This window comes from Lasioglossum baleicum, chromosome 8, assembly GCF_051020765.1.
Source record: "Lasioglossum baleicum chromosome 8, iyLasBale1, whole genome shotgun sequence".
NCBI lineage: Eukaryota > Metazoa > Arthropoda > Insecta > Hymenoptera > Halictidae > Lasioglossum > Lasioglossum baleicum.
The window spans coordinates 6,513,631-6,645,633 of NC_134936.1; the positions used below are offsets into that span (position 1 = coordinate 6,513,631).

Genomic DNA, 132,003 nt, shown 5'->3' on the forward strand with positions numbered 1-132,003 from the left:
GCACTTTTGACCATCTTATATCCGGCTATACGATTTTTCATACTTACTATTTGCAAAAAATCTGAAAAAATTCACAATCATAAGGAATAATATCTACAATTTTGTAGAATTTTTCTAGAATTTTTAAGTATACCATTAAATAGGGAAAATGTGGGAAAAACCAATAATTAGTTTTTACCCTTTCACTACCCTCCTGGTTGAGATAAAGGGTTCAAACTTACGAATATACATATAATATATATTTAAATTTTTTGGAAGGTTAAAAAATGTAATTAAAAAAGTAATGAAAAATAAAAATAAAACTCGCTGCACGCGGGGACTCGAAGGCTAGCTCCAGATTGCGATTGATACGCTCGACGGCTCGACGGCCGAATTTCAGAATCAGTTTCGTTTCCGTCAAGCAGGCGTGGATGTGGATGGAGAGTGCTAAAAATAGATTGTGGCTGGCGCAAGCGCACAAGCAGCGCACACGGACATAGTAGAGGTACGCTGGTGTGTGTAGCGCGCGTGCAATCGAACAGGCACTCACACGGACAGAGTAGAGATACGTTCGTGTAGCGCGTGCGCAGTAGAAGCAACCTGGCGACGACGGTGCGTCAGAGTGGGGGGTCGAGTCGACTGAGCGAGCGGAGGGGAAAAAACCCACGACCCATGATTCTGGCATCACTGGTTGAGATCGCTCCTGAACATCGTTACCAGCGTAAGTATATGCTCTGACATACTTAGGTTTCCCACGCTGTCGACGACGAGCAAACTTCGCCTAGCGAACAATAGTGATGGGCACCATCGACTAAAAACTATCGACTAAATCGATAGTATTCAACTACTATTTTCAGTCGACTGATTTTTTAAACTATCGACTGAATTTAGTAGTGGTGGGGTTACTATTTTCAGTCGACTGTTTACACGTCGCCATCTTGAAATTTCAAATGTCAGTGTCAGACGATGAAACGAAAAGGTTAGAAATTCATAATTATGACAGGACGTGCAAATATGCAAGTAATGAAATATGTAATAGATATTTCAATACTTTAATTCATATTGGATGTTAAAATCTTATTGCTATTTATGCAATATAAACTATATATGTGATATAAATAAATTGTGTACATTTATATTTATAACGTAGTATATGAATTTATTATTAAATAAAGACAAAATCATTCAATCACGAAATTTAATATCTCTGTACTGTCCCATACTGTCCTACTATTCATTTAACAAGCGAACATCGAGAATAAGAGTAATTACGAGAATAACCTGTAAACGACTGAAAACTATCGACTAAATTCAGTTACTGAATCAGTCGCGAGCTATTGGTTGAATTTTAACGGCGGATGTTTTGAATAAATTTTATAAGATTTACTATCAAATACATTCACTCATTAGCGATATCGAATTATTAAAAATTATTTTTATTATTATTAATTATTTAATTATTGTCTGGTATATTTACCCCAATTTACTCTTACTGTGCCTATAATACTAAGTGAGCACTGCAGTACAATGCTGTAAGAGTGAGTGAGAAATGAGATCTATACGTAGGCATAGACTATAGCCCGCAATCTAGACGTATAACCACTAAAACGAAATTTCAGTCGACTAAAAACTATCGACTAAATATTCGATAGTATGTAGTAACTAAATAGTAATTAGTCGATAGTTGAATTTAGTCGATAATGCCCATCACTAGCGAACACCTCGAAGCCGGCCGTGAGAACCCACCTCCTAGAGTACGGCGTGTCGCCACTCTTCTAGATATGGTATGTCACCTGTTGCATCCTGAATCCTGATCCGAGAGCACGGCGAGTCGCCACTCTTCCTCGGCCACAGTGTGTCACCAGCCGAATCCTGACTTCGAGAGCACGGCGTGTCGCCAGTGATGCCAAGGCTGTGGTACTGTGGTACTAAACCATACCCCCACCATAGCCTACTATTGCCCCTCCATCGTGTTCCAACGCGCCCACGCGCTACACTCACCAGCGTACCTCTACGGATACAGTAGAGTGATACGCTGGTGAGTGTAGCGCGCGGGCGCGTTGGAACACGACGGAGGGGCAATAGTAGGCTATGGTGGGGGTATGGTTTAGTACCACAGCTCTGGCATCACTGCCACAGCCTTGGCATCACTGCGTGTCGATACTCTCTTCCGCAGCCACGGTGTGTCACCAGCTGAATCCTGTTCACTTTCATACACCACACTATTCCACAGTCACGGTGTATCACCTACTGACCCTGTTCACTCGTACTATCATTCCACCACACTCCTGTATACCGAAAACGTTCACACCGTCGAGCATCTCGTTCACGATCGATTCCGCGACGTATTCGATTTCAAACACCGCGATCCATCTGTACGAAGGCAACCCGCGAACATCGTAAACGTATTTCGCGTCCAGCACTCTCGCGACCGCGACATAATGAGACTCGTTGGCAGCGAGCGTACGTTAACATAAATTCCACGTGTCTTTATTTATATGCACTCCGTACTTCCTGATCCCGATTATTCTCTCCGCCGCCTTTAGAAACAACAAAGATATTTGAGGTACAAACGTTTGGTGACTCACCCTGTATATTCCAAATTCAGTTTTTCGCTATCGTGCATAGTTTCCAAGATATTCGCGCTCAAAGTTCTCTAATTGTGCTGTAGATGTACGAATCCTGGCGCGGCGAGCTAACCAGCAACGGAGGGAATCCAGATCGAAATCAACCGAGACCGGGAACAAGACACGTTACAGTATTAAGGAATTGCAATTACTTCTTTCACAATTACTGATTGAGCGAAAGTAATTGCAATTCCAATTACACAATTACATGTAACTGGTAGTTGCAATTCCTTTCCGAACAGACGACGCTCGCGCGTGAACATTCACACACCGCTAGGGTACTCTCACACACTGCAAGACCATGTATACGTACGCGAGGATTGCAAGGGGGTCCGGGATTCAACTTCTGATTTCTCGATAATGCAAGGACGGGGTTTTTTAGTAGTCAAAATCGCTAGATGAAAGATCAATCTAGGCCATTGTTTGCCTCCAAAGTCCTTCTTTTACGTTTCTCAGCAATGGTTTTGCAATATTCGGCTGCCTGTTGCCCGTCGGAGAGGCTACTACGCCGGCGTGACTGCAACATGCGATGGGCAACATGCAGCCAAATATTGCAAAACCATTGCTGAGAAACGTCAAAGAAGGACTTTGGAGGCAAACAATGGCCTAGATTGATCTTTCATCTAGCGATTTTGAATCCCGGACCCTTGCAATCCTCGCGTACGTATACATGGTCTAGCGGTGTGTGAGAGTACCCTAGCGGTGTGTGAATGTTCACGCGCGAGTGTCGTCTGTTTGGAAAGGAATTGCAACTAACAATTACAATTATTTGTAATTGCATTAAAATTACTTGGGAATTGCAGAAATAAAATTACAATTACGTTCGCTCAACCAGTAATTGTAATTGCGGACCACAATTACAATTACATTGATCCGTCAAGTAATTGCAATTACCAATTACAATTACATGTCATTGTAATTGTATTTCTGCAATTCCAAATTACAGTAATTGGTAAGTAATTGTAATTGAAATTACATTTTGCCCAACTCTGATTTGAAGCAACAGAATTTTTGTTTTAACAGAGAGTTGTTTAACAGAGGAATGGAGTAATATTATCACCGAGTATTTGAAAACAAAATAATTTGTAATATATCTCAACGCTTATAAAGAAAGTTATTATTAAATCACATTCTAAGTATGTATACAAAATAACAAAAAAATATTAATTTTTAAAAGTGTCCGGATATTAAAGTAACATCAAAATCAGACATTATTTCATTTCAAAAGTATTATAGATCCAATAATGTAAAATGTACATTATGTAAATAAAATGTACACTATTGTTAATTGGACATAGTACCTTACTATTATACCAGACCATGTATGTGTTTCATTACAAACGAAATTATAATGGCGCAAAGTAAAAAATTTATGGTGCCCTCACATTAAAATGGCTCATTGTTGTACAAATTAGGTTACTTTCATCAATAAAATTCATACAGACAATTGAGTTCGTTTAAAGTAACTGTCATGAATCAGACATTTCATGTGCAACGACCTATTTAGTACGTCCATTCTGTCGATGACCAACAAAGTAGTAATTCGTTTAGTAAAACAATTGCAATATGTATACTGCAACACCTAAACTTATTAGTTTACTTACTAAATAGACTACGGACCTTTGTGCAAAATAAAAATTGTCTGCATAGATTGCAAGAAATAGAAATGAAATCGAACGTTATTTCTTCCCTTAAAGATTTTAAAAGAGGAGAAATCATATATTGACATCATCAATTAAAAAAATTTGTTAACTATTTTCAATTTCATCTACTTAATTTTGATATAAATGCATAAAGATCCGTAGTCTACTAATTACTTGACTAACAAATCCCTTACAAAACAATAACAAATTACTTAAGGGGGTAGGACCCTCACTTAAGTAACTACAAAGGGGAACTAGAATCTTACTAGATTTTCGGTCGAAAAATGGGTTTGCGACCCGCGGCTTTTTGTCCTTATTTGAGCAGATTTTGGGCTGGGTGAGGGCTCATTCTAAAGGGAAAGGGTAGATGTAGCGCACTCAGCTATTGATTTAACGAGATTATGTTTGTATCTCATAATATGTGTGTCCAAAGTAGAGGAAAAAATTGAGAAAATACCCGCAGATTCCAGTGTACTTTTCTGTCGCTAAAAGACTTTTTTGACTGATATGATGGGGCACATCTAACCTTCCTCTTTAGAATGAGCCTGCAACCAGCCCAAAATCTGCTCAAATAAGGACAAAAAGCCGCGGGTTGCAACCCATGTTTCGACCCAAAATCTAATAAGATTCTAGTTATTTGATAGTTTTGTCACGTGATTATCCTACCGCCTTAATCCAACAAATAGTTAAATACAACAATAATTCTCGTTTATAGACGGTGATCAATCCGGAAAATGGTGTTAACAAGCACAGGACACATAGAGCTGGCAGAAAGCATCAGGAGAGCAAAATGAGACACCTACAGTATCTATCAAGAATCGCTCAGAATTCCATGGACGATTCGAAATTGAAAGGTTGCAATCCTGGTTCAGATCCAGGTTCTAAGAGACGCGATTCTACAACAAACCATGAAGATGCCGCAATACATCAACGACCTGTGAAGCGGTATAAGGACGCAGTCCCTCTGTCCCCAGAATTGCCAACGACCCTCGAGGATGTAGCTACAAGTCAACAACCTGTGCAGCAGTGTAAGAATCAAGTCCCTGAGTCACAGGAATCGCCAACGAACCTGGAGGATACAACGATCAGTCAACGGCCCGTGATACAGTCTAAAGATCCAGTTCCTGCGTCGTCACGTTCCCCAACGAACTCTGAGGATCCAGCGATGAATCAACGTCCTCTGTCCTGCTGGTGGGAACCAGGCCATGTGTTGCCGTGTCCGTCAATGAACTCTGAACATGCAGCAATACGTGAACAGCTAGCGAAACAGTGGACGAATCCAGTCCGGTTGTATTCGCCAAGGAACTCCGAGGATGAAGAGATAAGTCAATTGCCTGCGTGGACTTGGTGTGAACCAGGCTGCATGTCGCCGTATCCGCCGATCAACCCTGAGCATGCAGTAATAAGTCAACATATTGTGGTGCAGGATCCCGGCCCTGAGGCCCCGGCTCCGCCAACGGTAATTTTTTACGAATTTGATCTTTGTACACTTGTTCAAGGAAAACTGATCTAGCTAACCTACTAACCACGACGGCACAGAGACAAGAGGGGTCTATGGTTCTGCATAATGGTAGTAGTGACCGCGTCGGCCATTAGAAGGATCTAATCAATCGGTCGCGGATTCTTGCCTATGTCACCTACTAGGCACCCTGTTGTCGTCTTACCACGGTAATAACATCTTGTTGCGGACAACAAAGCGATCACTCGTTCAACGTATAGATTATCACTGCAATTTACGAAGAGATTGGTTGGGTGAAATGTAAAACAGTCTAAGATTAGAAAAATTAAAAAATATTGTGATATTTTTAGTCAACCAAAGTGATATTGAGGGATCAAATCAATTTGTATTTTACTCCTGCTGCTCACAATCAATGCAGAACACTTTTATCTTGCATAAAGTTCCACAGTCTATTAATTACAAACGTACCTTTCATTCGTAGATGGTAGACAACTCAGAGAACCGGGTCAGAGGGCGCAGGACACGTAGAGCTGGCAGAAAGTATCAGCTGAGCAAACTGAGACGCCTACAATCTCTACATGGAATCGCTACGGATTCCGCAAACGACTCTCTCCCCAAAGGATGCAATCCTGATTCAGATTCAGGTACTGAGATACACGATGCGTCAGCGAACCGTGAGGATACATCGATAAGTCAACAACTAGCGATGCAGTGGAAGGATCCAAACCCTGAGTCACTGGTACCGCCAACGAACCCCGAGAATACAGCGATAAGTCAACGGGCCGTATTGCAGTGTAAGCATCCAATCCCTGGCTCGCCCCATTCGCCAACGTATCCCTACCACGAGGAAGCAGGGATAAGTCAACGGGCCGTATTGCAGTGTAAACATCCAATCCCTGGCTCGCCGCATTCGCCAACGTATCCTTATCACGAGGAAGCAGTAATAAGTCACCGACTCGTATTGCAGCATAAGGATCCAGTGCCTTATTTGCTGCATTCGCCAGCGAATCCCGACGATGAAGCGATTAGTAAACAGTCAACATTTCAGGATACGAATCCAGTCCCTCAGTTACCTGATCCGCGACTGAATTCCGAAGGTGTAGCGATGAGTCGACGACCTGTGATGCAGTGTATGGATCCAATCCCTGACTCACCAGCGTCGCCAACGAACTCCGAGGATGCAGAGATATATCAACGGCCTGTGATGCAGCGTATGGATCCAATCCCTGACTCACCATTGTTGCCAACGAACCATGAGGATACAGCGATAAGTCAACAACTAGCGATGCAGGGGAAGGATCCAAACCCTGAGTCACCGGTACCGCCAACGAACCCCGTGGATACAATGATAAGTCAGCGGGCCGTATTGCAGTGTAAGCATCCAATCCCTGGCTCGCCGCATTCGCCAACGTATCCTCACCACGAGGAAGCAGGGATAATTTACCGACTCATATTGAAGCATGGCGATGCAAAGCCTTCTTGGATAGTTTGGCCACCGCACCCCGAGAATGCAGCGGTAAATCAACATATTGTGGGGCAGAATCACAGCCCTGAGGCCCCGGCCCCACCAACGGTAATTTTTTACGAATTTGATCTTTGTACACTTGTTTAAAGAAAACTGATCTAGCTAACCTACCATGCTGAGATGACAAGATGAGCCCCATGACGGCACAGAGACAAGAGGGGTCTGTCCTTCTGCATAATATTAGTGGGATTCGTCCCGCGATTCGATTAGCGCGTGTGACCGCGTCGGCCAATAGAAGGATCTAATCAATCGTTCGCGGATTCTTGCCTACGTCACCTGCTAGGCACCCTGTTGTCGTCTTATCATAATAGTAACATCTTGTTGCGGACAACAAAGCGATCACTCGTTCAACGTATAGATTATCACTGCAACGTCCAAAATCATTTCATGTTTAATTACTAGACTGCGGATCTTTATGCATTTACGAAGAGATTGGTTGGGTGAAATATCAAACAGTCTAAGATTAGAAAAATTTTAAAATATTGTAATATTTTTAGTCTACCAAAGTGATATTGAGGGATCAAATCAATTTGTATTTTACTCCTGCTGCTCACAATCAATGCAGAACACTTTTATCTTGCATAAAGTTCCACAGTCTATTAATTACAAACGTACCTTTCATTCGTAGATGGTAGGCAACTCAGAGAACCGGGTCAGAAAGCGCAGGACACGTAGAGCTGGCAGAAAGTATCAGCTGAGCAAATTCAGACGCCTACAACATCTACATGGAATCGCTACGGATTCCGCAAACGACTCTCTCCCCAAAGGATGCAATCCTGATTCAGATTCAGGTACTGAGATACACGATGCGTCAGCGAACCGTGAGGATACATCGATAAGTCAACAACTAGCGATGCAGTGGAAGGATCCAAACCCTGAGTCACTGGTACCGCCAACGAACCCCGAGAATACAGCGATAAGTCAACGGGCCGTATTGCAGTGTAAGCATCCAATCCCTGGCTCGCCGCATTCGCCAACGTATCCCTATCACGAGGAAGCAGGAATAAGTCACCGACTCGTATTGCAGCATAAGGATCCAGTGCCTTATTTGCTGCATTCGCCAGCGAATCCCGACGATGAAGCGATTAGTAAACAGTCAACATTTCAGGATACGAATCCAGTCCCTCAGTTACCTGATCCGCGACTGAATTCCGAAGGTGTAGCGATGAGTCGACGACCTGTGATGCAGTGTATGGATTCAATCCCTGACTCACCAGCGTCGCCAACGAACTCCGAGGATGCAGAGACATATCAACGGTCTGTGATGCAGCGTATGGATCCAATCCCTGACTCACCATTGTCGCCAACGAACCATGAGGATACAGCGATAAGTCAACAACTAGCGATGCAGGGGAAGGATCCAAACCCTGAGTCACTGGTACCGCCAACGAACCCCGAGAATACAATGATAAGTCAGCGGGCCGTATTGCAGTGTAAGCATCCAATCCCTGACTCGCCTCATTCGCCAACGTATCCCTACCACAAGGAAGCAGGGAGACGTCAACGTGCCGTATTGCAGTGTAAACATCCAATCCCTGGCTCGCCGCATTCGCCAACGTATCCCTACCACGAGGAAGCAGGGATAAATCAACGGGCCGTATTGCAGTGTAAGCGTCCAATCCCTGGCTCGCCGCATTCGCCAACGTATCCCTACCACGAGGATGCAGGGATAAGTCACCGACTCGTATTGCAGCATAAAGATCCAGTACCTTATTCGCTGCATTCGCCAGCGAATCCCGACGATGCAGCGATTAGTAAACAGGCAATATTTCAGGATATGAATCCAGTCCTTCAGTTACCTGATCCGCGACTGAATTCCGAAGGTGTAGCGATGAGTCGACGACCTGTGATGCAGTGTATGGATCTAATCCCTGACTCACCAGCGTCGCCAACGAACCCCGAGGATGCAGGGATATATCAACGGCCTGTAATGCAGTGTATGGGTCAAGTCCCTGAGTCACAAAAAACGGCAACGAACCCTGAGGATGAAGAGCTACGTCGACGACCTGCGTTGCAGTGGAAGGATCCACGCCCTGACTTGCCGGAATCGCGAACGAACACCAAGGTCGTCGCCGTACGTCGCCGACCTCCATTGCAGTGGAAGGAACCACGGCCTGACTTGCCGGAATCGCGAACGAACACCAAGGTCGTCGCCGTACGTCGCCAACCAGCAGCGATAAGACCACCGCCTGTGCAAGATGGTTGCGAACGAGACGGTAATGGGACGTTTCGGATGGGCCCTGGCAATGAAGCAATATGTCGAGAGATTCAGATGTACTATAGGGACAAACGCTCAGGCCCATCGGTGCCGATAACGGTAATTTTTTACGTAATTGCTCTTTGCACATTTGCTAGAAGAAAACTGATACCTCGAAAGCAGTTACATCTTGTTGCCGCCAATAAAGCTCGGCATGGGATATTATCACTGCAACGCACAATGCGGACAAACCTGGCATATCTCATTACTCGTTTGTATCACGATGTAAAGGTATAGCAGGGTCGTGGACGGATGCGAAAATTAACGGCACTAGAACGTTTAGCTTAGTTTGGTTACAGCAAGAGTCAATGTCCAGTTTATGTAACTTAAAACTAACTTATTTAAACTAAAGGAACCCGACACCACTTAAGGGTGTAGATCTCTCTTGAGCGAGAGTGTGGTGGCACACTCACACCGCTAGACTCTGTATACGTACATGAGATTGCAAGGGTCCGGCTCTGGACGGTATTCGTCTCGCTAATGCACATTTGGGGCCCCTACGTAGTCACAACCGCTAGATAAAAGATCAATCTGACGCGCGAGCTCGTCAAAGTGGCCTACTTTTGCGTTTTCTAGGCGTAATTTGCATTATTCGGCAGCATGTAGTGGAGCCGCGAGAAGCATTGGGCGGTGCGACAGTGCTGCCACTATTTTGTGACAGTGGCGCCTCGAAAACGCAAAAGTAGACCACTTTGACGAGCTCGCGCGCTAGATCGATCTTTTATCTAGAGGTTGTGACTACGTAGGGGACCCAAACGTGTACGTATACAGAGTCTAGCGGTGTGAATGTGCCACCACAATCTCGCTCGAGCCGGATTGTATACCCTTAACACTAATCGAACGCAAAGAAAAAGAACTAAAATTAAGAGAAAACGAAAGATAATTAGAATTAAGAAAAGAAAGACAAAAGAGAAGGCACAAGAAGCGCAAGGGCCTTGATCTTTTGAGGTAGCGAGGTTTAGTTCAAGCAAAGCTATATTTTTAATGTAGCGCAAAGTGTTAATCGCTCAAGCGAAGCGGGAGTTTGAAGTTTGCCAGGTTCGCCTGCTTTAGTATATGCACAAAGTAGGATTGGTCGATTATGATCGGAATCGTCAGACAATATACATTATTAACCAAAAGAGAAGTGCCGAATATTTGGCCATTTGTCCGCATTGTGCAACGGTCCAGATAATTATTTATTATATTTAGGAGATTACAAGTCAACCATTCTTTACGAAATGTTTGATTACAAACTTACCTTTCGTTCGTAGACTACTCTCAGACCAAGAGACGATGCTACAAAGCGCAAAATCAAGGCAGAAAGAGATCGCAGAAAGTATCTATTTAAATCCGCTAAGGATTTAGCGAACGACTCTCGTCACAAAGCATGCAATCCTGATTCAGATCCAGGTTCTGTGACACACGATTCGTCAACGAATCACGAGGATACAGCGATAAGTCAACAACCTGCGATGTGTGATGATAAGGATCCAGTCCCGTCGTTACACGAATTGCCAGATCCGGGCCCTGAGTCTGCGGACCCACCAACGGTAATTCTTCACTCATTTACTCTTTTACATTTGTCAAGAAAAGTTGATCTACCAAACCTACTTACAGGTTTTGCACTCTAAATTCACCCGTTTTGTAAGTCACATATGTATATCCTTTTGCGAATCAGTTTCAGTCTTTTGTACAGTATTTTTAAGTAAGTTTCTTCTTCACTTCGCGGTACCCTACCTTTCCTGAACTCAAGGAAGATGTTTTCAAGTGTAATTAATTTTAAATATTCTTGATGGGTGAATCTGATTTGCAAAAGGGTGAATTTGGAGTGCGAACCCTATAGACTATAGAATCTGTCGATCCACAACGAAGCGGTCATTCACCGAATAAAACAATTGTACACTACAATATCTAAAATGTTTCATGAGTTTATAGTTCGAACATTGTCAAATAACTGTTTAATTACACCTCTCGTTCATAGATGCCAATCTGTTCAGAGGAAGGTGTTAAAAAGCGCAGGACACACACACAAACGCAAACACACGCTGGCAGAGAGTATCAGGAGAGTGATGCGAAGTACCTACAAGATCTAGATAAAATTGCTAAAGATCCGCGGACGACTGCTTCCTTAAAGCTTGCAATCATTATTCAGATCCAGGCCTTGCGGCACAGTCAACTGCGATGCAGTACAATGTAAGTGATAATCATTATCATAGAATCTCTGGAACCGCGTAGCATGATGGATTGAAAGGCGGTTTGTGCGAGATGTTTTCTTCTTTCTTGAGAGATTTTACTCTGTATCTTATTAAAACGAAGTTTCGTTCCTCAACCTTACGGTCGTGATCCATCTTGTGTGTTTTTACAACGAAGAATCGCGTTTCCTTTCTATTGAAGATAGTTGTACTAAACGTACGGAAGTATAATTAAGGTGGAATCTCCTTTGCGCGTCTGGACGCAGCATTTTGTTATCCGTACTCCATTCGTCGTAGCTCTTTGCTGTGCCTCTGGTCGCACAAGTTTGCGTTCCTATGATGCGATCTAGTATGTCTTTCCTTGTATTTCACTTGCGAAGAAAAGCGAAAGAGCATCGCCCAAACTCAAACACATGCGTCGATCGATTTACGATATGTGTTCGACGCACACGTTTGCGTTTATATTTTCGCTTTGGGACCTCTGAATGTTGCGCCAGACCCAAAAGCAAGCGCTTTTTGACCCACTGCTTCCGAGGCAGTCCAGACACAGAGCCATGCGTTGTGTCGACCCACTGCTTCAGAATACTATTAATCCAGTCAATGAATGCTCATAAGGGGGGTGTAGAGGGAAATGGAAGCAACACAATTTTTAACTTTGGGACTTTGTTTGGACTAGTTAGGAGGTAAACGTACTAAAAGTCCCTACTCCTAGGAGGTGAGTGGAGTGCATGGAGGCACGTAGAAGGTCCCCTTTTTCGGTTTTCCACTTATATCTCGGAAACTATGCGTCCTAGCGATAAGACCATTCTATAGAAAATTAAAGCTGACTAAATGTGCCACAAGATTGATTTGATTCAGTTTTTCGCTATCTCGCATAGTTTCCTAGATATCCGCGCTCAAAGTTCACTACAGTAAATTCTCTATAAACGCGAACGCATCGGGGGGATTTTGTCGCATTTTTCGATCATGGTTCTACTTTTTTCGAGCTTCAGAGGCCTAGCCGAACGTAGAGAAGGACAGTGCGTGTAAAGCGAGACCACGCGCGGGCCTTTGAACTGTGCCGGCAACTTCGACTCTCCGCGTCTCTTCCTTTTCTATACGCGCTATCCTTCCTTGCGCCCGAAACGTCCATCGTCATTTAAACCTCTACAGTTCAAATACCATCGAAGGAAAACTATCGAATCGGAGCGTTTGCATCCGTCAGGAAAAGACACACTTTTTGTAGTTTTTGAACTGTTTTAAGTAATGTACTTAAGATTTATTCAAGATTTATTTAATTTTGTTTCTTATCAAAAAATTGTAATGGAGCGAGCGACGCGCGTGACTTGACACGGTGTTCGGTTTTGCGACATGATCGGTCATAGTTCATCGCGTCTTTATATTTGCGAAACCGAACGTTAAATAATAAAAATATAAAACAGTTCAGCATATTTTATAAAGTAATTTTTCTCGTTTTTTAATCTTTGCCTAGCGTCGAGATCGCAATTTCTCTTTCTTTTTCATGTTCTAAAGTCACTTCATATGTACATAACGTCAATTAAACCACTAAATTCTTTCAAATTATATCGTGTTTGGTATCATTTTAATCAGAAAAATGCAAGAAATAAGGTAGTGAAAGTCCCATAACAGAATCATGGACAATGAAGAAGTTTGACTGTCGGTGTAACGTTATGATGACTCACGGGCGCGTTTGAACTGTGCCGACGGCTGCGACTCTCCGCGTCGCGTTAGTAGTGGTTCACACCGATATACCGAGCCGAGTCAGTGTATTAGTTTGGAGGGGATATTTCTGTCGCGTTTATCGTTGAAAGATTTTCGCGTTTATAGAGAATTTACTGTATTTGTGAAAAAGAAGAGCCTTATTTGACTAGCTAACTCTTCAGCACAATTAGAACTTTGAGCGCGGATTATTTCGGAAACAATGCGTCCTAGCGATAAGATCATTCGATACAAAATTAAAGCTGACAAAATGTGCTATAAGATTGATTTCATTTAGTTTTTCGCTATCTCGCATAGTTCCCTAAATATCCGCGCTCAAAGTTCACTAATTGTGCTTAAGAGTTAGCTAGTAAAATGAGGCTCTTTTTTCACAATTAGTGAACTTTGAGCGCGGATATCTCGGAAACTATGCGTAATAGGGAAAAATTGAATGGAATCAATCTTACGGCACATTTTGTCAGCTTTAATTTTGTATGGAATGGTCTTATCGCTAGGATGCATAGTTTCCGAGATATAAGCGGAAAACCGAAAAAGAAGTGGGGACTCACCTCCTAGAAGTGGGGACTTTTAGTATGTTTACCTCCTAACTAGTCCAAACAAAGGTCCAAAGTTAAAAATTGTGTTCCTTCCATTTCCCTCTACAACTTTTCGTTGATTGGACTATATTATAATAGCAGAACTATAGCAAACCGAGAAAAATGAGTTTTTAGGAGCTTGTAGTGAAAACATAAGAGTATCCACTCAAAATGTTGTTATTTGAAAAAAAATGTTTTTTTTACCATTTATTTTGGTATTGTGTTGGGTCATTTTTTAATATATTAAAGAAAAGGGATACAGCCCCAAGTGTCCCCTTAACGGACCTCTTTTTAAAAGAACGGGCGTTTGAAAAAATTGACAAAATTAAAATTATTTGAAGCGAACGTTGTACCGCAATATGTATACAATCTCGGACGACCGAAGAACACAGTGGACTGGATCGTGACACTTTATTATAACTCTTGAAATCGGGATAAAATTTCCACTAAACTTCATTAAAAACTGATTTTTATGCTCTGATAATTATCGTAATAAATATTTTCTTTTTTGTAATCATTTTTTAATTAAGTGTTGTAATTTTGTTGTGAATCGTTAATGCACAAGTTGGAATTATTATCGGAGTATCAGAAATCTGTCGGATATTTTCGAAATTACATACTCGAATGTTAGACCAGTCTAATTGCGAATCGGTCGGTGACAAGTTACCGAGTATCGAATTATAAAAATGAACAAAATGTTCCAGCTCGAAAGCGAGGAGCCCGTGAAGCTATTATGCGTTAATTTTCGGGACTGGCCAAACTTCGGGACGCGACACCAAAAATAAAGAAATCGAAAGCTTTAGCAGCAAGTACAGTGTCTTAAATAAGGTATATAAAGAGTCCAAAAGTATGTGAAATACTTTAAAAAATACGATATAAGATACAAAAGTATGAATCCGAATTTGAATAAGAGATATTGTGAAAGCAACTTGTTCAATCCAGAGTATTTTCAAATATAATGATCGAAAATAGTTGTAAATTACATTGCACATAATCGTGCAATGCTAAAGAACAAAGTTAACGTTTATTATCGTAATGTAAGCACGTTATTTAGTATTTGTTATTACTAGCCTGCGGATTTTATGTATTATGACAAAAAGGAGTAAAGTGCAATTCAAAACGGTAGACAGATAAACTAATTTAAGAACATTGAGAGATATACTATTTTCAACTCGTGAAAATTATTTTAGAAATAATTAAATTGTCTATCTGACTACTGCCTTTTATAATTGGTGCAGACAATTTTTATTTCGCATAAAGATCCGCAGTCTAGTTATTATTATATGTCTATACTTACAGTATTGATCAAATTTTGTATTATTTTTTGCATTGTTTGTTTATATAACAAATGTTTTCCAATCTTATATACATATACATATATGTAGATATGTAGTATAAGCCATGTGTGCCATTTTCATTTTACGATTATTTTTACGATCTACTAAAACAAAACTTTATGAATTTGTTAAAACATTTAGACTAAGGTGCAATAAAACAATAATCGAAAAATATGTGTTTATTGCTTTATTAAAAATCAATTAATGGGTGAGGCGTCTACTTTTTAAATACCTGAATTTAATATTTCCAAAACCTCTTTTATCCTGAAGAAACAAAATGGAAAAGATTATTGAAAATATTAACTTAAAAATTTCGAAAAATACAAGCAATATTTTTTATCAAATTTTTCACCTAACTTTATTTTTCAGAATATCTTATCTGTGATAATTAGAGAGCAGACATTATGGAGAGCAGGCATTTATAACAAAAATCAGTATGTGTAATTTAAAACAGTAAAAACATTAGAAGAATTTAGAAACACTGTTATACAGGGTGTCCCAGACCACCCGTACCACCTATTTATAATTTAGAAAATAGGTTATTTTCAAGAATTCAAAGTGTTTCTTTTATAAATCAGATGCGCTGTATCAAATGGTGATATTTTTAACTTCCGGTTTCGGCCGGAAATAGGTGATTGAGACCAAAAGTTACATTTTTCAAATGGAACATGATATTTTTATTACGGATTCGGATTCTATGTGAAAAAACAAGAAACTTTTGTCTGAAACATTTTTTCAAGAAATGTCATTTTATATCCTTTAAGTAACCGTCAAAATGAGTCCTGGCGAAATAATGTTTTCACTATCTGTGTAATATAGCCCAATATTTTTATTCAAGCAATCAACTTTAATCAATAAAATATTTTCCACTTTGTTCGATGAACTTTTGCCATCTTTCTGGGCTATGCCAAGAGCAGATAGTGAAAACATTATTTCCCGAAGACTCATTTTGAAGGTTACTTAAAGGACATTAAATGACATTTTTTGAAAAAATGTTTCAGACAAAAGTTTCTTGTTTTTTCGCATAGAATCAGAATCCGTGATAAAAAATACCATGTTCCATTTGAAAAATGTAACTTCCGGTCTCAATCACCTATTTTCGGCCGAAACCGGAAGTTAAAAATATCACCATTTGATAGAACGCATCTGATTTGCAAAAGAAACACTTTGAATTTTTGAAAATAACCTATTTTCTAAATTATAAATGGGTGGTACGGGTGGTCTGGGACACCCGGTATATTACTTTCAACCTATTAGGCTTATTAAGAAAGAATATCAATTTCCATTTCACTCTAGTCAGTTGCAACTCGGACAGAAAATTTTTATTTTGGCTGCTCTTTACTTTACCGGACTCAAAATTTCTGCCTTTCTCCTATAAATTATGATGTATTTGGAATGTAATCCAGTAGATTTGTACCCAGGGCGGCTGCAGATCGAAGTTTCGATGCTGTAGGATCAATGGTTCAGAAGTTATGCTCGCTTAAAGTTGAGCAATCGGCTGTGTTTTTGACAGGTAAGGGCGCAGCTATATTGGTTTGTAGTGTCGGTCGCGGGTCGCTTACAATCAAAAAACGTCCAATTGTTAGTAAATTCAATAGAAAACGCTCGCGATTCCCTATCAGATGCTTCTAATTGCGAACGTGTCTATAATGAACAAACATTTCAAAAATAGAGTTCGCAGATCACACGTATTACGAGAGCAAATCCTAGTCAGTGTCGAAATATACTCTGCAAATATTGGCTCGGGTTTAATCGATTGAACAAACGACCCGAATCGTTCGAATCCCTCTACGAATTTTAGTCTTTGCATTCTACTTTCGAACTCGTTTATCACTAGTTCACGGCACGCAAAGTAATTGCTGGTACACGAGACACATGCCAATATTGTCCTCTAACGTGGTCCCTGTGTCCTGTCCAGGACCAAAAGCGACTCTTATGCGAAAGGGCGTTGCCCAAGTTTCCACGCGACACTTTCCCTCTTCGTCCAGCTCGTTCTCGTCACACAGAGAATTGCCGCAGTGTTCAAGGTTGCAAATCCCGGCCTCGTTGTTCCCAGGCTGTAACAGAAGTTTCAATACATTATTCTCCAGAATCGACAAAAAATTCAGGGTCTGATCACGTAATTATTTATAGGGGTAGACTAAGATTGGTGCAGCGGCCCCACCCACAATTTTTATTGATATTATGTGGAAAACAATGGTTTTAGGTTGAAAGATAACCCCCTAAAATTTGAAGTCGCTAACCCTTCGTATAAGGATGATATGAGGGTAAATACCCTTAACTGTATCATTTTTTTTCTCGGTTGTTAATTAAGATATTCAGATAAAAAAAAACGAAAATACTCGAACTTACCTCCTTCATATCATACATTTTTTTCACCGTCGTGATCAAATTATTAAGGGTAGAAAAAAATCATTTAATTATTTAGGGGTGGGAACTGCAAGCAACCCTTCGATTGACCACTTCCAAAAAATTCAAGAGCAATGTTCTGTTGCTTATCTAACATATAAAAAAGTTTCAGGATGGTCGGATTGGTGGAACATAGTTAAATATTGAAAAACAAATAAAATTACGTCATTATAATGGTATAATGTACAGTGCAGTGTTTCTTATCAGGATATTAAGTCCCTTCTTGATCAATTATTTCTTTTTAAACGCTACGCGTAACATTACATAAGCAGTATCATATATAGTTTTATATGCGGTTATATTATACATATACAGGGTGTCTCAGACCACCCCTACCACCCATTTATAATCTAGAAAATAGGTTATTTTCAAAAATTCAGTGTTTCTTTTAGAAATCAAATGCGCTGTATCAAATGGTGATATTTTTAAGTTCCGGTTTCGGCCGGAAATAGGTGATTGAGACCAAAAGTTACATTTTTCAAATGGAACATGATATTTTTATTACGGATTCGGATTCTATGTGAAAAAACAAGAAACTTTTGTCTGAAACATTTTTTCAAGAAATGTCATTTTATGTCCTTTATGTAACCTTCAAAATAAGTCTCGGCGAAATAATGTTTTCGACTTTGAATATCGTTTTGAATATCTTAATTAACAACCGAGAAAAAAAATGATACAGTTAAGGGTATTTACCCTCATATATCATCCTTATACGAAGGGTTAGCGACTTCAAATTTTAGGGGGTTATCTTTCAACCTAAAACCATTGTTTTCCACATAATATCAATAAAAATTGTGGGTAGGGCCGCTGCACCAATCTTGGTCTGCTAGGCCCTCGGTCTGGCTTTCGATGACTCGGGTCGTGCCGGGACCTGAGAATTCGTAATACAGTAATGTCCCATTCTAAGTCCGGCGGAGGAGACCACTCTATGTCACATCGCCTACACATTCCACTGGAGGGCATACCCCGCGTCAATTTCAACTTCAATTTCACCTCTACAATTTCAATTTTTCAATTTCAACTTCAATTTCAACACTTCATTTTCAACTGTTCAATTTCAACTTAAATGTCAACTCTTCAATTTCAACTTAAAAACACTTCATTTTCAACTTTACGATTTCAACTCTTCAATTTCAACTTAAATTTCAACTCTTCAATTTCAACTTAAATTTCAACTCTTCAATTTCAACTCTACAATTTCAACCTCAATTTCAACTCTTCAATTTCAACTTAAATTTCAACACTTCATTTTCAACTCTTCAATTTCAACTTTACAATTTCAACTTAAATTTCAACTTAAATTTCAACTCTTCAATTTCAACTCTACAATTTCAATTTTAATTTCAACTTCAATTTCAATTTTAATTTCAACTTCAATTTCAATTTTAATTTCAACTCCTCAATTTCAACTTTACAATTTCTACTTCAATTTCAACTTAAATTACAAATTAAATTTCAACTGGTGGTTGTGAAACGTCTTGCAAATCTAATAGATAAAAATGCGATGCAACCCGCAATTTTGTTTAGATTTCGTTAATATAAAACATACACTTCAGGTCTCTGTACCTTGCGACCACGAAAATCACGGATTACTGTGAAAAATCATCGTGATTGGGAACGAACGTGACCGAATCGAGAATGATCCAAAAGCAGTTCATGCAATCCCTAATCCCGACTCGGCCCGACCCGACCCGAAATTCTCGGGTCTTCTGATATATCGATGCTTCATTTACTTGTGATCAATCGTGTACACGATATAAGTGACACTTCGGTTTTCACCCATAGTTTTCACATGTATCGAGACACTACTGCACTCTAAACAAGTTAGCCAATCTAATTGCTAGAACGGATGAAAATTGCGAATCAATATCTGGAATAGTTTCGAAGAAAAGCTGACAGGCAGTATCGACGGGACACTCTGTATACCCGTGGAAATGACAGAACTTCAAACTATTGGATTTCTTGTAATCCTGTTACCGTAGAAAAAGAAGGAAAACTTCGACTTCCCTCCGGTATTTACTACCATCTCCGCAAATAAACCATGAAAATAGTACCGTAATAAATTCCTCGAAGTCACAAGGGATGAGCACCCTGTTTCTGCAACGTTCTCGTCCGTACGACGCTGCATTCGAGTCCATCCCTTGTTCCATGAGACTTGACACGTTCATCGAGGTAGCAGCGTCCTGGTCCATGGGATTCGTTCCTGATCCTTCGATATCCGCGTCGGTATTGTTCGCGAAAGCCTGATTGTTGGTTGCGCTTTGCGCGACCGCGTTTCCGGTGTTAGCCGAGTTTTCGCTGACGGACGACACGTTCGCGTTGGTGCGATTCGCATCGATGATCTGCATCCTAGAAGGGCCGATTCGAAATGAGTCCGTAGTGCAAGGTGCGTACGAGATTCCGCACATGCCTCTCTCTTGGCGGATGCAAAGCAGATAATCTTGATCGGCGAGGAATCTGCCGTTCGACAAATAGTTGAGTGTTTTCAAAGTGCCGTTCGCACCCTGAAAATACTGCAGACAGCCGGATGGCGCACGCTGCTCGAAGGCCAACTGGACGATCCGGATCTCCCACATCCGCGGCTGCAATCTATTCGGCAGCCTGATATCCAGCGTGAACGGCTGATCATCGTGGATGTCGACGTACACTGCAACAAATAATCGGGACGGATGATCTCATGCCAAACACTACTCCTTTTCTTTCTCCGCAATGTGGTCCGCAATTACAATTACTGGTTGAGCTTACTTGAACGCCTGTCTCTCGGTGCCTATTTGGTGAAAAAAAAGATTGACCAGTGAAATTTGAAGGAAATTTAATGCTCTTTCCAAAAATGGAAAACAAAAGTTCATAGGACCCACAGTTTTTGAGTAATAGGCAAAAAACCAACACAAGGTAATAAAAATCGTGGTTTTTTCCCCCTCCCTAAGTTAGCACAGGGTCCTCGAGGTCGAAAACTGAGATTCGACACCCCAGAGTACCCCTAAATAGCTATAGTTGCAAGCACGGACCGTAACTGTTATAACCAAAACGAAAAAAAGTCATAGAATAACAAGTATTTCATCGACTAAAATCGTATTGGTTACAAATAAGGATGATAACTAACCGAAAATTTGTTCTCTTGTTGGTAAATGTTACCGTTGAGAGAAATTCTTTTCGATCACTTATACCTAGACCGCGGATTTTATGCATTTATGACAAAAATGAGTAGGTGTAATTCAAAACAGGAAGAACATTAAAAGAGTTTAGCAATACCGATGTACTATTTTTAACATATAAAAATCATTAATGAGGAAAATCAATTTTTACTTAGCTCGTATAGCTTGTTATTGATGTATAAAAATTTTATTTTGCATAAAGATCCGCAGTCTACTTATAACAGTTATCATTGAGAGAAATTTATTTCGATCGCACATAACAGTTATCAATGGGAGAAGTTTATTTCGGTCACTCATAACTAGACAGCGTATCTTTATGCAAATTTAATATGCAAAATATGCAAAAATATATGCAAAATATATGAGAAATATATGCAAAAACATATGCAAAATATATAGAAAATAGTGAAACCAATTACAATGTATGCATATATTCATTTATTGTTTGCTGTAATTTGCATTACAATATGTTATCCAGCACATTTTCCGAAATTGTATTATTTCATGATACATTACTATACCAGATTTGATCACTTTCCTGTAATCATTAATCCAATGGACAATTAAATAACTAATTTAAGCATTAACGCAATTGGTGGTTAAATACCTACTTCAGGAAATCGAAATTATGCATCAGTGAACTGAGTAATTTAATCTGTAGTTGCAAGTAACAGTTAAATATTTCAATTGTAATTGTTAATCGTTAGTTACGTGAAATATTGTCCAACCTTGGGAACTAATAGTTTAGAATACTAATGCGACAATTCGTTTTTGCGCGAACGGAAATATTATCGATTGAAATAAAAAAAAATTAGTAAAACGTCTATAATGGAAGAATATGATACTTTGAACTTCACAATTAATACTATATTTGTTTATAATAAATCTTTCCAATGCAACGTGTGTTGTTAACAATAAATTAAGAAAACTGAATGATTTAGAACGAAATATCATTTATTTAAATGTCATTAAAAGTGGACTTCGAGGTCCAGATATATTTTTGAACAGTGGAAAAAGTAGCTCACCAAAATATACGTATAATTTTAATTTACATATAATAATACAAATGTTACAGTATGTTAAAGTATAAGAATTGAACAATTTTCTATTTACACCGACCGGTGCTTCTATAAAGTAATTTTTCCGAAAAATATGTCCCTTATATTTTTAATTTACGAACATCGAGATTATAAAGACGCATCCACGAGGATTCAACAAATTTATTTCTTTGGGTACATATTATTTGAAAAATAATGGCTAAAAATTTTATCAGACGCATTCTCGTTATTTTTCATAAAGTACTGTACATGAAAATCACTTTTAGTGCTCCGTAAACCCGACTGTTGAAGATATTGAGAAGTAGAAAATTAAATTGCTGCTAGCCACGTCGCTTCAACGTTTTCGTTGCATGAATATTTTATATCTCCACGGGTATGTGGAGCTGTAAAAATGATTTGAAATTTTAATTCGAATGGATGTGTTACTTACAATGTTGGCCACTGTTCCAGCCGCACATTTGAAATACGCTCCTGCCGTTTCTGATTTCCATGATATCTTCGTCACATACGCCGGTCCTAGCGTTAGGTTGACCCTACGACGATCGATAAGTCTCTTGAATGAACAAGCCATACAGTAAATGCGGGCGATTTTTATCAGCGGAGCAATACATACCGCTCGTTTGCTACAACAATGACATAACTAACAAATTAGTTTCAGAGAAAACGAGCTCGAATTTCTTGAATAATATTGTATTAACCATTTGCACTCTCTCCTTTGTCGAATGTCACTCGACATCAGGGAAAGAAAAATGTACGGGAAACGGGTTTTTATTATTTTTATTTATGTATTAGGTTCTTCCTTTATATATTTAATTCCTTATTTTTTAGTTAAAAACAAATATAAGTTCCACAAATATAAATTACAACAAAGTTTGAGAGCTATATTTAATATAATTAGTAAATAATATTGTTTAAAATAAGTAGCAGTCAAGGCACTGTCCTTTGAAGTAAATAAAACACTTAAAATTGTAGGGAATTGTTGGCAATAAAATTGAAAAATAATTCGGAGTGCAAAGGGTTAACTCGAAAATTAAACATTTCTTCCGACCTAGAATATTTTTATTCCCCATGATTTTTTTTAAATTTTCAGGATATGAACTTGATATAATACCTCATATAATACTTAAATGTTTAACCCTATCGAATGGTGACTCAGAGTCACCTCTAAAAATTGCTGTACCATTATTCAAAATATTGTTTACGTTATTAAATATGTCGGTATCTAATCAATTACTAAACCTTCAGGCATTGTATGAGATATTATACGAATATCCGTAAAATTTAAAAAATCATAGGTAATGGAAATATTCTAGCTAGGAAGAAATGTTCAATTTTCCAGTTAAAATAACTCCGAGTGCAAAGGGTTAATAATTGCTTAGATACCAGCATATCTAATAATATAAATAATATTTTTAGTGGTGCCTCCCAGAGTCACCACTTTAATTGTTAGTAATTAATAGGCTGGGGATCTTTATGCAAAATAAAAACTGCCTGCGTCGATTGCAAGAAATAGAAACTAAAATTGTGTTACTTCTTCCCTTAATGATTTTAATACAGAAGTCATGTATTGACATCTTCAATTTTTAAAATTATTCAAAAATTTTGAATTTCATCTACTCAAGTTTGAATTTCATCCACTCAATTTTACTATAAATCCATAAAGATCCGCAGTCTAGTAATTAAAAACGAATCTTTTATATTGTCATGGAGAATATCCCTTCTATTTTCTCCCACCTGTAGTCAAACAACCCGTATAAGGTTTAACATTAATTGCTACGTATAGGCGAGGTTTGGATAAACGAGGTTCTACTGTGAATAAAAAAAGGTTGATTTCATGAAAGTTCTAGACCAGAATAGCCCCGTAAAGATTCACCCCTTTCCGCAAGACGTTCGGTTAATTTACAGCGGCGTAATTTCATGCGTCGACACGGCTGAATTTTACAACGGCCAAGTTCCCCCATGGGGCTCGTATAATACGAACCGAGGGACATTGTCAGGACGACGGAAACGGTATTTTCGGTTGGTGAACTCTTCTAGCTGGCAATTACAATGGTGGACAAAAGTATAAGACACTTTATACACAGGGTGTCCCGCGACTCATGGTCAACCGATTAGGGAGTAATTCATTCTTCTAACTGGAAAATTAAACATTTCTTCCGATCTAGAATATTTCCATTCCCTATGATTCTCTTGAAATGTTATGGATACAAAATTGGTATAATCAGGGACCAATCATAACAGTTATTCTAAAATGTTCTACGATAAAAATCATTAATAAAAAGTTGATTATTATTGAAATCTAAGATAATGTACACAAAATATAAAGAAACAAATTCGAAGAACAAAATGATTAAAAAATAACGATTTTTATACTTTTTGGTTACAAATAACTAGACTGCGGATCTTTATGCATTTATAGGAAAGTTGAGTAGATGAAATTCAAAATTGTTGGAAAATTTTCAAAATTGAAGATGGCAATGTATGATTTTTCCTCTATTAAAATCGTTAAGGGAAGGAATGACATTCAGTTTGGTTTCTATTTCTTGCAATCGATGCAGACAATTTTTATTTTGCATAAAGATCCGCAGTCTACAAATAACAGTTATTAGTGTCCAAAAAATTGTATCCTCCTCGATAACTGTTATCGATGAAGAAAAACTATTTCGATTGCTCAAAGGAGTTATCGATGAGAGAAGTTCATTTCGATCACTCATAACAACTATCAATCAGTTATCAATGAGAAAAATTTATTTCTATCGCTCATGACAGTTATCGGTGAGAGAAATTTATTTCTATCGCTCATGACGGTTATCGATGAGAGAAATTGATTTCGATTGTTCTTAACAGTTATCGATGAGAGAAATTTATTTCGATTGTTCATAACAGTTATCGATGATCGAATTTCTTTTCACTTGTAAATAATAATTATTTATAAGAAAATTCATTTTGGTTGCTTATTTCCTGAGTTGTCTACTCTTTTTCGGATGGAGCAAGCCTGGGAAATTCATTGAGAAGGTTTCGTACAACAAGACGAATCAACAGACCATAAGAACAACACAAAATCTGTTTGTTTGTCACATTAAATTTTGATTGTAGCAATGAATTTTACGAATAAACAATTTATGAAATAATTGATTGTCCACCATTTGAAAGTTGTACTATTTAATAATAACTATTACAAATTTCCTTCATCAATAACTGTTATGAGCGATCGAAATGAACTTCTCTCATTGATAACAGTTATGAGCGATCGAAATAAATGTCTCACATCGAATAACTGTTATGAGCGATCGAAATAAATTTCTCTTATCGATAACTGTTATGAATGATCGAAATAAATTTCTCCCATCGACAACTGTTATGAGTAGACTGCGGATTTTATGCATTTATGACGAAAATGGACACGTACAATTTAAAGCAGTGGACAAATTAAGAAGATTTAAAGACATTAGTGTATTAATTTGAGCTAAATAAGACAATTAAAAGAAGAAAAGGAATTTCTATTTGGCTTTTGTGTCTTGCAATCAATGCAAACATTTCTTATTTTGCATAAAGTTCCGCAGTTTAATTATGAGCGATCGAAATAAATGTCTCTCATTGATAACTGTTATAAGTGATCGAAATGAATTTCTCTCAACGATAAGATTTACCAACAAGAGAAAAAATTTTCGGTTACTTATAATCCTTATTTGGAACCAATACGATTTTAGTCGATGAAATACTTGTCATTCTATGACTTTCTTCTTTTTGGTTATAACGAAACTGCGGAAAAAGTAGAAACTAAATTGAATGTTATTTCTTCCCTTAATGATTTCAACAGAGGAGAAATCATATATTGATATCTTCAATTTTTTCAAAAGTTTTCAACAAGTTTGTATTTCATCTACTCATTTTTCCTATAAATGCATAAAGATCCACAGTCTACTTATAACAGTTATGGTCCCTGGGTATAATACCTCATACACTACCTAAATGTTTAGTAATTGATTAGATACCGATACATTAAATAATGTAAACAATATTTTGAATAATGGTACAGCAATTTATAGTGGTGCCTCTCTCAGAGGGGACAACCAATTGCAAAGGGTTAAAAATCCGTCGAGATTGCGTGCTTTAGTATGATGGCAAACAGTAGAATCGGTAGGTCATGATCAGACAAATCAGACAATTTCTATTTATGTACAGTAAAAAGTCGCGTTAATTTGCAAACGGCTGTGCGAAATCTGCTATTTTTTATGACTGCGTCTACCGCGCCGGCTCACAGTGGCCGAGAAACCGATCTTTTTGGACAAAAATCTGCCGACAACTCAGTTTTTCATCGATTCAATTGTAATTTTTTTTTAAATGTTCGCGAAGGACTATACTTTGATGACGTGCTGCGCGAAAATCGTTAAGTTAAAATGCAAAATTCTTTGAAAGAGCTATCAATCACAGTTGATGTTGTCAAACAAGGAGCTGGTACATCAAATACTGGGAACGTGGCCCGAACTTTCTTTAGAAAAGCCGAATCAGTTGCTGCAGTGACTGGATTAAACGCGGTTATTATCACAAGATTGCATAACGTTCTTCAGGTAATTACATGTGATAAGAAAGCTGAATCTGTGAAATTCAAAGAATATTGTTCGGAGACGACTAAATTGTGCATTAAAAATCCATGATATAAACTTCCTGCATCAGTTCATAAGGTACTGCAACATGGAAGTAAAGTACTTGCTACTATTCAGAAGAGCCACGAGAGGCAAATAATAAAGTCTTCAGGAAATCACGAACTGAAAACTCCCGAATGTGTTGCCGCAAAAAGACAAATACAGATATTATACGGCATATGTTATTATCATCCGATGCAATTATAAGCTCTTTAAGAATAAAGGATGGCAAGCACAAGGAAGTTCTTTCTCAAGAAGCGAAAACGCTGCTGTTGGATCAATAAATTAATGGCGAGTCTCATAAGTGCCGAATGTTATTCTACTCAATTGGTAATTCTCAGGGCCAGATTTACAGTTTAAAATTTTGCGGTTTAAGGTTTAGGGTTAAGAAGTGTCGGCAACTCAGCTGGGACATGCTTTATGGTATGGGCTGATGAAGTATCGGAGTTATTGGGTTTTGTAGATAAGGATTCTTGATTTCTTGTGACAGTTAACGATTTTCGCGCAGCACGTCATCAAAGTATAGTCCTTCACGAACATTTTTAAAAAAATTCCAATTGAATCGATGAAAAACTGAGTTGTCGGCAGATTTTTGTCCAAAAAGATCGGTTTCTCGTGCCGAGAGTACAGACGAAGCCGAACGTAGAAAAGGACAGCATGTAAATACGGATCGCGCGGCCGAAGCGTATCGGTGTGAATCACTACTAATCCAATTACAAAACTTCTTTATTTTTCATTATATTTTCATGGGACTTTCACCAACATATTTCTGTCATTATTTTGATTAAAATGACACTGACAAAATGACGGATGACAAAGAATTGTTCTAAATATTGTTCCTACGAACTTAAACTACGTTTTGTAGAGAAAAAGGAAGCGTTCAATGATTTTCTTTGAAAAATGCGAGATCTACAAATGCACGAGGTGTCTTATACTTTTGTCCAGCACTGGAAAGATCAACAGTTCCGCCCGGGGACGGCGGGTTTCACGGGTCTCCAAACGCAACGTTTGCTCTCGGTTACGGGGGTAAGGTTTATGTAGATGATGGAATAGTGTAGAAAAAGCGTGTCGCTGAAATCACGAATGCGTAGTATTCCGGGGTTAATATGCCGTTAGTGGAGCAAAGAATGATAGAGCTGCGTGGCTTACTATGTTGAAGTGGACGAAATCGATCCTTAGCTGGCTGACCTGCCTATCGATCTTCCGTACGACCACTGAACAGTTCATGGGCCAGTCAATGAGGTTGGGGAAACCGGGGCTGATCACGTAGGTCAGATTATTTTGCACCTCCTCCGCGCAACCTGCCGTGACTTGCGACAAAAGAACAAAATAAGGAGAAAAAAAATGGAAAGAAATAATGAAACGATGCGAACGAAAGAAAAACACCGTAGATCCTCGAGGAAACCGCGAAAACCGTTATCATGCACGACAGAAAATATTTATTCTACGGAGAACACACCGGCTCGAAAATATTGATCCAGTTTCAACCTGTTCTATGGCCGGGAAACAACGAATTCGAGTGCGTTCATGTGGTCAGACCGTGTTACGATGCGGCGCAACGATAAAGATTCGCTTTTTTCCCGCTCTCTTTCTCTCACTCGTTTACTCGTTCTCTCTCTCTCTCTCTCTCTCTCTCTCTCTCTTTCTATGTTGGTTTCGAGTGCCTTCCGTGCGGTTGGATGAATTCGTGAGTCGATTACGCGCGAGGGTACTTAGGAACGTTCGCGTTTCGAACGGAAACAAATGTTTGAACTTAGCGATCGACTGTGTCGCTCGTTGGCGGAACAGTATTTGCCACTTATTCGTTGTTCTTTGAAAAGAACGATGCACGATTATACGTCACTATAGTAATACGACATAAGACGTTATAGTGTTCGACTACAGGCGGCAGAAAATTTAAGGGATGGTTCTTCATGACTAGACAACGGATCTTCATGCGAAATAATAATTTTCCACCGGAATTGTACAACAAACTGGAGTGACGTACAAGTTTATTTTCCTTCTTAACACATTACCGACCGGTGATTATTGCATAATTTTGAAGAATCTATGGTACATGGCTAAACACTTTTTAATGGAACCTTCAATAGCAACAGCAATTTTCATTATGAACGAACAAGTCACCCTTAATAACATCATCTAATAGTTTCATTTAAGATTGCAATATAAAAGAAAATTTCTATGCTTTCTTTTGGTACAGCACAATTATTGAAAATCCTATTAATAGGCTTCCGGTAGGTAAACTGTTAATATGTTTCACAGGTAGAAAATAATATAACAGTATTTTTAAATTTTACAAATGTTGTTGCTGTTTTTAAATTACATCTTCTAATTTTTGTCGTAAATGCATAAAATCGATTGATTTTATTATTCGTTTAAGTGTTGGTATGAGGTATTATATCAATTTCATATTCATACAAAGAAAACAATTAACATACAATGGAGTTATTCTAGATCGGAAGAAACGTTTCATTTTCGAGGTAAAATATTAGGTCGTTAATTCCGATTTTTAACAGTAACGGTAAACAAATGCAACTATTTCTTATTGATCAAAGGAATCACACGTTTCTTGATTCTATTATGGTAGAAATTGAATTTTTTGGTCACTCACATGCTTCATTTACAAGATTGTCATCTCTATTTTGCAGTTCTTTTTACTATCGACGAATAGTGCGTCTATTGATTAGATACCAACTTATTTAACTCTTTGCACTCGGAGCTACTTTAACTCGAAAATTAAACATTTCTTCCGACCTAGTGTAACTCCATTCTATGTTAATTGTTTTCTTTGTATGGATATGAAACTGATATGATACCACATACAATACTGAAATGTTTAGCAATTGATTAGTAGACTGCGGATTTTATGCATTTATAATAACAATGAGTAGGTGTAATTTAAAACAATGAATACATTAGAAGAATTAAAAAATTCTGTTATATTATTTTCAACCTTCTATGTATATTGACAAAGAAAAAAAAATTAATTTCTGTTTCAGTCCAGTTTGTTATAATTCAGGTAAAACATTTTTATTTTGCATAAAGATCCGCTGTCTATTAATAATGTAAACAATATTTTGGTAATGGTACAGCAATTTCTAGTGGTGAGTCACCACTCGAGAGTGCTAAGGATTAAAACAGTAGAAAGATGAAAAGAATTTAAGAACATCAGTATATTTCAATTAAAATGATTAAAGGAAGAAAGGAATTTGTAATTCGCTCCTGTTTCTTGCCAATCACTATGAATAATATGTAAATTTTCCTTTGAGCTTATTTAGTTCTCGTAGGGGTTTTTAAAAAATGAGAATCATACCACATACAATACTTAAATGTTTAGTAATTGATTTGATACGAACATACAGGGTGTACATTATACAGGGTGACAAGAAATAACGGAGTTAATCATTTCTTATTATAATTCTATCAAATTGACGAATTTTGAAAAACCAAATAATAACAACCATAACATGGACCTTTAGTATTCATATATTTAAGAAGTTTCGAAATGGCCACCCTTTGCGCCGATACAGAGGCTCAAACGTGTCTTGAAATTTTCGGCAATGGGCCGCAGCTCTTCTGGCGTCATTCGGTCCCAGTCCTGGTACAGAGATTTTTTCAATGACTCCAAATTTTGATGGGGCCGAGCACAGGCCCTGGCCTCCAAAATCGACCACACGCTGTAGTCCATCGGGTTGAGATTCGGTGAGTACGGCGGCCATTCCACAGATGTGATGAAACCTGGAAAATGGGCTTTGCACCACTCCTGAGTCGTTTTCGCCCTGTGGGCCGGCGCGGAATCCTGCTGTAACGTCCATTCCGGATCGCCGAGGTGCTGTTGGGCCCACAGAAGTACGACGGCTTCGAGAATGTCCCATCGATACACTTCTTGGTTGATTTTGACCCCTTGATCCACGAAAACCGTAGCAAATCCCATTTTCCAGGTTTCATCACGCCGTTCTCATCGGATCTCAACTCTACGAACTCCAGGCTTTTAGTCGATTTTGGAGGCCAGGGCCTGTGCTCAGCTCCATAAAAGTTTCGAGTCGCTGAAAAAATCTCTGCGCCGGGTGTGGGACCGAATGACGCCAGAAGAGCTGCGGCCCATAGCCGAAAATTTCAAAACACGTTTGAGCCTCTGACTCGGCTCAAAGGGTGGCCATTTCGAAACTTTTTAAATACATGAATACTAGAGGTCTATGTTATGGTTGTTATCATATGGTTTTTCAAAATTCGTCGATTTGACAGAATTATAATAAGAAATGTTTAACTCCGTTATTTCCTGTCACCCTGTAAAGTGTTACAGACGAATATACCCAAAAATATTGATAATACCCAAAAATGTTTAAGATGAAAGTTGTTCAGTACCGAGGGGGATATCATGCGGTGGGATTTTTATTTTTCCCGGTGGACACTCTAAGGCGAGGAGAAGGTCACCTTGATTTTCTTTAAATGGAAAAACCTACTTTCTGTATCATGAATCGATTAACTATCGAATTCTGAGTAAAAATGCACAACTCTGCTCTGAGACACCACTCGAGTGCTAAGGGTTAAGTTTTGAGATTGTAAATATTCAATTAAATATTAAATTAAAAGTGTCCAGGGTACTCTTCCTATGCTTGCTATTTGTCAACAATATTATCTAGGAAATGGGGTCGTACAGTACGTATTACACTGTCCAACAAATTTCAACTTTTTTTATGTTTCCTAATTACTGTTGGGTCCTTCTTATAGAGTTTTTTCCGCGGATTCCGAATCTGTCCTTAATTTCTCTCCTATACGCACAGTTTTTGAGGAACATGGCTTTGAAAAAAAAACATATTTTTCAACTTTAGGCAAATATTGTGATGTTATTATAAAAGATATTGAATTGTTCTTTGCAGCAAAAGATTCTGTAGACTTTCCCGAATACAGTGATATCCAATATTAATACATTATGATTGTTTAAACAATGATTAAAGACGGAGAGACACCACTTTTGCACCAATTTTTTAGGATATTTTTCAATTTATCTCAAAAAATAAGGGTCCAGCGGAAAATCGAACTATACCACGCGATAGAGCAGACTTTTATCTTGAGAAACCACGTTTTCAAGTCTGGATCGTCGACGTTTTCGACCAGAAAGCAAAACATCGCGGCGAACTACCGTTCTGGTGGTGAGCGCCACTGGTGACAACTCATGTCGGGCGAAGATATTTTGCTTTCTGGTCCGAAAAAAACGTCGACGTTCCAAACTTGAAAAGGTGGTTTCTCAAGATAAAAGTCTGCTCTATCGCGTGGTATAGTTCGTTTTTCCGCTGGACCCTTATTTTTTGAGATAAATTGAAAAATATCCTAAACAATTGGTGCAAAAGTGGTGTCTCTCCGTCTTTAATCATTATTTAAACAATCATAATGTATTAATATTGGATATCACTGTATTCGGGAAAGTCTACAGTATCTTCTGCTGCAAAGAACAATTCAATATCTTTTATAATAACATCACAATTTTTTAGATAAATTGAAAAATATCCTCAAGAATTGGTGCAAAAGTGGTGTCTCTCCGTCTTTAATCATTGTTTAAACAATCATAATGTATTAATATTGGATATCACTGTATTCGGGAAAGTCTACAGAATCTTTTGCTGCAAAGTACAATTCAATATCTTTTATAATAACATCACAATGTTTGTTTAAAGTTGAAAAATATGTCCTTTTTTCAAAGCCATGTCCCTCAAAAACTGTGCGTATTGGCAGAGCCGACCATCGTGGGGGTGCGGCGGATGCTATGCACCGGGGCCCCGCGATTAAGAGGGCCCCAACGTGATCAAGAAATAAAATAATGTAATTTTTCTGAAGTAATTAATGTATTAGCAAAAACCGAATCACGCATTAAATAAACATGCATTGGTAATATATGTTCGTGCTTGTAATTTTTTTTACTTTACAAAAAAGTTAGGGCCCCAAATGGTTTCCTGCACCCAGGCCTCTTTATAGAGAAGGCCGGCCCTGCGTATAGGAGAGAGATTAAGGACAGATACGGAATCAGCGCAAAAAAGTCTATAAGAAGGACCCAATAGTAATTAGGGGACAAATTTGGTGTTGGACAGTGTTATTAAACGTGGCGTGGAATTTAAATTTCATTTCTGAGAATATATGTATCGAGCATCGCTTTGTATTCACGATACGTTTGGGAATCAACGATAGATCGCATTCGCGTTTCTTCTTCGCTTTATGTCGGTTTTATATGCGGTGGATATACCGATGTTTTCGCGTCGCCGTGGTCACGATAACGGGAAAAGAAGTCACTGTACGCCTACAACAGGGAAACTGCGACAACGGTACACGATGAATTATGATACGCGACACGATAGCACGTGTACACCGTGTTTCCTCTTAAAATACCGCAACGATTAATACCAAGAAACCAGCCAGACGCCAAAAAATATTCAGAGATCAATGATTACGCTTGAAATCTGAATAACGTACACGTACATACGTGCTGTGCGTGAATAACAACCGTAAATCATGGCAAATAAACACCGCCTGGAATTTTCCATTCGTCTCCTCGGGATATTCTACTACCTACAAGCATATCTAGCATATCTAAATTTAATTACTTTCATTCTGTTCAATTTGCACACTTTGGAGTATAATTTTCTTATTGAAAATTGTTTCTTGATAACTGAATAAGGAAATATATGGTTTAAACAAAAGCAATACCGAACAACATGCTTATTTTCCATGGTAGGTATTTGTGAATATGTCTGCAACAATATTGCAAAAGAAAATCTGACGCATGTTGCGCCAAAAAAAGAAATTCATGTTTTAAATTTTCAATGAAATACAGAAGAATACCAATACGATTGTATGCTTGCGTCTGGATCTAACTAATTAGTATATTGTTCAAACAATACTACTCCTGGAGTCTAATTTTTATATGTTTAACAATATACAGGGCGAGGACAAAACTCCCATCGAGACATATCTCCGTTGTTTTTAGTAACACGAAAAAATGTTTCAGGAAGAAAATGTTTGGTACAGTGGGGCCATTATTGTGACGGAGAAGTTATATTTCTCTAGGTCATATTTTCAGATATTTCAAGATCATCGTCGTTTTTCTTTTTCAATGGAACGACGTATTTTGATTAGTGTAACATTATATCTAACGAAAAGACAAATTCAACCATGTATCAGATGATTGCATAAGTTCGTGCCCGATTTGGAAATGGAATTCAATGGTTAAACTTTAAAGAATACACCTTTATTAATCATTTGTATAGTCACCATTCGTTTCTACAATTAGAAAAGAATATATGATTTTATGTATATATGTATATTAGTTTTATATAATATTTTGTATAATACTTGTTAAGTAAATCTTGTTAGTACCGTCAAGCACGGCGTGGCGCACTATGGGCCAAACCGACGAAATCTGTGTCAAAATCAAAGAACTTTCGATAGAAATGAGATAGAGCGATGAAATTTTTTTTGAATGAAAGCTGAAACTTTGCAGAATACGGGATAATTATGGAGATTGTGGTACGAACGTTTTTTAACCTTGAAAGAATTCGTTGAACTTGCACAATTTCAAGAAACTTGTGGTTTTTCCAATACCACGCGCGGAAAAAATTTTTTTTTGACATGTGACACATCATTTCCCGTAGATTTTTTCACGCTGATTTTAAGTAAACGTTCAAATACTTCATTATGATTATTTTTAATGTGTTTTATATATGAGAATACAATATTCCTTCAAACTAGTGGGTTACCAAATCATTTCAACGAAAAAATGATTTCATAAGTTGTGTTCACAAAAATCGATTTCTTGCAAAATCCTGAGGTCGTGGACAAATTTTGAAACCAGATTTGAAATCAGCCTGAAAAAATCTACGGGAAATGATGTGTCACATGTTAAAAAAAATTATTTCCGCGCGTGGTATTGGAAAAATCACAATTTTCTTGAAATTGTACAAGTTTAACGAATTCTTTCAAGGTTAAAAAACGTTCGTACCACAATCTCCATAATTATCCCATATTCTGAAAAGTTTCAGTTTTCATTTTAAAAAAATTTCATCGCTCTATCTCATTTCTATCGAAAGTTCTTTGATTTTGACACAGATTTCGTCGGTTTGGCCCATAGTGCGGCGATGGTAATTGTATGGTTTAGGGTAGCATGGCAGCCTCTGGAGTCGAGGGATTAGTTTCTATTGACAATACGATGGTTAGATTTCAATATCTAAATATTTTAAGAACAAATTTAGCTGCAAGTGTTCGAAGAGTTCATTTGCCAGATTCGTGGATCTTTCGGCAAGATCGAGATCTTAAACATACAGGAAAGATTGTTAATGATTGGTTGCAACAAAATGCTCCAAATCAACTAAATCTCCATCGCAATCCCCAGATCTAAATGTAATAGTGAATTTGTGGGAAATATTAGTTTTGAACTTGCGCAAAATAAAAATTGCGAACAAGGAAAACCTTAAAATCGAACTACTAAATGTATAGAATGATATTTCTGTTTCAATCAACACGTGAGTTGGTTGAATCCATGCCAAGACGATTAGCTGGCGTAATTAAAGCTAAAAGTGGACCAACAAAGTATTAAATGTACGACATTTTATTAATAAATGAAGATAAATCATTCTTAATTAGTTGTGTATAATCACTCTTGATTCATATTTTTACAGATCCTCAACTATTTTATGTTGTATCTCAAATATTATTTATTAGATCGAATTACAGTTTCTACATTTGATTACCATCAATTTACAATTTATATTTTTCTAATAACTTTTCCATTAATATGACGCATAGCTAATAATTGTTAAATAAATGCCGTGTTCTCGAGGTGTATACTCACTTTTGACTCTCACTGTATATCGAGATATTAATATACTCGTTATTTTTAGATGATCATTTTTATTGAAGTGTTCATCCATTCAAAGCAGATCCGGTGAGACTCTTCTTTAATTATAGTAACGGTACAACGTCAACGATATCTAGAAAGGGAACGCATAAACTGCCGAATTTGATGTCATTCATTACCATCGATTTCGGGGAAAAAGATATTAAATTCGGTTGTGGCCCTATTTCCATATCTCGGTTATCCACAATCGTTCCTTTTTATGAATGAATCGAGAGAAAGTATTAAATTTGGGTAGGAGGTGGGGCACGGCTCTTCACTTTACTTCTGGTTTATGACTGGTTCGTCCGGGAGTAACTGTCGAGCTGTTTTACATCTGTATGGTTGTGTATACGTGGTATATTACGTTAAAACGAGAACGTGATTTCAACCAGTTTCCGAATGCCTGGGTCTTCATTTTTATTGTATAAACCGCGCATACGAAATTGTGAATATTTCGAAAACTATCTATCTCAAAATGAGAATTTTATTCAGCATTTAAATGGTGTAATGGATACTCACATAGAATTCATTATTTCGAAAAAAGCATCAAATGCGTTTATCAAAATTGTACATTCTTTTAAATAAAAATTCGGCAATATAAATAGTATAATGATAGTCACGTATGCCATAACGAGGAATGCTGGCTCTCAGATCTCTCCACGATCTTTCAATATTTTGTGTATGAACTCCAGTTTGAGGATCAACAAAATTAGTCGAATGATTCACTGTTTTATGTATATAATTTTCATTTGCCAGATCATTATATGCACGCCAATTATCCGTATGAATAATTGAACTTGCAACAATATGTTTTCGAATGATCGATATCAGTGTTTCAGTAGTTCGGTCTGGTACTGGCAAAACAAAGACTTTTTTGGTGTTACGCTCAATACCACCAAGGAGCCATTGTCCGCGTAACATGCGTCCTCTATTGTATTTTCTTTTACCTATTTTAACTTTATCTACTTCAACAATTTTTTCTGGCCCACCAATTGGCTCTTGTTTAGTTAAAATCCATTACTGAAGTAACTAAAATTAATTTAACGAACAAACGAACACCATTACTTAAGATCAAATATAAATGAATCACATACAATGGTATCTATGGTATACAGTACTTACTTCTTGACAGAAGCTTGTCCAATCAACTACATCGCTATCACTTATTGTTAATTCTAATTCATTTATCATACAAAAATATCGTGGTGGTTTTGACAATAGAAAATAGGCAATGAAACGACATATTTTTGCGATATTAATGTGTACTTTCTCAAACTATGTTCCGTGAAGTGCACTTATTTTAAAATTGCACGTCGCTCTTTTTCGCTTATAACGTTTTGTAACTTTAATATATGTTTTTGTCTTTGTGCAATGAAATAAACGATTTTCGGCAGTGTTCGATAGTACTAGCACATTTTTGCATCTTGGACATGTAATATCTTTACGAACCACTTTTTTCTCATACAAAAAATTCCACAAGGAATCGAAATTGTATGTCAAATTTATAAATTCATGGAGATGCATATTGAAATAATTCAAAAACTCGCAAGACTTGCAACTAACGTACCGATGTATACACTGATCGCTACTGGTTCGCACTGGATCCCACATGGGTCACATTCGTATATATGGGTCCTTCTATGTTTATTTATCTAAGGCAGGCATGCACAGGTGGACGATTTGGGAGCAAGAGCACTCGACCCTGCTCATGAGCAGGGTCGGAGCAGTGACCTTGCTCGGACGTATGGAAGGGGAACCCACCAATTGTAAGCGTGACTTGTAAACGGAGCACGAGAGAAGACGAGTGGGAGGGGCGTGGGGAAGTGGAGAGACTCTCACCAGTGATGGTAGGTAAGGCGCTTTTTTCGCGCATGCGCGACTATTCTAACCTCAGACGGCCTCAGTCATGTACGAAGATCGGGTACCTTCGGCACCTCGCTAATTTCGCATAATTTCATAATGCTATAGCTGGCGTCAAGACGAATCCAACGACCTACTTTTTTATGACCCTGAGCCCATAAATAACGCTGCAATATTTTATTCCCGTTTTTCGGCCCACTGTGTGACAGCGGCGCGGCGTAGGCGTAAGGCGCCGCCGAGCAGTTCCCCACAAACTTCGGACGTAGATACGGTCCTGACGAAACTCGCGCATGCGCGAAAAAAGCGCCTTACCTACCATCACTGACTCTCACACGCTTTCGTGGGCCCAAAGCGCTATTTGACTATTTTGAGAGCGACAGAGCGAGTCCGATGTATACAAAACGGTGTATGTATAACATTCTGTATTATTTTTATGTTCGATTTATTTCCCAACGTCTACAAATAAAAAACATTCTAGTTAAAAAATAAAAATAACTTATAAATAATAGATTTTAAAACTTAAAATTGTGGTAGGTATCAATTTCAAGAAAAAAAAAATCGGAAACGGGACTCGAACCAGCAACCTACCGATTACTAGTATTTCTCGCTACGCCCGCGGCTACTCATTTTCTTGTTAACCTTTTAACGCGAACTACTTAAAAAATGCGCGTCTAAACCGATTTTCAATGCAATTTTCTCGGAAAATATTGAGAAGTGCGCGCTACTGCTTTGCCAAAATACATTTGGATACTTCATCTCCAAATATTGCAAGTTTCGGGAAAATCTGGTTCCCGTCTACCGTGGACTAGGGATGTCGATTTTTAATCGATTATTTAAAAAATCGGCTATTTTCCTAAAATAAATCGATTTTTAGAATCGATTCTTCAATATTCGATTTTTACAAATAATCGATTCTAAAATTGTAAAAATAATCGACTTTTATGGCAAATTGTATGACTGTACGTGGAGACCGTAGAGTGTTTACTGTGGAGACTGTATAAAGAGATCTAATTAGCATCAAAAGTAACTATATAGAATTTTCCTAAAACGCGACAATTCTACTGCGCATAATGATTCTAACGGAACTCGTTCATTGGCTAATTCCCTACTCGTACTCGGCCGACCACGCGACACGCGACTGACGCGCAACAACATGCGCGAAACAAGTACGTAATAAATTTTTCAACTTCTTCGATTTTCATATACTCAATTTTGCTATAAATGCATAAAGATCCGCAGTCTAATAATTATTAGTACTTTATTTCTTTAATAAAAGAGTCCAACAAAATTTTGATCTTCGTTTTTTTATCATTTTTAGACATTTCTAAAGAAAATCGATTATTCAAAACATCGATTATTTTGGAAACGATTTTTTAGTGGATCGATTCTTGAAGCTTCGATTATAATCGATTCAGAAAAATCGATCTTTTTGAAAATAATCGGCATCCCTACCGTGGACTCTCCGTGAATACGAGTCTACGCTCCCTAGTCTCGCGGATGACACTCGCACACTTTTCGACTCACGCATGGCTCCCGCTGTTTATAGGTATTGCTACAAACATACTATGTATGTACTTTTACGCCGACTACGCCGGCCATGGCAATTGATTGTTGCAATTGATTGATCGCTCGCTCTGTCTCGCCCATTTTATATCGCTCTGTCGCTCTCAAAATAGTCAAATAGCGCTTTGGGCCCACGAAAGCGTGTGAGAGTGGGGGCGGCGTTTACGTTATTGTAGTCTGATCACTCCGGCGCGCTCTCCACTTCCCCACGCCCCTCCCACTCGTCTTCTCTCGTGCTCCGTTTACAAGTCATGCTTACAATTGGTGGGTTCCCCTTCCATACGTCCGAGCAAGGTCACTGCTCCGACCCTGCTCATGAGCAGGGTCGAGTGCTCTTGCTCCCAAATCGTCCACCTGTGCATGCCTGGTGTAGCTCATTCGAAACTATGGCAGCCTTATGTTGCCACGGAACGTGGAAGAATACGTAAAATTCAATACAGTATTAGCAATAGTTTTTCGCAAATATCTCGAAAACTAAGAGCGAGCGCCGGGTAGTTGTAATGACAAAAGTTGTTCAGAATCTTGTCCTCAACAACAAATGTCAAGGTCAAGGTCATCGGAGCTGCCTCCACTAAACGTAAGTTTTACCAACCGTGCTACTTTTATGTGGAGGAACATATCGAAGCCGGTTTGTAATGTCCATCTCGTATCAATCATTAAGTGAAATAAGCATGCGGTTATGCCAGAAAAATGAGGCACCACGGAATTTTCTCATTGGCCAAGTCACTGTTTACCATATGGTGAGAAAACTGCTAATGATGCAGCCCAACGAAATTTCGGAAAAGTGGCGTCCGCAATAAATGAAATATGTCATATACAGTTACGCACATAATTAATCACTAGACTGCGGAACTTTATGCAAAATAAAAATTGTTTGCATCAACTACAACAAACAAGGGCCACGTAATAATGTCTTTCATTCTTTAATAATGTTCATAAGCTGCAACTAATACATTGATGTTCATAAATTTTTTAAATTTGTCCATTGTTTTAAATTGCACCTATCCATTCTTGTCATAAATGCATCAAATCCGCAGGTTATTAATCACACACCTTTTAAATCGGAATAACTTTTTTATGAATGGACCAAACGACTTCAATTTCACTGTAAACCTAGAAGAATTAGTTTAGTAGTAGTATTTATTTATTTCGGCCTGGCAGTCAAGAAATTAGACTTGGTTTTTACAGTTTTTTTCTTTATGTCACCCATCCCTCCATCCATTCTTCCACCCAACAATTAGTTTAGTAAATGACGTCTAATAAATATGTTAAAATTGTGAAAAACAATAGTAAAAATTGATTTTTACAACTTTTTCAGCTGGGACAATAATGGAAATTTCAAAGATGTGTTTTGTAAACTCGTATAAACTATTATATATATTCTGAAAATGTCATTGAAATTGATTAATTGGTTTACGAATTATAAACGATAAAAAGTGGTAAAAATTGAAATTTTTCATGAATTTCGGCCTACAATTCGGTTTATAATTTGTAAACCAATTAACAAATTTCAATGTAATTTTCAGAACGTATATAATTTATACGAGTTTACGAAACACATATTTTTAAATGTTCGTTATTGGCCCAGCTAAATAGTTGTAAAAACCAATTTTTACTACTGTTTTTCACAATTCATTTTTTCAACATATTTATTAGACTCAATAAATTCTTCTAGCCTCACAGAGAAAGTAAATTCGTTTGGTCCATTCATAGAAAAAGTTATTCTGATTTAAAGTGTTCGTGATCAATAGACTGCGGATCTTTAGGCAAAATAAAAATGTTCTGCATTGATTGCGGGAAGCAAGAGTAAAATAAACATTGATTTCATCCCTTAATGACTTTATTGCATTCAAAACAACATTACAATATTCTTGAACTTTTCAAACTTTTTACTGTTTCATATTTATGTGCGTAACCGTATTTACAGGGTGTGACAAAATGTTTTGTCATGAAATTAATTTAATTCTCGTATGAAATGCTGAAAATGATAAAATTTTGTTATTTGAACAGTAAATTACTTCTGAAATGAAACTTCAAGAAGTACTTTGAACATAATGTTATTTCAAAATTTCATTAATTTCGTTTGGTTCAAACTGTGACGAATTGTTACAAATAACCAGTCGTTCGTGCATTATCGTTTCATGGGAGGAAGGGGATGAACACGGGGGGAAAGAAATGAGATAAAAAGAAACGCCTAATGAGAAGGTTTGGTCTTAAAGACCTAACGAGTTATTGCTTCCCGCAGAGACACCGTCCTATAAATTTTTAAAGTTGCCCACTGGCTTGTTTTCCGTACGAGAGGGAGAGAAAAATGTCCGTGTGGAACTGCTAACCATTTCCTCGGGGCCGGAGCAGACTGAATAGAGTCCCCGTGACTCTTAAGCGACCTTTGAATGGCTGAATGTGAACTCATTATCGGAGCTTGAGGCTGCTTACGAGAGAGCGTCACATTACGATTAATAAATCCGCGGGAAAATAGTATATTGCCTCATATTTCTTCTGTCATTACCCCCCCCCCGCTCGCATGTAAAATGCTATTTACAAAATAATTAGTAGACTTCCGAATCTCCGTGCAAAATAAAAATTGTTCGAGTGAACTGTGAGAAACAAAAGTCCAGTGAAAATGCATTTCCTCTTTCGATAATTCCAATAAGTCAAAAAGGGTGTCTCAAAGTGACCTCACATCTTAAATTGAGCGCCATTTTTTTTGTGGCGAACATAGAGTACTAATTGTAACCATAATTGAAATTACTTCTGCGATTTATTACCGCGCTGTAACGCTGGTTTATCATTCTTGCTATTGTCGGGCATGTCCTAATTTAATATAATATTCTGATTTTGTTGCTTTATTTAATTTTTTAAAGCTCCGGGAGATGGAAAAGAGAAATCTACACATCTGGTACACTGTATTAATGAAAAAGTTACTTGTCAATCGCGATCAAGCGTTCATTTTTTTGGAAAAGAAGCTGTTGAGGCTATTAAACAAGTGTACGTTTCATTTTTCATTTTTATGAATTATCGCCATTTTCTTAGCGACCGGTAACGTTCCGAAATGGCGAATTTGCCTTAAATCATAAACAAAACTAATATTTGCAAATGTAAGGTACACATTATTATTATTATTACAATAAAATGCTTCAGATAGTCAACAGTGTAAGATTTTAATGGTAAATATTGCATTTAAAACACCAATTACAATCACAATTATGGAAAATACAAAATAATTTGTATACAAGTAACTTTACAATACTTCGTCACATGACATATCTTCATTCATATCAGGTTCTCCAAAAAATTGTGTAACTTCGGGGGGATATTGTTTCATCTTCTTTGTACATGAAATCTTAATACTACTTACGTATGGATCAGATGAAACACCATAGTATACATTATATATTTATTTTACTAGAGGTGAGCGAAATATCGGAGCGAAACGGAGCTGAGAAACTTCAATTATATTTTAGTACTAAAAAATTACTTCTGATGCAATATTTAACACTAAAATCTTACATTTTTCGCTATCTGAAGTCATCTGATAACAATTTGTACTAATAATATACCTCGCAAACATTCTATTACCAAATATATGTGGAAATAAATAATTTTTTCACATACCCGGCCTCCAGTTTGTTTTTTAATTTCGACATCAGGTTCATATTCAACGACACAAGAAACAGAGGAATTATATTCAAGAGAGTCCAACAAAGTCTTGGATTACGCATCCGCCATATTGAATCCGCCATTTTGTTTTTTGTAATTTTGACCTGAGATTTATAATCAGCGATCCGAAAAACCTTTGAGTATCAACTTTGAACTAAATTGGAGTACTTCTTCCTATTTTGACCACGTTTTGGTGATTTCCGACCACGCGGCTGTACGGGAAGTTGTAACCAGTGCTCGGCTAGCCTTGAAACGCGATGGCGAAAGAAGACCGTGAAGGTGAGGTCGACAAAACGTGAAGACGGTTTTACATCTGGTACAAGCGAGAGGACAGGCGATTAAGTAACTGTATAACTTGTGCCGTACATTCTCCATTGGCACGCGAGTTTGTATCAAGCTCGTTCCTCCTGTTTTTCGTGCTCTCTTCCCCATTTCTTTTCCCCGTTCAAGGAGAACGCGTTCCTTCGGCAGCTATCGCGATACCGTTAACCAAAATCGACATACACCAAACCGATCGGTCGGTCAAAGTAGTGCTATCAATCGAATAAATCGTTATCGTTATCATTTGTAATGCGTTTGAGTAGTTAAAGCCGACGCTGATGACTCACGGTTGTCAATTTACCCGAAAGAAGAAGATTTTCCGTTGATGGAATTAATTAGTGTGTTAGTAACCCTTTGCACTCCATTGCCGCCACTATGGCGACATAATCAGAAGAAATTAGTTTATGTTATCGGCGCACAGGTTCGATCCAAAATCAAAACAAAGCAATTTTGCAATTTAACAGATTTTTCTCAACGTTTCGATCCAAGTATGGATCATCTTCAAGAGAAATTTGCGTCTGAAAAATAGTAAATATAACATAAACTAATTTCTATTAATTTGTTACGATCGACAAAACGGAATATTTATAATCAGAAGACTTTGGATTTTATGCGTTTACAATCAAATTGGGCGGATGTAATTTAAAACAGTAAAAACATTGAGACAATATCAGAACATCCATATGTCACTTTCAGTTTATTCAAATTGATAAAGATGGAAAGAAATTTTTATATGGTCTTTGTGTCTTGTGATTGACGAAAAAAGCGTTTATGTTGCAAGACGTACACGATTTTAATTTATGTTCACATTGCAATCTGAAATTTGTTTCTATACACTATTTCAGGTAGCTACAGTGTTGAATTTGTTATAAAATATATGTTTTTAGCGCATTAAATAAATACCTAATACACAACCGGGGTTTGTTGACTCATTGCTCTCACTAAATCTGCATACGTCAGTCAATGAGCAAACTTTTGGTGTACAACAAGTCAGCAAAATACTAATGGTTCATTGGTAACAATTAAATATGCTAAAAGTTAGTCAACTGGCCTTGGTCTCCCCTACCACAGCACAGTGGGCGAGAAACCGATCTTTTTGGACAAAAATCTGCCGACAACTCAGTTTTTCATCGATTCAATTGGAATTTTTTTTAAATGTTCGCGAAGGACTATACTTTGATGACGTGCTGCGCGAAAATCGTTAACTGTCACAAGAAATCAAGAATCCTTATCTACAAAACCCAATAACTCCGATACTTCATCAGCCCATACCATAAAGCATGTCCCAGCTGAGTTACCGACACTTCTTAACCCTAAACCCTAAACCGCAAAATTTTAAACTGTAAATCTGGCCCTGAGAATTGCCAATTAAATAGAATTATATTCGGCACTTATGAGAATCACCATTAACTTATTGATTCAACAGCAGCGTTTTCGCTTCTTGAGAAAGAACTTCCTTGTGCTTGCCATCCTTTATTCTTAATGAGCTTATAAGTGGATCGGATGATAATAACATATGCCGTATAATATCTATATTTGTCTTTTTGCGGCAACACATTTGGGAGTTTTCAGTTCGTGATTTCCTGAAGACTTTATTATTTGCCACTTGTGGCTCTTCTGAATACAAACCAATTGGCAGTTCAAATGTAGCGAGTACTTCACTTCCATGTTGCAGTACCTTATGAACTGATGGAGTTAGTTTATACCATGGATAAATTTTAATGCACAATTTAGCCGACTCCGAACAATATTCTTTGAATTTCACAGAATCAGCTTCCTTGTCACATGTAATTACCTGAAGAATGTTATGCAATCTTGTGATAATAACCGCGTTTAATCCAGTCACTGCAGCAACTGATTCGGCTTTTCTAAAGAAAGTTCGGACCACGCTTTATGGCATGAGCGGATGAAGTATCGGAGTTATTGGGCTTTGTAGATAAGGATTCTTGATTGTGACAGTTAACGATTTTCGCGCAGCACGTCATCAAAGTATAGTCCTTTACGAACATTTAAAAAAAAATTCCAATTGGATCGATGAAAAACTGAATTATCGGCAGATTTTTGTCCAAAAAGATCGGTTTCTCGCCTACTGTGCACCGGTGGGATACACACGGCCTGAATGGATAGTTTTGTTTAACGTGTACCGTGTTAAGTAATTAAAGTATCATCAAAAATATTTAATTCTCCATCGAGGCTATTTCAACACCGTGTACTGCCAATCGCAAATTGCCATGCCTGCTGTATGGGAACATGTACACGCTCCATTCTCATTTCGCGCGAACATTTTGCGGATATCGTGGTTGCAACTTTGCTAGGCGATGTACACGACCATTAATATCGAAGAGCAGACTCGCAAAGATATTTTCATCACTCGACAGCGGAACTATGTCCAAAATAAAAATTTTGTACCTGGATTGCAACAAACTGGAGTGAAGTGAAAGTTTATTTTCTTTCTTAATATGTTTAATAGATTGAACATTATTGTACAGTGGAACTATGTCCAAAATAAACATTTTGTACCTGAATGGCAACAAACTGGATTGAAGTGGAAGTTTATTTTCTTTCTTAATATGTTTAATAGATTGAACATTATTGTACAGCGGAACTATGTGCAAAATAAAAATTTTGTAACTGGATTGCAACAAACTGGACGGAACTGGAAGTTTATTTTCTCTCTTAATATGTTTAACAGGTTGAAAATAATATAACAGTATTTTTAAATTCCAATAATATTGTTGCTGTTCTAAATTACATCTTCTCATTTTTATCGTAAATGCATAAAATCCGCACTCTACTAATCAATTACTACACATTTTCGACCAAACTCGATTCAAAATCAAAGAACTTTCGATAGAAATGAGGTAGAGCGATGAAATTTTTTAAAAATTAAAGCTGAAACTTGACAGCATATCGGAAAAATAGGGGGACTATGGTACAAACGTTTTTTAACGTTGAAAAAATTCGTTAAACATGTAGAATTTCAAGAAAATGTGGTTTCTCCAGTACCACGCGCGGAGAAATTTTTTTTTTAACATGCTATATATCATTTCCCGTAGATTTTTTCACGCCGATTTCAAATCTGGTCTCAGAATTTGTCTACGACCTCAGGATTTTGCAAGAAATCGATTTCTTCTTCTTTCGTACGTTATAGAGACGCGTGGCAGTCACGTGTGTCAAGTGACGGATACATAGTCCAGTCAATGAATGCTCATAAGGGGGGTGTAGAGGGAAATGGAAGGAACACAATTTTTAACTTTCGGACTTTGTTTGGACTAGTTAGGAAGTAAACATACTAAAAGTCCCTACTCCTAGGAGGTGAACGGAGTGCAGGGAGGCACGTAGAAGGTCCCCTTTTTCGGCTTTCCGCTTATATCTCGGAAACTATGCGTCCTAGCGATAAGATCATTCGATACAAAATTAAAGCTGACAAAATGTGCCATAAGATCGATTTCATTTAGTTTTTCGCTATCTCGCATAGTTTCCTAAATATCCGCGCTCAAAGTTCACTAATTGTGCTTAAGAGTTAGCTAGTAAAATAAGGCTCTTTTTTTCACAATTAGTGAATTTTGAGCGCGGATATCTCGGAAACTATGCGTAATAGCGAAAAATTGAATGGAATCAATCTTACGGCACATTTTGTCAGCTTTAATTTTGTATGGAATGGTCTTATCGCTAGGATGCATAGTTTCCGAGATATAAGCGAAAAACCGAAAAAAAGGAACCTTCTACGTGCCCCCTGCACCCCGCTCACCTCCTAGGAGTAGGGACTTTTAGTATGTTTACCTCCTAACTTGTCCAAACAAAGTCCCAAAGTTAAAAATTGTGTTCCTTCCATTTGCTTCTACAACTTTTCGTTGAGTGGACTAACATGCTTACCTGAATAAAATCCTGACAATCGGGATCGCGCACAACGAATTTGCGTTTAATGCACGGAAATTTGACTTTTGTTCGAAAGTGACTTTCTTGTACTTGTGAGGATTTCATTCAACATTTATGGACCGCCAATGGACATACGGAAACAGTTTTATAGTGATCACTTGACTACGGATCTTTAGGCATTTATAGCAGATTTGGGTAAATGAAATTCGAAATTGTTGGAAACTTTAAAAAATCTAAGATGTCAGTATATGATTTCTCCTCTATTAAAATCATGAAGAGGGAAGAAAGACACGTTACGAAATTTGTTTGTTACAAAGAAACAATATTTCAGTTTCTATTTCTTGCAATCGATGCAGGCAGCTTTTCTTTTGAATAAAGATCCGCAGTCTAGTGATCACGAATAAATTACTTCTGTGAGCCTAATTGTAAATTGAAAGGACATCGACCCCTTCTACTGGACAATCAGATAGGCCGGATAATGGAAATATTCTAGGTCGGAAGAAATGTTTCATTTTCGAGTCTTTTCCAGCAGACGACGCTCGCGCGTGGACACTCACACACCGCTAGGGTACACTCACACATCGCTAGACCACGTATACGTACGCGAGAATTGCAAGGGTCCGAGATTTCACTTCTGATTTCTCGATAATGCAAGGCCGGGTGTTGTAGTAGTCAAAATCGCTAGATGAAAGATCAATCCAGGGTGCTGTTTGCCTCAAAAATCCTTCTTTTACATTTCCGAGCAATAGTTTTGCAATATTCGGCTGCATGTTGGCCGTCGAAGGGGCTAGTACGCCGGCGTGACTGCAGCGCCATCTGACTTTTGAAAAGAAGGATTTTTGAGGCAAACAGCGCCCTAGATTGATCTTTCATCTAGCGATTTTGACTACTACAAAACCCCGTCTTTGCATTATCGAGAAATCAGAAGTGAAATCTCGGACCCTTGCAATCCTCGCGTACGTATACGTGGTCTAGCGGTGTGTGAGTGTACCACACATTCACGCGCGAGTGTCGTCTGCTAGGAGAGGAGGCCCTTAATAACGGATGTCGCTGTATGAATGAATTGACATTATCTTTCAAGAATTGAAGAAACCACGTGCACGCATCAATCGTTTATTTCCCGACAGACTCCTCGCGCGGAATCTATGAAACGTTTCCCGTATTGAATGAATTGAAAATAAGAGTCTTGTAAATACTTACATATGCAACACACGCCGAAACCGAGCGCGCATGGTCCATGGGACTTGCCTCGTTGAATACGGCACTCATACGTGTTCATGCATACTCCACGTCGTCGTTTGTCCTGCGATAGGCACTCCTCTTCCACGGGAGTGGGAAAGAAGTTTAGAACTGCAAAGGGTTGCAAATGAGAACTCGAAGATAACAAAATGCAGTGGAGAGGCGACTACGTCAAAATACAGTGGGTGATCAAATTAAGAAAACCTAATTATGTCAATATGATCTACAGGGTGTCCGAGAATCTTGTACGGTAATGTCCAATTCTAAGTCAATTACCGGTTCTGTATTGTAACAGAACGGAATAGGATATTATTTCTTTTTTGTGGCTTCGTCGACCGCCCCGAACGTTCCCATACGCAGTCCTTCCTTGCGCCCGAAACGTTCATCGTCAATTAAACCACTAAATACAGTTGAAATTATATCGTGTTTGGTCTCATTTTAATAAGAAAAATGCCACAAATATATTGGTGAAAGTTTCATAAAAAAATAAGTAGTAATAAAAAAGATTAAATATTGGTGTTACAGTTTGAGGACGCACGGGCCTTTGAACTGTGCCGACGACTGCTACTCTCCGCGTCGCCATTAGTAGTGGTTCACACCGATATACCCGAGCCGAGATCAGATTACTAAAGTGGATGGTAAATAGAGGATTTACTGTACTAGAATATACAACAATACAGGGTGAGTCCGAAGAAACAGAACACTTAAATATCTCCGTTACTTTTCGTTGAAACAAAAAAACTTCTTAGGGCAAAGTTACACTGTTTGAAGGGCCACATGTAACGGTGTAAGAGAAAAAATTTTCGAGGCCATTTTTTTATGAGGTTTCAAGGTCATTGATATTTTTTTAAATGGAATGAGGTATTTTTTAATACATCATACGATGCAACTGGACATTCGCTATGAAAAAGTACCAACCTATGTATGTCGAAAAGTTAGTAGTTCACGAGATATTTCAATTTAAATAACTCTAAAACACCAGTACTGTCGTACTAAGACGTTACACAAGTAAGTAAACGCTAACATCAATTTCAATTTCAATGTAAATTTTTCCATTTCAACTTCAATTTCAATATCAACTCTTCAACTACATTTTCAACTTCAATTTTTCAATTTCAACTCTTCCATTTCAACTTCAATTTCATTTCGTTAATATCAACTTCAATTTCAATATCAACCCTTCAACTTCAATTTCTACTCTTCCATTTCAACTTCAATTTTTCAATTTCAACTCTTCCATTTCAACTTCAATTTCATTTCGTTAATATCAACTTCAATTTGAATATCAACCCTTCAACTTCAATTTCTACTCTTCCATTTCAACTTCAATTTTTCAATTTCATTTCGTTAATTTCAACTCTTCAATTTCAATGTCAATTTTTCAATTTCATTTCGTTAATTTTAACTCTTTAATTTCGATGTCAATTTTTCAATTTCAATTCGTTAATTTCAACTCTTCAATTTCAATTTCAACTCAACTTCAATTTCAATATCAACTCTTCAACTACATTTTCAACTTCAACTTCAACTTTAATTTCAACTTCAATTTTTCAATTTCAACTTTAATTTCAACTCTTCCACTTCAACTTCCATTTCTATTCTTCCATTTCAACTTCAATTTCTACTCTTCCATTTCAACTTCAATTTTTCAATTTCAACTCTTCCATTTCAACTTCAATTTCTACTCTTCCATTTCAACTTCAATTTTTCAATTTCAACTCTTCCATTTCAACTTCAATTTCTACTCTTCCATTTCAACTTCACATTTTTAATTTCATTTCGTTAATATCAACTTCAATTTCAATTTTTCAATTTTAACGTCACTTTTTCAATTTCAACTTCAATTTTTCAATTTCAAATCTTCAATTTCATTTTCAACGTCAATGTTTCAATTTCAATTTCAACTCTTGAATTTACACTAGCAAGTAAACGCTAACGTGTTAGTACGACAGTAATGGTGTTTTATAGTTATTTAAATTGAAATATCTCGTGAACTATACTAACTTTTCGACATACATAGGTTAGTACTTTTTTATAACAAATGCAGCTGCATCGATTGATGTATTAATGAAGAAAACCTCATTCCATTAAAAAAAATATCGATGACCTTGAAATCTTGTAACAAAATGACCTTGAAAATTTTATTCCCTTACACCGTTACATGTGGCTCTTCAAACAGTGTAACTTTGTCCTAAGAAGTTTTTTTGTAAAACGAAAAGTAACGGAGATATTTAGGTGTTCTGTTTCTTCGGACTCACCCTGTATAATAGAATGTTTCATAATTAGACTGCGGATCTTTATGCAAAATAAAAATATCACAGTAGCCTTTTTACATTGAAAACAACATAACAATATCCTTAGATTTTCTATATTTTCCACTGTTTCATATTTCACCCAGTTAATTACGTCATGAAAAGTCCGCAGTCTAATCATAATACACTAGAATACACTGAAGTATACAACATGAGCTTATACATTTGCAATGATTCGATGAATTTCTTTGTCGTTTATAGTTTCCTAAATGCAAAAGGAAATTTGTATTTACTACTCGTCCACATTATTTTAATGCTTAAATGTTAAAATCACCGGGCAGAATTTTATTTCGACGTAAAAAGAAGTAAATTTCTATTTGCTACTTGTCCACATTTATTTCAATGCTTAAATGTTAAAATCGCCGGGGCAGAATTTTATTTCGACGTAAAAAGAAGTAAATTTGTATTTGCTACTTGTCCACATTTATTTCAATGCTTAAATGTTAAAATCGCCGGGGCAGAATTTTATTTCGACGTAAAAAGAAGGATAACATTCATATGCGTTGAATTGTGGCGTACATTCAGTAATGCGTTACTTCTTGTACGTAGAATAGATTCGATGTGAATGAAAAGTGTTCGCACGCGGCGCCTTTGTATTTCATGAATATTGTAATTAACATTACATGAATCTTCTGCTCCACATGGAGTGCGCCGCTTAACACTCCGTGTGGTAAAATCGTATTCTATCCAGATTAATAAACATGGGTAATGAATAAGCAATTAAACGAGCAATTGGTTCGTGAATTTTCAATGTTTCGAGCGGAAAGTGATTAAAATGCCAGCCTTTCTTAAACAACTCGAAGAACAACGCATCGGATGAGTTCGTAGCATGCAATCAGTAGTAATAATAATTATTAAAATTAGTAATGAAAAATATAAATTGATATATAGCTCCTGTCTCTTGCAATTGATGCACAACATTTTTATTTTGCATAAAAATCCGGAGTCTAGAGTTACCGTACACTATTTAAAGTTTCTTTTCGTCCGCCACTGTTTCATACGCAGAAGGGTGGAAATTCTAAAATTTAGAGTAGAGTAGACTACCCTTCCGTCACGGATCTCCAAAACAGCGGTAGAACAAAAGAAACACGAAACGGCACTCAGCAACGAGCGGAACTTACCCCTCGAGATAGGATTTTTGTTGAAATCGAACACGTCGTTCGGTCTTCTCACAGTCTGGCTCGGCCACAGATTCAAACCCAACAAGGACCATTGATGCGTGTTTACCGGAAAGATAATCAGAGCGCAAACATTGTTCGACATCCACGATAAAACACTCCACCGGACTTCCATGGAATAGGCGACGGTCGTGAGTGCAACGAATTGCACGAGAGTGATCGAGAGGTGCCACGAGATCATGGTCGTGACGAGCCGAAGTCGGTCGATTCCGAGGATCACGCATCCGCACCGTTCTCACGGATCTTTAACACACGAGCGAAAGACGACGACCGACTGATCACGAAACAGCAACGCGGGCTCAGCACATGTTGGGCCCCTACTGCTACAGTTACTTCTGCCAGGTATTTACCGCTATCGCTGATCATTTGATTGCAATGGCTCCACTTACAACATTCGGACCACGCACTTGCAAGCATGGTCTGGGCCCCTTGCCGTATTTTAAAGGACAGTTCCTTCACTGATTTTGTTTACTAATTACACTGTCCAACAGCCAAAAAGTATTTCGATTCCCACTATACGATTCTTATAGAGTTTTTCGCGCTGATTCCAAATCTGTCCTTAATTTTTCTCCTACACGTACAGTTTTTGAAAAAATTGAGTTTTAAACAAAGACATATTTTTCAACTTTGAACAACCATTGTGATGTTATTATAAAAGATATTGAATTGTTCTTTACAGCAAAAGATTCTGCAGACTTTCCCGAATACAGTGATATCCAATATTAATACATTATGATTCTTTAAACATGTTTAAACAATGATTAAAGACGGAGAGGTACCACTTTTGCACCAACTTTTGCGGATATTTTTGAATTTATCTCAAAAAATAAGGGTCCGGCGGAAAATCCAACTATACCACACGATAGAGCAGACTTTTATCTTGAGAAACCACCCTGTCATGTTTGCACTCGACACCAAGCAAGTGCCATCTGATGCATTTCTTCCTGACACAAATATCAGCCGAGTTATTCAGGTTGCCTGTTCCTGGCGCCTCACCCTGTATACAGGGTGTCCCACGCAACTGGAACAGGCTGTACCTCCTAAACGGTTGGGAATAGAAGAAGATATAATAAGTAAAAGTTGAATGGTATCAGACGGTATCAGACAATATACAACTAATTGTATGCACTTTTGTGCATCGGTGCATCAGAAAAATGCGACTGCACTTTTTATTTAAATGGAATGTCCTATTTTTTATATACCATAGATCGATAGAGTATCAAATTCTGAGTACAAAAGTATTGAACCTCATGTATCCTAAACCTAATAGTTTACGAGATATATTATTCAAAGAAGACAGAAAATTGTTTCGATAATATCTCGTTAACTATTAGATTTAGGACAAATAGAGGTCAATACATTTTTACTCAGAATTCGATATTCTATCGATCTATGGTATCAAAAATAGGACATTCCATTTTAAAAAAAGTGCAGTTGCATTTTTCTGATGCACCGACGCACAAAAGTGCATACAATTAATTGCATATTATGCACCGTCTGATACCATCTTCTTCTATTCCCAACCGTTTAAGAGGTACTGCCTGTTCCAGTTGCGTGGGACACCCTGTATATAAATTTTATTTGAATTATGCGATAATACATTTAAACGATGCGATAAAATAATCAACATCCCATAATAGACACTATATATTGAATATATTAATTAATTTTCTTTAATTTTTTATTTATTATAAATATTTTCGATTGTTATGTAGAATATAGGGGTTACTAAATTAGCATTTTATATGTAATCGAAACTTATGAAGCCGCTGAAAGGTTATTCAAAATATGATATTGATAGTGACAGCTCCGGATAGCAGGAACGAAACTGCTCGAACGCTTTCGATGCGAGCATCGACGGTTTTTATGAATATAATCAGAGACTCTCTGACATAATGCCTCGTGTGTGTTCGAACACACACATTTGTGTTGTTATCGAGTTCCTTTTTCATTCATAATAGAACACGGCGGTGGCTCCATCGCGTATTCAAGTATCTCGTCGGTGATAATGATTAGAGATCGTGTTCTATCGGTAACGTTGAGTGTATTCAAGTATCTCGTCGGTGGTTGTCTCTGTAGAGCGCTAACGCCCCAAAACCGATGGACACAAAAATACATTGGGTGTCAGATCTATTCCTATATCAAGTCTGTGGTCATACTAGGGCATTTTCCACAGAGTCGGTAAGAAAGTTTCCTATCGTCAACGAAGTATCAACCACGACCATACAGGTCAGGTGAGGTCAGGTCAGTCTGTCAGTCATGCGCAGATCTGCAGTCGAATATTTCTCTTTCGATATGGCTACCGAAAGATTTTGTCGAAAACAAAATTAGGAAATCAGAAATTTCCATCGCGGGATTTGCCGAGTGTATTCGTCGCATACTGGTAATTTGGTAAGTTTAAAACTACCTTTCGTATTTTTCATTTTCGAAGGTTACGATTTAGGCTTAAAGCGATTGGACAGAATCAAAGACATTTGTAAAACTGGAGATATTAAATCGGACACCAAAGGATAGCCATTTGGCTAGTAATCGCTTGGTTATTATAAAACTGGCGGTGCGCGTGAAAAAAAGAAACAGTTTACATACTGCATATACATATTATACAATTCCTGCGGATTTCAATGAATCGTATAACCTTTTGGTTGCGCGTATTGCAGGTCCTTCTGTACTTAAATGCCACTATGATTTTGTTGTTCTGTTCGCAGTATAATTTATTTAAGTGAGCACCGCTTAATAAACCCGACACACATCATTTATATGTCTTATTCATTCTCCTGCGTCAGAGTTCTAATATATTTAGTACCTACTATGTTAGGTGTGTCAGTTTAAAAGAAAAAAATGATTTTCTTTCAACGTAAAACGGCTATATACATATATATATATATATATACATATATTTTTTCTCATTTAAGTATAAATTGCAAAGTTATTCTAATTCTTAACTTTGCGCGACATTAGTGTCTTTATATAGTGCACTATGTTTAATGTTCTGTGGTATTTGTGCATCCTGGAAACGTTGTCGGATTATAGGAAGTTTCCTTTCTGTCGGTAAGTAGCTGGGGATCGACTATTATGCTCCAGCAAATCTATCAATTATAGTTATAAGCAATTTTTCAATTAAACAAGTAAAATGTTTAATGGTCCTAGCACATAATTTATCACATAAGCTAACGCATACCTCTAGAATTTCCTGGACGTGTAAGTATTTACATAAGAATTCAGTTATTTTATTAAAGCGTGTTATGAAATCTTTATTCGGTATATTTGTTAAAATACCGAATTTTCAGCAGTATTTTATATTGTACAATTATAAATACACAACTGTTGTTTCTTTTAAACACAAACTTATTATTTCGGTTGAATAAAAATGTTGCAATATTTCCATGGAAACATCAGATGTAGGCATTGTTACCACGTGTACGCATAAACTGTTTAAATAGAATAGCATGTATAATTTTAAACTGGTAAGTATACTTCTATAAAATTCGTAGTTGTACTTATAATAAGCTCCGTCGGACAAATTTCAGGCAAGCATACACACGACTGCTGCTACAGGGTTGGCTTATAAATTAATATTTAGTTTCAACAATCGAATAACAATATTCTTTATAGTTCTATCATTTTCGAACATTTCTTTTTATTCAACAATACTCTGTGTTACTCTTTCGTTGTATATCTATTTCCATTCGATAATTTATATATCTTGCCGACCCTGATGCCGCATTGTTTCTATCTTAATATTTACAATAACTTTGTATTTTCAGAAACCGCAGTGAGAATTTTTCACAGACCCGGGGCAATCATGCAGAATTTCGATGATCTTGATATAGAAGGGCGTAATCCTTCTCACCTATCAGAAGCAGGCAAGGAGAAGGTAATGCACACTGAAACACGCGTACAATATCGTTACATTTACAATTCGAAGTTTAGGAAACTGATAGATTAGGATCTTTAATACAGGATGGTTTCACCAGATATTATCAGAAAATCACCTCGATTTTCGTCGTTATTATTATTTGTAGCGAAGAACTCAAGGAAACTAATTTTAGGAAACTGATAGATTAGGATTTTAAGTTCAGGATGGTTCGCCAGATAGTACCACCTCGATTTTCGTCGTTATTATATTTGTAGCGAAGAATGTTTATTATTATTGCTTTATTTCATTTATTATTTCAGCCTTGTAGCTAAGAAATTTCTACAAAAAAGTATGAACCTATCAATATCGAAAAACCATTGGTTAAGGAGATATTTTAATTTTAGTGTTGTTACGAAGTTACGCGACTCTCTTGATAATGTTGTAATGATTTTATTCACAGAAAAGGTCCAATGTGTCGACCGTTTACATCGCGACATTTTCTGAATCGAGAGAGTAATGATTGTTTCACATTATGTAATAAATAGACTGCGGATGTTTATGCAATTTTCAATTTTTACAGACAAATTTTGAGAAGGTGTTACCAAATAGAATTCTATTTTCATTGGTAATAGCATTTGTAGATATCCAAGATGAGTAAAAATCATACTAAATTCTATTGAATTTAATACACTCCAGCATATTTTGAAAATTTGTATAAGCCATAAATGCATATAGATCCGCAGTCTAGTAATAAAACTGGTGCCACATCGTTGAACTCATCTTGACATCAGCTACTACACTACAATGCCCGAAATTTCCATAAAGCCACCACGCGCGCGCGTTTTTTGGTAATATCTTATAATTATTCTGTACTTATGATTTTGAGTATGATTTCATTTTAGGTGTACTAAAAACACATATATATCGATTGAAATAATAGAAATAATATTTATTTTAAAAAATAAACATAAATATATAATTTTACATAAAATAAACTGCGAAATTTCTATAAAGCCACATATTTTTTAAATAAGTAGGTTCAAAATTAACAATAAGTTCTTTTCTATTTCTATATTAATAATTAGTAGAACTGCCATTTCTTCGAATAACTTCGAAAATACGATGGGGCAGTGACAAAATCATACTTTGAAGTGTGTCATCTTGAATAGATGCCCATGCTTCGTTCACCGCTTTCCATAATTCATTAATAGTATTGTATTGCTTGCAATTGCCGTAAACTTTCCTTGCGAGTATCCCCCAAAGATTTTCTATTGGGTTTAGATCTGGGGAATGAGATGGCCATGTCAAAACTCTGATATTTTTTTCACCTAACCGCTGCTTCGTGTAATTTGATATATGGATGGCAGCGTTATCGTGTTGATAAATGAAGCTATCATGTCCAATATCTTCAATAAATGGTATTCAACTTGTGTCGAATAATTCTGTATATTTTTCTGAATTCATTTTAGGAGTAATGCGACAGATTGATGTCTTGGCGTCAGCTCTAAATGCAGCCCAGATCATTAATGTACCACCACCAAAGTTGTGGCTCATTGTTATGTCTTTTTCTTTCCTTAAATCGTGCCAGTAATATTTAAAACCACCTGGCCCGTCTAAATTGAATTTCTTTTCATCAGAAAAAATAACAAATTCCCATTCTCTCGACCAGGACATGTGTATTTTTGCAAAATCAAGACGAGCCTGTTTATGTTCTGCTTTGAGTGCTGGTTTATGCACCATTTTTGTCCAGTGAAATCGGTTGGAACTTTTTGAAATTTGTTGCACGCGTCTCGTAGTTACTGACAAATCTAATTCAACATGAAGTTGTGCTGCACTTCTAAATTCTTTTGATGCAGATCTCATTAACAATGAATGCTGTCTCTTGCTCAGCTTTTGATTTCCTCCTTTGGGGTGGTTTTTCCCATAATCTTTTCCCAAATTGACATAATTATTTACAACGGTACATGATTTTTTTTGCAATTCTGCGATTAGAACTTCCCATATCTCTATAAGCATCAATGGGATGCCTTTTCGCACTGGTCAACAATTGTCCTCGTGGCATTTTACTAATCAGAAATTAAAATATATAACATATTACGTAAATCCTTATTTTTCAATTGCAGTTACACTTCTTTTATTGTATCCAGCTGGACTTAATCACTCAGAGTCTAACAATAAGCACAAACTAAGTGACTTTATAGAAATTTCGCACTTATATGTCGCTTCGTGCAGCAAAGAATGTAAACACACCCAAAAGGTGAACATTTCCGAGCAGATACTCGTAGATTTATGATTAGTTTCAACTAAATATAATTGTAGATGAGAAAAAGTAGTAAACGTTGACAATATTTTTAAAAGAATACGTCAAAATATAGGTGGCTTTATGGAAATTTCGGGTACTGTATGAAGTTAAAAATACATGGTGCCATTTAAAAAAAAACACTGATGACCTTCGAAAGACCTTGTAAACGAGAACAATCCGAACATTTTTCTTCGCTACGAATAATAGTAATGACAAAACGGTGAACCACCCTGTATAATTCTGAATATAACACAGAATTATTACATTTCCATCAATAACTTTGATACATTATTTCAATAAGTAACGCTGTTTGAGTTTTCTTATTCACTGTAAACGTTTGTCTAATGTTTTATCGATTATCGATACACTTTTGTGTTCTGCGATATACATATTCTTAGAACCGCAGCTGCATGTACACTTGACAAAGTATTTATATTTCGCAGGAAGAGTACGATCGAAAACGTTTAATGAGGAGCAGTGTCACTGCCGAAGATGGCACGCTCAGACCAGTGTATTCTGAAACAGAAGACGGCGATATATGGTGTCACATATGTAACATAGCGCTGTTCGGAGCTCACAAGTTACTGAACCACAATATGTGTAATCGTCACAAAATGAAGTTAGATGAATGGCCATATCCAGTTTTGTTATGGTCCAAACGATCGGATATTGTGAAAACAACACCACCGACACAGTCGGCTACTATAGGCGATGGTTTGGCGCCTGGAGAACCAGTACCACCTGGTATGGAGGACCAAATAACTAGAACGACAACGATTCAGATGAGTTTAGATCGCCATAGAAGTTCTCCCCTTGTTGGCCTTGAATATCTACTTGAACTGGTTGATAACGACTCATGCGAACCAAGTTATACATGTGTTTTATGTGATAAAAGGGGCGACCCTCGTACTGTTATGGCTCATATTACCAGTTATAATCATAGAATAACATATCTAAATCGACATTTCCCTACAATCTCGCGTGCTATTACGGAACTACCGCGTACACCTAATTATAAACGCGGAGCTAATGAAATATCGGTGTTAGTGGCTAAGAAGATTGAAGAACGGTTTGGAAGATTGCAACCACAGCTGGTGGACAAAAATCAATTCGAGAAAAACAAAATGCAGTACATCAAGAGAGTCTATCAGGATTATCACTTTAGGTAAGTTATAATTTTCTTTGGATCATATTAAGTTCTGTACGCGTTACGAATGAGCGCTGTTACGAATTGAGTATTTCAATTCGCGTGTTTTACAAAAATCAATGGACGTGATTATTAGACAAGGTGCGCGTCAGTCGTTCTCGTTATTTAACTTACGTTCCTTTGACAATCAATGGCTGTTTCCTACATGCAGGGAAACACCAGAATTAACATTTATGGATGTTTACGATGTGCGATGGGTAACGAACTTTGAAGAGAAGATGGCTGAAGTGGCTGGTAATAGTGGTACGAAGAAAGGTGAGTATATAAACATTGATATCGTTAAAACGAAACACTTACGCCTAAACCGTGTAACGATGATCTTATATTAAGATCTTCAACCTGCCGATGAGAAGCTGGATGATAAGCATAAAAGTGAAGACAAGAAACACGAAAAGTCTCCGCCAAAGAAAACAGATTCGAAATCAGACACTACGAAATCGTAAGTTAACGTTTATTTGATGTAACTTCTTTAAAGAGAATTCTTTGATTAATTATCCTCGTTTTTATAACAATTTCAGTAGAATAAATTAACGTTGGTTTCTCAACTCGTCGAACTTTTCAGATGTGTCTAAATTGTGTTTCGCATTTTTCAGGGGATTCAAGATTCGTATTTTCACAAAGGATAAATTAAATATCCGCAAGCCTTTAGATAAGGAAGAAGAGAGTACGAGAAAGTCTCCTAAACGTCCCTCTGATGAAACAAAGTCTCTCTCGTCGCTGTCAAGTATATCGAGTAGCCCGACTCCATCGCGCTCAAGATCACGTTCTCCCGTTCGCAATCGCAAAACTAATTCGATAGATAAAAGCGGAAGGTATCGTACTAAACCGCGTTACTCGCGAGATCGAACGCGTTCTCGTTCGCGTTCGCGGTCCCGTTCGCGTTCACCGGAACCGCTTAGAGAACGAGATAAGTGGGATAAATATCGTGAGCAAATCAGACGAGCCGAAGAGACGCTCGATCGCGCGTTGAAATTTCATGAGAAGAATCCGGAGAAGCATCCGTCTTATCCCGACGAATGGAAAAAGTTCTGGAACAGACGGTACAAGGAATTGCAAGCGGAGGGGAAAGATCCTAGCAAGCATGACTTCAAGCCGGAATGGATAGAATTCTGGAACAAACGGATGCGCGAGATCCATAACGAACAACTGCAACAACGGAAAGAGGAAATTAGAAAGCGTTTAGAACTGCCAGAAGACAAGCCACCGGAGAAATGGATACCATCGAATAGACGCGATAGGTCTCCACCGAAAAGAAGTCGTCATCGTATAGAGAGCGACGACGAAGTAGAGTATGTCGGGACAAAAACAATTAAAGCGGACTATTACGATCATCATGAAATGAGAGACCGCGAATACGCGTATTCGTCGTATATGCGAGGAAGAGGTACCGTGTACAGAAGTAGTTATTATCCTCGTGGTGTTTCACGTTCAAGATCGATACACTACGCGACTCCTTACCCGGTAAAAGAAAAGTCTCCGAGTCCTATACCGGATGATATATTAACCGAAGATTTAGAAGTAGTCGGCTTGTTGAGATTACTTACAGCGCTGGAGGGTCAACTGGGCTCTCTCGGACCGAAGATAGTTTCTCTTCTTTCGAAGGCATTGGCCGCGGAAAAAGCAAAACCGAACTCTGCCGAGGAGTTGCTCTACGACGAAGAAGTGAGCGTGCTTTTCGAAACAGTCAAAGAGAAGCTGAAAGGTCAATTGTTTGCCGGGATGATCGAGAAAATGGCCATAACACCGACGAAAACAGCGATCCAAAATATCGCGCAGTTGTTGCACAAAGCGGCGGAGAGTAAAAAGAAGATGGAAGAAGAGAAAAAGAAGAAAAGAGAATTGGAGACTGCGAAGTCGACAACTTATATCCAAAGAACTGCGTACTCAAGGCCGGTGGAGGTAATTGCACCTGTGATTAAATCCGAACCGGTTAGTGTACCTGGTGTTGGTACTGTAGATAAAGTAGCTATAGCCCAACAAATAGCAGCTGCTTTGGTAGCTCAAGGTAGATCGAATGTGTCGCAAGAAGAATTGGAAACTTTGATTAATGCCGTTGTCGGAATGGCTGAAGCGTCCAAGAATTCCGATAAGCCGGTGACAACGGCTGATTTTGTGAAAGGATTGGCAAGAAGTAATAATTCTCTTGCTCAAACAACGTCCGCTCCCGCGACGCTAACAACGCCGGATACAGTCGATCATCAGACGTCTAAGATGGAAAGTTTGTCGGACGCAGACTTGAAAACGCTTTTGCAAAATTTTAAAGACTTATCCAGTCAGGAACAACACGGGCTGATCAATTTCCTAAAAAAATTAGAAGTAACAGATCCGGTTCGAGTAGAGAAACTAAGAGGATTTGTGAACCTAGGCTCTACGTCCATAATATCATCAATGCCAAAAATAAAGTCCCCGACGCCAGAAAATACAGAAACCAGTATTAAACCGAGGAGAAGTATTTCGCCGTTCTCTGTGCGAAAAGGAAATCAAAATCCTGTCGAAGAAGAGGATAAGTGGAAACCTAAAATAGACATGTTTGCGAATGACGACGAGGAAGAACAACAGACGAAGAACGATACCGAAGACAAACAGAAGGCGAAATTAGATTTGTCGGATGACGATGATGATTACACATTTGAGGATATTTATAAAGCAGCGGATAAAAATGTTAACGAAAACGAGAAGGCGAAGAAAAAGTCGCGAGGTTTTTCAAAATCGGAATCAAACTCTCCAAGATCCTGGACACGTTCTCGTTCACGTTCAAGATCGCGTTCCCCGGTAAGATCGAAGGAATTAACGAAAACTAACGATCCGAATGCAATACTAAATGAGACGAAACGATTAATCGCTCACATAATGGGAGATCTTCCAAATAAGTATGTGCCAAAGACGCACCTGCCGCTTGGAAATGAAAATGTTGAACAAAACACGTCGAAGCCGTTAGATCAGATTCCTAACACATCGACAGCTCCGATGTCAAACTTTTACAATCAAGGATACGTTCAGAATACTCAACAGAGTTGCCCTCGTCCGCAAGCACCCCCTCTCACCTATCCTAACATGTCCAATCAACAGTTTCAAAGTTATCCACATCAGCAAGTCTACAGTGGTAATCAGAATTACGTCGATAATGGTTACAATTACCAAGGATATGGCGGTGTGAACAATCAGGGTCAATACAGTGGCCCGCCCATGGCATCGAACCAGTATCCGAATCAGCAGAACTATGTTGGATCGCCTTATGGTGGACTACCTGCGGGCCATTCTTCAAATTATGCTCAACAGCAACCGCAACAACAATACGGGAATTATGTACAACAACAACGTTTCTATTAAAGTAACTATTTAGGAATCGTTCATAAGAATGTACCGAAGTTATATTGTGACTGAATCTTATCGCAACTGTTACAGAACTAGTTTTCTCCTTGCTTGGACATTGTGCAAATGTTTACAGGAAATGGTAATGTGGCTAGTTCAACGATTATCCCAGATAATAATGGTCAAAGTTTTAACCAATTATTAACGAAATTGAATACCCTTTGTAAATATATTTAAAAATTCACGAACCATTTGAACGCAAAGGAATTTCTCACGAATTTAACATTTAACATTTGCCGTTCCTCTTCATACATGAAAAGTTTATTTCCATATATCGTTTTTATACGTTTATACGTCGCGTGTGTCTCCCTTTGAGATGGCAGGACCTTAAATCGCTTAAAAATATCTCAATTTGTTTAAATATATATACATATACACGTACATATATATATATATAGTACTAGGCGCGTGAAGTGAACGTGGATTTACGGAACGAAGTGTTAAAAGACGTCGATGTCAACATGAATAAAGTAAGTAAAGAAAAAAAAGAAACGAAGAAGAAAACATAATACAAGGAAATCACTTTACTCTCGATTACAATTTTGTCATGCTATGCTTTATTCAATCCTCTTAATTGGTAATACGTTTATCATCTTTATAATTTAGCAGGTTCGGATGTGTGTGATAAAGCGTCAAAGGAGTCGAGAGTATCGAACATTATTTTTACAAGCACTTTTAATGTTGAAAAACATATATATATATTTATATATTTATGTGGACGCATAAATATATTCATATATACACTCGTAACATGTATATATATACATACATAATAGCAAGAACAATTATGTGTAATTTTTCAATTTAAAAAACACGTTGTAAAAGTGTATTAAATAAGTAAAGAATAACCGTCGTTTGTAAATACTTTTAAGCGTACGAGTTCTTCATATTTCAGAGAAACTATAAACACACCAAGGAACTTGTTCTTAATATTCGATAATAGTAAGAATTAAATTAATAATAAACGTAGTTGTACACAAAAATTCGCAAATCAATTACTTTACCCTATATGTCACGATTTTCATTTTCTCAAATACCGTATAGTGTTAAATATAACTGCCAGTCTTTGAAAATAAGCTGTAATTTCATTGATTAGGATACTTCTTTTGCTTTTTTCCAAATTATTCTTGATTATTTACCCTCTTAAACGGCAATTAAGTTATTCAACAATATATCAACCGAATGTCTTCATTTTTCATCGTATTTCTAGACAACGTTTCTAACTCAATAAATAATGAATCTGTACACAAAGTATTATAACATTCAAACAGAAAATTGACTTCTACACGATACGTTACTATTAACAGAAATATTTTTAATAATAAAGGAATTAGTTCATTATTTTTCTTCTCGAATGTTTCAGAAACAAACTTGTTTTAATCGATAATGTTGCACGCTGTAGTAGCACTAGTAGCAGGCCAAACGATCCAAGTATTTACGTGAAATTACGGATTATAGTACCGTTTTTTTTTTACACGATCGATCACAAGTAACGAACTTTTCAATCTTAAAAGTATTTATTTCGTGCACTTTATTAATGCAATAATACCTCGTGGCTGCACAGTGCACATTGACTAGAGAATTACAAAGACTCCAACTGTTTTGCGCTTATCGTTAACACGCGTACCGTTACGACAATCTATATAAATTAATAGAATACCACCAAAATGCAGCTCGCGCAATATATACATTTCACTTTACAGACAACGGAGAACGCGTTACAATTTTCTACTTCGGCACGAGACCCCTAGTCTTCGGGTAAACGGGTGGCGGGATCTGTTGGATCTTTCCAACGCTCTTAGGTCGTATTTTCGCCGATTGCAATCGTGATTTGGATCTGAGTTTCGCACTTGAAGCGTCCACGTCGATGTCGCCCTCGTCGCGCAGTGCTTCCTCAAGAACGGCTTGGATCGTGGGCGCAATGGCCGGCCCTTGATAGTCCATTGTCGTCCTCGCTGGCATATCAAGATCTAAATTCAATATGTTTTCCCCTGCGTAACGGCAACCTCTTCCCATAGCTTGAGCGATACGCGCGTATTCGGAAACCGGCCTTCGCGCACCTGGAATGGATGTAGGTCTCTTTATCGAATCTATACTGGATGGCTCCGGGTCCTTCACTATCCAGCAGTCTTCCTCTTCGTCGAGGTGTATTCTTGACAATATTTTATTCTTCTCTTCCTCGGGAATGAAGTTTTCTATAATAAGATACTTCAGCTTCAATTCTTTCATCAGCTCGTGCTGGGTTTGCTCCAAATCCCTTCTGTCTCTGTTAAAATCGTTGGTAACATCTTCGAGTTCCTGTTTCAAAACTTGCAGCTTCGTGAAACATTTCCTCAGCTTCCTAGACTTCACGTCTACCTCCTGCTGTAGATTCGTGTACGTTTCCTTCACTCCTAACATCGTCAGCTCTTCATCTTCGAGCTTCTGCCGCATCTCAACCTCTCGTTTCTTTCTCTCCGCGATCTCGGCCGACTTCTGCTCCAACGCTCTTTGCTGTTCGTTCGTGTGATCAATTATGTTCTTACCCCCGCAAAGCATCTTGCTCTCCAAATCTTTGATTCTCATTATAAGAGTTTCCGTTTCTTGTTTCTCCGCTTTCAACTGTTCCGCGATGAGCTTCTTATCCGTTCCAATCTTATTGTCTTCGCTTCGACTATCCTCTGCCTCGGACTCCGACTCCGCAGTCTCATCCTCTCTCTTTTTCTTCGGCTTTTTCTTTTTCCTCGGCGCCATTCCTTTCTGCGCCAGTTTCTCCTTCAATCGACCAATCTCTTCTTGATACTGTCTCAAAAGAGCGTCTTTCGGATCCTCGTTGATCCTTGGCTTGTTCTTGATATTCTTCGCGCGATTCGCGTACCGTAACGTCGTCAGAGTCTCGTCGTAATTGTAACTAGCAGGACCTATATTCGCGACCATGATAGTCTTCGAGTTTCCACCTAGAGAATCTTGGAGCAGCCGCGTCAGCTTCGAATCTCTGTACGGCACATGCGTTGTTTTACCATCTACCAATGCAGATATCACATTTCCGAGGGCTGATAAGCTCAGGTTAATCTTGCTCGCTTCCTTCAGCCGTTCGCCGCACGCGCCGGTCTTGCTCTGCCTTTCGCTGCCAGCTAGATCGACTAAATTCAAACGACCGACTCGGATCCCGCCGGTGTCGTCGATAGATCCCATCTCTATCGTGATCAGAAATATTGCGTGCGACCGAGAGCTGTGTTCGTTCATATTTGTCGCGCCTATGGTTCTGTTCTGGTTACCCATGTTCATCAACTGTTGTATCTCCGCGGCGCTTTTGCACACCGACGTTGACAAATCCTTGACGAACACGCCGGTGTCCGGCTTCTCTTTCAATTCGAATCGAAGGCTCTGATCGGGCTGCAAAAGGTCCCGTATCTCCTCCTGGTAAATCTCTAAGTAGCTCGCTCGCACCAAATACTGCATATTTTCGGACCTGCCTATGTGATTGAAGATGTGCTCGAAGGACCGCGGTATTACGCCCCGTCTATCGTAATCGCCCTTCAGACCTTCCATGGTGTACGTTTTCCCGGTGCCCGTTTGTCCGTAAGCGAATATCGTACCGTTAAAACCATCGAGGACGGAAGACACTAATGGTCGGACCGTTTCCTCGTACAGGTCTTGTTGACTTGAATTCCAATCGTACACCGCGTCGAACGTGAACACTTTCACGTTATCACTGGATGGATCATCCCTCGGGTGACGAATTTCGACTACTCCTCTTGATGGAAACACGTCCACCACTCGCTTGTATCCGCGAGTGACTTCCCTCTCGTCCATAGGTCGACATCTTACGACTACCTGGACACACTGGGTCATCACCTCCGACGTCGAGCTCGTCTTCATATTCTTCCTTTTCCAGGTTTTCAATTGATTGTCCGATTTCTCCATGTCGACGATCGATTCGATTCACCTGCACAACGAAACGTATTTCAGCACTCGTGAATAGCAATAATAAAATGCGATCGAACTTCGGTAACTTGAAGGTCACGACGATTCTCATTTTTTCAAAACCCCTACGAGAACTAAGGGTGCAGTTATAGTGGAGCGGCGAGCATCGATGATAGCGGCGCGGTGAAAACAAACCAACATTCGTGACAACATTTCGAGACATACCACATACTAAAGAAAAAGTACATATGTATTTTCTTTGTTTTTCTTTTTTTTCACCGCACAACTCACCTCGCTGCTCCAGTATAAACCCATACTAAATAAGCTCAAAGGAAAATTTACATATTATTCATAGTAATTGGCAAGAAACAGGAGCCAAATACAAATTTCTTTCTTCCTTTGATCATTTTAATCGAAATATACTGATGTTCTTAAATTCTTTTCATCTTTCTACTGTTTTAACCCTTAGCACTCTCGAGTGGTGACTCACCACTAGAAATTGCTGTACCATTATCCAAAATATTGTTTACATTATTAATAGACAGCGGAACTTTATGCAAAATAAAAATGTTTTACCTGAATTATAACAAACTGGAGTGAAATATAAAATTAATTTTTTTTTTATTTGTCAATATAGATAGAAGGTTGAAAATAATATAACAGAATTTGTTTAATTCTTCTAATGTGTTCATTGTTTTAAATTACACCTACTCATTTTTATTATAAATGCATAAAATCCGCAGTCTACTAATCAATTGCTAAACATTTCAGTATTGTATGTGGTATGATATCAGTTTCATATTCATACAAAGAAAACAATTAACATAGAATGGAGTTATACTAGGTCGGAAGAAATGTTTAATTTTACAGTTAAAATAGCTCCGAGTGCAAAGGGTTAAATTTAGTATATTGTAGTCTGCGTAATTAATAAACAAATTGAGGAACTATTTTCTCTCGACGTTCTTATATTATATCAACATCGCTATAAAAATCGAATTTCGAAACCCTCTGCAAATCGAAAATTTGAATTATTCCCTTGAAATTCCAGTTACCAAGGTTCGACTATAACAACAGTTATTATTAGTAGACAGCGGATTTTATGCATTTATGACAAAAATGAGTAAGTGCAATTTAAAACAGTAAAAAAACATTAGAAGAATATTAAAAAACATTGTCATATGATTTTCAATCTATTGAACATATTAAGAATGAAAATAATTTTCTATTTTACACCAGTTTGCTGCAATTCCGGTAGATAATTTTTATTTTGCATACAGATCCGCTGTCTACAGTTATCAGCTACATAGTTATGCTATTGGTGTATAATCGATAATTAACCCTTTGCACTCCTTTGTCAAGTGTGACTCGACATTATAGAAAGAAAAATGTAAATAAAACGGGTTTTCATATGTATTTAGTTCTTCCTTTATCTATTTAATCGTCTTATTTTTTAGTTAAAAAACAAATATAAATTACAACAAAGTTTGAAAGCTGTATTTAATATAATTAGTAAACAAAATCAGTGAACGAACTGTCCTCTGAAGTAAATTTCAAATAAACCACTTAAAATAGTAGGGAATTGTTGGCAGCAAAATTGAGAAATAATTCGGAGTGCAAAGGGCTAAGATTGGTAAACTAGCGAAATAAGCGTGATGACGTTTATCGTATTGGTTAGAAATGAGAGATTCGGTTAGTAGAGAGGTAACTGTGTGACAACCCATGCCTTAACGAGAGAAATGAAATTATAATACACGCGATTCTGTATCAGTATTTACGATACCGAAAGGGAATTAAACACAGAATAAAGAAAATATAAATGCACGTCACTTGGCTCTTATTTTTTTTTTTAGAACGTAATACCAAAAATTTGTTTAGGATACCGTGCAATTGTGTTGTAACAAACTCAGCTACTTCTTTTATTTTTATTTCGAGAGGTTTTAGTTGCAAGCTCTGTCAATTTTCACGCAAAAAAGAAAGAAAAATTCGACAGGGAGATCTTAACCAAATATTACTTTTGCCGTAGGCGTAAGCATTTACATGTGTATTTCTTTCTTTTTATAAGAAACTTACCTTGTCAAGTTAACAGACACGTACAGTGGAAAAGGAGTTCTGATAAAAGAACAACGATTTTTCATTGTATCCACATATTACCCTCCTCCGCACGGTATTGATCCATTGTTAGCTTCCTAGAATTTGCACTGTCAACACCCACCCTTTTCACATCGACTTATACCAACAATACTATTTTCCGGGTTGTCGTAAATCCTTGCGATAATCAAGACTCGGTGCGTGATCGAGTCAGTAGAACGGCATGCGGTACATTGTGACAGAATGTAGGAAAGACCGCATCATGTTTTGACAGAATAAAGCCATTATGGTCAAGCCTGCGCAGTAAACGCCTCTCACTCGTTTCCACGGACATACTGAATCGATCTCTCGCTCAATCACGGAATATCTCGAGGCAAGTTGGTTGCGTTGAAGCAGGTTGAAGTTGAAGTTCTTCTGCGGCCTGTGTAGCGAGAAATTTACTTTATCGACCAAACATAATTATTTCTTAAACCTTAGACCATATATACACTTATAGACCTGGCACAGTTATATAATATATCAGCTTCACGGTACTGCGACTTCTAAACAGACTTTGCTCACAACCGTCATCTGGTAGACAATGTAATCTTGGAACACGACATGTTATTTGAAGCCGGGTCTATATATGCCCAGATAATACAGTCTGACAGGGCCTACCACCGGACCCAGCCAGCAGAGCCCCTGACCTACAGGTTACGGGCAAACACAACGCTAAGAGCTGCATCGAGACTCAGACAGGCCGATTCAGCCGGGCCCCTGTGCACAAAATGGCGCGAATATCACCTCGAGCCCAGGGCCTGCCGGCCGGGCCGGAATTCAGCCTGTTTTTGAGAGGGCAGCACGGTCACACTAATGTGGCCAATCAGTGCTTCGATTGAGGCCAACTTTTCTCGCGCATGCACGACACAAGGCGGGTCGCATCAATGTAGCAGTACTGTGCAAATGCGTAGTAGTCTCCCTTTTTACCGACAAAAGTATAATAAGTTAATAAATAAGACCTTTGAGGGCGATTGCTGCCTAGATTGATCTTTTATCTGGCGTTTTTGACTACTGAAAAAACCCGTGTTTGTATTATCACGAAATGAGAACGCGAATCCCGCACCCTTGCAATCTTGCAAATCGGCGGAACACCGGCCCGGCCGGCAGGCCCTGGGCTCGAGCCCCCTGCAGGTGAAATTCGCGCCATTTTGTGCACAGGGGCCCGGCTAAAATCGAGCCGGTGTGCTGTCTGGGTGGTCTATATAAGTCTAATTGTAAGGTCTAAGATTATTTAATTCTTATTTGTGTTCGCGTCCAATGTTCAAAATTCGCAAAAAGAAGGAAACCAAACTTATCAAACAAACAATTAGCATATCTTGACATGATCCTGACTTATTTGATGATGTATAACCTAACAGTTTGATGCAACATATATTTATAAAACTATAAACGAATAAAAAGAAAAGTATATGTGTCGAATGTTTTGCAAAAATGAAATTTTACACGTGAATTAGAAATGATACGTTCAGGTTGTTTTTAAATCGTAAGATATATATTACTAATGTATAAGTATTCGTTTTTGTTATCTATATATGTATACAATTTTCTCAACAGACTATATATAGCACCTTGCCCACAACCGTCATCTGGTAGACAATGGTAGACTTGGAACAATCAACGATCATTTGTTTGTGTTCGCGTTCAATGTTCAAAATTGTTCAAAATTCACAGTAACAAGGAACCCCCAAACTTATCAAACAAACAATGTAGCATATCCTGACTTATATTTTATGATGCGACATAAAACTGAATAAATATTACCTGATATAACTAATGATATGCGTTTTTGTTATCTGTGCACACAATAGTTTCAAAATTCATTTTGAAAATACATTCCCACTGGCAATATTGCATATAATTTGTGAGTGAAATTATGTGATAAAAAGAATTGTTTTCACAAGGATATTCATTTATACTGCACTCCGCTGTCTACCTGTCTACCGTCGTTCATAAATACACACGTATTTAATATGAAAATCGTCGCGTGGTGTTGCCGAGTTTGCGTAGCAATCACCATTCGCAGGAAGTACTCTTGTATATTTTAATCAAACGTATGTTAGAAATAAAAATATTAAAACAAACATTTCTTATTGTCCATTTACCTTTCGCTATCCTGTTACATCATTTTACGCACGCATATTATGTTCAAAGCTGAAATTACATCGATGCAGTTGTTTTAAGCGAATGAAGTTGTATACTTAACTACTCTGTTAAGTAATATTTTGATCGTGTACAGTGTCTCTTTAATATACTATATTTTTCGGAATTCTAAACTAATTTGTGACAAGATTAACCTAGAAATTATATAAATCCAGATAAACTCTGATAAATCTTACATTTCCTCAAAAACGAAACTGTTGTCGAAGGAAATGACGTTTGTCCCGTGGCTAGTTTCATACTATGCAAGTCACCTCGAAAGAGTGTTGTAACAGTATTATTTATTGGAAAGACAGTTCTGTTTAATTGATAACTGAAATCAATGTCGAAAAAGTGGCAGCATTTCATATAAATTCACCATAATGTTAGTATAAGACGGTAAACCAACAATAATAGAGATTTAATAAATAAATCGAAGAAATCAAATTCCGTATTTTATTTTATCGGAGTTATTTTGGAAATAATTGTTCGAAGTAATTAAATTTGTTTTATTTATGTATTGGCTCCCGTTAAGCGGAGTAAAGGTAGAATCGTGACGTCGGATGCTTTATTAAAAAATTCAAAATACATATGCAAATATTTTTAGATTTTCAAAATTTATCCTTATCGTTTTTAATTAATTATGTCTTTCCATTTGATTACAGACAAAATGAAATTGGGGTTAGTGATAGTTCACATTGTGCTGGTTGCAACGAATATATGGGTCACAGCACATTTCCATGAAGAACTTCCCGAGGATAATGAATTCGCAGAATTCGAAGACTTCGAAGAAGAGAAACTAACTCAGCTAATCGACGACCGCGTAGTAGAACATAGTAAAGAGTCGAATATCAATCAAGATTTCGACGAGGATGATGTATTAATAGTCGATAGTGATAATGAATTCGATCACTTCGACGAAGAAGAGTTCGAAGGAGTAGACGTCGCTGGCGAGAATGCAGGCTCCAAGAGCAACGAGCCATCAACATTGACGATCACCAAAATACCGTTACATCTGCGAACGAGATGGGATAGTTTCTATCTAGAAATATTAATGATCATGGGGTTATTGTTGTATTTCATTAACTACCTAGCAGGACGATCGAGAAATGCTCGTATAGCGGAGATGTGGTTGTTGGAACACAAACAACTTCTGCTTGATAATTTCTCTCTTGTCGGCGACACAGGAAAGTCTAGCGAGGACGTGTACGAAAATGATTTAGTAAAAGAGAGTCAATCGCATTACAGTTTATATTGTTCGGGAAGAATTGGATGCGATTCTATGCTGGTCGAATTAAAATTACTTAAAAGACAAGATTTGGTCGCAGTGTTGGCGCAACTTGTGCGACCACAAAATGATCAAGCGCTCGTACGTATAGAATTAGCCAAAGATGAGACGGATAATTTTGTATTAGCAGTGGCTACAAAACGTACTGCGATGCATTTAGTACGGGACATGGCTGATATCAGCGTGTATTGCCCGGAAAAGCGACCGGGAGAGAAATTTGGTCTTCCGTCAGGATTTTATGTAATGTCCGAAATTGCTGAAGCAGTATCAGCTATTTTAGATACGAGAGTTTTACAAGCATTCACAAAATATTCACAATATATCGATTATATACACATCAGCGACCAATTCAGTGGCCCCAAACAACAAGAGTAAGACTCAATTACATAGTAAATGAGGATTTCTCATATTTTTTATTGGTATCTGTAATATTATGTTTCTCATTTTAGAGATACAACGCAATTAACAATGCCGGAAGTGAAGAGAGTTCTACTGATAGGACTCAACATAAGCATAAAAGGACGCACTACCAATACAGAAGATCAAGAAAAATTGAAAATGCTTTTGCAATTAACATTTTACCTGTTAGATAAATTACGTCGTTTCAAATTATCTAAAGAGGTTCGTAATATATTTCTTTGGATTGTACTACTGTTTTATTATGTTGTTCTGTATCGTATTGTTGCTTTTAGGGTAAAAGTAAAGCAGATAAAAACAGATTTAGGGTAGAGGAAGCATTCTTAAAAACAACTCATGCTGCTAGAGCTGAAGCAGCAGCGCAGCGAAGGGAAGAACGTCGTAGAGCTGAGAAAGAACGTATTCTTCAAGAAGAAGATCCGGACAAGCAAAGAAAGTGGGAAGAGAAAGAGCAACGAAGACTTGCTAAAAAGAGAGCTCCTAGAATGAAGCAACTGAAAGTTAAAGCATTATGACCAGATACAGTTAATTATGAAGAAATTGTTGAAACTCTTTAAGAGTCATGAGATACTCGATTGAACTGCCCATTCACTCATTTAGTAAAACTATATTCACCTTTTTTCGGTGTACTTCGACGTTCATCGATCATTTCTCAATCAAGTTTTCCAAAATAAAAGAAAGATACATAGATAAGTATCGCATACTTAAACATTTATTGTAGCAAAATAAAAAATCAGTTTACATTTTTGAAAATGTCTAATATATAATTTTATTTTATTTTTCTCGTTGAGAGAGAGAGAGAGATACTGTCATTACTGTTAAATATTTATTTTGTAACATAGTTAATATAACTTTTCCGATACTGTGACTTGAATGTATGATCATGAAATTTGATATAGAGTTGATTCCACAAACTTTACAGCAATATGTTATAAAAATAATATATAATTATTGCTCTTCAACCATAATAACAATATTTGTTACATAGTTCATTTTTAAACCCTTCCTTTTATGTATGCATACATAAAAAAATCAATTTCTGTGCAATAGTTGTTGTTGCACAAATTTCTCTCTTTTAAGTTAAATACTATTTAGATATTATAAATTATATTTACTTAAAATAAAAGATCTAAATATTGAAAAATTAAATGTTGATATGAAATATACTATTTAGTATGTATACATGAATTTTTAAGTAATATAAAACGAATTAATATATGTATGTATAAATACAATGTTAGATATGTATTTATTTACACATTTATTCAATTGAACATTGATATTATACTGACAACTTTTGTATAATGTTCTGAAAATGATTTCTTTACCATCTCTGTGTTAACAAAATATATAGGAGTACAACAATTTCTGGTAATTAAATGACAACCACTGAAAGAACTGAAAATGAAATGATTAAATTGTTCTGTAAATACGTATGTGCAAATTTATTATAATCTTTTTAATGATTATACATCTAGAAACATTTTGCTTGATGCAAATAACTTTACATTAATATATACAGTATGTCCGTACTTTGTAAATAATTTTTTAATGTATCGTAGGTTTCTCTCAAAAAAGTTTATACAAAAGTTACATAATACGAAGAGGCATTTTCTGCATTACTAATTTCACTGATACGATATTCAAATTTCGTTGTTTAAATGAGAACGTTATATTCTTTTTTTTGTTTAATAACTTGACAACACTTGGTATATACTCAGTTCAATTACTTAATATAATTAGATATTGAATTTTTTCGTGGTACGCATTCGAAAATTTCCTGCCTTTTCGGATTGTCATCGGTAGTCAAATCATTCATCACATTATGCCTTCAAATGTACTGTCATAAATCATTAAACAGAAAAATCGTAGTTCCATTAAGAAACAAAACTTGAATGTCGTATCTCGTAAAAACAGTATGTACATTGCAGACATTCTTGTTATACCGATATACAATTTACAACGTGCTGCCTAATAGCTGTCCAGAAGCACCTCAAGCTTACCTATTTGACTCCAGAGGAATCTACTATTTTACAACATAATTTCTAACATTTAGAATTCGTCTTTAAAATCTCTTCCCACCATTTGACTCACAAAGAGATGTTTTGTACTATACGTTCCCTTTTACCAAACAATTTTTATGTAATTATTTGTTTTATAGGATCAAGCCCTAAGGGCTTGAAAATATTTCAATTTTTCAAGATAAAGAAAACATCCTGTATATAGATATTTTTCCTTATTTTCAATGCAACTGAATGACCAACCATGATACGTAACTATTGAAACTGAAAAAGAGCTTTATTGAATAGTATAGCCATGACATATGACGGAATATGTACCACGTTATGCTGACAATTTGTTTGCAGAATAAAAATTTTATGTATATATATATACATATATATATAACTATAATGGTTACCTTCCTTTTTTCAGGTAGGATGTTTATAGTTTTATAAGAACTCGTCGTTTCACGAGGAATGAAACTGTCGGGCAGATGCCCGGTCTTTCTGCCAGCAGAAAGCGCTACTTATGCGCGCGTAGATGCCCGTCCAAAATCGAGCATTTTGCTTATTGGGTATTTATGACTTGTTTGTGACATAAGGTCAACCAACATGATTGAAAATCAGTTAAAAAGAATAGTTAAAATATTCCTTACACTTGCACCAAACGGATGAAACAATAACCATTACTATTCGTGTAATATTATAATCTCCTAATTTTCAATACAATGCATATTATTACTTGCTAGATTCTGAAAATAAAAATTAAGGGGGTAGTCTCGTTTCCAGGGACGCAAAGATGCGGGATGCGCCTTTTCATTTCTCGATAATGCAAAGATGGGGGTTTTCAGTAGTCAAAAGCCCTAGATAGGAGATCAATCTAGGCCGCAATTGCCCTTAAAAGTCCTATTTTTATGTTTACGAGGCGTAATTTGAATTATTTGGCAGCATGTAGCTGTCGCAGCTTTATGAAAATACCCAGCAAGCAAAATGCTCGATTTTGGACAGAAAGACTGGGCATCTGCCTGGCAGAAGCTGCTCGGGTACAATGCTGCCCGCTCGGTCCTGGATTCTGCTCAGCAGATGGGCTCGATTTCTGCGCGAGGCAGGCCTGGCTGACTGGGTAGCTACATGCGCAGCTTTATGCTTCCGAATAATGCAAATTACGTCTCGTAAACGTGAAAATAGGACTTTTAAGGGCGATTGCAGCCTACATTGTCTTTCATCTACCGCTTTCGAGTACTGAAAAATCCCATCTCTGCATTGTCGAGAAATGAGAATGAGTCTACCCCCTTAAAAGTGAATGAGTTAGCTATTATTTACCGATTTTAAAAATGTTATATTTCGTTAGAAAAAAAGCAGTATTAGAGGCATAATATCACTGTCCCAGTAAGACTTTTAGTGTAAACATGTTAAATTTTACCGTATAAAACTTATACATTACATATTCAGGTACAAACTAATATATACTTTGCGTAGAGTACTATGGATGGAGGAGCTTTCTGTTGTTCTCAATAACTGTTTTGCAGAATAAAAAATTATTATCCGACACGAAATCAGCAATAACAATGTTTAATCTACTTTTGCCAGGTCGTTTCTGACTTATCCAAGCTAAAATCGACTTTTGGCATGAAGATACTAAATTTCTTTGTAACGTACCACATAAATGTTTTAATACGTATGGAACATCCGGAGTTAATATACACTGCGATACGAAACCAATTTCCAACGGTCTCGTCTGCAGTTCAAGATTTAAGAAGTCTAGAAGTTCGTTGACACGTACAGTGTTAGGCCAGGGTGTTCTCCATAATCCGCTGGGCCATAAGCTCGAATAGTTTTGTGCATAAATATTTCTATAAATAACGATTGCTTGATATTTTTCTAAATTCAGCCAGTTAAGTGTTATGTGATCAAAGCTGGATGCAATTGGACACAATTTTCGTTGGAACACGCGAAAAATTGTGTCTACAAGGTGGCGATGGTTTACTTCTGTGAACGAATAGAAGTGTTGAAAATCCATTACTAGAATTTCGTTGCTGTGGGAAGATAGCCATTCCGCTATTTCTTGCAATGGTTGATATATTGTTGACCCGTACAAGCCATGCACAAAATAAATGTCTCCGTTCGTCGATTTTGTTGCAACACGGAAATCTAAGTATCGGATTCCTCCGTTGAGCTGATCCTTGATATTGTCATGTTGCGTGACAGACCAATTAAAAATAATGGGTTTCGAAACGAGTGAGCAGTAACGGCCAAGAGCTCTAATGTAGTTGGGTTCATCCGGCCCTACGTCATTGCGACGATTTATAGTATACGTCATTGTGTTATGAGAACCTGTTACAAGTTATTAATTATTATTAGACTCCGGATTTTATGCATTTATAACAGAAATGAACAAGTGCAATTTAAAACAGTGAAAATATTAAAAGACTTAAAGAGTATGAATATATTGTTATTTTTACCACATTAAAATTATTAATGAATAATATAAATTGATATTTAGCTCCTGCATCTTGCAATTGATGCACGAACCTTTTATTTTGCGTAAACATTCGGGGAGTCTAATTATTATATACTAACTACTTCTAGATACTTCTACTTTCTACTTCTACTTTCTAGATTTCCAGCTTGTGAATCAGAGTTGATTCAAAGCTTATTCTTGATAAAAAAAAAAGAAAATACTTCTAGATTTTTTACTTTCTTCTTGCTGCAAGGATCTACAGTTAAAAAATAAAATAAAGTCGATCTAGTGAAATAGATTGTTTGTGTTATGTTTGCTTGCATTTGTGTATGTAGCTCATAAAATTATCAATTGCAATCTAAACAAATTTTTGTTTACTCATTCTCTAGCAAACTAGTCGGTCTAACAAGTCTAACATTTGAAAAAAATTCAAGTCGTTTGGACCAATTCTCAAAAAGTTAATATTGTCCCCGACTGTAAATATGTATATACCATAATAAATGACAGAGAGAGGAAGTATCCACTTTCGTTAAATGATTGAGTAAAATCCGAGAGTTATTTAAAATGTATATATAGACATGATAATTGCAATAAAATGATTTGAACATACCAGGTATTGCCAACTGTATTACGGGTATGTTTTTCATAGGTTCCGGAAGTTGTGTCATCCAATACTCTAGTTCCCTGTTTGTATCTATTTTTTTTTTATCCGTTGGATGTGGGAAACCACTTTTGTATTCCATGATTTTAATCGACGGACCGATGTAAAATAGGTGTGCGTTACCTGCATTGAATGACTGGCGTGCTAGTCATCTCCATCCTTTATAACGCATTTCTGAATCAACGTTCCCACCGTGATCTCATAACAATTATGTACCTTGCACCTTCTACCCATTGGGAACAACTAAATAGGTGGTACAGATTCAGAGAATCTAACCTCATGGCCACACGATCATGGAGCGACCCTATTTCCTTCAATCGAGAAGTTAACTGCGAGACACTGCGAGAGTGGCACTATGATGAAAAACTGTGAGTAGTGAAGAAAAACGTCTTTCAGGTTTTATTCGTTCAGTGGCTTAAAATCTACAGAAATCGTCTACTGATTAACAAAACGCGAGAAAAGTTAAAATTTGTTGGACTATATATCCCAGTCAGCCAGGCCTGCCTCGAATCTGCTCGGGCACAATGCTGGCAGCTCAGCCCTGGACTCTGCCCGACAAAAGCTGTCGTGCAGATGCCCAAGCTTTCTGCCGGCAGAAAGCGCTACCTATGCGCGCGTAGATACTCGTCCAAAATCGAGCATTTACTGGGTAGAGTTTACGAGTTTAATTTGAAGTATTTGTGTTTCGATTTTCACTGCTTATTTGTGTACTGATGACGAAATGTATGCCTTTATAAACATAAAAAATGCTGGCATATGCACTAACAGATAATTAACGAAAATAATAAACATTGTTACTTATAAATAACATATACATAGATTTATGTGACACTGTTCCATGAAAAATTTCAAACAGTAAAAAAGTTATTATTTAACGATTTACATTATAGACACATACGACGTATAAAATAATTTATTTCTGATCTGTGTATGTGTTTACTATTCTACAGTGTATTAAATATATCATTATAAAATTACGGACGTATTCAATTTATATTTAACATAAGATCAATTATGTTATAATTATAAAGTATTCCATGTCGTCTTATCAACCTTCTAGTTTTGTTATCTTCAAGTATATTCCTCCTTTTGGTGCCAATAAGAACGCAGATGGATCGAATACGTATGGTATCATTGTTTTCTCGCAAACATCGACTCTGTGGTTGCGGAGTATTTTTATCAGTCCGAGTTTCGATTGATAAACTGCAAATCGTGCACCTGGAATTTACATAGTTCGTTAACAATTGTTCAATTAGTTAAAAAAAAAATAAAAGCACTTGATCTTTGAAAGGTGAATTGGATAATCCTTCTCAATTAAAATTTACGAAACATGTTCATATTATAATGATATTACACCATGATAATTTTTATTGTTATCATCCCAGTCAGCCAGGCCTGCCTCGAGCAGATTTTGAGCACAGCCTGGCGAGCAGATGGCGGGCATTATGCTGTCAGAACGATGCTCGAAGCTGAGGATGCGCGGAATCTGCTCGATTTTGGACAGCACATCCTGCCAGCATAAAGCGATACTTCTGCAGACGCAGAAGGTAGTCCACAATCGAGCAGATTGCTTACTAGGTTCGTGTGACTCTCTTCATTGTTATACAGTAATATACAGGATGATTCAACTAATTGTAAGTGCTCCACCTAAAAATTACTTGGTACATATGTATATGAAAAAAATGGTTGAAACAAAACACTCGAAAATGTATCACTTGCACTTATCGATCGAATATGGAAATAATTTTGTGCATTGCTTGCATTAAAAATCATATGTACAGGGTGTCCCAAAATTTCTTCAACAGCCGGAAATGGGAGATTCCTGAGATCATTTGAAGCAATATTTTCCTTTGCAAAACTGTTATACGCGGCTTTGTGTAGGAGTTATTAACGAAAAACACGGACCAATCACAGCGCGACCTAGACGCGAGTTGGCACAGTCGGCCAATAGACAGTTGGCGCGCCATGACTACTGTGCCAATTCACGTCTAGGTCGCTCTCTGATTGGTCCGTGTTTTTCGTTAATAACTTCTACACAAAGCCGCGGATAACATTTTTGCAAAGGAAAATATTTCTTCAAATGATCTCAGGAACCTCCCATTTCCGGCTGTTGAAGGAATTTTGGGACACCCTGTATAGGGAATATCTAAGCAATCATTACTCTTTTATAGCATATACCCTTATAGCTTTCTATTCAGGACTCAATTCTTTCTTTACCAACAAGATTAAAATTAAAAAGATTAAAACACGATGAAAAAACGAAGTACAGGAAAATTAAATCATTAAGGGCCCCTTCTCCTAGCAGACAACACTCGCGCGTGAATGTGTGGTACACTCACACACCGCTAGACCACGTATACGTACGCGAGGATTGCAAGGGTCCGGGATTCCACTTCTGATTTCTCGATACTGCAAAGACGGGGTTTTGTAGTAGTCAAAATCGCTAGATGAAAGATCAATCTAGGGTACTGTTTGCCTCAAAAGTTCTTCTTTTACGTTTCCGAGCAATAGTTTTCCAATATTCAAAACTATATATCAATAAAAGAAAGACTTTTGAGGCAAACAGCACCCTGGATTGATCTTTCATCTAGCGATTTTGACTACTACAAACCCCTGTCTTTGCATTATCGAGAAATCAGAAGTGGAATCCCGGACCCTTGCAATCCTCGCGTACGTATACGTGGTGTAGCGGTGTGTGAGTGTACCCTAGCGGTGCGCGAGTGTTCACGCGCGAGCGTCGTCTGCTGGTAAAGACCCCCTTAAATTGTATGCTACTCTTGAAACCACACCACTTTCTTTTCAACCATTATCTGTTACCATTTTCTAGTAGCTGGATGACCCTGTATTTAATAAAACACGTTATTTACCAATGCAATTTCTTGGTCCATCGCCGAAAGGTAAATAATGCATGGGGTTTCGAGCTTGAACAGCATCTTCGGTGAACCGTTCGGGAATGAAAGCATCAGGATTTGGATAGATCTTGGGATCTCGATGAATTGTAAAGAGTGGTATCCAAACAAATGTATCTTTTGGAATTGTAACCTTTGTTCCTTCGAAACAGTAATCTGCCATAGATTTTCTTATTAGAATTGGTCCAGCCGGATATTTCCTCATTGTCTCTGCAAATATGAAAATTCATTAGTTTAGTTTAGTGCTCTTTAATCGTATAAAGTATAAATATCACATACGTCTTAGGTTTAACCATTCCTACGATTTTATTTCGAATACTACAGTATAGTGAAACGAATCTCTAAAAAATACAAGTTTTGCAACATCATTCTAAGAAGGATATTGTTAAGAGAAAATTAGTTGTTTTCATGCATGAACTCCCACTTCCATTAGAAATGAATAGATAAAAATAGATAAACTTCATTCAAGCACATATTCCCAGTCAGCCAGGCCTGCTCCAAGCAGATATCGGGCACAGCTTAGAGAGCAGATAGCGGGCATTATCCTGTCCGAACGACGCTCGAAGCTGCTCGAAGTATAGCATGCTCGGAATCTGGACGAATCTGCTGGGCACATCCTGCCAGCATAAAGCGCTGGTCTGCCTGGCAGAAGCTTCCGGGCAGATGGAAGGCAGCTCGTTCCTGGATTCTGCCTCGCCGTAAGACCGAAGACCGAGCTGCCTTTCATCTGCCCGGAAGCTCCTGCCGGGCAGATGCCGGGTCTTTCTACCAGCAGCAAGTGTTGTCTCTGCTGACGCAGCTGCCCGGCCAAAACCGAGCATTTGGCTGACTGGGTTGTTAAAGAAACCGTGAGAAATCTGAATAAATTCTGTCTTGTAATTTTTATAAAACAACGTATCCTACCAGTTACACTTTGAGATCAGTACGGCTAATATGAATGTGGTCGTACTTACCGCGGAATACCAGATCTAAATATGTCATCTCTTTAACTTGATCGTATTTTAATTCTCCCTTATTTTTATCGGTATGTTCTCGAATTTCTTTCCGAAGTTTATCCTGTATATCGGGATTCAGAGCTAGCTCATACAGTGCGTTGCTCATTGCTGAAGAAGAAGTTTCAAAGCCAGCAATGAAGAAAACAAAAGCTTGAGCAGTCAATAATGTGTCTGTGAGCTCTGCAAGTGAAATAAAGTCTTTTATTAACAAATATTTCGAAAGCAACTTATTCAATCTATATGATGCGTCCAGATACATAACGACAAGAAAATAGTGTTAAATTCTGATAATAACTATAAATATATAATAAATAAAAATAATCGACAAGCTAACGTTTATTATTGTTTCAACTGAGAAGTATAATATTAACGTAATATTTGGTATCGTTTTCATTAGAAAAATGCCACGCATATGTTGGTCAAAGTCCTATAAAAAAATAATGAAAAATAAAGAAGGTTTGTAATTGAATGAGCAGTGGTCCACACCGGTATAGCTTCTCGGCTCCTCGCGAGTTATGTTCCCCCAGTGAAGGGGGTAGGCGGACTGACTAATTGTAAGACTGTACAGCTCTTTTTGTTAGATCAAGACTTTACTATAACTCTCTTTATGTAAAGTGAATTCCCGTATGCAAATAGTCCAGTCAATGAATGCTCGTAAGAGGGGTGTAGAGGGAAATGGAAGGAACACATACTAAAAGTCACTACTCCTAGGAGGTGAGCGGTGTACAGTAGAAGGCACGTAGAAGGTCCCCTTTTTCGGTTTTCCGCTTATATGTCGGAAACTATGTGTCCCAGCGATAAGACCATTCTATACAAAATTAAAGCTGACAAAACGTGCCACAAGATTGATTCTATTCAGTTTTTCGCTATCTCGCATAGTTTCCGAGATATCCGCGCTCAAAGTACACTTTGGTATTATTTGTTCGAGTTAGTGTTTTTGCTTCAATTTCAATTTCAACATTTCAATTTCTACTTTACTTTTTCAGTTTCCACTCCCATTTTCCAGTTTCGACATAAATTTCACAATTTCAACTTCAATTTTTCAAGTTCAACACCAATTTTCCAATTTCAGCCTCAATTTTTCGGTTTCAACTTCAATTAATCAAGTTCAACTTCAATTTTCCAATTTCAACCTCAATTTTTCGGTTTCAACTTCAATATTTCAGTTTCAACATCAATTTCTCAATTTCAACTTCAATTTTTCAATTTCAATTTCAAATGCGCGTAGAAGGTCCTCCTTTTCGGTATTCCGTTTATATCTCGGAAACTATGTGTCCTAGCGATAAGACCATTATATACAAAATTAAAGGTAACACAATGTGCCACAAGATTGATTGTATTCAGTTTTTCGCTATCTCGCATAGTTTCCGAGATATCCGCGCTCAAAGTTCACTAATTGTGAAAAAGAAATTCTTGCCTCAAGTTTTTTGCCTTATTTGTCTAGCAAACTCTTCAGCACAATTAGTGAACTTTGAGCGCGGATATCTCGGAAACTATGCGAGATAGCGAAAAACTGAATAGAATCAATCTTATGGCACATTTTGTTACCTTTAATTTTGTATATAATGGTCTTATCGCTAGGATGCATAATTTCCTAGATATAAGCGGAAAACCGAAAAAGGGGACCTTCTACGTGCCCCCCTGCACCCCGCTCACCTCCTAGGAGTGGGGACTTTTAGTATGTTTACCGTTTACCTCCTAACTATTGTGTTCCTTCCATTTCCCTCTACAACTTTTCGTTGACTGGACTAAAAGCTCGGATTCGCGTTTTGTGAAGTAATTTGTTCGCACTTACTAATATTTTCCAATTTATCTGGATGTCTCTTGAGCTCGAGGAGCATGTTAACGAAGTCCGGTCTAACAATGTTATTTTCGTCTCTGTAAGCTAGCGTTTCCGAGATGACTTTCGTGAAGAACGTCGTAACCTCCTGCTGCGGTAGTACATAACCGAGCAAATTGTAAACCCATGGCATCGCTTGTCTAAGACGGAATCTTATTAGATTGCCAAGGCTGGATTTGAATACTGTTCTACCCACACGACGAAATTCGCTTTCCGCGTCTGCCAAAGCATTCGTGTCGATCCCAAACGCACAGCTACCGATCACATCTGTCGCGTATTTTGCCGTTAATTCACGGACTTCCACACAGTCTCCCTCTTTCACGACTTTGTCAAGATATTGTTCCAAATGATCGGAACATTCCAATATGAGCGGGAACATCTCCTTCAGTTTCCCGGACGTAAATACTGGAGAAAGTCTCGTCCTCAGTGGCCGCCATCTTTCTGCCTCCAAGTTGAACAAATGAGGAGACAATGGTTCTGTCTGGAATTTGTTTAAATTATTACCGAACTCCGAATCTCCGTAGAAAAAAAAGTTTCTGCGTCAATTGCAAGATACAGATGCTAAATATATAAATCTACATTTTATAACTTCAACCAATAAAGTGTCCCAATATTTTTGTGACATTCAATTTTGGAGTTTTTAGATTTTTTCTTTTATACCAACGCAGGTAGTACTTAGAAGGAACAAGTCGCTTTTTAGGAATACGTATATACTTTATACATTATTTTTTAACATATAATTCAACTCAGTTTTGTACATAATTGTCCCAATATTTTTGCAAGGAATTTTCTAAGAAAATAGAATTCTTCAAAACTGTCACTATTTATTATACAATTAATCTTTGAACGCGTATTTCTCGACACCACCTTTTTCAAACTTCCGTGCAACGTAACTCAAAAATATATTATTTACACAACTCAGGATCTGATAATCCAATAGGGACAAATAGTGAATATTATTTAACACATTTTAACCCTTGTTTTTTAATTAACCCTTGTGCTGCCGCCAACCGGGTACCCACTTAGTGAATTTCTTTCAACAACTTTTCAATGCACCTCTAAAAATATTACAAAACTGCTCCGACTGTCCATTCTTTACAGTCGACTTTCATTTTTTGCTACAGAAGGGTTGAAGATATTTTTGGTCACATAGTAATTATGTTTATATTCATTATTACTGTAGACTGCGGATCTTTATGCATTTGTGGCATCTGAAAATTTTCAAACATTGCTGGCATATCAAATTCGATAGAATTTGGCACAATTTTTTATTCATTCCAGATTTACAAAGGCTACTATCACTGAAAACAAGATTTTATTCAATTCCACTTTCTCAAAACCAACTGTTAAGTATGTATGACGTCCATGTTTGTGAAGGGGTCATTCCATGCCAAATCGATCACTTTTTGCAGGCACCATCGTCGATTTTGTTCTAAATGGAATATGTTGTAGTCCATGTGAAATTGGGGTGGGTTCAAGTCATCATTTTGCCGGTTTCGAAATTTTTTAGAAATGGCAGGCCTTCAAAGTTTTCAATTTTTGCCCATTTCGGCGAAAACGGGCCTCAGTTACGAATTTTTATCTCGGGAACTGTTTGTCTGATTGAGCTACATTTTTTTTTGTTTTATTCGGAAAGGATTGGGCTATTACAAAATATTTTTTTCAACCTCGAAAATCAACTTTATAATGTTGAAAAATTTAAACAAATTTTTTTTTAGGGTTTTTTCGATGAGGGGCTGGAGTGATTTAAATTTTGATAAAAATGTGTTTATTTATGTTCCTTGAAGTTTCTCCTTTAAAATGAGCCCTTGACAAAGATGGCGTCATTAAAATTGGCGTTACAATGAGCTGGCAAAGTACGCCGTGTACCTCCGTTTGAGGTAGAGGCGAGTCAAGCGCACTGCTCTTATGGTCCAGCAGACTGTATACGACTAAATAACCCTATTTACACCTGGAGAACAATATTAGTAACCACTCTTGGTTACAATAACAAACATGCTGATTGTTTACAAGCTTGCTCTGTAACAGCATTACCATTTATAGGCACTAGAAGCTTTCATAGCTTTACCCCATTATCGAATAAAGAACTGGTATGCAAAACTTGCTCGTGCGATAATGATGGCTCTGTTTTTAGTGTAATGAAATAGTTTTTCTTATATTTTTCTCAATAATCCTTAAGTCCACCTCACACACAATGATCCTATCCATACTTCTTACCATAAACCCTCCTTATCCCTTCCCGATGGAAAAGAACCACCACCTTCTTCCATTGAGCAACAACACCTTTTTTGTAGAACATATGAAATTCGTATAAAAACTAATATCTATAAATGAAGTCATGATTAAAAAGGTGTCGTTGGCCAAGAGTGGTTACTAGTATTGTTCTCCAGGTATAAATAGGGTTGCGCTCGAGTCGTCTCTACCTGAAACGAAGGTACACGGCGTACTTTATCAGCTCATTGTGACGCCAATTTTAATCCACCATCTTTGTCAAGGGCTCATTGTAAAGGGGAAACATCAAGGAATATAAACATATTTTTTTCAAAATTTAAATCACTCCGGCCCTCATCGAAAAAACCCTAAAAAAAAATTTGTTTAAATTTTTCAACATTATAAAGTTGATTTTCGAGGTTGAAAAAAATATTTTGTAATAGCCCAATCCTTTCCGAATAAAACAAAAAAAATGTAGCTCAATCGGACAAACAGTTCCCGAGATAAAAATTCGTAAGCGAGGCCCGTTTTCGCCGAAATGGGCAAAAATTGAAAACTTTGAAGGCCTGCCATTTCTAAAAAATTTCGAAACCGGCAAAATGATGATTTAAACCCACCCTAATTTCACATGGACTACAACATATTTCATTTAGTACAAAATCGACGATGGTGCCTGCAAAAAGTGATCGATTTGGCATAGAATGACCCGAAGGCGTTTTTTGAATGTCGCGCCTTCTCGAGTTTTGTAGGCGTTCGACTGGCGCCACGTGTATGCGGGCAGTAGAATCGTTCTCGCCGGCTTTTTTTTTGTTCTCTCCCCTCTCTGAGTCTGTGTGTGCAAGAGCGTATCTCAGCATCGTGGTTGTATTACTACTGTATATCTTTTATTATCCATTAAATCCTTATACATAAATAGTGAAAGTTAATCTGAAAACCACAACACCAACAAAAATTGAAAATTGCATAAACGTCCGCAGTCCAGGGCGGAGCCTTCGAAAATCGACCGAAATGGACATTTCTTGCCGACCTTGCATCACCCATAACGTGGAGAAAGTGCCTCCTTCATGTAATTACTATTACAAAATACATACGAGGTTTGTAAACCGAGGCAAATGTAAATATAGGTCTTCACGGCCTGAAAATTATACCTTCTCGAAGACGGGCAAGCCACGATTAGCGAATTTCGAAAAATCTCGTATTAAAACATCCTTTATAAATTTCGGATCGTGAATGATGAGAATTGGCGTTCTTCTTGTAAATATTCCGACCATCGGTTCATCTTCATACTTTTTGTGAAGATCAGTCAAGAAATCACACAATGCCAGTTTTGTTAACATCACATCCTTTATATTACCAAACAATGGTACAGGCTTTGGTCCGGGAACATTGCGGACTTTCCAAAAGTCGAAGGTTGAAGTAAAGTAATAGTAAAGGGCCAAGACTATGGCTACGACTCCGAAGAGTATATCTAACGATATGTAAGCCATTGTTCTTCAGTGTGCATCGTCCAGTAAAATATTCCTGTAAAATATTATTATGGATATTCAGAAATGAGCTTTTCAGATGGAACGTCATATCAATATGTAATATATCGATACCGATTGTATATATTGATAAATAGACTGCGAGGATCTGTATGCAATTATGGCTTCTAAAAATTTTCAAAAAAAAACATGTAAGATTCGACGGAATTTAGGACGATTTTAATTTATTTCTGATCTGGAAAGCCTCCTACGACAGAAAGTAAGATCTGATTTGTGATTCGATTTTCTTCAAATTCGTCTACGAAAATTAAAAATTGCATAAACATTCGCAATCTGTTGATAAATATTAGGGGTGTGCGAGAACCTGAAATATCGGGAACCCGATGGACGGGACGAGTCGAGAAGAGGTCAAGTCGCGTCGGGTCGGGTTCCCGAAAATTTCGAGATTCCCGACCGATTCGGGTTCCTGAAAATTTCGAGATTCCCGAAGGAATCGAGTTCCCGAAAATTTGGAGAATATGGCATAAGACACTCTTGAAAAGAATTCGCGATGGACAACATTCTTTCAATTTCGAAAACATCTAGAATAAAAAATCCAAAACCATGAATGTATTCATTAAAACAAATATAAACGATTACTGAGTTCTCGGAATTTTCGGAAATCCCGATTCTTTTCGGGAATCCCGATAAATTTGAGAATCCCTACTGTTTCGGGTATCCGTCCCGATCCCGAAAAAATTTCGTGTTCCCGATCCGACCTGATATTTCGGGTTCTCGCACACCCCTAATAATTATAGTTTATGGATAATCATATCGTTAAATGCAGCTCACGAAGTACGCGAAGTACGCCAAATACGCGACACGAGTATTCCGCGAGAGCATGTACAGGGTGTCACAAAATTATATGTCGTGGACACCATAGCGCGATTCTACACCCCCGATTTAGTCGAGAATGACGTAAGAAACCCCCCGCAAAATTAAGAGGATTTTTGAAATTTTTATACCAAAATTTTCTTTTAATATTTAAGATTGTAGATTTAGAAATGAGAAGGAGCATCCCGCATCCTTGCAATCCTGGAAACGAGGGTCTGCCCTCTTAAATTTCAATCGAAAAATAATCAAAACTATCAACCTACCACCATCCACGATGGCTAGAAGCTCGAGTCACTTTCTTGTTCTTTGTAGTCGTTAAACTAAGTTTCAGAGTGAGTTCGTGTTAATAGTTTCGAGGAGGCCTGCAAATTAATGGGCCCTAAAGAACGAATTCGGTCATTCAAAAGAGGCAGAATTCGTAATGCAGTGGGTTTGACAGTTGTTTGCGAATATCTCGGAAACAAAAAGAGACCGCCATCTACTTTCAAAGGAAAAAGTTGTTCAGCATGGTGACCTTGACAACATATTTCAATTTCATCAAAATCCGAGAGGGAGTAACATTTCGACGAGTTTATCAGAAAATAAAAAATTGTTTTAGGCGAACATTTTTCTTCGCACGACAGCAAGGGATGTGCTAAGGAGTCTTGTAAAGTTTCAAGTCAATTGGTCAACTAGAACTTGATATATCGTGGCAATAGTCTCGAGAAAAGTGGTGTCGACAAAAACGCGTTTAAAGATTCAACTACTAATGTATCTTGCAACGCGAGTTGCGCGTTTCAAACGCTTATGCTTATGAAAACGTTCATACTACGAATTCAAACAAATCCTTTTGCACGCATATTCAATACTTTCTCAATAATTCTGGAACTTTCATCGTTCATCACACAAGTAAATACCATCGGACTTATATCATACTGGATGATTGCAAAAGTTCGTACTCAATCTACCTCGTGACCTTTTTCGAAAACAAACATGTAACTTCTACGAAAAAGAGGAAATCATAATTGATTAATAAAACTATTATTTTTAAATATAACCGCTCGAATTTCATTTTCAAATAGGGTACGAACGTTTGCAATCATCTAATATTTTGTACCATTTTCGTTAGAAAAATGCCACGAATATCATAGTGAAAGTCCCATAAAAAAATAGGGAGGTATGTCCCGAGGTGGTGGGGATAATTCTCGGACAGTTATAGGCCAGATCTTTTGGACATTTATCGAGGAAGCACTGTATTTGCAATTTGGTCGTTCAAATGGATTTTTCACTGATTGTTAAGAAGTTGTCTATCATTTTTGTATTACTTAAAAGTGTATGCAATTTTGCATCGGTCTCGCTTTTCTAGATTCTTAACATTCATCAAAAATGATTTCAACAATAACATTGCAAATGATTTTAAATCCGATATTTCGTGTTAGATACGACCCAATGTAGTAACTATGCTGTGTTATAACTCCTCTTCTATTTCTATTCTAGATAAAAAAAATGTCTTATCATCTCTTATCGAACTGTACTGTCGAGCTTTTACAAAAAAAATCGATTTCTTTTATAAAAGTGTTACAACGTGCAATTGTATAATTCTCTTAGGTGGAACGTTACAATCTTTTTTACATTATTCGATTGTTCATGTCATTTTATACGAAACGGTATTAGGACACAATGTCAACAAAAGCTAATATTTTTAGAGATATTTCTAATTTTAAACATGTTTGTCTGATAACGTTGGAATGTCACGTCACGTGGCTGGTATATTTACTAACAGTGATCTCGTACAGTGATCAGATTACGGATTCTATGCCGTAAGATTTATATAATTCTGTATTTCCATTATCATTTTGACCGACACTATTTCTATACGTATATGTATAATGTATAGGCAGCACACATCCGTCCAGTTCTCGACCTCCAGAGATTGTTTACTGTAGCCAGCATAATTTCATTGAAAAAATCAAATCCAAATTGTCGAAGTGTGCGAATAGTCCAGTCAATGAATGCTTATAAGGAGGGTGTAGAGGGAAATGGAAGGAACAATTTTTAACTTTGGGACTTTGTTTGGACTAGTGAGGAGGTAAACATACTAAAAGTCCCTACTCCTAGGAGGTGAGCGGGTTGCAGGGGGGCACGTAGAAGAAGGTTCCCTTTTTCGGTTTTCCGCTTATATCTCGGTAACTATGGTTCCTAGCGATAAGACCATTCTATACATAATTAAAGCTGACAAAACATGCCACAAGATTGATTCTATTCAGTTTTTCGCTACCTCGCATAGTTTCCGAGATATCCGCGCTCAAAGTTCACTAATTGCGAAAAAGAAATTCTTGCCTCACGTTTTTTGCCTTATTTGACTAGCAAACTCTTCAGCACAATTAGTGAACTTTGAGCGCGGATATCTCGGAAACCATGCGAGGTAGCGAAAAACTGCATGCAGTCAATCTTATGGCACATTTTGTCAGCTTCAATTTTGTATAGAATGGTATTATCGTTAGGACGGATAATTTTCGAGATATAAGCGAAAAACCGAAAAGGGGGACATTCTACGTGCATTTGAAGTTGAAATTGAAAAATTGATGTTGGAATTGAGAAATTGATGTTGAAACTGAAATATTGAAGTTGAAACCGAAAAATTGATGTTGAAATTTGAAGATTGGAGTTGAAATGTTGAAATTGAAATTGAAGCAAAAACACTAACTCGAACAAATAACGCTAGGACACATAGTTTCCGAGATATAAGCGGAAAAACGAAAAGGGGACCTCCCATGTTCCCCCCCCCCACCCCCCTTCACCTCCTAGGAGTGGGGACTTTTAGTATGTTTACTTCCTAACTAGTCCAAACAAAGTCCCAAAGTTAAAAATTGTGTTCCTTCCATTTCCCTCTACAACTTTTCGTTGACTGGACTAGAAGTGTGTTTCATGCGTAGATTATTCTAACTACTTGAACAAATCGTTTCATTGCAATCTCTACATTTATTCACTCCTGGATTAATTTTTATAAAGATGCTACTAGATTCAATAGAAATCATAAAAATCATGATGGAAATACAGAATTATCGATAAACAATTAATAAGAAAATCTGGATGATAATATTTATTAAATATTGTTTAAACAAATAACTATCTCTGAAATTTTACATCTAAATTCGTCGATTGAAAAAACAAAATTAAACAAATTTTATTATCTTACACATCTGTAAGAAATATAGTTTCCGCAAAATTGTCCTTGACCTTGAATTTCAGGATAAAATTCTTTTTTATTGTATTGTATTCTACGCATTATGAGATAACAGTAGAATACAATGCAATAAAAAAATTTTACCTTGAAATTCAAGGTCAAGGACAATTTTGCGGCCACTGTACATACACGTGCGGCGGAGATTTTCGTAATCGACTTTCTCGTAAATCAAGCAAGGAGTGAAGGAATTCATTGCGCACCTCTGATGTATTCTTTCAACTCAAATTTCATCGTTATTGTCACCACTGTTCATCTTATTACTGTCCCCGATTTCTAAAGTTGACTAATTGAGTCGAAGGAGGACGCCACGAAATACTATGTTTGCTCTTACACCGTCCTATAAAGTATAAAGTATCTTCACAGTGGTGTGTAGCAGAATCTCTATACACAGCAGATAACAAATGAACAAAGAAATCCGTTATGCTAATAATAGAGATACATCCCGTTGACAGTTCATGCGTCGAAAAATACTGTCTTACAGATACGATTTTGTTAGAATAGAAATTTTAAAACATACGTTGGCTCAAAAGTCACTAGACCATTCTAAAGTGGAATAACCCTTTAATTTTTTAACCATAAGTGGACCGTAAAAATGTACTCCAACCCTTATGTAGCCAACCAAAATGTATAGATTACGTGAAACTAATTAATACATTAGCGAACAAATAAATTAATATATTAGCGAACAAAGCATGGGCATTCAGAGAAATATTGTAATATTTTTAGTGGAACATTAACAAATTGTTGAAAGAAATGTAGTAAATGGGTACCCAGTTAGCTACATAAGGGTTAAAAATGCAAAGATTTAATTATATTCAATATTATACTTATATCAAGTATTCATCTCTACCGAAATGGTAAATAGAAACTTTCAAATATCTCTATCATGTTAATTCACATAGTTACACATTCAATAACTATTAGCATAAATTTGAGTGGGACTGTATCGGCCTCAGAACTTCACTTAAGGGTCCAAAATTCATATTTGTTCGTTTATGAATAAATTCAAACTTTATTCATATTTACTCTTTTATGAATAAATTCGAACTTTATTCATATTTACTCTTTTATGAATAAATTCGAATTTTAAATGGTGTAATGACTTCCGAGCCACTCTGTATCCTATTTTTCAGTTAAATTTCTTTTTAATTTTCACGCACAAACAAGCAAATTTATTTATTCATTTATCTATCACGAACGTATTTATCAACTCATAAAAACACCTTCATAATTTCAGTGATAGAATATATATTACATATAGTCTCAACACATCCGTATAATATCAAGGGATTGTGTTCAACGTGTCATATATGTATAACGATAAAAGACAGATTGTAGGCGACATTTTTTCATGAACAAGATTATAGTTTCTCGAACACATTATCATTTTGTATACAAAGAACGTGTCTCGAAGCTTTCTTCCAGCATTTCTGTCTGAATGAAAAAAATTGTGTGTTGCCAAAAATATACTACAAAAACATTTTAATCGAAGAATGCAATTTTGTGTCTACAGAACACCCGTTTTTTTATAGAAAAGATACTATTACAAATACGAGATAATTACATCGTAAATAACTAGGGAGCGGACTTTATGCATTTATAACAAAAATTAGAAGGTGTAATTTAAAACAGTAAAGACATTAGAAGAATTTAAAAATACTGTTATATTATTTTCAATCTATTAGACATATTAAGAAAGAAAATAAATATCCATTTCACTGCAGTTTGTTGCAATTCAGACAGAAAATTTTTATTTTACATAAAGATCCGCTGTCTATAAATAACTATTAAACATTGCAAGTAAATTGGTTAATTCGCGCGTTCCCGAAAGTTTTTATACTACATACAGTGACTCCCACTAATATTCGGACACTCTTAAAAACACCATAGCTTTTTTAATATTGGACTATGCGATTTGAACTTTTTTGGGAAGCCAGAGCAATTAGTTAACACAGGATATGAAAAGAAATTTTGTCAAAAATTGCATTTGGTCAGAATTGTAGAGAAAATACTGAAAGTTGCATTTTACAACTTTTTTATGCGGGCATATACCGAAATTTTAAAAAATAGATTTTATAAATCTGTGTCAATTATACGCACTATGAAAGTTTCATAGAAATCGGTTGATGCGGGAAACAAACGACAGGCATTGAAAGATGTAACAATCCTTAGAATTACTGCAGTTGGAGGCTGAAAATCGTGAAAAACTGCAATTTTTACCATCTTCAAACGTTTCTAGCGCATTACAACGTCGACCAATTTTGATGAAATTTCCAGAATATGTTTCATTGATACAGATCTACGAAACGTGTTTTCTATATTTTCCATATAAGCCCACATAAAAAAGATGAAGAACACAACTTTTAGTATTTTCTATGGAATTCCGACAATTTGCAGTTTTTTTCGAAAGTTTCTATCACGTTGTGTAACAAATTAAGTGTTCTGACTTCTCCAAAAATATCAAGTCGTATATTCCAATATTTAAAAAATTATGGTGTTTTTAAGAGTGTCCGAATATTAGTGGGAGTCACTGTATGTATTTCTGAAAACGCTGTTTCGATACAGTCGCTAACGTTGTACGGTCTCCGTTTGTTAGACGTAATGCATTTTTTCGTTCTTACATAATTAGATTGTCACGAACTTTTCAACATAATTTTCTTAGAAAATATACAAACGTACAACACAAAAGGGATTGCCAAATCTAATTTTCTAAAGTATATAAAGTATATTTTCTAAATTATATATAAATATGTATGCATATTTATATTCACTCCTTGCAATACTTTAAAATTCGTTGTGTATGCAATATTTAACCCTTAGCACTCGAATGGTGACTCTGAGGCGCCACTAAAAATTGCTATACCATTATTCAAAATATTGTTTACATTATCGTATCGAATCAATTACTAAACATTTAGGTATTGTATGAGATATTACATCGAATCCATAAAATTTGAAGCATCACAGGGAACGGAAATATTCTAGGTCGGAAGAAATGTTTAATTTTCCAATGAAAGGATTAAAAATGACGAAGCGAAGGTAAAGGCAATATGGATATTCCAACAAATACATAATGTGAAATAATTCACTAAAACTGTGGCGTAATAAAGGTAACCGTAGGTAAATACACTTGTCACATGAACGTGTACACATGTATAGTGTGTATCTTACGTGTACTATACAAGACATTATTCAGCAATGTCAGTCACATAACACGCAACGTGCGTTTAAAATACTTTACACTACTTCGAGTGACTCAGATGATTTACGGTCTAACTAGTAAAAACCGTTTAAGTACAACATTTAAAATGTATCCCAAACACAATGCAATCCTAATCGAATATGCATGATTAAACAAAACACTCGCGAGTGTATACGTACGTATGTACCAATTATCCTCTCTGACGTGAATCGACGAACCTGTTAGTAGCACGGCATCCAGTCGACTGAACGAAACCAACATCAACTTTATGTCATTACGAACTCGGATAAGAATCAATAAACTGACGAGTCATTCGCGGATTCCACAGTTCTGGGAACTTCAAAGATGAGACGAACAATGACTGAGTGGGAGCGATGCTTGTCTTAATAAAGTTATAATGAGCTATTCAAGGTTAAGTCTAATTATGATCTAAATATGTACACGTTCACATCAGTCGGATACATCATTGTGTAGAGAAACAAAGAGGCTTTATCGTCGGAGTTCCTGACTCGACAAGACTTTGATGGAATGCTCTCCAGCTTCCTCTGTAGGTGTCGCGACCAGTAGTTTTCATTGAGCTGCCGGAAACAAGACTTTATTAAAAAATTAAGAAAAGTTAATATAAATCCTCCAGTAGATGTAAGTTATTTTTTAAGCGAACCAAAGATTAGACTGCTAAAAATACTCAAAGAATATTGTGATGTAAACGACATTAAAGTATAAGTTTTAAAAACAAAAAAACTAAGAAAAAGTACAACATATAGTACTGTATAAGTCTAATTGTAACTTAGAAATAAGGAATGAATGTACAGTTGGCTAATGGATCCGAGTGGTTTCAAGCCTTGTTATATTTTTGTTGTTGTTAAGCTTAATAGCAATAAAGATATTTAATTTAAAAAAAGAGCTGCCGGAACAGAGTGTTCAACATAAAATTAAAACGTACTTTTTGTAACATATAATTTTGCATTAAATCTGCACGGTTCAATTTGCTCGAGTCAACCATACTCTTTTTACCACGTTTTTATTAGCTCGCTTTCTTGTCTGTCTGTTTGTTCGGTATAAATTTTGCAATTGATTTTAAACTAACTTCCCGATGAGCTAGAGACTTGAAATTCTAAACATAGCTCAGAACTGGATGACTATGCAATATTAAAACAAAATTTTTTTTAAAAGCTTATACGGTTAGGAGATATAAATTATTTTTCCAATACCCAGTGTCCTCCGGGAATTATACATACATATACAGGGTGTCAGAGAATTATATGTCGCGGACAGCATAGCGCGGTTCTACACCCCCGATTTAGTCGAAAAAAAACCAAAAATTTTTTTAATCGTGTTCTACGGGTTATTAGGACCAACTTTGTGAGAGGAATCACCCAGATAGCACATGACGTCTTAAAAAAGACGTCCATTTTACATCTATTTTAGGTCCGAAAGTCTTACGGTTTTTATATACATATAGCCATAATCTTGTAGTAAGTATCAGCATTGGTATCATTTGTACGGGTTAGTGTTTTTGCTTTAATTTTGCTTCTATGTCGATTTCGATTTTGATTTCAATCTGTATTGTGATTTTAACACTTTACCTACCGGAAGCCTATTAATAGGATTTTCAATAATTGTGCTGTACCAAAAGAAAGCATAGAAATTTTCTTTTATATTGCAATCTGAAATGAAACTATTAGATGATGTTATTAAGGGTGACTTGTTAGTTCATAATGAAAATTGCTGTTGCTATTGTACCATAGATTCTTCAAAATTATGCAATAATCACCGGTCGGTAATGTGTTCATTGTAATTGTGATTTTAATTTTTATTATTTTTATTGTGATTTTAATTGCAATTGTTATTTTTATTATGATTTTAATTGCAATTGTTATTTTTATTGTGATTTTAATTGCAATTGTTATTTTTATTGTGATTTTAATTGCAATTGTTATTTTTATTGTGATTTTAATTGCAATTGTTATTTTTATTGTGATTTTAATTGCAATTGTTATTTTATTGTGATTTTAATTGCAATTGTTATTTTTATTACACTTTTTATGTCAATTCCACATGCGTTCTTCTAATACAATATTGGTTTAACTTTAAATTAGTTTTTGTCGAAATCTATTTTTACTCTTCCCTTTTTTTAATTTAATAAACATTTATGGACCTTTAAGACTTTTTAGGGGCGTCTTAAAAAACCTTCCGAATGTCCTATGATCGTCTCCTATGAACGTCTGAATGTCCAACTGCAGACGTCTTGAAGACGTCTTTGTGCTATCTGGACACATAGGTCGCAACTCAACTGCTCTCTTCAAAAATGATGTTGAAGTGCATATAATTTTTGAAACACCTCTGTTCATAATATTCATTCATTTCATAGTTCATAGCAATAAGCTAACTAGTTGTGTAGGAAATTATCAGAAACATGATACTGCTGTTTCCCGAACTATGAAATGAAAGAATATTATGAACAGAGTTGAAGAGAACGGTTTAGGTGCGATCTATGGTTAACATTGTTAGTTAACGGACTAATATAAAATACAGCGGAAACACATCTATAGTTTTGTCAGAACTGGGGCAACTTTAGCCGACTCTCTGTCTACATATGTACATATATCAATAGAGCAGAGACAAGTTCCTTGTCGTCAGTAAAGAGAAAATCAAATTGAATTCTGCATCGTCATAGTGAATTGCGAGAATGTTTTGCTTCCTCATCCTTAGAGTGAATTTGCACAAGATTAAAAATGAGTCGTAACATTATTAGAAAAGGGGATTGGATCTTTCCGCTGAAGGTGCGATAAGATAAAGCAAAGATTTGGCAGCTCTATTACAGCCTATACAGAGTTTGGCAGTAACTAATTACATCAGTATTTAATTACATCTTCAATTACATGTGCAAAAGTGGACTATAATTACAATAAGAAAACGGTTAAATGGTCCAAAATATAAAAATTAGTGGTTTAAACGAACAATTACACTGAAGTAATTGTTAGACTCAATTACAATTACTATAATCGTGTTAAGTAATTGCAATTACTCCTTTCACAATTACTGTAATTGTAATTGTGGTCCGCAATTACGATTACTAGTTGAGCCAAAGTAATTGCAATTACCAACTACAATTACATGTAATTGTAATTTTATTTCCGCAATTTCAAGTAGTTTTAATACAATTACAAGTAATTGTCATTGGTAGTTGCAATTATTTAACGCCAAAATGGCACTAAAAAAAATGTAATTAGATACCTACTCAATGGAAATGTCTAAAAAGAACAAACAAAAAGCATATGTTATATATTATCCGACTCCAACTTCGAAATGATTTAGTAATTAAATTTATTTGCGAAAGCTTGTGTATCAGGCGAAATGATAGAAATATTCATTCCTATTTATTATTAATGAAAATCGTACAAGTGATAAACAAAGTAATAGAGTAATTGTGTAAGTACATATCGAAATCTTTTGGTATGTATTTCTTTTAGATTATTCGATAGCGCTAATATTTTTGTTCGTGTTTTGATCTCTTTGAGGTGTCCGCTTAACGTTACGAATCTACTTTACTTAGTTTTAAATATATTCCTCCGTTTGGACCTAATATCAAGGAACGTTTATCCATTTCATACGGAATCATTGTTTTCTCGCAAACGCTGACTTTAAAGTTGTGCAGGGTTTTTATCAAGCCTATTTTCGTTTGGTAAATTGCGAAACGAGCACCTAAAAGAAAAAGTCCAAATTAATTTTACATACACGTGATATTAAACATTGGAAATATTAAGTGGTGCGCGTCAAAAAGCCACAGAAGTCCTCTAACAATAAGAAATGAACACGTACAAATTAATTAAGGGGAACTATACCCTAATGAAGTAACTAGAAAGGAACTAGAATCTTACTAGATTTTGTGTCGAAACATGGGTTTGCGTGCCTCGGTTTTTTGTCCTTATTTGAGCAGATTTTGGGCTGGGTGAGGGCTCATTCTATAGAGGAAGGTTAAATGCAGCGCGCTCTGCTATTGATTTAACGAGTATATGTTTATATCTAATAATATGAGCGCCCACAGTAGTGAAAAAATTTAGAAAAACACCCGCAGATTTCAATGCATTTTTCTGTCTCTATAAGACTCTTTTTGACTGATGTGACGAGCAGAGCTTCCCTCTTAAGAAGATCGGTTGTTCTTAAATCGTTGATGGTGCAAGATCGACGTCATTTTGCGAACAAGCAAGCGTAATTTAATTTTCTTTGTTGGTTTACCAATGCAATTCCGTGGCCCGTCACCGAAAGGTAAATAGCTCATCGGGTGTCTCGCTGTAACTGCATCTTCGTTAAACCTTTCGGGGTCAAAGACTTCTGGATTTGGATAAATGCTAGGATCATGATGAATCGCATATACTGGGATAATTGCTGCAGTACCTTTAGGAACTGTTACTTTTGTACCACTGAAGGTATAATCTCTGTTGCATACTCTTCGCAGCACAACTCCCACCGGGTACTTTCTGAGTGTTTCTGTTGGTAAGAATGCGTGATTTTACATATCAGATTTGTTCAAAAGATGTACTCTCCGTGCCTCACAAAAAGTTCCTCGAGACGGCACAGGGGCAAACCCAATGGTTAGGCCATGACGACGCACACTGTAGCCGATAATTTGGCTAGAACCGAAAGTGCGAGTGGAATGACCCGATTGTACGGTTTGCTGCCACATTCTTTTTGAATTTCTGCCAGGAGATTTCTTGTGAGGCACGGAGAGTACTGATCGTCTATCAGGAGATGGCAATGATTTCGATAGTGGGGCAGGGGGATCTGCGAGACTCCACTCTTGACGCCAGGCTGCGGACACCAGAGGTTCGCTTAGTAGTCCAGTCAATGAATGCTCGTAAGGGAGGTGTAGAGGGAAATGGAAGGAACACAATTTTTAACTTTGGGACTTTGTTTGGACTAGTTAGGAGGTAAACATACTAAAAGTCCCTACTCCTAGGAGGTGAGCGGTGTACAGGGGGGCACGTAGAAGGTCCCCTTTTTCGGTTTTCCACTTATATCTCGGAAACTATGCGTCTTAGCGATAAGACCATTCTATACGAAATTAAAGCTGACAAAACGTGCCATAAGATTGATTCCATTCAGTTTTTCGCTATCTCACATAGTTTCCGAGATATCCGCGCTCAAAGTTCACTAATTGCGAAAAAGAAATTCTTGCCCCACGTTTTTTGTCTTTGACTAGCTAACTCTTCACCACAATTAGTGAACTTTGAGCGCGGATATCTCGGAAACTATACGAGATAGCGAAAAACTGAATCGAATCTATCTTGTGGCACATTTTGTCAGCTTTAATTTTGTATACATAGAATGGTCTTATCGCTAGGACGCATAGTTTCCGAGATATAAGCGGAAAACCGAAAAGGGGGACCTTCTACGTGCATTTGAAGTTGAAATTGAAAAATTGAAGTTGAATCTGAGAAATTGATGTTGAAACTGGAAAAATTGATGTTGAAACTGAAAAATTGATGTGGAAATTGAGAAATTGATGTTGAAATTCAAAAATTAAAGTGGAAATTGAAAACTTGAAGTTGAAATTGAAAACTTGATATTGACAATGAAAAATTGAAGTTGAAAATGAAGTTTTGAAATTGAAGATAAAATCGAAAAATTGAGGTTGAAATTGGAAAATTGAAGTTGAAAATTTGAAGTTGAAATTGAGAAATTGATGTTGAAACATAAAAATTGCAGTTGAAATTGAAAAATTGATATTGGAATTGAAGTTGAAATTGAGAATTGATGTTGAAACTAAAAAATGGAAGTGGAAATTGAAAAAGTGAAGTTGAAAGTGAAGTGGAACTTGAAAGATTGATGTTGAAATTGAGAAATTGATGTTGAAACTGAAAAATGGGTGTGGGAACTGAAAAAGTGAAGTTGAAATTGAAGTTGAAATGGAAATTGACTAGTGCTGGGATTGCTAGTACTGACAGTGCTGTCAGATCGAGGAAATCGAGGGGAATACAGTTTATCCCCTCTCTGATGACCAGATTAATAACACTGTCCAACACCAAATTTGATTTCAATATACTGTTGGGTCCTTCTTATGGAGTTTTTTGCGCTGATTCCGAATCTGGTTTTAATTTTTTTCCTATACGTCCAGTTTTTGAGAAAATGGAGTTTTAAAAAAAGACATATTTTTCAACTTTAAACAAATATTGCGATGTTATTATAAAAGATATTGAATTGTTGTTTACAGCAAAAGATTCTGTAGACTTTCCCGAATACAGTGATATCCAATATTAATACATTATGATTGTTTAAACATGTTTAAACAATGATTAAAGACGGAGATGCACCACTTTTGCACCAATTTTTGCGGATATTTTCGAATTTATCTCAAAAAATAAGGGTCCAGCGAAAAATTGAACTATACCACGCGAAAGAGCAGACTTTTATCTTGAGAAACCCCCTTGTGAAGTTTGCATGGTCGACGTTTTTACCGAACCAGAAAGCAAAATATCTTCGCCCGACATGCGTTGACGCCAGTGGTGCTCTTCCACTAGCGCGGTCGTTCGTCGGGATACGGCGCGGCGCGCTGCGGTGAAACGGCGCGTGGCTATGAGCGCGCAATTATGTCAGCTTACTTAAATGTAATATTTTATTAAATGTTATATTATTGTTATTTATTATTTATTAGTATATTTATTCTGTATAAATTATTTTATGTATTTTTTAATGTTAGTCTCTCGTTTATAGTATATTTAATACAAAAAATACCTTTTGTAACAAAAAAATAATTTATTCACACACTACACTATTACACTATTTACAATGCTAATATATATGTGTACACTATTCAGATATAATACACTATATCGATTTAATATGGAGCAAACTATTTTAATTATGTATTTAAGTCAATAAAAATAGTCCCGTTTATATTGTGTTTGGACTTATTTTACTCGGAAGAATCTCGAGTGTTCATTGGCACTATAATTACAATACATAGATAAGACGATAATTACTGAAAATAAAATTTTTCAGTCACCGCATTGCAGACTTTCCTTACATTGTATGTATTCCGTTGTCCGTAGACCGTCATTTATTTCAAAATATCGTGTTGGTTCTTAAGAAAACTGATGCCAGAGTTCAGTTTCGGCTTTGTGTTTGTTGAAATCAGTCGTGTCAAGCATTTCAAATCTGCATTGCTACGTATAAAACTTCATAAAAAACATTTATAGTTATTTATAGTATTTTAGTTGTTGTGTATATAATATATGTATTTTAGTAGTGTATTATATCTGAATAGTGTACACATATATATTAGCATTGTAAATAGTGTAATAGTGTAGTGTGTGAATAAATTATTTTTTTGTTACAAAAGGTATTTTTTGTTACAAAAGGTATTTTTTGTATTAAATATACTATAAACGGGAGACTAACATTAAAAAATACATAAAATAATGTATACAGAATAAATATACTAATAAATAATAAATAACAATAGTATAACACATTTAATAAAATATTACATTTAAGTAAGCTGACATAATTGCGCGCTTATAGCCACGCGCCGTTTCACCGCAGCGCGCCGCGCCGTATCCCGACGAACGACCGCGCTAGTGAAAGAGCACCACTGGCGTCAACGCATGTAGGGCGAAGATATTTTGCTTTCTGGTTCGGTAAAAACGTCGACCATGCAAACTTCACAGGGGGTTTCTCAAGATAAAAGTCTGCTCTTTCGCGTGGTATAGTTCAATTTTTCGCTGGACCCTTATTTTTTGAGATAAATTCGAAAATATCCGCAAAAATTGGTGCAAAAGTGGTGCATCTCCGTCTTTAATCATTGTTTAAACATGTTTAAACAATCATAATGTATTAATATTGGATATCACTGTATTCGGGAAAGTCTACAGAATCGTTTGCCGTAAACAACAATTCAATATCTTTTATAATAACATCACAATATTTGTTTAAAGTTGAAAAATATGTTTTTTTTTCAAAGCCATGATTTTCAAAAACTGGACGTATAGGAAAAAAATTAAAACCAGATTCGGAATCAGCGCAAAAAACTCTATAAGAAGGACCCAACAGTATATTGAAATCACAAAAAAAGTTGAAATTTGTTGGACAGTGTAAGCGACCAGTCTACGGTCTTACAATTAGTGTTGGAGTATGCTCATGGTGCTGGAATGGGATAGTGGAAGAGGAAAAGGAGGAGTGGGAAAATCGACCAGTTTTGGTCGATTCTAGCGGCACTGACATAGGACCACATCGCTCATTTCTCGTCACACTAATACGCGCATTTGCTGTCTTCGTCAAGCGATTCGGCTAATAGCGAAGAACGTGTAGCCCGGAGTAGGGATATCACGTGCTCCCTACAAGTTTCTCATTGCCATCTCCTGATGGACGATCAGTACAACACTCATTCACATTAACTGAATGAATATATCCGAGGACGTACCTTTAAAAACTTTGTCTAAATATTTCATGTCTTTTACATCGTCATATTTGAAGGTGTCATCGTTCTTTGCACTGAATTCCTTAATTTCTTCTCGTAATTTATCTTGCATCTGCGGATTCAGAGCCATTTCATAAAGAGCATGACATATAGTGGTTGACGATGTTTCGAAGCCAGCTACGAAGAAGATGAAAGCTTGCGCAGTCAACAAGCTGTCCGTTAATTCTGAAAATGATTACATGCGATCATGGTGCATTTTCATCGAATTAAAATCAAGCTAGTGGACCATTCATTTTTTTTTTAAATTCAATTTTTTTGCTATTTAAAACAGTAAAATCATTAGAAAAATTTAAACATACTGTTACATTATTTTCCACTCTTTTAAACGTGTTAAGAAAGAAAATAAACTTCTATTTCACTCTAGTTTGCTGTAATTCAAGTAGAACATTTTTATTCCGCATAAAAATCTGCTGTCTACTCATCACCATTCACTTCTTATTTCTTATGACTAGACTGCGGATCTTTATGCAAAATAAATATTGTCTGCATTGATTGCAAGAAATAGAAACTAAGTTCAATGTCATGTCTTCCCTTAACGATTGTAACAGAGGAGAAATTATATTATTGACGTATTCAATTTTTAAAATTTTTCTATAAACGCATAAAAATCCGCAGTCTACTTATGACATTTGTATAATATTCGCGTAATGTTCATTTAAAGATTCAAATCGGCCAGCCTGTGTAACAGTTGCAGTGGCGATAAGAGCTTACCGATATTTTGTAATTTATCCGGATGGTTCTTTAACTCTATAAGCATGTTCACGAAATCTGGCCTGATCACGTTATTCTTCTCTCTGTATTTTATCGTGTCCGTTATGACGCGCGTGAAAAATTTCGTAACTTTCGACGGTGGTTGCAAGTACATTGCCAAATAGTACAGTCTCGGGGCATGTTCTCGTAGCTGCTGCTTCACGAGAGTCGCCAGCGAAGTCGAAAAGATCACCTTTCCGATTCGCCGAAATTGACTCTCTTCGTTGGACAACGCGTTCATATTAATCCCAAAGGCACAACTACCGATCACGTCAGTGGTGAACTTCGCCGCTACCTCGCGACACTCTATCGGCTCCCCTTTCTCTTCCAGTTTCTCCAAATATCTCTCTAGTTGCTCCGAGCATTCTAGTATCAGGGGAAACATTTCTTTGAGTTTCCCGGATGTGAAAACTGGCGAGAGCTTTGTTCGCAATGGTCGCCATTTCTTTGCCTCTAAGTTGAAAATATTCTCGGCTAACGGGTCCACCTAGAGCGACAGTAATATCGACATTTTTAATTTTGATATTATGCTGCCTGTACAGTGACCTGTGCAAAAGTCTTGAGCCACTACCGACACACTAGAAAATATCTTTATTATACTCTTTCTATAAAGAACGTACCAGGGTGTATAAAAAGTAATGGTCACCTGTCCTAAGGGTGAATCTACACCAGGAATCCGAAAATCTGTGACGTTCGGGTACCCAAATATTATGTCGCGGGTCGGATGGTTCCTGAATCCGATTTTATGCGCATTCTTTCAGATTATTAAATGTTTTCGTATTCTATATAAATGAAATCAAATTTTAATAAAAATCTACATCAAAAAAAGAAAATAGTGCGTCGCATTGTATGAAAACTATTTTATTCCAAACTAGGGGATTCCGCTCCCTTGATAGACAAGAACAGACGTGGGCTTAGCTCTAGTCCAGTCAACGAAAAGTTGTAAAGGGAAATGGAAGGAACACAATTTTTAACTTTGTATCTTTGTTTGGACTAGTGGGGAGGTAAACATACTAAAAGTCCCCACTCCTAGAAGGTGAGCGGGGTGCAGCTGGGCACGTAGAAGGTCCCCTTTTTCGGTTTTCCGCGTATATCTCGGAAACTATGTGTCCTAGCGATAAGACCATTGTATACAAAATTAAAGCTGACAAAATGTGCCATGAGATAGATTCGATTCAGTTTTTCGCTATCTCGCATAGTTTCCGAGATATCCGCACTCAAAGGTCACTACTTGTGCTGAAGAGTTAGCTAGTCAAATCCAGCAAAAATTTCTTTTTCACAATTAGTGAACTTTGAGCGCGGATATCTCGGAAACTATGCGAGATAGCGAAAAACTGAATGGAATCAATCTTATAGCACATTTTGTCAGCTTTAATTTTGTATGGAATGGTATTATCGCTAGGACACATAGTTTCCGAGATATAAGCGGAAAACCGAAAAAGGTGACTTCTACGTGCCCCCCTGTAGCCCGCTCACCTCCTAGGAGTAGGGACTTTTAGTATATTTACCTCCTCACTAGTCCAAACAAAGTCCCAAAGTTAAAAATTGTTCCTTCCATTTCCCTCTACGGCCCCAATGAGCATTCATTGACTGGACTACTCGTACATCAAACGGCCGGGAGAAATGCGAACAGCGGGGCCCCGGCCGCTCCACATACGAGCCTACAGGTATGGGAGGAAAGGGTATAAGTCCTGGGTGATGGTTTTTCTAATGGGTAGTGGGGGATCCGACCAACAGATCCCCTGAGCCCCACATTACCCCCTTCAGGCGTGCGCAAATGTATTTTTTCCATCACCTTTACCAAAAAAAGGGGGATTCCGCCCCCTGTTCTCTTCGCTTACCAACCCCCGTGGTGCCTTCAGGCTTCGCCACTCGGAGTTTTTGCGTGGCAGAACTATTTTATGCATATAATAGAAAGATTTCTAAATGCGGGTTGAATACCCTTATCACACCTGATTTTTTGTCATCGACAATAACAGCAACATTGTAATTACTAGACTGCGGATTTTATACATTTATGAGAAAAATGGGCACGTACAATTTAAAGCAGTGAACGAATTAGGAAGATTTAAGGACATGTGTGTATTAATTTCAGCTTAATAAGACGATTAAAAGAAGAAAGAAATTTCTATTTGGCTCCTGTGTCTTGCAATCAGTGCAAACATTTTTTATTTTGCATAAAAATCCGCAGTCTAGTAATTACTATTCAATCCAATAACGATTGAAGAAAGAGTTGAATCCGATTTTATCGGATTCGGGTTCCCGACCCGATTTCGACTTCGGGTACCCGAAATTTCCTGTCGAAATCACTGCCACATCTTGATGGACGATTAATGTGTATGTAATATGTACCTTATAGATCCTATCGTGCAGAATGTTTCCCCGATCACCGAAAACAGAGAAGTCCTTTATGAGAACATCCTTGATGAGATCCAGGTCACATATAAGGGCTTTAGGGCTTCCTTTTACAAATATCCCAACAATGGGCTCATTCTTGTATTTGTCGTACACTTCTTTGGCATATACGCCAAGTAACGTTCTTCTCAAGACAGCATCTTTAGCAGTGCCAAATATGGGTATTGGTTGAGGTCCAGGTACACCTCTACTCTTCCAAAAGTCAAAGGATGATGTTAAATAATAATAAACAGCGATTAGCACCAAAAAAATGGCACCGAGTATTTGGAGTATTTGGAGATTGTCAACCATGGTGGCTCACTGTTTATTGTTTGCTGAAAATAATAATACACGAACCAAATCGATTAAAAATTAGTTATAGCATTTACGAATACAGTTACCGTCTCTCTGTCATTAACGGGTGAGTCTGAAAATATATTTAAAATATTGTTACAACAATTATATGGTTAAGAAAGTAGAAGAAAAGCATTTAACCAAGAGGCCAAAAGATTGCTGTTTAACACTAGGTTTACGGGACACGTCAAAATGACGGATTCTAATATTGTTAATTTGCGGTTATCAAGATTGTAAAGATGCTTTCCTGAGGAATTATTTACCAAATTTGTTTCTTTGGGTATATATGATTGGGGAAAAAATATGTAAAAAAACTTTCTAAAAACCACGCTTATATTAAAATGCACTAAAAAGGAGAAAACAATTTTTTTAGACATTAGTCACTATAAATAAAAGCGTGGAACGCTAAACTATATTGACGTAATCTTCGTGGGCGCTCCACGCTTTTATTTATAGTGACTAATGTCTTAAAAAATTGTTTTCTCCTTTTTAGTGCATTTTGATATAAGCGTGGTTTTTAAAAAGTTTTTCTTATTTATTTTTTTATTTTCTACTTTTTAGTCTTTTTTAAATGGAACGCAAGATATAGTAATTGTACTGGTATGAAATAGTAAGATATATAGAAACGCAAGGTACATACATATATGGAAACCCAACAAAAACATCCTGTAAACAGGAGCCAAGTTCCTATGGCCGTAAAAAGTTGTGAGATCAAACAAAATACGGCCAAGTTCGTTAGCTTAGAAATACCTCTTACAATACTGAAAAAAGCGTTTGTAAAAATTAGTTTAAAAGAACGCTATTTAATTTTTAAAGAGTTAAATGGAGGGCTAAATTATTCAAACTTGGCCGCTACCTAACACCTTTTATGGCCATTGGTTTAGAACGTAATGCATGCAAATATACAGTGGGTGTACAAAGTATTCGTACACCTTTTAAGAACTAATAATTTCTTTATAATTGTACCAAACGATCTGAATTTTTATAATCAATTAGAAGCATTGGTTTACGAAATGATATGCGAAAAAGATTTTCCAAAAATTATAATTTACAAGGTTACATGCAGAAATAAAAAAGGCAATTTTTAAAACTTTTTTATTTGAGCCCTTAATGAAAATTTAAAATATATATTTTGTAGATCTGTGTTAGTTATACACATGCTGTAAATTTCATCGAAATCGATTAACATACATACGAGCTACAAGCGGTTAAAAATTGTGAAAATCGTAGTTTTACACGACTTTTGATCAGTTTCTGTTTAAAATTCACAGAATCGTTCATCTTTCCATGCGTGTCGTTTTTTCCTGCGTCAACTGATTTCGATGAAATTTTCTGTATGTGTATAACTAACATAGATCTACAAAATATATATTTTAAATTTTTATTAAGGGCCCAAAGGAAAAAGTTCTAAAAAATGGCTTTTTTATTTTTGCATTTAACCTTGTAAATTACAATTATTTGGAAAATCTTTTTCGCATATCATTTTGTAAACCAATGCTTCTAATTGATTATAAAAAAGCATGTCTTTGGTACAATCATAAAGAAGTTATTAGTTCTTAAAAGGTGTACGAATACTTTGCACACCCACTGTAGATATCGATACTCTTGAAGTATCGAAGTATTGAAGATACTTTCGTGTAAGTATCAACGAGGTACGAATTCCTTTGATAAAGTTAATACAATCGATACCCTTATCGGTCCAATCACTATGCAGTTTAATGATCGCTAGCGGCTTATCACAAAACGCTTTTATCACAAAAATAAGTAGATCAAATGAAAAACTGAAACATTTAAAATATTTAAACGTACTGTTATATTATTTTCAACTCATTCAAATAATTAAGAAAAGAAATAAATGTCCATCTAGCTTGTGCTATATTAATGCTATATTACTAATATTCAGTGATTTCTATATTTCAGTAATTTTTACAAAAAATCGTTATTTGTTTATTTATTAAGACGAAATCTTTTAAACATCTCGACAAGTTTGAGTATCTCTACAGTTAGTTACGCTATAATGCTAATAAGAATAAAAACGTCTTCGCAGTGCTTCATCGCATTTCATCTATTTTATATAATTTCGTATTATTTTCTTATAAAAAACGAACTGAAATTATTTAATACATTATATCAACAAGAAAATGTGTTACACAGTGTTGGTATCTTACACACGACATAATACAGAAAACCTACTACACAGATAGAGCAAAGTATAATTAGACAGCAGATCTCCAAAATTTTTTACCTAAATTTCAACAAACTGACAATGAGTGAAACAGGAATGTATTTTCTTTCTTAACCCCTTCGGCTACAATATCGTGTGGGAGACGTGATACATCGATCAGACTAAACGTAAAACACTCGTGTGAGAGACGTGGTTCGTCGATCGGGCCAAACTTACAATTAGTTAAACAACACACGTGGGAGACGTGGTATTTCGTGGACAAACTAGAACTACCGAACTAGTCAAGATGGCAGGAAACAAAAAAACGAAAAACATCTTGCAAAATAAAATTAGTTGTATCTTGAATATGTACAATTTACATATCAAAAGACGTGTGCGATTTTCACAACTTCGAACGCTCAGCCAAACCGAAAATGACTCGACGTGTAACCGATCATGTTGTTTACGGCACGCGCGGCAAGGGGTTAATATATTATATGATAGTATTTTCAAATTCTTCTAATGTTTTTACTGTTATAAATTACACCTATACATTTTTTCCATAGATGCATAAAATCCGCTGTCTAGTTATAAACCGCCAACCTTGAAATGGAACTACTAGTTCTACCAAAACCAGTCAAAATGACTGGTCTTTAAAAAATATGTAATAATACAATATTTTTATATATGTATTGATTTATTACACTATCTTACTGTAGTGGTAATCTTCTAGCTTTAGACCCTCCTTTTATTTTTCCCAACTGGATCTTGTATACTTTCATTTTCGTCTTCAGAACACAAACACGTCTTCTCTCTTTTACGTAAATTAAAAATATTTTTTAATTCACTTTCCGCGGACTCCTGAACATTTTCTTTGTCTCTATAATCTCATTATTACTATTTATCCTATTATTACTATTTAGCCTCCCCTAAACGTAACATTTACCCTATTTATTACTATTATCACTGTAAAGTTCAATTTCACTTTCCTCTGATTTACTTTCTTCATGCTCATACAATTCCCTATACTGTCATCGTTTTGCCATTTTTAGGGCTAGTGAAATATTGTTATATAAAAAAGAATTAGGTCCTATTCCAACGGCTATGGTATACAAAATGACCGCGTGAAACATAACATCGATGACTAATATGTTACGTTACATCGCAGCTATGTTTATGTTTATGTTGTGGCGCCAAAATAAGACGTTGCGCAAAACATCAATAAATCTATCTAAATATCTAATAAACGATTTCGCGTTCGGTAAACAAATTTAATACTTTTCCACTTAAAGAAGTACCAGTCAAAATGACTGGTATTGGTATGATACAGAATTATTTTGATTCTGAATAAATTAAACGAAAATAAAATTCATTATATTACCCCTTTAATTATTATCGCTGTAAAACCAGTCATTTTGGCTGATCTGGTAGTTCTAGTGTTAAACGAAGCTGTATATTTGCTGTTTTGATTGGAATTACACTAGGCATTACCAAGACACTCGAAACATTGAACTAAACATGATACAAACACGCGACACAGTAGAAACGTGACGTAAGGATAACTGAAGAAGAAGAAGATTACTTTTTAAAGCACGGTGCTTAACTTCCGGTTTCTCCGAGCACATGAAAAGTGAACGAGAGTAGTGTCTCCGCAACGCGATGTCTCGTTTTATAAGAGCGCGGAAAGATAAAACTAATGATTGTAAACGTATAGAGTTGCCAATCATTCTACGTTGCTTATAAATGTGTTTCTCTCATTTCTCCCGTGATCTTATCTCCGATGTGTAAACAAAGACACAATTGTATGTTCGAACTGATTACGTTGTACGAGAATGAGAATCTCCATTGTAAATCAACATATGCGTACACCCAAATAGCACAGTCACTAGAAATTATACAGGGTGTCACAGAATAAGTCTAACTCCCGGAAATGGGAGGTTCCTTGGGTCATTTGAAGCGACATTTTCCTTTGCAAAAATGGCGTCCGCGGCTTTGTTTAGCAGTTATTAACGAAAAACACGGACCAATCAGAGCGCGCCCTGGGCTCATGATACTATATTTGTAAGAGATAAAAAATTTATATGATTTTTTCAATAAATATAAAACTTCCTAAATAATTTATTTAAAATAAAACTTTGAATAAATGTATATCTTGAACACGTACGCTACTGTGCAAAAGAAAGAAGCACCCAGTATAATTATAATGCATACATAATTAATACTATTATTACTTTATTCTTCATTGTAATACCTTAATAAAACATATAGAATGAACATCTGTATCTCAAATACAGTTTATATAGTCCAGTCAATGAATGCTTAAAAAGGGGGTGTAGAGGGAAATGGAAGGAACACAATTTTTGACTTTGGGACTTTGTTTGGACTAGTTAGGAGGTAAACATACTAAAAGTCCCCACTCCTGGGAGGTGAGCGGGGTGCAGGGGGGCACGCAGAAGGTCCCCTTTTTCGGTTTTCAGCTTATATCTCGGAAACTATGTGTCCTAGCGCGATAGGACCATTCTATACAAAATTAAAGCTGACAAAATGTGCCACAAGATTATGATTCGATTCAGTTTTTCGCTACCTCGCATAGTTTCCGAGATATCTGCGCTCAAAGATCACTAATTATGAAAAAGAAAATAGCCGGGTGTAATTCACCCCCGGCGGGATTTTAATCGAGCTTGAACCATTCGCCTACCCAAAAAGACCCCTCTCTGACAAGTTTCAGCCCCATATCTCATCTGTAAGGGTAGTTATTGAGAAAAATCGAAATGCCAGTTTTTGGCCCATTTTCCATTGACAATTAAAAATTCTGAAAAAAATCTGACACATTTCGGATACCAAGCCACATATTAGGTATCATTTCCAGATGTTTCCGTTGCAAACTATGGTTGTCAAAAATGAAAAACACGAAAAAAAATCGAAAAAATGCAGATTTCATATAAAAGTAGGTCTCGTACCACTTCAGAATTAATTTAGCAATGAGATATTATCAAAAGTATTATACTCAATTTTTTCAGATTTTTATGAGTTGTGCCACAATGTTGAAAAAAATAAAAACCACTTTTTCGGCGTTTTTCCTAAGTTACACTAATTTCTTCTGGTAAGAATAATAGTAGTGATAGTAGAATAATAGTAGTAATAGTAGTAAGAACCGAAAAAACATCCCGCTCACCTCCTAGGAGTGGGGACTTTTAGTATGTTTACCTTCTAACTAGTCCAAACAAAGTCCCAAAGTTAAAAATTGTGTTCCTTCCATTTCCCTCTATAACTCTTCGTTGCCTGGACTAATAATTGATTATTTCATGATACAATGCCAAATTCTTTGAAATTATCCTGTCCATTCTTTCCGTATACTTACACTACCTTCTACAGAATGGAGCTATTCAAGAGGAAATGAATTATTTTTTGGTTTTCAAAAAGTGGAAAGTGATTATAATATAAGAAGTAGGGTTGCTTTTCTGCAAAATGGAGAAGTTCATATTTAAATAAATCATAACATTCATTCTCTTTTAAAATTTATTGTAATTGTGAGTATTGAGGAATTAAATGAATTTTTAAAAACTGTTGACAAATTATGGAAGTAATGAAATATTTATTAAGTCAGCAACTTAAGTTTGATTGTAATGTGTAATAGATATTTCAATACTTTAATTCATATTAGATGTTAATAAATTCTTATTGCTATTTATGCGATATAAACTATTATATTATATAAATAAATTGTGTATATAATTAAGTGTGTGATTTTTTATGGACAGGAATTAGAATGAAGATGACAAATTGTATTAAAAAGTAAAATCATTTTTATTTTCGCCCTCTTCCATTTCTCTTCATTTGTACAGTCATTTCTACTGAATTCGTTTCTCTTATTGGTGCATTCATATTTCTATTTGGCACATTTGGCCTAACTAATTTTTTCTTCTAAAAATCGCATAAGTACATTTCAATATGAAAATAATAATATCTTTATTGATGCAATAAAATTACGTAAAAAGATTAAATAGACACTACATGTAAACACATACTCGAAATGCCATTGCAACACTCATTTTTTGGTAATATTTAGGTCTTATATGTTGTTCATCCAAATGATAACTAGATTTTAAGTTAAATCCGTGAGGATTTTTATTGAATACAAATGTTTCAAAGAAACTACACCATCCGGAGTCTGCATGTAACAAAAACACATTTTTCAATTATTATACTAAATAATAGTTGGAAGAAATTCTATGATCATCACACATTAGGAAATATGTACTTTGCAATTTCAAACAATATAAACACGATCAAACTTTCGTATTGTCTAACTTCGAATATGCTTTTTTCTTATTTTTACTTGTAGATTATGCTCCTATTAATATTGCCGGAAAAGTACGAGACACTCTGTATGAATTGTATGTACTAAAATTTGACCACATTTGACTCACCCAAATTCCTGCATATCGATCAAACTGAGAAAAATAATTTCTAAGACATTTCACCAAATGTGGAAAATCGGAAATAAACCACAAGCGTCTTTCTGTGTCTGCCACATGCTGTATACTAACACAGTCTTCTTTTACTCCAAATATATTCCACATGGATCGATTCCATGATGCTCCATCTGACACTACAGCGTCTATTTTCAATCCTGATTGTTCGGTTAGAATAATACACTCCATAATAATTTTGTGTAAAATTGTTGCACTTCTGTTGCCAATACTCAGGAAGCAAGCCAAAGATAGAACCCATGTCCCTTTAAAAGGCTGAAACATAAGCACCAATGCATGGTCCCCCTTTTTCGTTTTCTGATCCTCCCTAGTATGCTGGCCTAAAACGACGAAGCCTTCAACTTTTAGGTTCATGCGATTAAAGTATAAAGTTTGCGATAATTTCATTTCGTCGACCAATAAGACACCTATAAAACAATATTTTATATACATCATTACAGCAGACTCCTGCATAACCGACCACTGTGGGACCTTTGACCGGTCAAAATGGAGCTGGATAATTGACTGTATATAAATTATCGTATATAAAAATCACATTCCTATTGTAGTTATCCGATTATCTAAAAAGCTTTGTTGTATAATAATAATCCATTTTTATAAATCAACAAAATTGATTTATGCAAATTAAATGTATTCGTACCTCGTACATCGTTAGATTCCATGTCTGCCGTTTCCTTTTTTAACAATTCAAATGTACTCATTTGAAAACCGTAACAACCTTTTACATTCTTCATGTAACGATTTAAAGTTTGAATGGACGGCAATGTTAAAATATTGCGCGATCTTAGATGATTGTACGTTTTTGTGCTTTTGTTTCGCATCAAAATACACTCATATATCCATTCCATTGCATATTTTATGCCCTTCTTATTGTTAGATTTCGCTGCTGCAAAACAAGCTTCGACAGCTAATTGCTGATTTTGCGGCAATTCTTTAATAACTTTTCTCATCACCTTCTTGTTGCATCTACTGCATTCATCTTTTAAATATGCAACTTTATTGTACAATTTTGAAATCTACAAATATTAGTTGAAATTAGAATTACAATTAAAACAGTCACTGAATTTTGTAAAAAAATATATCTAATGTACATACTATGCTTCGAAGTCTCTCTTCTCGACGTTTATAGTTACAATTCGATGATTGTAATGTTCGCTTTTGTTTTTTAATTTTTTAATGTTCAATTTTATGTTACGCTCTTCTCTTAATGTCATCTTCCAACTTCTTCTACAAGGTAAACACCTCATTTTCTCTTCTAATACATACTGCGTTTTAATTGTAAAACCGTGACACTTTGTAATTCTGTAAAAGGAATAAGTACATTTTATTTTAAGTACATATTATTAGATGTATAACTACTACATATATAACTAATTAAATAAAAGAAAACTTCTTAAAAAGTAAAAATAGATATTTTTATAAATATAAAAAACTAAAATAAAATTTTACTTGTTACTTCTGTAAAACATAAAATATAATTTGATACAATAATCTGTCTTCATCATTAACTTTTTCGCAAGGAAAAAAATTGTTCACTGTCATCAAAATTTGTTTGATTTCTTCTATATTTTTAATTATCTTCGTTTCAAAAGAAATCTCGTTGTCTCCTATAAATACCTTTTTTATATATTAATAACATTGTAATGAACATTATACATAGATGTAAACATATATGTTTGCGCACGTGAGTGTGTATTGTTATTTTATTCAATCATATTTACCTGTGCTTTCAAATTTGCTGCAAGAACAACGCGTCTTAGAATACGTGATAAGTCTTCAGTCCAGCATGTCCACATCAAATAGCTATCAGTAATGTTTGTTAACCACTGTTCTTTAGGAACCTTGATATTTCTTGCTATACTTAAATCTTCCTTTGAAAATTTGGTTCTTTCCTCTTCTAGCACAACACATCTGCCTTCTGTTTGAGTTGTGCTGTTTATCGCATACGACGTAGATGGAGTTCGGTGTAGCGTCGATTCATTGTTGTAGCTATCTTCTATTTGCCTACAATATGGTACAGCAATCGGTGGGAAAATCGAAGAGACAGCTCCCCTTTTTAAAATTGCTCTTTTCCTTCCTACGTAGATGATTGTTCCATCATTTTGAACAAATGCATCTTCTTTAATAATATCTTCTATGTTGAAGTGCAATTCACAAATTGTGCTGTCCTTGGTTATTTTACTACTTTGCATACTTATAATATTGTACCAAGACTGAAACAAAGACATTCAACAATAAAATTATAAATTTCAGCTGTTAAATATGATATATTTAATATAAATATATATGTATATACCCATAAGATGTATTTAATTTTGGAAGAAAAATTAAAATATTATTTTTTTTGGAACATAAATATGCAATATTTTATGGAATATAAATGTGCAAACAGTAAAGAAGCTTTTCTTAGTCGATTCACTTCGGCCTCTCCTTGAATTGCATCCTTTGATACAACAGGCCATTTTACTCCACAAAATGAACTTAAAAAAAAAAGATAAAAATGTGTTAATACCGTTATTTATTTAAATACGATTTATTTATATGAATATTTTTAGGTTATAAAAACTATATTTAAAATTTATGCTGGAGTTAATTCTGTATGAAGTAAATTATAATTTCATGTGAGTACAAATAATACTGTAACCAATCTATGAGTACTTTGAAATGGATTTTGAAAAGTATTACCTGAATATTCACACTTTTACTAGTAGTCCATCTATGCTCGAGTCCAAATGAGTCCAAATAAGAATGTAATTACTAGCCGACGAATTTGAGACTCTACTGCGCATATGACTCTAAAGGAACTCGTTCATTGGCTAATCTCCCTACTCGTACTCCGCCGACCACGCGATCATTGGCTGACGTCATGAATTTTATGACTGACGCGCAACAACATGCGCAGAACGAATACATTCTTATTTGGACTCAAGTATACTTGGCGACAAACTAAACCAGGGACTGAAAACTGTTATGTTATCGGTTCCGGTTCTCGAAACAGTTATGAAGAACCGAAATGATGTTATAACTGTTACGAGAATATCGGTTCTGGCTTATATCGGTTACGGTTACGGTTCTGGAGAACCGATATTATTTCGGTTCTGTAACTGTTATTTTTCGGTTCTGGATTTCGGTTCCGGATTTCGGTTCCGGATTTCGGTTCTATCATACTGTATTGTGTTCGGTCAGTTCGGTCTTATATATTTATTATGTAAGTAGATATTTTTCGTTATTTATAATTTAAACAATCTTTAAATAAATAAATTTTTATAATTTATTCCTATATTCGTTATTTAAATTGTTATTTCAATCATTTATTGATAAAATAATTGTACCAATTTTTATAATTTGTTTCTATATTCGTTATTTGAATTGTTATTTCAATAATTTATTGTTAAAATAATTATAAAAATTTATTTATTTAAAGATTGTTTAAATTATAAATAACGAAAAATATCTACTTACATAATAAATATATAAGACCGAACTGACCGAACACAATACAGAATACAGAATGAAAGAACCGAAATCCGGAACCGAAATCCAGAACCGAAATCCAGAACCGAAAAATAACAGTTACAGTCCGAAATAATATCGGTTCTCCAGAACCGTAACCGTTATAAGCCAGAACCGATATTCTCGTAACAGTTATAACATCATTTCGGTTCTTCATAACTGTTTCGATCAGAACCGATATACAGGGTGTCCCAAAACTCGTGAAAATCCCGAAAGGGGGTGGTTCCTGAGTCCATTCTAAGAGACATTTTCCTTTGCACCAAAGTCAACTGCGGCTTAATTTGTTTAGGAGTTATTAACGAAAAACACGGACTGGTCACGATGCGATGTCACGGCGTACCGCGACACTCGCTTGCCGGCGCGGCTTGGCGCGCCGGGCCAGGGCGCGCTCTGATTGATCCGTGTTTTTCGTTAATAACTCCGCAGTTGACATTGGTGCAAAGGAAAATGTCTCTTAGAATGGTCTCAGGAACCACCCCCTTTCGGGATTTTCACGAGTTTTGGGACACCCTGTATAACAGTTTGAAACTGTTATTTCCAGAACCGTTTCAGTCCCTGAACTAAACTCTATCTATCACACTTTTCTGAAGGAAGTCTGAACACCTCTATAATCTATAATCAGAGAGGATACTATAATACACCGTGGACTGAAGTCTGAGTCTGAACCAGTCTGAAGTCTGAACCGCACTCACGCGCGAGTGTCGTCGTAGTCGTGTCGTCTGCTTGCGTTGAGCTGAAAAACATATGCTAGTTGTGCTTCTACGTTACCGTTACTCTGTATAATCCTCGTCACGGCGAGCGCCATCTTAAAGTGCATTTAATTTGAAATTGTTTCCGTTGAGCGGTTGAGCGATCAGTTGATAGTTTACTTGAGTTGATAGTTTACTAGTTTACTTGTTTATCGGAAAACTCCGATATTTTCTACAGCATAAAATGTCAAATTTTATAAATAGATACAAAAGCCAACCGTTTGGCTTTGCAAATCAAGATGTGGGTCGTTCTATTCGCGCGGAGAAACATGCAAGCCGACGCAAAACCGTAAGAGGTAAAACTTTTAACGAAAACAGAAATATATTGGACAGTTCGTTGAAAGAAGCACTGACTGAAAGTATGTGAAATTCATTTGATAGTGTTTAGTACATTATTATATTTGTGTCACTGTTGTTTATTAGATTGTTTATCGATTTTAGAACCGAAGATACCTACAGCAGCTGAAACTCGTATGGCAAGACTATTGAGGTGGAAGGTAGATCGCGACAGACGTAAAAAGCTAGAACAAGCTAAAAAGAAACGTCCTTTCATTGTTGGAAAAGTTCATCATAAAATATACTCACCGATCTCGAAGGATGAACATGCTACTTCGATCGTTGCAAGCAAGACAGTATGTAAATCGAACAAATGTGTACCTCCGGCCCCACCAAAAAGAATAACAAGAGCTACAGAGAAAAGATTAATGCTTAAAGCTCAGTTAAACAAAATAAATAACGTTCCAATGAAAATAGATAATTCTGTGAAAAACAAGCAGCCCAAACTTTCAAAGAGACAGGAAGAGTCCTTTGCTCCGGAAGGTTACGAATTTAAACCACCGAAAAACTTAAAAAGAGTGCCTTTATTTGGTCGGGAGACTAATAGCATAAACGATAGCTTCAACTACACTTTGACACCATTTACAAGAGTTTCAAGGGTCAGTAGAAAAAGTAGTGTTACAAATCTTCCTGCACAACCAATAAACACCATATTAAACACATCGTATACTATTGAAAAAAAGCAAGATGATGATAATGATTGCAATACAGATGAAGATTCCACTGAATCACTTGTATTAAGACTGTCGCCCAATGATCAGAAATTGCTCAATTCATCTAGTAGACATAGTAGTAGAAGTAGAAAGAATAATGATGACAGTAGTAACAATGTTAACAAGAAAGATGAAGAGAGTAATAAAAAACTTAATGACTCCCAAAAAGAAGAAGAAAAGGAGAAACAGATGAAGAGCAGTTTCAATCTTAATTGTACAACAAATGATTCTATTCCAACAAAGGAGTCTGTTACGAAAAATGTCAATATTTCAGTTGAAGAGGAGGAACGTACGGCGCAATACTTTGAGTTGCTTTTAAATAAGGAAATAGAAAGGCAAAGCCAATTGTGTGAGAAGTGGGTGAAGATAAAAGAAGAACCGGGAGTTACAGAAGACGCGCATTATCAAATTAATCAAGCTATTGGACAAACAAACTTATTAATGAATAAGAAATTTGTAAAGTTTCGTAATTTAGTTTCTGATTGCACAACGGGGCAAGGAGAAATGTTGGTCACGTGCAATGATTTACAAGGTTTCTGGGACATGATGTACATAGAAGTAGACGATTGTAACTTACGATTTCAAAAGTTAGAACAACTTCGTTCACGAGGATGGGAAGAGGAGCAAGTAATCGCTATTAAGAAACCTCGCGCTAGAAAGAAAGAAGCTGCGACGAGAAAAGCTGTACGTACAAAATCAAACGGCCTTGGAGCATTTCTAGCAAAGAGAAAACAGAATATGGTCGAAGGAACACAAAATAATAATGAGACGAAAAACCCTGGAATTGTCAATAATGAAATTTTAAGTAGTAAATATGAAAACAATGAAAATAGTCCAAATTGTAAATTTCGCGTGTTGCGAAAACTGCAACTTTCTGATACAAAGAAGCTCGAAAGTCCTTTGACTATGATCAAAATAAGTCGAATGTGCAAAACACCTGAAGTTCGATTAGACGACACCATACCCTATATTAATCTCCGTCAAACACCATCGAGAGGTATATTAAAACAGTTAAAGCATTCTTGTACGAAATTAGCACACAAGGTTAATTTTAATGACAATGTAGTATCAACAAACAAAGATGAAATAAAAAATTCAGCTGCTGTACTTACTGAAAGAGATGATCTTGACTTCGACTGTGTTGGTCAGGAAACTAATGCAGGAAGAAAGTTAACTTTCAGCGATAACAGCTTCGAAGAGCCTACAAATGTTTTTGACGATGGCAGAAATTCGGATTCAAAGAAGTATGCAAATACAAATATGTGTGCACAAAAGACTGTACCAACCACAAACATCGTATCTGCAACACCATTACAAAAATCAATGTTGGATTGTAAATCGAGTACACCATCGCCAAGCAGAAAATTGACAAGACAGGATGCTTTTGACAAAGACGATGAAAGTCCACCATTGAATATCGTAGTTTCTACACCGTTCAAGGAAGTTGTAGATAATACAGATTCGAATGAATCCAAACAGAAATTGCAGAAACACGTGTCTGTAAACAAAGAACAGAAAACAGCTGAACAACACAGCGACAATATAAGAATATTAAGAAATAGAAGTATTATTCCAGGAAATACACCGACACAGAAAAAAAGATACTCTAGAAAACTGTCAATGAATGTGCAGGAATTAGAATACAAAGAAAATAAAACTCCTACGAAAGCTAAAAGTAAAAGTTTGAATAAAGATAATACACTTGTTCAATCAGAAGTAGATTTACATGAGGCTATTCGTGGCATGAGTTTAGAAGAGGAGCATGGAAGAAGACGATCTAGCCGAAGAAGCGTCAAATTTTCTGGTAATAACGATTCCAAGCGTACAGTTAACAATATACTTTTGGTAGATTTCAATTCTTTAAATAAATGTATTTTCTTACAGAGAAAGAATGCAGTGGCTGTGTAGATAAGCAAACATTTTCTATGACCCCTCATGTTAGACGGAGTAGAGCGCAGTCCACTGAAAAGAAGAGAAGCATGGCAACTAAAGAATCAACTGACACAACAGAAAAACGTAAATATACCTGGCAGCTTTGTTTGTCTTTATTTTTAATCTGTGAATATAGTTAGGTATTAAAAATTTTTATTGCAGTTCCTGAACGGGTCCGCAGGTCTAGGAGCAGAAAAGCATAATTACCAAACTAAAATGCACGTTTTAATTTCCTTGCGAAGTAAAAGCAGTCACAACATATTTTAATACATGACATAAATACATATTTTAATACATAACATAAAGTGCAAAAAAGTTAATACCATTTAATAGTAAAGGCTTTTTAAAAATTATTCAGAGCATTTTATTTGAGAGCAAAATATTAGTTTAATAAGAGGTAGCACTCCGATTCGTGAGACGCTGGCAATTTACTGCATCTCGCGGTTAGTTTCTACGCTAGATGTGTTTTCTCGATAATTGTTCAAAACACGGGTACGGTCAGGAATACTATTCTTTAATTTCTGCCGAACGTAGGAAAGGACAGCGATCCTCGAAAGGTATAATGACAAAACTTTTTTATTTTTCATTGTTCTTTTTTTATGGGTCTTTGACCAACATATTCGTGACATTTTTCTAATGAAAATGATAACATATATGATATCAATTATATTTTACATACTTGTGTAATGAGTTCGAAGTATAATATTTCCCATACGCTGTTCTTCCTTGCGTCCAAAACTTTCATCGTTTATTACTAGACTGCGCAACTCTATGCAAAATAAAAATTGTCTGCATCGATTGCAAGAGATAGAAACCAAATTGCATGTAATAAGTAAAGTGCTCGATTTTGGACGGGCATCCTATTCTTCCTATTCTGCATCCTTCAAGCGTCATTCTGTCAGCATAATGCCCGTTAGCTGCTCGCCAGGCTGGGCTCGATTTCTGCTCGAGGCAGGCCTGGCTGACTGGGTTATATCTATCGTTGGTAATAACAATGAAGAAAGGATGGAAAGGAGTGGATGGAGAAGAAAGGAAGAAGAGAAAGAAGGGCGTTCGAAAAGTAGAATGGGAGGGTGAGGTAAAGGAAAAATTTAGAAGACAAAACAGAAGGAATAGAATTAACAGGGGAAGGTGTAGAGGAAAGATTAGGAGAATTAGAAAGGTAGATCAAGGAAATAAATAATGGAAGAAAAGGAATAGAGAAGGATATAAAAATGGAGGAATGGAAAGATTATTTTATGGGATTGCTAGGAGGAGTGGAAACAAAAGTAATAGGAGGTGGAGGGAAAAGGAGAAGTGGAAGGAGTGATGAAGAGATAGAGAGAGTAATAAGAAAATTGAAAGGAGGAAAAGCGGAAGGAGAGGATGAGATGGGGAATGAGATATGGACATATAGGATAGTAAGTAAGGAGAGAGGTGTGGAAAATATGCAACAGGATATGAAATGGGGAAGGATGGCCGGAATAATGGAAATCAGGAGTAATAGTGCCTATAAAAAAGAAGGGAGATACAAGAAATTATACACTATAGTCCTAGAGGGTAGACTTGGTGAAACTTGTCCAGAATACGACGATAAATGTGTAAAGATAATTGAAAGGAAAGGAGGTATGTGATTTCGCTCATATTTATATATCATATTCATATTTATATATCATATATATACATCGTGTACATTTCAGCCGAGACAATTATAACCAGAGAATGTTTGAGCTCCGTATGCAGCTTCAGAAAAGATATACCAGCCGATCGCTGCGAAGGTTGTCGACCCGCTGCTAAAGACGTTCATTTGGGACATTACGTAAACAATTCCATTCATCAATTGGATATTCATAGAGACTATTACGACCAAGTAACATGATGCTTCTAGTTTCTGTTACTTCGACCACAGATGCAATGGCACTGCTGCCATTTATTTACCAACATTCTTATTGCTATTAGTTATTGTTGTGCAACAGTCCGCTACATAAAATGATGTCGTGCGATGCCTAAGATAATCTCGTATATTTGTGTACACCTAATATCATTATACTAATGACACCGCGACCGAAACCTTAGGTCCGCGAGGGTCGCAAATACGGCGCGGCTGTGGGGAGGTTACTCTGGGTTACTCTCGCGAATCTGAACTAGATATGTTGGTGGGTCAGTTCTCGGAATGTGACGTAATGTTTTGTATCGAAGGGAACGCGTTCTACGTTCCACGAGTCTCTCCACCCCCGCGCCGCGCTGGACCCAATTCGGGGGCAATTTCCGAACATCTGGGACTCCGCCCCCTTCAACCTTCGCGATCCCAAGAATCCGACCACGGCTCCTTATAAGCACGACAGTCAAAGTTAACGGATGTGTGTTGCGTTGTCTCCGAGCTTCCCTCAGATCTTGTCATCCGCATCCTTTGTTATAACAAGGACTTTACGTATGTGCGTACGGTTTCTGTATTTCATCATTTGACAGAATTAAGATTATTTATCAGCGAATTATTTATTTTTCAATGATTTAAATTTATTCGTGAATCGTATTGCCTTCTCGTGATATTTACTCTTGTGTCGTGACCGAACAATCGTATTTAAATTCGTGTCGTCAAGTTTATTTAATTTTTGTTCAAATTAATTTTTTGGTTTTATACTGAACTTGAATTATTTAGTTCATATTAATTCGGATTTATTCTTTGACGATTGGTCAATTGATATTAATTGAATTTGTCCTTTCTCTGTTACAGAGCCTGAGGGAAAAGAATATTATCTCGATAGACGAAATCGAGACGCAGCGTATCGTGCTTTTCTCAAGAAGGAGTGGACGCGAGTGTGAGTATCATTATCTTCCCAATTCAACTGTGTTCTTAAACATCATCTGTTCAAACTATAATGAAAAATTAATAAATATTCAACTTGAGTAGTCTCTGACGGTCCATCGATTCAAATTAAAGGAAATTATTCTTTCTGTTACAGAGCCATAAGGTATCAAATTCTTTGAGGATGCTTGCCTGGATACCTAATACTGCCTAAGTACCTTGATGACTAAAGAGGACATCGACAGCTGAGATCGAGGGCAACGTGTCGTGCTTCCTTCCAGGGGGAGAGAATGTAAGTACCGAGAGAGATATCTTTGTAATTAATCTTTATTATTAAACATTCTCTTTTCAATGTATGCATTTAAATTAAATTCTTTTCATGTTAGCTCATACAAAATCTAACTGATTCTTTTAGCTAGGATTTTCAGGATATTGAGTTTCCCTGTTCGTTGCTCGAACCCTCTCGCGTACCCAGGTGCTACTCGGGAGGGTGCGAGCAACGGGCACATGGAATATTGTTTTTTAACAATATGTGGCGACTGACAATGGTTAGTGTATCGTGCACGACGTATTTTCCACTTGTGTGTGTGTGTGTGTTTTTAGGCAGTGGAATTGCGTCGGTTTAATTAGATTCAGTAGCGCACATTCCTGTCGATCCGTGACATGTTACATGAATCGTCGTGGAATGTGTGTCTGTAGTAGTTTTTTCAATTCACTAATAACAATATTAAGATAATAAATAAGAATATATATACATACATATATAGGTAAATATATAAAATAATAAATAAATAGGAATATATACGTATATACAGGGTGTTTACCTACAGGTGGGAGAAAATTTATGGGGTGGTTCTCGACGATAATATAAGACGAAAATGAAGAATAAAAAAATTGCGATTTCGGCTTCGTTATTTAGTTATTAACAATTAAAAATCCGCCTAAAATGCTGCAACACTTCTAACAAAAGTATACGTTGCGTACGTCAGACAGGCGCGCGACAGTCTCGTATCAAGTGACAAACGCATGCATACCTTGGTTCTCATTTGGGGCCCCAGCGAGGTGAAAATGTTTAAAAAATCGGTGGACGACATTGCACCTACGTACTCGTTAAAATCCACAAGGCCATTTCTAATATCCGCCCTATGGAATTATCGAGCAGAAGGGGTCAATGCCCTTTCACTTTTAAATTCTTCTCACACATATCCACAAATCCTTATCCTGCACTATAATTGCTCATAACACCGTACCTAATATATTGGAATAAACGCTCTAGCACTATTTGCAATATAATATACACACGCACTACGAGTTTACAGAGAGTACAAGTTTACTGAGGGGAATGAGGAGAATGTAAAGAACTGGTAATCCTTTAATGTTGAAACACTGCACTTTATTGAACTTGATTTTCGTCGCGAGACTCGCTCACAGACAGAACGGATATCTTTGAGGTCATGCGATTTCTGCGAACGGAAATCTTAGACGCGTGCGAGAAGAATTGTCCGTACAAGCTAGCATCCGTATGCACACTAATTCAAGACAGCTGATGTGGCCAATGCACACACATGAGATATTTCGTGGTCACAGACAGAATGAGAAAGAATCACGAAATTCGTGAAAACAGGATAGACAATGTATTGGTATAGCAACGCGCGATGTTTGGGCGGTAGTTTGCTGTAGATCTTCATTTGTTTTATCGATCTGGCATCGACCTCATCAGCTGTCTCGAATCAGTGTGCATACGGATGCTAGCTTGTACGGACGATTCGTCTCGCACGCGTCGGAGATATCCGTTCGCAGAAATCACACACGACCTCAAGATGTCCGTTTCGTCTGTGAGCGAGTCTCTCGCGACGTAGATCAAGTTCAATAAAGTGCAGTGTTTCAACATTAAAGAATTATACCAGTTCTTTACATTCTCCTCATTCCCCTCAGTAAACTTGTACTCTCTGTAAACTCGTAGTGCGTGTGTATGATATTGTAAATAGTGCTAGAGCGTTTATTCCAGTATACTAAGTACGGTGTTATGAACAATTATAGTACAGGATAAGGATTTGTGGATATTTGTGAGAAGAATTTAAAAGTGAAAGGGCATTGACCCCTTCTACTCGATAATTCCATAGGGCGGATATTAGAAATGCCCTTGTGGATTTTAACGAGTAGGTAGGTTCAATGTCGTCCACCGATTTTTTAAACATTTTCACCTCGCTGGGGCCCCAAATGAGAACCAAGGTATGCATGCGTTTGTCACTTGATACGAGACTGTCGCGCGCCTGTCTGACGTACGCAACGTATACTTTTGTTAGAAGTGTTGCAGCATTTTAGGCGGATTTTTAATTGTTAATAACTAAATAACGAAGCCGAAATCGCAATTTTTTTATTCTTCATTTTCGTCTTATATTATCGTCGAGAACCACCCCTTAAATTTTCTCCCACCTGTAGGTAAACACCCTGTATAGATAAATGAAAATATACAATATAGATAAATAAGAATTACGCATAATTTAATTCAATGTTCAATGCAGTTACATTTCGATTTATCCCGCAATGATCACTGCCATTGTCAGTCGATTTCAGAAAAACTGATACGTACCTTAGAGTGTGCTTGCGTGAGATTCGAACGTTAGGGTGTCGGAGGCGTTCCGGGAAGTTCTCTCTAGGTGTTAGGATGTTGCACCCTGGCGTCTGTGTGAAGATCATGTTGCGAATGTGTTGGAGAGCTTGCCTTTTGCCATATTTTAAATATAGGGCTAGGTAGGTAGGTAGCTTACCTTCTTGGTGTGACTGTTTATTCTAAGTAGGTAGGGGCCGGGGTTGGCTACCGCTTTTTCTTTCGGGTAGGCCGCGATTCGCACGGTAGTCAGTCACTGGAAGAGCTCGAAGTTTCGTCTCCAAGCTAAATCGAACGAGGCATGACGTTCGAATTGATGCTTCGTGCTCGATTCTTCCTGCTCGTGTAGCTTTTCGCGGACGCGGTCGCGAACGCGCGCGGATTAGGGTTTCGAAACGTTGCGCACCTGCTCGATTGCACCAGTGGAACGATCAGCTTTTTCTCGAAACTTGTAATTCGTCTCGGAAGACGTCGACCGTTTTCACTGCGAGCACGTTTAGGGTTTCAGATGTTTGGTGGACCGCCAAAGAAAAAGAAGAGGCTATATGCCGAAGTGGCCCCGACAAACTGTCGCTCAAGAGGGCAACTACAATGGCCACGCATCTTCGGATGCGAAGTCATTTCGTTACAACCTTGTCACTACTGTACTCGTCTGTAAAAGTAGTAGTAGTAAAAGTAGTTAGTTCTCTACATGGGCAGGCCTCGCCGCCCCAACGATCAGCGGAGATGGGCACGTCCGCGATCTGCAGTTGTGTTGTGGAAAAAACCACGCGTGTTGCATTAGTTTTTTTTAACAGAGATCAAAGTTAGCGTTGCGGAGATACTCGCGATTTCTATTAACTTCAATATAGATTGTTTAGAGTGTAGCGTTGCGAATTAAATAGACGCGATTCCTTGTACTTACATTTCAATTTGATTCCTGCTTGAAGTAATATTTAAGATATACCAATTTTATAAGAGTTTAAACTTTGCATAATTGTTTTGCACGAAATGTAAAGCAGTCCTTTTAGATCTCTGTTCGTTGAATTAGCGTGCGCGACAAAAGGATCGCGTTTGCATTCGAGTCTTTCGACATTTCAGGCGCCCATGCTCCAGCTGCAACGGACCACCGTAAACGTGGTCGCAGTCGAAACGGCTGCCGGGTGCGGTGGAGACATTCGCGATTGCTTAGAGTTGTGAGAGAATCACGACGGGTTGAATTAGGGTTGCATTTATAGAAGTCGAAATTGAAGTAGAGAATGGCTGGGACGAGATTAGTGGAGGTCCGCACTTGCTTTTCAAGCAGGGGTGACTTCGCAGCACATGACCGCGTGGCATCATCTCTGGCTTTTAAAGGGGCGCATTTGTCCTGGCGTTACGACGTCCAGGCAGGTGGATGGTGTCACTACGTTTGGATCCGGGGTTGATCCTATGGGCTTGGAAACCCAGTCGCTAACTACATATCTCGTCCCGCCACTATTTCATTTTGATTGGAATATGATTCGCTTAACTACCGCTTTTGACAATGGCAAAGAGCGATAGCGGAGAAATCGGTTCTCTCCGCCAGTAAACTTCGCCAGTTTTAGTGCATGGCGCGAATAAATTAATAGACTGCGGAACGCCACATCTATGTAAGGAATTAGTGTTGCGAAAAATGTCAACGCGTTGTCTTAAGGCGGGATTAAACACGCATATTGGAAAACGAACTTAAAAGATGAGATTAAATGATAAATAGTCGCAACCACGTATTAAAGTAAATGACCGACATTGCAAGACCAGTCGTGTACGGAGCATACGATCATTAAAGTACGGAGATATTTTATGGATAAAATGTATTTGGATAGTACCTTAGAGTTTTTAATACCGTAAAAATGTGGAGCATACGCCCACCGGACCACTACGTAGATAAGAAACGTATTGGTACGTTCTAAGGCCAAGTTGCCGTAAGCAGTTAGCGCAAAATCACGGTGCACGTTACTACGTTCAACCCTCCGCGGTGTGCCATAACACACGACTCGTTTGCCGTTCCAGCAATGGAATAAGTGTTTCCCCTGTCGTTCGACAATACCGTACGCAAAAAGAAGACGTATTAAGTTACGTCACCTGTGGCGGTATGCACAACAATGTCATGGTGACCATTGTGTTAGCATCTAATGCGGTGCAAGCCATGGTGTTGGGCGTGACTTACGATGGCGGAAATCACTGCAGTCTATCTGAACGTAGCGACATGTGCCTTTAGCCATTTGCTGGTGTGTGAACGCTAAATGCAGGGATCGTGCCACTGCGTTTCACCAGCATGTATTATTTTTTGGGGCTAACCCCCCAGAACGTAGTGGTTTGATCGCGTTAGAAGACATACATGATGTGTATGTAAAGCGTATCGAACGCCTCGTCGGCCCATAAGGTAAAAGATGAGGTATCTTTACGTATAGTACGAGTAGCTTTGTCTACGGAATTTAGTGTTCATCGCGCCCTGCAACACTGATTTTTGCAAGGTCAGATGTTGTAATAATATTTCCCCTTCTCGCGTGTACGGTGAAAATTCGAAAAATCGAATCTAGTCCAGTCGGCAGGTCGAAAAAAGGCGTCCACCTGGAAAGTATTCCGAACTTAATGAAATTTTGACACGTCATTTAGGGGTACTCTGGGGTGTCGAATCTGAGTTTTCAACCTCGAGGACCCTGTGCTAACTTGGGGAGGGAGAAAAAACCACGATTTTTATTATCTTGTTTTGGTTTCTCGCCTATTACTCAAAAACTGAAAAAAACGACGGCGGGGCCCGATCGGGGATGTTTTTTTTTATTATTAATATCTATATTGCTATTAAACATAACACCAACAAAAATATAAAAAGGCTTGAATCCTCTCGGTTGAATTAAATAAATTGTGCTGTCCTCCCCAGTTAAAAGTGAAAATGTAAGGGGTATCCGTAGTATGAAGATTATATATAGATATGTTGAAAAACTAAAGTTATGAGCCAAAAACTTGCAATTTCCTGCTAAATGTCACAATGCGTGGCTCAAAATGTCATTTTGAGAAACATTTCCTAATTTTGAACGCCTGTCTCTCGGTGCCTATTTGGTCAAAAAAAGGATTGTCCAGTGAAATTTGAAGGAAATTTAATGCTCTTTCCAAAAATGAAAAACAAAAGTTCATAGGACCCACACTTTTGAGTAATAGGCGAAAAACCAAAACAAGGTAATAAAAATCGTGGTTTTTTCCCCCTCCCCAAGTTAGCACAGGGTCCTCGAGGTCGAAAACTGAGATTCGACACCCCAGAGTACCCCTAAATGACGTGTCAAAATTTCATTAAGTTCGGAATACTTTCCAGGTAAAAGTACCTGGCGACTGGACTAATCGGTTTAATGTGGAAGTTTTCCAATATGCAAGTGGTAGACCATCCCGTCTTTTAAAGTTGCGATAAATGAATTGCCACACTGCACCCTGATATGACTGCTCCTGAATACCTGCAGCCATTGCTTCCCCCCCCCTTAAATTTCTGTATACAGAAATTAAAGTGCACGGGACTTTTCTATATCGGATTTGATAAATTAGCGTCGCGACAAATAATGCATTGCTCGCGTTTGTTTCGAGATATTTATTATTTATTATTACCACGCTTATTTATAGATTAGCGTTGCGAAAGAATGATTCGGCTTGTTTCCCCCACAAATTCAAATGGCTGCTATCGCGTTTCCATTTAGAGTTGCGTAAAAAGAAGCGAAAGTGCGCGGGAGATCTTCCTTTTAAATCAAATAAATTAGTGTGACGATAGATAATGCACTGCTCGCGTTGTTTTGAGATGTTCAAGGTATATTTTGTACAGTAGCGTTGCGATAAAATAGTCCGCTCGCGCGTTGTTTGAATCATATCGAGTGGACAACTATTCTGCATGTTCATCTTTTTTTATATTTTTTTTATGTGTTAACCCAATTTGAAGTCTGTTTCAGATATTTCGTCCCGCTTCATTGGATTGGTAAGACAAAAATAAAATGACGGTTCATGAAGATTCCCTATAGAGTTGCGTATAAAAATTAAAGTGCACGGGAGTTTTTCATGTTGTATTTATTGAATTAACATCGCCAATAATAATGCACTAGTCGCGTTTGGTTTTCTGATATGTGCAACATGTATTTTATAGATTAGCGTTGCGAGAAAATAGTCCACTCGCGCGTTTGTTTGAAATATATCAAACATCGAGTGGACGATTATTTTACAAATATGTCATTCTTTTTTGTTTTTTGTTCATGTGCTAATTCAAAGTTAAGTCTGTTTCAGATCATTTGAGATCAGGAAGATCTTAACTATAAGAAGAAATGTGCATGATCACACTTCAACTACAGTTATTTTTGATAGTTGTCGAAATCGTAGGATTCATGTAAATAGTTGTCTGTGCATGCGTTGCTTGTGTTGCATGTGCTGCATGTTCTATTTAATTTGGTCAGGATATAAAATACGTATTAAGAAGAAAATGCATGGGGATTATGTAAAAAAAATACAAAATCACAGAAGTGTAAAAAAAAAAGAATATATGCATGCGCATGCAAGGGGTAAATCAGCTACTATACTTTAGTATAGAAGATTAGGGGTTCGGTCGGGTAGGCTAGCAATTAGGCTCTTCCTGCTATTCATTTGTAAAGTGGTCGAAAGTAGAGCGATGTCAAATGTGTATCAGGAAGAGTACAAAGATTTATATGGGCATTTTTTGGATTTTGTAATTGTGTATTTTTGTAATTTTCCGTTGGGTGGGACGATAAAAAAATATTGGGTTGTATGTTGTAACGAAAGTTCGTAGCTTTTGTAAATTAAAATTGAAAGCTAAAGTTCAGATTCATAGATTTATTTAATAACATATTTTCCATTGTGTTTTATTTTTTTTGCTATTTTCGAGGTAACTTCTCGTATTATTGAATAAACATATGAATAAATACCTTAATTTTGTCTTCGATTCTTAATTTGATAACGCTATGAATTTTTCAACCTAATACTAACAATAAGTGGGTGAATGGGTCTCACTCGCTGCAACCTCCATGTGGTGAGACCTGGGCAATCGGTGTGCTTCTCGATTTATAATATTTTATTTCGCAGAGATGACACCGATTGTTCTATAAAATATTAAAAATCGACGATCACGTCGAGCTAATGCTGCGAAAATTGAACAATTACATACATACATTTATTTATTTAATGTTGTTCGACACTATTTCGAACTTTTTCTTTTAGACTTGTGGTTCTATTTCGTAAAAAATTTTATCGAGCCAATATTGTTCGAGCTGACGATGGAATTCTATTGTTTTATCCATGTGCTCTCGTGATCCTTTTGAATAAAAGTGCCCCTACGATAAAGTAGTAGTATCCGAGTCGTGAAACGTTTAAACATTCCTACGGGAAAACATTCTGTTGTGGTTTTGGGTGCATTAAACATTAACTTTCAATGTATGTATGGATTTAATGGATAATTAATGGTACAATAGAAATTCGCCACGATGCTGCGATACGCATCTTGCACACACACACACACACATGAGAAGAGAACAGCGAGAGGACAGCGAGAGCGACTCTACTGCCCGTATACATGTGGCGCCAGTCGAGCGCCTACAAAGTTCCGAGAAGGCGCGACATTCAAAAAAGAAACGCCTTCACAAACACGGACGTCATATATACTTAACACTCTCACTTTTCATGCGTTCTCTCCTTCTCAGACTTTTGTCATACGCATGAAACACACATACATATACATGTGACACTCCATCTTTTTCATGCACTCGTCTTTCATCCCGTCTTAATTTTAATCTTAGGATTACAATTCTTTGGCATGACATTGAGTAGATTTCGAATATAAGAAAATTGTGTTCTCTCAAGAAGGGTTTTGTTAGAATGTCAGCTTGCTGATCTTTAGAGCATACGTACTCCGGATCGAACAAGCCTTCACGCATCTTTTCCAAGGCAAAATGATATCTTACATCTATGGTTGGTTCGTTTGTTAAACTCCGCATTCTTCAAAAGAGTCTTATTGCACTCATATTATCAAGGAGGAGCCTTGGTCTTACAATCTTCTTTATAACGATTTCGCAAATTAAACGCTCTAACCAGACTAGTTGCTTAATGGCTTGTGCCGCCGCAATGAATTCGGACTCGGTTGTGGAAAGTGTTTGGAAAGTGAAAAACCTTCTGTTTTTGGGAACACCACGATATCGTACTTTCACCTAGTTTTGAAACATAACCCGAGGTTGATTTTCGCGTTTCAACGTCGCCCGCATAATCCGCGTCACTAAATGCTAACAGATTCAAATTCGCGCCTGCCGCAAAGTACAAACCATAATCGTCTTTCAAACGTTCCTTTCAGGTACTTTAAAATTCTTTTAATCGCGTTCTACTAAGGGCGAAGGCGATATCTGGTCTGGTACCCACAGCCAGGTAGATTAGAGATCCAACCGCTTCTCTGTAGGGTGCTCTCAACTCCCCGGACTGTTGTTTGCCATGTATGTATCAGGATACTGAGTTCCTGATGTTTATCCATGGGAACCACCACTGGATTCGCTTCCTCCATATAAAATGTTTCCAATACTCTTTTGGCATATCCAGATTGGTGAAGGAAAATAGCGCCATCAGTAGCCTGCTCGATCTGAAAACCTAAGAACAAACTAAGGTCCCCGGTTGTCACATTAAACTCCTTCCTATCAACCCATCGTCTATATAAACTGCCAGTATTAGTGTCTTGTCGTTGTTTACAAAGACCCATGGGTCTGACCCCACTACTTCTAATTTGAACTCCTTCAGGAATTCGGTGAAGCGCTCATGCCAGCACTTGGAGGCCTG

At 36.9% G+C, this 132,003-nt stretch overlaps 9 protein-coding genes across 31 annotated transcripts; 3 read left to right on the top strand and 6 right to left on the bottom strand.

Annotated features, from left to right (window-relative positions):
• The first annotated feature begins 3,334 nt into the window (after positions 1-3,334).
• Positions 3,335-49,143, top strand: LOC143211317 (uncharacterized). Its single transcript, XM_076428845.1, has 7 exons — positions 3,335-3,558; positions 4,965-5,708; positions 6,190-7,281; positions 7,862-9,550; positions 10,744-11,022; positions 11,454-11,665; positions 48,495-49,143. The coding sequence occupies exons 2-7, from the start codon at positions 5,040-5,042 to the stop codon at positions 48,553-48,555; spliced, it is 4,002 nt and encodes a 1,333-aa protein (XP_076284960.1). The 5' UTR covers positions 3,335-3,558; positions 4,965-5,039; the 3' UTR covers positions 48,556-49,143.
• LOC143211320 (uncharacterized) lies at positions 14,458-51,789 on the bottom strand. Its single transcript, XM_076428852.1, has 6 exons — positions 51,403-51,789; positions 47,931-48,080; positions 27,713-27,873; positions 22,348-22,450; positions 19,759-20,351; positions 14,458-17,352 (listed from the first exon to the last, which is right to left on the bottom strand). The coding sequence occupies exons 1-6, from the start codon at positions 51,638-51,640 to the stop codon at positions 17,134-17,136; spliced, it is 1,464 nt and encodes a 487-aa protein (XP_076284967.1). The 5' UTR covers positions 51,641-51,789; the 3' UTR covers positions 14,458-17,133.
• A 1,903-nt stretch (positions 51,790-53,692) lies between these two features.
• LOC143211447 (PAT complex subunit CCDC47) lies at positions 53,693-73,044 on the top strand. 11 transcript variants are annotated; one of them, XM_076429142.1, is made up of 7 exons: positions 53,729-53,850; positions 54,490-54,507; positions 55,224-55,333; positions 58,061-58,782; positions 58,976-59,079; positions 59,155-59,263; positions 59,418-63,058. In XM_076429142.1, the coding sequence occupies exons 3-7, from the start codon at positions 55,262-55,264 to the stop codon at positions 62,152-62,154; spliced, it is 3,744 nt and encodes a 1,247-aa protein (XP_076285257.1). In that variant the 5' UTR covers positions 53,729-53,850; positions 54,490-54,507; positions 55,224-55,261; the 3' UTR covers positions 62,155-63,058. The 11 variants fall into 11 exon arrangements, with proteins under 11 accessions (XP_076285255.1, XP_076285253.1, XP_076285254.1 ...); XM_076429140.1 differs by lacking the exon at positions 54,490-54,507 and having other exon boundaries at positions 53,693-53,850; XM_076429138.1 differs by having other exon boundaries at positions 53,709-54,507.
• On the bottom strand, positions 63,163-68,623 carry Klp68d (kinesin-like protein 68D). Its single transcript, XM_076429155.1, has 2 exons — positions 68,173-68,623; positions 63,163-66,124 (listed from the first exon to the last, which is right to left on the bottom strand). The coding sequence occupies exon 2, from the start codon at positions 66,100-66,102 to the stop codon at positions 63,925-63,927; it is 2,178 nt and encodes a 725-aa protein (XP_076285270.1). The 5' UTR covers positions 66,103-66,124; positions 68,173-68,623; the 3' UTR covers positions 63,163-63,924.
• A 456-nt stretch (positions 73,045-73,500) lies between the features above and the next one.
• Positions 73,501-77,458, bottom strand: LOC143211454 (PI-PLC X domain-containing protein 2). Of its 2 annotated transcripts, XM_076429168.1 has the most exons (3): positions 77,316-77,458; positions 77,142-77,225; positions 73,501-76,404 (listed from the first exon to the last, which is right to left on the bottom strand). In XM_076429168.1, exons 2-3 carry the CDS (start codon positions 77,197-77,199, stop codon positions 75,554-75,556), a joined length of 909 nt encoding a protein of 302 aa, XP_076285283.1. In that variant the 5' UTR covers positions 77,200-77,225; positions 77,316-77,458; the 3' UTR covers positions 73,501-75,553. The 2 variants fall into 2 exon arrangements, with proteins under 2 accessions (XP_076285283.1, XP_076285282.1); XM_076429167.1 differs by lacking the exon at positions 77,316-77,458 and having other exon boundaries at positions 77,142-77,275.
• On the bottom strand, positions 77,316-94,359 carry LOC143211452 (cytochrome P450 6a2-like). Of its 5 annotated transcripts, none has more exons than XM_076429164.1 (6): positions 94,151-94,355; positions 86,296-86,668; positions 82,892-83,417; positions 81,055-81,276; positions 80,060-80,311; positions 77,316-78,410 (listed from the first exon to the last, which is right to left on the bottom strand). In XM_076429164.1, the coding sequence occupies exons 2-6, from the start codon at positions 86,632-86,634 to the stop codon at positions 78,241-78,243; spliced, it is 1,509 nt and encodes a 502-aa protein (XP_076285279.1). In that variant the 5' UTR covers positions 86,635-86,668; positions 94,151-94,355; the 3' UTR covers positions 77,316-78,240. The 5 variants fall into 5 exon arrangements, with proteins under 5 accessions (XP_076285279.1, XP_076285275.1, XP_076285277.1 ...); XM_076429160.1 differs by having other exon boundaries at positions 94,112-94,354; XM_076429162.1 differs by lacking the exon at positions 94,151-94,355 and adding an exon at positions 90,931-91,067.
• A 2,695-nt stretch (positions 94,360-97,054) lies between these two features.
• LOC143211451 (putative cytochrome P450 6a14) lies at positions 97,055-110,238 on the bottom strand. 4 transcript variants are annotated; one of them, XM_076429157.1, is made up of 6 exons: positions 109,455-110,238; positions 105,514-105,890; positions 103,123-103,648; positions 102,355-102,576; positions 98,172-98,423; positions 97,055-97,637 (listed from the first exon to the last, which is right to left on the bottom strand). In XM_076429157.1, the coding sequence occupies exons 2-6, from the start codon at positions 105,865-105,867 to the stop codon at positions 97,468-97,470; spliced, it is 1,524 nt and encodes a 507-aa protein (XP_076285272.1). In that variant the 5' UTR covers positions 105,868-105,890; positions 109,455-110,238; the 3' UTR covers positions 97,055-97,467. The 4 variants fall into 4 exon arrangements, with proteins under 4 accessions (XP_076285272.1, XP_076285271.1, XP_076285274.1 ...); XM_076429156.1 differs by having other exon boundaries at positions 108,788-110,238; XM_076429159.1 differs by having other exon boundaries at positions 97,056-97,637; positions 109,565-110,237.
• Positions 110,239-113,726: 3,488 nt separating this feature from the next.
• LOC143211456 (uncharacterized) lies at positions 113,727-116,735 on the bottom strand. Of its 5 annotated transcripts, XM_076429172.1 has the most exons (6): positions 116,721-116,735; positions 115,252-115,524; positions 114,863-115,046; positions 114,288-114,779; positions 114,016-114,183; positions 113,727-113,868 (listed from the first exon to the last, which is right to left on the bottom strand). In XM_076429172.1, the coding sequence occupies exons 4-5, from the start codon at positions 114,756-114,758 to the stop codon at positions 114,019-114,021; spliced, it is 636 nt and encodes a 211-aa protein (XP_076285287.1). In that variant the 5' UTR covers positions 114,759-114,779; positions 114,863-115,046; positions 115,252-115,524; positions 116,721-116,735; the 3' UTR covers positions 113,727-113,868; positions 114,016-114,018. The 5 variants fall into 5 exon arrangements, 4 of the variants coding, with proteins under 4 accessions (XP_076285287.1, XP_076285286.1, XP_076285288.1 ...); XR_013009464.1 differs by lacking the exon at positions 116,721-116,735 and having other exon boundaries at positions 114,016-114,173; positions 115,252-115,727; XM_076429171.1 differs by lacking the exon at positions 116,721-116,735 and having other exon boundaries at positions 115,252-115,735.
• Positions 116,557-120,162, top strand: LOC143211448 (uncharacterized). Its single transcript, XM_076429150.1, has 4 exons — positions 116,557-117,187; positions 117,270-119,681; positions 119,762-119,893; positions 119,972-120,162. Exons 1-4 carry the CDS (start codon positions 117,013-117,015, stop codon positions 120,010-120,012), a joined length of 2,760 nt encoding a protein of 919 aa, XP_076285265.1. The 5' UTR covers positions 116,557-117,012; the 3' UTR covers positions 120,013-120,162.
• Positions 120,163-132,003: the final 11,841 nt, after the last annotated feature.

Coding starts and splice junctions, on each gene's coding strand:
- LOC143211317 (XM_076428845.1), top strand. CDS start 5,040: ATGAGACACCTACAGTATCTATCAAGAATCGCTCAGAATTCCATGGAC. Junction 5,709..6,189: donor AGGCCCCGGCTCCGCCAACG/GTAATTTTTTAC, acceptor TTTCATTCGTAG/ATGGTAGACAACTCAGAGAA. Junction 9,551..10,743: donor GCCCATCGGTGCCGATAACG/GTAATTTTTTAC, acceptor TTTCGTTCGTAG/ACTACTCTCAGACCAAGAGA.
- LOC143211320 (XM_076428852.1), bottom strand. CDS start 51,640: ATGATCTCGTGGCACCTCTCGATCACTCTCGTGCAATTCGTTGCACTC. Junction 22,451..27,712: donor ATTTCGTCCACTTCAACATA/GTAAGCCACGCA, acceptor CGATCGTCGTAG/GGTCAACCTAACGCTAGGAC. Junction 20,352..22,347: donor CTGGAACAGTGGCCAACATT/GTAAGTAACACA, acceptor TATTTGTTGCAG/TGTACGTCGACATCCACGAT.
- LOC143211447 (XM_076429138.1), top strand. CDS start 54,444: ATGTTCTGTGGTATTTGTGCATCCTGGAAACGTTGTCGGATTATAGGA. Junction 58,783..58,975: donor TATCAGGATTATCACTTTAG/GTAAGTTATAAT, acceptor TCCTACATGCAG/GGAAACACCAGAATTAACAT. Junction 59,264..59,417: donor AAATCAGACACTACGAAATC/GTAAGTTAACGT, acceptor CGCATTTTTCAG/GGGATTCAAGATTCGTATTT.
- Klp68d (XM_076429155.1), bottom strand. CDS start 66,102: ATGGAGAAATCGGACAATCAATTGAAAACCTGGAAAAGGAAGAATATG.
- LOC143211454 (XM_076429167.1), bottom strand. CDS start 77,274: ATGGAATACAAAAGTGGTTTCCCACATCCAACGGATAAAAAAAAAATA. Junction 76,405..77,141: donor AATACAGTTGGCAATACCTG/GTATGTTCAAAT, acceptor AACTTGTAACAG/GTTCTCATAACACAATGACG.
- LOC143211452 (XM_076429164.1), bottom strand. CDS start 86,634: ATGGCTTACATATCGTTAGATATACTCTTCGGAGTCGTAGCCATAGTC. Junction 81,277..82,891: donor AGATAAATTGGAAAATATTA/GTAAGTGCGAAC, acceptor TTTCACTTGCAG/AGCTCACAGACACATTATTG. Junction 80,312..81,054: donor TTTAGATCTGGTATTCCGCG/GTAAGTACGACC, acceptor TCATATTTGCAG/AGACAATGAGGAAATATCCG.
- LOC143211451 (XM_076429157.1), bottom strand. CDS start 105,867: ATGGTTGACAATCTCCAAATACTCCAAATACTCGGTGCCATTTTTTTG. Junction 103,649..105,513: donor TGCACGATAGGATCTATAAG/GTACATATTACA, acceptor CTGTCGCTCTAG/GTGGACCCGTTAGCCGAGAA. Junction 98,424..102,354: donor TTTAGACAAAGTTTTTAAAG/GTACGTCCTCGG, acceptor TCTTACCAACAG/AAACACTCAGAAAGTACCCG.
- LOC143211456 (XM_076429172.1), bottom strand. CDS start 114,758: ATGCAAAGTAGTAAAATAACCAAGGACAGCACAATTTGTGAATTGCAC. Junction 114,184..114,287: donor CAGCAAATTTGAAAGCACAG/GTAAATATGATT, acceptor TATATAAAAAAG/GTATTTATAGGAGACAACGA.
- LOC143211448 (XM_076429150.1), top strand. CDS start 117,013: ATGTCAAATTTTATAAATAGATACAAAAGCCAACCGTTTGGCTTTGCA. Junction 117,188..117,269: donor GAAAGAAGCACTGACTGAAA/GTATGTGAAATT, acceptor TATCGATTTTAG/AACCGAAGATACCTACAGCA. Junction 119,894..119,971: donor AACTGACACAACAGAAAAAC/GTAAATATACCT, acceptor TTTTTATTGCAG/TTCCTGAACGGGTCCGCAGG.